This window comes from Delphinus delphis, chromosome 3 (assembly GCF_949987515.2).
Source record: "Delphinus delphis chromosome 3, mDelDel1.2, whole genome shotgun sequence".
NCBI classification, from domain to species: domain Eukaryota; kingdom Metazoa; phylum Chordata; class Mammalia; order Artiodactyla; family Delphinidae; genus Delphinus; species Delphinus delphis.
The window spans coordinates 40,431,964-40,553,859 of record NC_082685.1 but is presented as its reverse complement, the minus strand read 5'-3'; the positions used below and the strand labels follow the sequence as shown (position 1 = coordinate 40,553,859).

At 46.2% G+C, this 121,896-nt stretch overlaps 2 protein-coding genes across 3 annotated transcripts; one reads left to right on the top strand and one right to left on the bottom strand.

Moving 5' to 3' along the window:
* The first annotated feature begins 208 nt into the window (after nt 1–208).
* Nucleotides 209–14,654, top strand: NIPAL4 (NIPA like domain containing 4). 2 transcript variants are annotated; one of them, XR_009518925.1, is made up of 7 exons: nt 209–599; nt 3,738–3,977; nt 7,428–7,484; nt 8,644–8,734; nt 10,973–11,133; nt 12,307–13,572; nt 14,422–14,654. XR_009518925.1 is itself a non-coding variant. In XM_060008454.1 (6 exons), the coding sequence occupies exons 1-6, from the start codon at nt 347–349 to the stop codon at nt 12,930–12,932; spliced, it is 1,428 nt and encodes a 475-aa protein (XP_059864437.1). In that variant the 5' UTR covers nt 209–346; the 3' UTR covers nt 12,933–14,654. The 2 variants fall into 2 exon arrangements, 1 of the variants encoding a protein (XP_059864437.1); XM_060008454.1 differs by having other exon boundaries at nt 12,307–14,654.
* A 973-nt stretch (nt 14,655–15,627) lies between these two features.
* On the bottom strand, nt 15,628–104,152 carry ADAM19 (ADAM metallopeptidase domain 19). Its single transcript, XM_060008455.1, has 23 exons — nt 104,028–104,152; nt 101,301–101,386; nt 96,820–96,890; nt 70,394–70,472; nt 65,059–65,135; nt 55,825–56,017; nt 55,085–55,150; nt 50,401–50,472; nt 46,870–47,036; nt 44,628–44,712; nt 43,802–43,941; nt 41,520–41,697; nt 37,975–38,064; nt 35,355–35,550; nt 33,969–34,077; nt 32,551–32,755; nt 31,739–31,816; nt 31,517–31,625; nt 30,333–30,477; nt 29,403–29,487; nt 28,892–29,116; nt 20,034–20,186; nt 15,628–19,215 (listed from the first exon to the last, which is right to left on the bottom strand). The coding sequence occupies exons 1-23, from the start codon at nt 104,092–104,094 to the stop codon at nt 19,162–19,164; spliced, it is 2,730 nt and encodes a 909-aa protein (XP_059864438.1). The 5' UTR covers nt 104,095–104,152; the 3' UTR covers nt 15,628–19,161.
* Nucleotides 104,153–121,896: the final 17,744 nt, after the last annotated feature.

The following is a 121,896-nucleotide window of genomic DNA, read 5'->3' as shown; positions in this document are numbered from 1 at the left end:
CTACTATGTGCCTGTTGCATATTAGTGCCCCAGTGCAGATCAGACCTACGTTAAATGAATAAATAAGGCAGGGAGGTAGGAAGCCAGGAAGGTAGGCAGGAAGGGAAAAAACCGAATGTCCTGGATGCCCATGGCCCGAGAGAGCCCCAACTGTCAGCAGTTCCCCCTTTTAGTCCCCACGTTCCCACTTCTACCTCAGCCAGAAAATTGAACCCTCTCCAGCCACCCTGGAGCCCATCAGCTGTCTAGGTGCTGGTCCGGCGTCTCGAGGAGAGGCGGCGCCCGGGGACCCGCCCCCTCTGACGCCCGCTCCGGGATCCAGGCAGCCTCCGCGCCCCCGGAGGGCATGCGCCCCTCCGCGGGCAACTCGAGCACAGGGCCCCAGGCCCACGGAGTTGCCCAAGAGGCCGGGCGGCTCCTCCCCGGGGACCCTCCCCCTCTGGGGCGCGTCATTCTCCCCACCCCCGGGTCCGACCCCGGCTGCTCCTCGCACGCCGGCCACGCGGGGGACAAATCTCAGCCACCTGCTCCGGAGCCGGGGAGCCGGGGCACCGTCCGCCCCATGGAGCTGCCGGCCAGCAACACCAGCTGCGAGAACGGTGCGTGAGGCCAGCGGGGACCCCGTGCGCTCTGCGCTTCGCCTTCCCTCCCTGCTGCTCCTTTCCTCTGCGTCCTCTCCTGCCAGGGGGACCGAAACGGGGAGGGGGTCCGCATGCGTCGTCCCCCACCCAGTTCTCAGGCCCGTCTTGGGAGGGAGCAGGGTTCTGGCTGACTTTCCCCCTCTTTGGAGCTGGGTAGCTGAGGGGGGAATGGGAGAAAGGGGGACGTGCGTGGGAGGGAAGAGGCGGGATTTATCGATTGGAGCGGGTCTACCAAGAGGTGTGTGTGTGTGGGGGGGGGGTGTCTTTTATGTATAGTTGCTTCAGATTTTAGTACCTGCCCAGGTCAGTCCCCCTGGGGCTCATCAAAGACAGGGTAGAGGGCGCAGAGACTCACCACCCCCAAACCCACATCCACCTTTTAGGAAAAGGAGGGAAAGAACAACCCAGGAAAGGATAAGGAAAGATTCTGGGCTTTATGCTCAAGTTCTTATTATGAACCTGGGTAGTGGACTAGGCTCTTTACCTGCATTATCCCAGTTAATCCTTAACACAACTCTAGAAGGCAGGTAGATATTATTACCTTCCTGTCACCATTCTGGAAGTAGGGAAAATGAGGCTCTGAAAAGTCTGATGAACTTGCTCAAGGTAGTACAGTGGGGAAATGGAATATAGAACCAGGGCTCTTGGATTCTAAAACCTGTACTGTGCTCATCTCCTTTCTTGGTATTTCTCCATTTTCCTACCTGGTCTTGGTATGCAGCCTGTGGGATATCCCTGTTTTTCTAACTTCTCCTCTCCAGTGAAGCTTTCAAAGCGGGCCTGTTGGGTGTTAGCTGGCCTTGGTTTTCTGAACAGTGATGCGGTCCATTTTCAGCCTCGTCTTCCCCTGGGGAAAAACATGTTCCCCAGTCTTAGCATATTCAGGAAGAGAAGCAGGAATCATCTAGCCCAACACCCATTTGCCAAGATGAGCACGCTCCTCAGAACTGGATTTCCTTTGGCCATCAGCCCTCTCTCCTTTTCTTTTTACCCCTGTGGGAGGACTTGACTCGATGGAGGGCACTGTGCCCCTTGGATGCCTCAAGCCTCCCCCAAAGAGCCAGGCCCACCCTTTGGCTCCACCTGCTGGAGGTGAACTTTCAGGAGGGCGGGCGAAGGGGGTGGAAATGGGCTTGGCCTTCCTCTTGGGAGTCGCCCTCCTTGGCCCACATCCTCCCAGGTTCTGGCTCTTTTCCTGAACTCAGGGAACTCCCAGGATTTGACTCTTGCCCTAACTGAGGAACAGGAGTGAGCAGTCAGAACAAGTTTGATTAGGGACCCAGATGGTTTCTTGTCTCATCTTCTCTGGATTGTGACACAGGTGTTGGAAAGAGAGGTCTCCCACTGCAGAAGACACATGGGCGTCCCCTGGTGGGTTCCAGACCCAGCTCTGCCACCAGGCTTTTATGAGACTCAAGCAAATCCTTCCCCATCTCAGGGCCTCAGTTTCCCCAGCTGAAAAGAAAGAGGGTTAGACAGGATGCCTTCTAAGGGCTCTTCCAGCTCTGCTGTTCCATGCTCCTGTGCCATGGAAGAAAGGTCAACAGTGCCCTTCCTTCGTTACGCCAAAATGCCACTCTGTGCTCTAGATATGCCAAAGCTAAAGCTGCCTGGCCTTTTGGACTTTGGGCCCTTCTAGTGCAGGCCTAGAGATCTAGCTTGGTTCAAGGAGAAGTGCCTGGCCCGGGCCTACATCCTTGGCACACGAGCCTGGGTCTTTGTGACCCCCAGTTTGAAAAAGACCTTCTACTACCAAAGGTCACAAAGTCAGATGCTTATAGGGGCCGAGCACATAACAAAAATGACTGAAGGGAGCCGCGTGTGGACTCAGGGGAATCGCAAAGAGCACATCCTGTCTAGGGGTAAAACCACTGCTGAGCCACAGCTTACTGTTGCCTATGGGACCGTGTGCCCAGCAGAGTAAGCAAAGGCAGCCCTGAAGCTGGACTTTCATGGGAAATCTCCTGATTTTTAAATGTTATCAGGGAGCTCATGTTTTAAGGTAGCCTTCAAGAGGCTAAATGACACCCCATCCCCCTTGCCACCTGCTGTGTCTGTGTGTGTGTGTTGTGTGTGTGGGGGCGGGGGGCGCTGGTGACTGAGAGCATGAACTTCGGTATGATATGGGCTAGGGAAGCAATTCTGGCTTTACCACTTACCACCAGTGTAGCCTTAGGCAGGTTACCAAGCTTATCAGGGCCCCAGTTTCTTCAGCTAAAACCCTGGGCATGACCACTCTGCCGTTTCCATGATAAGGGATGCTCCTGAGAAGCCCCAGGGTGGTGGGCCCTGGGAGTACCAGAGGATTATTGCCGTGCTTTGTACTGTCTCCTTGAACTTGGGCAGCTTAGTTCTTCTGACTGAGGGTCTGCCCCGCATGCCCAAGTTTGTCCTGTTGTCCTTGGTATTTGTGCCAGAAGAGCCAGCAAGGGTGTGCTGGCTCAAGGGTGTGAGAACTGATTGACTCTCATGGACTCTAGGACTTGGAAGGAGAGCTAAAGACAGATCCTGCATGGGGTGGCAGGGACACTGATCTCTCTGAGGCCTGAAGGAGGCCTCAGCCCTGACCACAGCACCAGAGGTCTTTGAAGTAAGGCCTGGGGATGGTCGGTTCTGACAAGCAAGGATGCTCGTATTTCATCATCTTCAGGCCTAGGAGGGGCTGTGGACTCCAGCCTCATGCCCTCCTGTTACCTGTCAGGACTCTGCACTAGGGCTGCAGTTAGGGATACGTAAGTGAAGAGGCCTCTGGGAGGGGAGAATCCCTGTATGATCCTGAGCTGTTGGAGGCCCATGTGCCCAGAAGCTGGGAGGGGATTCCTGTGGAGGCCGGGAGGTTGGATTTGATGAGGCCTGAGAGCTGTGGGGCCCTATGTGGTGGTGGGGGGGCATCAGTCTGACTTAGTGGTGAGGTGCTGGAGTTCTGGAGTCAGACAGCCTGTGTTCTTAGGCAAGGCCTCCATTTCCACATCTATGAAGTGGGAATCAAAGACAGCACTTATCTGACACATGGTTGGAAGCACTTGATGAGTTCACGAAGGTCCCTAGCCTGCATGCAAATGTCCCCAGCGTGACTCTCACCGTGGTCTTCCCTAGGTTCCCTGATCAGCCTGTACTGCTCCTCCCAACAAGTCCTGTGCCAGATCGTCGGCGACCTCAGCCCCCAGGTGCCCAGCAGTGTCATCTCCAGCAGCTGGCAGGAGGGGTTCAGGCAGAACTACAGCTTCTACGTCGGCCTGGGGCTGGCCATCCTGTCCAGCTTCCTCATCGGCAGCAGCGTCATCCTCAAGAAGAAGGGTCTCCAGCGACTGGTGGCCTCTGGTGCCACGCGGGCTGGTAGGCTCCTGGGGGGCAGGGCTGGATGGGGCGCTGGGTGGCGAGCCCTCGGCCAGCCCCGTGAACCTCCCTTCACGGGGTCCACTGTAGCGGCTTGAGAACCTGTCCTAGATAGGCACAAAAGGCTCATTGTCAGTCCCGTTGGGAGGCCGATCCACCCACAACAGGAGACCTTCCTTTGTAATCCAGTAGTTCCTGAGAACTACATGATCAGTTAACTGGGGTGAAGACAGGGAAAAGTCTCAGGGCCAAGAATCAGAAACCCCGGGTCTAGTCCTGGTTTTATTTCTTACCAGTTGTGTCATCACAGGCAAGTCACAATCTCCCTACAAAATGGGAATATAATACCTTTGCCCAGAACAATGTCAGACACTGGTGCGTCCTCACGTACTATCAATCTGAGCTCCTTTATAGGCTACAAAAGAATTACTGAGTCTCTGTCCACAGGGATTTGCTTGTTTGAAAAATAAGACGTGTATCCATGAAACGATTGTTGAGAAAAGGACTCCTATGTTAAAAAATGTGTTCATTTAAACATCATTCATTGTGTACCAGCTGTGTGCCAGGTGCCGTGCTAGACCTGGGGACACAGTGCCCTTGTGGGGCATTGAGTTGAGTGGAAGAGACAGGCAAGTCGATAAACAGTTGTTCTGTAGCATGTTAAATGCTATCATGGGGAAAATGAAGAATGTTATGGCAATATTTTGGAAGGCCATGTAAAGCCAGGCTTGAGGGGTAGGGGAGGTTTTCTGTAAGAGTTGATTTAGAAGCTGAGACCTACATGATGTGGAGATAACAAGGTGAGGGGAAAAGAGAAAGAAGTAGTATTCCAGGCAGAAAGAAGAGCATGTGCAAAGGCCCAGGGGTGAGAGAGCATGAGTGATATTAGAAGCTGAAACTGTCTCAGGATGGCTAGAGCATGGAGGGGTAAGAGATGGGGTGAGGGCCAGCTCATGAAATGTCTTGTAAACCGGGCTCCAGAGTTTGAGTGTAATTGTAAGTGACAAAGGTTTTAGGCAGGGGAGTGACATAGTTCGATTTACGATTTGAAAATCGTAAATTTTGGTTGCTGGGTGCAGAGTGGATTAGGAGACAAGACTGGAGGGTGGGAGACCAATTTGGGGAGAAAAACAACAGAACTTGGGCCAGGAAATTGCAGTGGGAATGGAGACAAGTGGCGAAGTCCAGAGATAGATTTTGAAGGTAGGACTTACTGGGTTTGGGTTTGGTGTTGCCTGGCCCCAAGGGGAGGATGAAAAAATGAGTCAAGGTGACTCAGAGCGCTCTGCTTTGAGCAACTGGGGAGATGATGGTGCTATTTTCTGAGACAAAGAAAGCAGGAGGAGCAGGTTTATAGGAAGATGATGTGTTCAGGTTTGGACGTGTTCAGTTTAATGTTCTATGGGACACTGAGCTTTGGAAGCAGACTATTTGTGTTCCAATTCTAGTTCCTCAATTCCAGGTGATATGATCCTGGGCAAGAAAACTAGTTTTTCTGCCTCAGTTTCCTCATCTGAAAAAATGGGGATAGGAATAGTTCCAGCTATATCTTGTTGTGAAGATATGTAGTATGTTTAGAAAGATGCTTAGCATGGAGTAAGCACCAGTATTAGTTTTACTGTGATCTAAGTGGGAGAGCCTGACAGATAGTTGGATACCCAGGACTAGAGCCGGGTGTGCTCTAAAATGGAGAGATGTGAGGTGTGGGCATGAAGTCAGGATCAGTGGTCATTGCTGCTCTATCTCTTCTTCTGGACAAGGGTTTGAAAGGCCAGAGACCTCCCAGAGTGCCAGAAAAATAGCTGCTTCCACTCAGGAGAGAGCAGAGCAAGTATCACTGACCATTCAGAAAGGCAGCTTCCCCAGAATCCATTTTTTCTCCCATCTGCTCTTTCAATATCTTCTCTGAGATTTCAACTCAGAGTAAAATGCTCTCAGAGCACTTTTATGGGAGATTCTGACTGCTTGCGGAACCTGAGGAAAGTTAAAGACCATCTTAGAAAAAAGGGCATTCACAAAAAGCAACATACAACTTTGGGATTTTCACAAAACTGTCTAAAACCCACCCTAATCATCATCATCCTCATTGCTAATACCGAGTATTGACCATGTGCCAGGCTCTGAGTCCATCATGTGAACAAAGCAGACACAATTCTTGGCTACATGGAGCTTCCATTTTAGTGGGGGAAATTTCAGAAAATAAATAGATCAAATTATAAATGACAAGTGTCATTAAGGAGAACTGAGTGTGACGAGAGAGAATCCCGAGGAAACAATAAAGATAAGGGGACCGGGGAGGGCATTTTAGTGGAAGCAGCATTCAAGTAGAGACCTGTAGAGTAAGTGTAGTTATAGGCAAATATTGTTAAGAAGACTATTCCAAACAGGGAAAAGCACATGCAAAGCCCTTAAGGCCAAAAAGAGCTCATCATTTTTGAAGAACTCAAAGACAGCCTGAGCAGCTAGACTGTAGTAGGAAGTGTGGCAGGAGAAGCCTTTGGAGAAGTGAGCAGGGTCAACACTATGAACAGGCTTGTTAGGGATTCTGGTCTTTATCCTAAGAGCATTTCAAAGCCACTGGCCAGCTAGACGCTGAGGTGTGACATAATTCTTAAAAGACTCCTGGCTGGGCTTCCCTGGTGGCGCAGTGGTTGAGAGTCTGCCTGCCGATGCGGGAGACACGGGTTCGTGCCCCGGTCCGGGAAGATCCCACATGCCGCGGAGTGGCTGGGCCCGTGAGCCATGGCCGCTGAGCCTGTGCGTCTGGAGCCTGTGCTCCGCAACGGGAGATGCCACAACAGTGAGAGGCCCGCGTACCGCAAAAAAAAAAAAAAAAAAGACTCCTGGGTACTATGAAAGGAATGGATTATAAGGGACAAGAGAAGAACCAGAGGAGTCCTAGGAGGCAGTTGCCTCAACCCAGACCAGAGGTGATAGTGCCTGGGAGTTGGGTGGTGGGGTGGCAGTGGAGTGGACACACGTGAAATGCATTTTGGAGACAGAATCAGCAGGATGGAATGGATGCAGAAGGTGGAGTAGTGGGAGGGTCAGGTGTGATTCCCTGGCTTCTGGCTTAAGCAACTAGGTACACGGAGGTGCCGCTTACTGAGCTTCATTTGGTGGGTAGGGAGCATTTAAAAATCAAGAGTTCCATTCGGGACAGAGTTTGAGATGCCTGTGCGAGACCCAAGAGTTGTCAAGTAAGCAACTGGATATACATCAGGGCTAAGAAGAAAGGATCAGGGTGCATATATGACATAGGGTATCTAGATGGAATTTAAAACTTTGGAAGGGATGAACTCACCCAGGACAGGGCCCAGAAGCAGGCCTGGAGGACTCACCACAGCTGACATATACTGAACCCTTAGAGACTGGCGAGTGAAGGTAGAGAAGGAGAGGTCCTGAGAAAGTACGGCCAACCTCTAACTTCATGCCCATTCCTTTCTACAGTGGACGGAGGCTACGGCTACCTGAAGGATGCAATGTGGTGGGCTGGATTTCTCACCAGTAAGTGGGATCTTTGCTACTAAGGACAGTGCCCTATTGATGACAGAGGCAGAGATGAAAGGAGGGGTGGACGGGGCATTTCTGTCTCTCTTGTGCAAAATATGAATCCAAGGCCCAGATTTCTAGGGGGAGAATCTAAACAGTCTTTGCAGGTAGAACATTTTACCTGCATCTCAGGTCACTCTCTCCATCCAAATTCAGTCTTTCATCCATAAAGCATCTGTCCCCAGAGAGGCTTGTACAGAGCTGGTAGTGATAAAGGTGTAATTTCTCAACTTCCCCTGAAATTCAGGGAGCTATGACTGCCCGCTGGAGTCTTCTGGACTCCTGCAGGGCACAGCCTGGGACTCCTAAGTCAGCTGCCCCATTCCACAGGCAATTGTTGGCTCACTTAGAACATGGCTGGTCTGCCACCTAAGGTTTGCCCGCATTTTCACATTCACACATTCCTTTCCACCCACCCTTTCTGGCTTTCAAACCCTAATTCTTTGGGACAGAAAATTAGCCAGCTTTCGATTTGTAATCCCCTAAGTCAGGTTTTGATCCCTGTCTTAGCCAGAGTTATCACATTCATCATCTGCTTTCAAAGGGCAGACCCAGGTCATTCCCTACGAGCAGGGAGACAGAAGAGGCACTTGCAGGAGTCTGCAAACTGGAAACTCATATGGGGAGAGGTAGGCCCTTTGGGAATGTCTGACTTTCTAACCACCCGCCTGTCAGTCTAGACCATCCATAACTCCTCTGGGAAAGACGGCTCCGTGGACCATCAGTAACTGTAGCTGTGTCTTTATTTGATACTTAACACTTTCTAGAGCTTACCTTGAAGATACAGACCAATCATTCGCAGTCCCTGAGATACACTTAACCGTGCCTAGGCTAGAAGCCAAGGGACCTCAAGAACCAGAAAGCACCATGTGACCCTGGACTCCAGGCCACCTCCCTATCTTTAACATGGGAGGATTTGGTCAGGATCATCTGGGCCTGACCTTCAGATCAGATTCTGCAGGGAGACAGCATAAGGGTGGGGATTTTAAGGAATGCTGGTCTGGGATTCTGTGAGTGATTGAACACTGAATGAAGCCGTCTCCACCCAGATTCATTTGGGCTGGAGATGGCGCATCAGAGCCACTGTGACCTCTCTTCCCCCTTAATTTCCTAGTGGCTGCCGGAGAAGTTGCCAACTTTGGGGCCTATGCGTTTGCTCCTGCGACAGTCGTCACACCACTGGGAGCGCTGAGTATCCTCATAAGGTTGTTGTCACCTCTCTTGCTGTCTCTTCCTATTTTCAGTTTGTTGATGTCCGGAACTGCACATGGGGTCAATTGCTACTTGCAGTCAAGGACCTGGGTCAGTCTCAGCTTCCAGAAGGAGGCAGTGTGCTGTTCAGAGCTCCGCACCCTTGGATGGTTTGCTGCCTGGGCGGTGAAGGGGCAGGCCAAGCCCAAACCAGGTGGAAGTGCTTCCCCTGCCGCAAGGCTGAATGTCTCATGTCAGTGTTTTGGTGCCCCAATAGGAGAAGCACACAAGTTGAAAGTACAAGCCCTAGATGAACCCTCCCTGGGTTCTATCTAACCTTATCTCTGCCACTTCGTAGTTACATGGCAGGTCACTTAACTACTCTGAGCCTCAATTTCCCATCTGCTAAGTGGGGATGTTCATAATACCTGCCTGAAGGCACTGATTTAAGGACTAAATGAGATGACGCACAGAAAGTGCCTAGTACAGAACAGGCGCTGAAGAATAACCACAGCTAACATAGATTGAGGGTTTACTCTGCGCTAAATGTTCTAAATGTATTCCCTCATTTAATCCTCACAGCATCCCTACTAATTAGAAAGGAGGGGAGACCTGAGGCCAAGAGGGGTTAAGCATCTTGGCCGAGGTCACCCAGGTCCCAGGAGGCTGGGCCAGGATTCCCTCCCAGGCAGTCTAATTTCAGAGTCTGGGTGCTTCACCACTAGGCCCCATGGCCTGGAAGATGTTTGATGGTATTAAAGATAGCTGATATTAAATGTGTGTGCTTCCCATTGCCCCGTTCCTCCCAAGCTACAAACACAGTTCCCCTGTGGGGGTCCTGAGCCCCATTTGAAGCTGGCTCTGATTGTCACCCTAACCTTGGAGCCCCGGTAAGTCCCTAGCCCACCACACCCAGTACCTGTAATTTCCTGTTTTGTTTTACCAGCTTGATGACAATTTTGCAGCATTTATGCAGTCAAAAACCAGATAGAGCCGTGACTCACATGGCACGGTTGGCTGATGTAGCTGAGATACCAGTATTGCGTATGTGATTAGTTTACAGATTCCCATCCCAGGAAGTTGGGAGCGGCAGGGGATCCTCCACTGTGTGACCTCTGCCTTTGTTAATGCTACTGGGCGCTGATGAACAGGCATTGTGGGTAAAATGGTTTTGGGAGTTTTAGAGGAGAGATGGGAGACATTCAAAGGAGGTTAGACATCAATCCCCTCTTTCCTGATACCTTTAAGCAGGACTCATGAGGCTCATTGGGTTACCTTAGGTCAGCCAACAGGTCTTTGCCCTAAACTAATGCCACCTGTTTAAAGAAACAGAAGCATGCCCCAGCGATTGTACCTGTCTCGTCTCACCACCCTTCTTCCTTCACCTTTGCTGGCTCATTTGGAGGATGTGACGGGAATGAAAGTCACATCACCAAGGAACAGCAAGGAACTGGAGGTGTTTTGTCCAGAAAAGACTCAAGGAAGTCAGGAGAATTCTTCTCAGTGAGGTGTAGAGGAAAAACCATAGGCTTTATAATTAGACAGAACTTGAGTTCAAATCCTGGCTCGTGTCTTACCAGTTGTATGATCTTGCCATCATTTAAGCTTCTATGGGACTCAGTTTTCTCCTCTATAAAATGGACATATTTTACTTCTCAGAGTTGCAAGATGTTAGTGAGATAATAAATGGGAAGTTCTTAGCACAATATCTAGTATGTAAAGTGTGCCCAAGTGTCACTGTGGTGGTTTATATTGGCATATACAAATGGAAGAAGGAATGGATTTGTTTTGTATGGCTCAAGGAATAGATATGGGATGAGTAGAAACTACCATATTTTGGGTTAATAACAGAATGAACCTACAAGGGATTCATTTACCTTGTGAAGGGGGGAGCTGCTTGCCACCAGAGGTATACAAGCCAAGGCTGAAAGCCTTCTGTTTGCAATGTTAAGAGAAAATGTGCTCATTGGGTAGGAAGTTAGACAAGAGTGCTTTGAAGGGCTCTTCCAACTCTTCTCTTTGGGGATATTGTCCGTCTCTAAAATGAAAGAAATTCACATGTATGTCGTCGATTCCTCCAGCCCACACTGTAACCCTCCCCTAAATAAGTTTCTATTTCACACATTTCCTAGGGGGGGTCTAGAAAAGCTTCCACGTGTGAGAGTAGTGAGCCCTTGCTCAGCCCTCACTTTTCTCCAGGATGCTGGGACTGGGCTGGCTGCTGTAATCCCTTTCTCCACTTTCACATGCAGTACCATCCTTTCCTCATATTTCCTGGGAGAGAGTCTGAACCTGTTGGGGAAGCTGGGCTGTGTGATCTGTGTGGCCGGCAGCACAGTGATGGTGATACACGCCCCCGAGGAAGAGAAGATCACCACCATCGTGGAGATGGCTGCCAAGATGAAAGACACAGGTAGGCTCCAGGCTCCCAGTGAGCAGGAAGGCACTGGGCGTGAACCATGTTAGAGGTCTGACTGGGTTCTGGCCACCTCAGGTGCTGCCATGTGGAGGAGGAGGCAGCAAGCTCAGGGAGGAAAGCTGATGGGCTGGTACTGAGGCTAGCTTACAGGTTCCCAGTCTGATAGGTAGGGATGCTATTATTATGTATTTGTTATGTGCCAGGTACTGGTCTAAATGCCTTGTTTGCATTGTCTTAGTTCAGGTTGTTTGAACAGAGTATCATAGATCGGGTGGCTTATAACCAACAGACACTTACGTTTCACAGTTCCGGGGATCACGATCAAGTCCTAGATCAAGGCCCAATAGATTTTGTTCATAGATGGCCAGCTTCTCGCTGTGTCCTCATCTGGTGTAGAGGGCAAAGGAGCTCTGTGGAGCCCCTTTTATAAGGGCAGTATTCCCTTCCTGAGGGCTCTACCCTCATGCCTGAATCACCTCCCAAAGACGTCACCTCCGAATACCATCCCATTTGGGAATAGCACTCAACATGTAAATGGGGGGGGTGGCATTCCGTCAATTGCGTGTATTAATTTAATCCTACAAAAAAGCTCCTATGAGGAAGGTCCTAATATTAATCCTATTTTACAAAGAGGAAACTGAGGTCTTGGGGCTTTAATAACTTGTACAAGTTATTAAAAAGTTGTGTTGCTGGAACTGGGACCCATGTTTGACTCCAGAGCCCACGTTCTCTTTTTTTAAATTTTTTGGCCACACCAGGTGGTGGCATGTGGGATCTTAGTTCTCTGACCAGGGATCAAACCAGCACCCCCTGTCGGAAGCACAGAGTCCTAACCACTGGACCGCCAGGGAAGTCCCAAGCCTAGGTTCTTGCTTTATTTATTTTTGCGGTACACGGGCCTCTCACTGTTGTGGCCTCTCCCGTTGTGGAGCACAGGCTCAGCGGCCATGGCTCATGGGCCCAGCCGCTCCGCGGCATGTGGGATCTTCCCAGACCGGGGCACGAACCCGTGTCCCCTGCATCGGCAGGCAGATTTTTAACCACTGCGCCACCAGGGAAGCCCCAAGCCTAGGTTCTTAATGAGACATCCCATTGCCATGAGTGGAGGGCTCTAGAGGCTACTGGCATCCTCCCAGGTCAGGTTACCTGTCTCCATCCCCCACAAAGGGTACATCGTGTTTGCTGTGCTTCTGCTGGTGTCCTGCCTCATCCTCATCTTCGTCATCGCCCCACGTTATGGACAAAGGAATATCCTCATCTACATCGTCATCTGCTCTGTGATCGGGGCCTTCTCCGTGACCGCCGTCAAGGGTCTGGGCATCACCATTAAGAACTTCTTCCAGGGGCTGCCAGTTGTGCGGCACCCTCTCCCCTACATCCTGTCCCTCGTGCTGGCCCTTTCGCTCAGCACTCAGGTCAATTTCCTCAACAAGGCGCTGGACATCTTTAATACCTCCCTGGTGTTCCCCATCTACTACGTGTTCTTCACCTCGATGGTGGTGACCTCCTCCGTCGTCCTCTTCAAGGAGTGGCACAGCATGTCGGCCGTGGACATTGTGGGCACCCTCTCTGGCTTTGTCACCATCATCCTGGGTGTGTTCACGCTTCACGCTTTCAAAGACCTGGACGTCAGCCGGACCAGCCTGCCCCACATGCACAAAAACCCAACCCCGCCTCCCGCCCCAGAGCCCAGCATCGTTAGACTCGAAGACAAGAATGTTCTTGTGGACAACATAGAACTCTCCAGCGCCCCATCACCAAAGAAGCCCGAAGTATTTATAATCCATTCGTAAAGCTTGGAATACATGAGTGAGAGGGTGAGCCCTGTGGTACAGCCTGACTGCTCAATTTCAGAGCCACCTGGTTATTTTCAACACAGCTCTTACCAGTGGGCTCTCTTTTCTTGAGACGTTCATTTATACCTCACCGCTGTTTCCGGGAGAAAAGTCCCTACCCAGTGAGCAGTGGCGGCAGAACCTCCTGGAAACACAGCCTCAGTGACCAAATACCCTACAACACGTTGGTGCCAGCAGGTCCCCGGCCCTCCCGTCCTCCTCGTTTCCTCGGTGCCACCTCTGTGCTGTTGGGAAGAAGATAGGATTTGATCCACTGAATGTAGCACAAGCCAAGAACTTCCCTGAAACGTTGGTCATCAGGAAATCCTTCGCACTGGTTCTCCTCCTGAGACGGATTCACCGTTCCTGAGCCCAAGACTGAAGTGCAGCTGGCCCTCCGAGGCCCAGAGAGCAACTCGCCGTGCCTCCCACCCGGAACCAACAGACACACAATTACTGTAAAATGTCTTGTTGCATTTGCCACCTCATCTTCGGAGACAGAGGCAAGACCTCAGCTGACCTGCTTACTGTGAAAGCCACCTGACGTCTCAGGGAAACACTTCCACCAGCCCCGTTCCCGGGAGCAGCCAGCCTGGAGGTCAGCATCTGTTTCCATCCGCCCGACCCCTTCCCCACCCTTCCCTCTCTAGACACATCCTAAGGAGTCAGTCATGGAGACATTCAGGCAGTTATCTGAGAACTCAAAACAACACAACAACAACAAAAGGTGCTTGCTTCCCAGCCAAGCTCTGCTGGTCAAGCCCAGGGTTTCATTTTGCCTCACTCTCCAAAGAGAACAGCGATTGCACTGCTCTTAAAAGTGGCCTGGCTGTCGAGCAGAATGCACTTTCCTTTTCCTCAAGGAGTAAACCAATATGATTTGGGGAGATGGGGAGAAGAGTAAGGGGCAGTCAGGAAAGCAGACACAGGCTCTCTGGAAACCAGGGGCTAACTTTTGTGTTTACTCTGGTGGTGAACCAAGAACCCAGGTGGAAAAGGCTCTGGGTAACTTGTTTTTTTTTTTTGGACACACTGCGCGGCACGTGGGATCTTATTAGTTCCCTGACCAGGGACTGAACCCGCACCCCCTGAAGTGGAAGTGCAGACTCTGAACCACTGGACCGCCAGGGAAGTCCCCTCTGGGTAACTTCTGGGCTGAAGCCTTAGAGGCTTGGCCAGTGGGATCAGCTTTGAACTTCAGTGGCCAAGTCGGGGGGGTGTAAGCTCGGCACGGGGTGCAATCTGGCTGTTGACCAGATCACCACCAAGTCCCCAGCTCCACTGATGAGCTGCCCACACTGGGAAGCAGTGTGTCACGACTGCTCCACCACCACCTGCTTTGGGGACTGCCTTTGGTCCCCTCACATTTGACCAGAGGCAGTCAAAAAACAAGAGCAGCTGGAGAGAGACATAATTAATATCCCCTCCCTTCCTGTCTTCTCTCCAGCAGCAAGAATGTGAGAGTTGTTATGAGGACCATTGACAGGGAGGTAAGGGAGCCAGTATATCTGTAAAGAAGGAAGACCTGGCCCTCAGCCTCCAAGCTGGTGCAGAGCCTCCCCTGTGTAACTCCACACCCGTGCCTGTGTTTACGTCCTGTGCCCTAAGCATAGCCAAGCCCAGGCCAAACTGTTGCTGGCCTGGTAGCTCCAAGGAACAGACTGGTTTCCTGCACCGCCAGCCTCAAAGCCACAGTTTTTAATGAATGTGGATTTCTCTCTGTAACTAAAATCAATGCAACATGTTGGATCTTGAGAATGACTGTAATCTGAAGGCCCTGAGAGTGTGGTCTGCAGGGTCAGGAATAAAGACCTCTGAGTGTGTTTACTTGATACTTACATCTTGGCTTTCCTTGGACACGGAACAATTAAAGTGGTTCCTCTAGTGCCGGGGGGCCAGTCCCCAATCTCTGGAGAGTTCTGGCTGCCAAGGAAGTCCCTCCAGTGCCTTCTACAGCCACGCCTTCACTAGAGAGGGAAAGGCTGTTTGGGGAATAGCGTCAGTGGAAGACACCCATCCCATGCCTGAGCCCTTACGAGAAGCCAACCACAGTGCTAAGAGCTTCACGTGAATACTTTTTTTTTTTTGCTGTACGCGGGCCTCTCACTGTTGTGGCCTCGCCCGTTGCGGAGCACAGGCTCCGGACGCGCAGGCTCAGCAGCCATGGCTCACGGGCCCAGCCGCTCCGCGGCATGTGGGATCCTCCCAGACCGGGGCACGAACCTGTGTCCCCTGCATCGGCAGGCGGACTCTCAACCACTGCGCCACCAGGGAAGCCCCATGTGAATACTTTTAAGCTCTCACAAATCCTCAAGTCGATCTATATTATTCATGCCGTGAGTGACCCCCAGACCTATTAAAACTAGACTGGCCTGTGTCCAGGTGCAAAGACAAACAGCTCCCTCGACTGGTCATGGGAAAACCCAGGGCTTTTCTGTGGCTCAAGATCTTCCGTGGTGGCCTCACAGGCTGGACAGACGGTCTCTGTAGGAACTCTTCTGAGGAGTCCTCGGTGATGGATCCTATCCAGGCTGGCCAGTGCAACGTTAAAACAAAGAAACAAACAAGAGTTGCCAAACCGGACAACATTTCAAATGACAATTTAATTAAATACAAACAAGGAAAAAAGGCACCACAGCCCATTCAAGTATTTTGCATAGATATACAAATATTGTAAACAATTAATAGGTGGACGAGAGAAAAGAGGATCTGTTTTCTGTGAACAATCTCCCAAATAAAAAGAAAATTCACATTGCCCTGGATCCCAGACGCACACGTACATACACACAGTGGATGGTAAGAGAGGATGCATGGAAGGGTGACGTTGGGGGCACTTGGCTTGGGTTCTGCAGAACCTCTCCTTTGCACGGTTCCCTAAGGATGGGTGGAGCACCTTTCCAGTTGGCATACTCTTGACTTTCTTGCGTGTCCAGCAGAGCTGTTACATACACATTTAACGCCATCACCGACTTTAGAACTGGTCCCCAATTTAAAACGCGCAAGTTTTCCATACCCTTGGCCAAATAAGAACAAATTCTGACATAGGTAAGGGGAGGCTTTGTTCAAAAGGATTATTGCAAGAGATGGCGAGGGGCCATGGCCACAGGGGGATGGGGCTATGACAGTACTGTAAGGTCTACAGTGAGACCCTAAGATCTGCAAACCTCTCAGAGCTGGGGCAGAAAGGAGCTTTTCTTTCATAGGGAGAAGTCAATAAGGCTAAAAAGAACCCACGGCAAGCAGGCAGTTACCACTGGAGCCTGGTGCCTGGGCTAAAACTCCCACTGAGACAGGGAAAGAGGGTGCAATCCCCCTTGATGTCCCTTGAGGTTTACATTTCAGAGATGCCTCCTAGGCTCTTAAGGAAAACACACCTACCAAAAAAAAAAAAAAAAACCAAACGAACAAACGAAAAAACACACCTAGGGTTGAAAAACTGGCAGGAGGCTAAGTTAGCTTCTAAAAAGATTTACATAGTCTCCACCTGAACAGAAGGCTGGTTAAGTCACTCCACCAAGCCTCAGTTAGGCTCCCCTCCTACCCCCCAGACCCTGAGCATGGACTCACCCTTGGCCAGAGCCAGCATACAGCCCCTCCCCCAAAGGCTGACCACAGAGATGGTCCCTGAATGTGGTTTTTTCCAGCTATGCTCACTCCTTCCTATAAAAGGCCCCTTCCGTCTGAGCTGTGGGATGCTCACAGATCTTGTAGCCGCTCAGCTCACCTGAGCATTCCCCTAATGCAACTGCCCCCTGCCCCTATCGCAACACTCCCTTCCCCAGTCTTGCAGTAATCCTTGAGAATAAAGTGCCTCTTTCCCTAAGTCCATATTGGTTTCCATCACCTCAAAGCAGCACATGGACACAGGAGGGGAAGAACGGGCTATGACAGCCAGGCTTGCTCCTGGGCAGACTCCCCGCCGGCCTGCCGGAACACAGCCAGGAGTCAAACAGTAAATAGAACCGGCTGCTGAAAGTCTTACCAAATTTAGAAAATTCAACCATTTTCCAGTTCACAGTACAATGTTTATGGGATGGAGGTGGTATTAAAAAAATTGAAAACAAAAACGGAAACAAACAGGAGAGCAACAATCCAGGTCTCTTTCTGGTATGGTTCCAGGGAGGGTGGATTTCAGGTTCAAAAGGCTCATGCAGCCACAGTGGCTGGGGCATTTTCACTTCAGAGCCTTCAACCTCCTGACGTTGGGGAGAAAAGCTGGACAGGCCACAGGAATGTCAGTGAGGCAGGGGGTTGAGTTTAAGGGTGATTTCAGTGGAGAGGTGTTTTCACCGTTAATTTTCTGGGGCCCAGCCTCGAGGCCTGGGGCGTTTCGAGTAGCACACGTACATGGAAGGCCGTCCCCTGACCTCATGAGGCAGCAAGGATGGTGGACATCGGCTGTGGGGAGCAACCAGGGCCCTTGTCAGCAAGACAGGGGTGTGAACATCACCAATAACACAACCTGACTACCTGAGGAAAGAGAACTTCATTTTCCTGAGCTCTTTCTAAATCTATCCCAAGTGTCCCCCCGCAGGTGCACAGCCTGAATATCCCACCTGTCTACAAACCCAAGAATATCTAGTGAGCACCTATTGTATACAGAGAACGATAAGGGGGCCCCGGGGTAGTGGTTGGGAGTGAAAACTCAAGCCTCTTCCTTGCACTGAGGTTTTCAAGAGCAAACGTCTGTTCACTGCAGGAGGCGGGGAGGCCCCAAGCTGCCCGGCACCTTTCTGGGGTGGGAGACCATCCCAGACTACATCTCCTATGGTTCTCTGAAAATCCTCCCAGCTAGCAGAGCACCACACAGTCCCCATTCCCTGCTGCGGGGAGGACAGGACCAGAGGAAAGAACACAAGGAAGAGGATGAGAAAATGTCTGGCTGGTCCCGGCACAGACTCTGTTCCGTCAAGGCTGCTGGCTGCTGCTTCTCTAGGGATCTCTAGAGACAGGTCTGCTCTCTGCTCAGAAGACAACGGCCCTGCCTCAAGCCAGTGACCAGGTCTGGAGACAGGCTGGGGCTCCCAGGATGTCCACTCTCCTCCCTGCACCCACCACTGTCCCTGAGGACCTTCCTCAGATTCAGGTCAGGGAGTAAAAGGAAGACCCACACTCTGCTGAGGTCACCACACACCATGGAAAGTAAAGCTACGACCCCACAGCCATGGCCCGAGTCTACCCGGGTCAACACTCTTGAGAACCAACATAGGAGATCCCGTGGCCAACCTGCAGGCAGGACCCTGACTTGCAGGTCACAGCACCAAGTCCCAGGAAGTCGGGACTGCTGGGGATTCACTCTTCACAGCACCACACATTAGGCGGGTCCCAGCAGAGAAGGAGAACTCAGAAGCGTGAGGCACTTGGAAAATGCAGAAGAGAAAACAAGGAGCACTCAAGAACAGTGGCGAGCGGAGTCGAAACCTTTGGCTTGACGGCTCAGAGGGGGCCGGGGCTATGCTCCCCCTGCTGTCTACACTGCCTGCAAATAGTACCTGTCTGAGTCAGAGTGACCCTTGGGAGTAAGGGGATGCGGGGGCTTTGGTGGGGGGAGGGGGGCGGCGTGAGGAGGGAACTTGACGTGTTCACATATGGCCACAGAGCCAGGAGCTGTGACCTCAACCAAGCCCTGGCTGGAGTGACCCCTCCTGATCAGTAAAGCTAAAAGGGACAGTAAGTGCCCAGCCTCTGTCCAGCCTGGGACCTCTGAGGAAGATGGAAGCAAAGGAAAGCTCTCATGCGTACCCTCCTCCATAGGACGTGGATGGATGGCTTCTCCAAGCTGAGTCCTGGCCTCAAGGGCTAAACAGACTTTTCCCAGCTGGGCTCGCCAGCTCGGACAGCCTGCACCAGCTCGACTGTCACCTCTGGGGTGAGGGGCCAGCTGAAGGGCGGATAGGGGACGAGCAGCCATTCAACCTCTTCGGCTCTGCCCTCCCTACCTGGGGCTGAATATTGCACAAAACAACACTTGGATGCCGTTGATGGTAGGCACTCTGGGCCTCTGTGGAAGCCGAGGTGGCACTGAGTCAAGGAGGAGATTTTTCAGAGATGCAGTCGTTCCAGGAGGAGGGGAGGGGGGGAGGGGGGCTCAGAGGTGGCCAGGCATGCTTCCTCCAGATTCCATGGCCACGGCTCCTCTGTGGTGTTCAGAGTCCTCACAGGAAGGGAGAAGCGCCTTCAGACGGGTCTAGATTTTCGAGCTAGCCATCCCCACAGCCCTCTGTGACCTGTATTCAGGAAACTGCAGGGAAAAAAGAGAGGGAGAGAGACATCAGCTCCGTGCTATCAGCGGGGAGCTGTCCTCTGGCTTGTGACAGGTGGGCATGAGTGGCAGACTGTCACCTGAGAAGAAGGGTTTCCGCAGAAGTCTGTCCACATGTCTGCTCGTCCAGACCATCAACTCTGCAGTAAGAGGCATGGTGGCAGCCCCCAACCCCCAGCTGACAAGCCATTCCCCTCCTCCCTCCCAGCAAAGCTGCAGCTCAGTCTGCAGAGTTCCCAGGGCCTCGTAGGAACACAGGGAAGTGAGCCAGCTTCCTCACCTGCTCCCCTCTGCCCCAACTCCCAGGACTAAGACTAAGTCCCAGGACTAAGTCCCAGGGAAGATGTATTAAGAGGGGCCATTTGTGCACAGCCTACCGTAGGCCAGCGGTTAATGTAAATTAACTGCCTTGACCTTCACAGTAACCCGATGGGGTTGGCTATTTCTGCTTCGTAAAACCTCTTTCTAGATAAGGAAACGGAGACTCAAGAGAGTGATTTGCTCAGGGCCGCTCAGCTCAGCTCATCAGTTGCAGACCCAGGTTTGAAGCTACCATAGCTCAGCCTCCTAAACATCACCTTTCACATGAAACCAAAAAAGGGGGTGTGCAAGGGTCTCACCAATTTAAGGGACAGTTATGCAGGCACCAAGAAATGCTAAGCTTCTGTCCTTTGCTTTTGTTCTGGAAGTTCAGCACTACATCAAGAAGCATGAACTGGTCTGTTTTCTCAACTCTTATTTTTGTCCCCTGGATCCCTCTGCCCCAGCTTCCACCTCGAGTGTTTCTGAAGACTCACCTTTGGGGTAAGCACAGCCAGGGGCCGGGTCTGCTGAGGTCTAGAGGCAGGGGGCCACAGAATGGAGACACCACCTGGCCTGGGGAGACTCTTGCGGCCTGGCACCGGGTTAGCCGGGAGTGCCTTCTGGGGCGGCCGAGGCCTGGAGAAATCCTGGGGAGAAAGCCACAAGCCTCACTCAAAGGCCAGAGGGGCCTGTTCGAAAGAAAATGTTCTCAATATTTTACAGGTCAAAAGCAGATGAGAAAAGGGATATAATATTTAAAAAGAATGGTCCCTCCGGAGCCTGTGCTCCGCAATGGGAGAGGCCACAACCGTGAGAGGCTCGCGTACCGCAAATAAATAAATAAATAAATAAAAATAAAAAATAAAAAGAATGGTCCCATTTAAAAAGAAATTGTGTACATACATGTTTACATGCTCAGGAAAAGGCTTTTTGGAGAGCAATTTAGCAGTATCTATTAAGATTAGAAATGATCATTCTCTGACCTAATACATAATTTCATTCCCTCTGAGAACTATTTGCACAGGTGCACAAAAATGAAATTGCAAGGATGTTCCTTGCAGCACTGTATGTGACAGCTAAAATAAACTATAAATAACTAAAATTTCCATCAACAAATTACTAAAATTATACAGTGATATATAAAGCAGCATTTCAAAAGAAGGAAGTAGGTTGATAACGTGCTGAGGTGGAAAGATGGTCAAGAGTCATGGCAAGCTGCAGTACAAGCTATACAGGATAGTTTAGAGAAAATAAGTCACCCCACTACCCCCCACCAATGTAAATGCAGAGGTACAGAGGAAAGTCAGGAAGGATGAAGACCAAATTGATAACAGAGGTCAGAGGTTCAGAGTGGGCTGTGCATAAGGAGAGGGGTCGTCCAAGTGAACATTCAGTTTTTTTAACAAAGCATATATGTGTATTACTTGTGCAAATAAAAATAAAAATTGTAAAAAGAAGAAATCATATTTTCCGTATTGTTTGTCTATGGGTGGCACAGTCTTTCCTTTGTGCTTTTACATTACCTTCATGTTTTGCCCCCTTCTCAATAAGGTCTTCCCTGATGACCTTATTTAAAACTATAACACCCCCAAACACAACAATACACAATCAACAGGATGCAGCAAAAGCAGCCTAAGAGAGAAGTTCATAGCGATACAGGCCTTCCTCAAAAAACAAGGAAAATCTCAAATAAACAACCTAACCTACCACCTAAAAGAATTAGAAAAAGCAGAACAAACAAAACATAAAGTCAGCAGAAGGAAGATCAGAGAGGAAATAAATAAAATAGATTTAAAAAAATAGAAAAAAAAATCAATAAAACCAAGAGCTGGTTTTCTGAAAGGATAAATAAAATCGACAAACCTCTGGTCAGGCTCACCAAGAAGAAGGAAGAGGACCCAAATAAAATAAGAAATGAAAGAGAAGAAATAACTACTAACATTGCAGAAATATAAAAAATCATAAGAGAATACTATGAACCATTACATGCCAACGAATTGGACAACCTAGAAGAAATGGACAAGTTTCTAGAAACACACAGCCCACCGTAACTGAATCAAGAAGAAACAGATAATTTGAACAGAATGATCACTAGAAGTGAAGTGGAATCTGTTAAAAAAACAAAACAAAACAAAACTCCCAGCAAACCAAAGGGAGTGGCTTCCAGGATGGCTTCACTGAGGAATTCTACCAAACATACAAAGAAGAGCTTACACCAATCCTTCTCAAACACTTCCAAAAGATTGAAGTGGAGGGAACACTCCCTAAGTCATGCTATGAAGCCACCATCACCCTGATACTAAAACTAGACAAAGACACTAACAAAAAAGAAAACTACAGACCAATATCTTTGATGAATATAGATGCAAAAATCCTCAACAAAATATTAGCAGACTGAATCCAACAACGTATAAAAAAGACCATATACCATGACCAAGTTGGATTCATCCTAGGGTCACGAGAATGGTTCAACATATGCAACTCAGTCAATGGGAAACACCACATCAACAAAAGACAAAACTCACATGATCACCTCAACAGATGCAGAAAGAGCATTTGATAAAATTCAACATCAACTCATAATAAAAACTCTCACCAAAGTGGGTATAGACGGAACATATCTCAGCATAATAAAGGATATTTATGACAAACTCACAGCCAACATAATACTCAACAATGAAAAGCTGAAAGCCTTCCTGCTAAAATGTGGAACAAGAAAAGGATGCCCATTCTCATCACTTCTATTCAACATAGTATTGGAAGTCCTAGACAAAGCAATCAGACAAGAAAAAGAAATAAAAGGAAATTGGAAAGGAAGAGGTAAAATTGTCATTATATGCAGATGACATACTATATAAAGAAAACCCTAAAGACTCACACAAAAACTACTACAACTGGGACTTCCCTGGCAGTCCAGTGGTTAAGACTCCGTGCTTCCAATGCAGGCGGTGTGGGTTTGATCCCTGGTCAGGTAACTAAGATCCCACATTCTGTGCAGCACAGCCAAAAAAAAAAAAAACTACTAAAACTGATAAATGAATTCAGCAAGGTAGCAGGATACAAGATTAACATACAGAAATCTGTTGCATTTCTTTACACTAATAATAAAATTATCAGAGAAGTAAAAATACAATCCCTTTAAAAATTGTATCCAAAATAAAAATACTTAGGAATAAATCTGATGAAGGAAGTGAAAGACTGATATGCTGAGAATTATAAAAAACATTGGCAAAGGAAACTGAAGATAATTCAAAGAAATGGAAAGATGCTCTTGGATTGGAAGAATTAATATTGTTAAAATGGCCATACTAACCAGAGCAATCTACAGATGTAATGCAACCCCTATCAAATTACCCATGACATTTTTCACAGAACTAGGGCAAATAATCATAAAATTTATATGGAACCACAAAAGACCCAGAGTTGCCAAACGATCCTGAGGAAAAAGAACAAAGCTGGAGGCATAACCCTCCCAGACTTCAGACAATACTACAAAGCTACAGTTATCAAACAGTGTGTTATTGGCACAAAAGGAGACATATGGATCAATGGGACAGAATAGAGAGCCCAGAAATAAACCCACACACCTATGGTCAATTAATCTCAACAAAGGAGGCCAAAATATACAATGGAGAAAAGACAGTCTCTTCAGCAAGTGGTGTTGGAAAGCTGGACAGCCACATGTAAATCAATAGTTAGAACACTCTCTCACGCCATACACAAAAATAAACTCGAAATGTCTTAAAGTCTTAAATGTAAGACATGACACCATAACACTCCTAAAAGAGAACATAGGCAAAACATGCTTTGACATAAGTCGTAGCAATGTTTTCTTAGGTTAGTCTCCTAAGGCAAAAGAAATAAAAGTAAAAATAAACAAATGGGGCCTAATCAAACTTACAAGCTTTTGCCCAGCAAACGAAACCATAAACAAAATGAAAAGACACCTATGAAATGGGAGAAAATATCTGCAAATAATGTGACTGACAAGGGCTTAATTCCCCAAATATACAAACAAACAGCTCAATATCAAAAAACAAACAACCCAATCAAAAAAATGGGCAGAAGACCTAAATAGACATTTCTGCAAAGAAGACATACAGACAGCCAAAAAGCACATGAAAAGATGCTCAACATCACTAATTATTAGAGAAACGCAAATCAAAACTACAATGAAGTATCATCTCACACCGGTCAGTATGGCCATCTTCAAAAAGCCTGCAAACAATAAATGCTGGAGAGGGTGTGTAGAAGAGGGAACCCTCCTATACTGTGGGTGAGAATGTAAATTGGTGCAGCCACTATGGAAAACAGTATGGAGGTTCCTGAAAAAGCTAAAAATAGAGCTACCGTATGATCCAGCAATCCCACTCCTGAGCATATACCCAGAGTTTTATGGTGTCATGTCTTAATTCAAAAAGATACACGCACCCCAATGTTCATAGTCGCACTATTTACAATAGCCAAGACATGGAAGCAATCTAAGTGTCCATCGATAGATGAATGGATAAAGAAGATGTGGTACATATATACAAGCAAATGTGCCATTTGCAGCAACATGGATGGACCTAGAGATTATTACACTAAGTGAAGTAAGTCAGACAGAGAAAGACGACTATCACATGATCCCACTTATATGTGTGGAATCTAAAAAATGATACAAATGAACTTATTTACAAAACAGAAACAGACTCACAGACTTAGAAAACAAACTTATGGTTACCAAAGGGGAAGAGGCAGGAGGGATAAATTAGGAGCTTGGAATTAATAGATACACACTACTATATATAAAAGAGATAAACAACAAGGACCTACTCTATAGCACAGAGAACTACATTCAGTATCTTGTAATAACCTATAACAGAAAGAATGTGAAAGAGAATATATATATATATATATATATATATATATATATATATATATATATATATCTGAATCATTTTCCTACACATCAGAATCTAACACAACACTGTAAACCAGCTATACTTCAATTTTTAAAAATTGCAACACTCCCCCAGTCAGCATTCCCAGACCCGTTTATCCTAATCTACTTTTTCTTTTTTGGTATATATCACTTATCCCATTCCACCATACTATACAACTTACTTATTTTTTATTTTCTGCCTCTCCATCCCCCACTATATAAGAAACAGGGGCAGGGGTCCTTTTCTGTTTGATTCAGTGACACAGCTCAAGCTTTAGAACAGTGCCTACTATACAGTAAGCACTCAACACGTATTAGCTGAAAAAATAATAAAACTCTGCACCCGTCAAAAAAATTTAAATAACTATATTTATTCTGTGAGCCAAAAAAAAATTTTAAGGGTCAAAGAATGGATCTCATGCCACCACCCACAGATCCCCAAGCTGGTGGGGTGCAAGAGAGAAGCTGATTCCACGGGTGAGAGTTCCAGTGCCTACTGTCCTGGATCGCTCCCCTTCCTGAGAAGATCACTAGCAAGCATAAAAATGGCTCAAAGGCAAGCATGAGGAGAGAATGGGAGTAAATCAGAGATCTTCTGAAAGCAGCTTCTCAGCCAGCAGAAAAGTGAGAGCAGAAATGAAAAAGAGCAGCAGATTCTCATGACCAAAGCACCCCGTTGTCCAGCGCCATCCCTTCCCGGAAGGACAATGCGATCCCACACGCTTCCAGCCCAGAAAGCTGTCAAATCAGTGGCTGCTGGAGGCCAGGACAGAGACCTTCTGGGGGAAGCAACAGCTGGGGGCAGATGTCAGGATGCCGTGGGGAAATGCTGTGCTCCCTTGGCTGCTTTCTGTACCAAACGAACAATTTGTGTGTGTGCAAGTGCACACGCAGGGCGGGTCATCTGGGCAGAAGCCTCATCAGCATGGCAACACTGGGCCTCCCAGAGCAGGGTCATGCACTGGCCACGTCGGCTTTGACCCAGCTCGGCTCTACCAGGGGCCTCACCCAGCACTGTTTTCTAGAGGCAGAAACTGTCCTTGAACCGCTCTGGCCCACTGCTCCTGTCCTCAGCGGGTGGCACCTCCATCAGTCAAGCTGCACAAACCAGACACTGGGCAGTTGTGTGTGGGGGGGTTTTTGGGGGGGGCGGGTTGTCATCCCCTCCCAACCCTCATCAGCAACTGTTCCCCTGTCCTTTCTCTTCTACACATCCCTCATCAGCAACTGTTCCCCTGTCTTTTCTCTTCTACACATCCCTCATCAGCTTCACCCCATCACCACTGTCACCCCCGCTGCTCCAAGCTACCATCACCTCTCCTCTGGACGCTGTTTAAACTTGTAACCCCTGCACCCAGTCTCATCCCTCAGATCACAGTGCTGCTACAGTGAGCCTCTCACTCTTTAAAACTAATTTTTTAATTAAAGTATAATATACATAAAAAGAAATGAGTCATACAAGCAGATGAATCATCAGAGTGAACACACCTAAGTAATCCTCACCCAGGTCAAACAATGGAAGATTAATAGTCTCAGAAGCATCTCTGGGCACCCTCCCAGGCACTGTGCCTCCCTCTTGCCTAAATGTAGCCCAAAGTGAGATCCCTGTAGATGGCAAATCTGTAGGGAAATTTCCCTGTAGATGGAAATCCCTGTAGATGTCACCCATGCTCCACCACTGCCCTGTTCCCATCAAATGCAGACCAAATTCCTAGTCCATGCCTGTGGCACAGTCTGGCTTCCCCTGGCTCTCCAGCCTTTCATCATAGCTCCATGGGCCCCAGGCAAAGGGACCTTGAAGTTCCTTCCATCTGTGGGCTCTCTCCATCACAAAGCTTCCCTACCATCAGGTCCCTGGTCCAAGAACCTCTCCCACCCCTCACAGCCTGCTCACCCCGCAGGTCTCAGCTCAAATGTCACCTCCTCACGGAAGCCTTCCCAGATTTCCCAGGCTAAGTCAAGTCGCCCATAACTCTCTTTGTAAGAATGCTGAACCTCTCCTTCATAGCACTTACCACTACTGTCACTACATGTATACCAGTCTCGTCCCCAGCAAGCTGTGAGCTCTGTGAGGCGGAGATGGCATCTGCTTTGCTAACCACTGCCTAGTACAGAGTAGAAGTTCATACACATTTGTAGACAGAATAGAAGAGGTTACGAAGCTTCACCGTCCACCTCTCCAGAGTGGTCCATGTCACCAAGCTAGGAGGTGGTGGAGCTGAGATCTGGAGAGCGTGAATTCCCCCAGGGCAAGTGGTATCTCAGCTCTGGGCTCCAGGGCCTAAGCCAGGACCTGACCCACAGGGTGGTGAAGGGTTTGGAGTCAGCCCTGGGTGCAAGTCCTGGCTACTCCACTTACAAACCGCCACTTTGGGGTAGCCCCTTCAACTCCATGAGACACAGCTACCCAACACTGAAAATGAGGGCAGCAGAAACTCTCTTCTTGGAATGGTTCTGAGGAAGGGGGCGGCGCCCCGATTTAATCCCCGCCACCTGCTCAGAGAAGCTGCCTCCCACTCCCCGCCCTTGAGAAACCCCCATCTGGGCCCGGGCCCAGCAGAAGCTGTGCTTGGCATGTGTTTTGGGATAACTTCCACCGGCCAGGTGGCCCTCTGAGCTCTGGATTCCTGCCAGCAGCCACCAGGGAAAGTGGGAGTCAGGGCAGGACATGGAGCCTCCAGGCTTCCCGTCCCCCCAGCTGGAGTCCACTGCCCCTGGAGACCCCTCCCCCAACCTACTGCGCGGCACCTTGGGGTGAGGCTGACACCATCTCCACTGAACAGGCCTCCAGTGTGGGTTTTTTAGGACCAGTGGTTTCAATGGACTGCTCCCTCCTTCTATACCTCTGTTCTTCCCACACCCCTGTCTGCACGTGGCTGCTTTCTCCCCTCTTCCTCCCTTTCTCTCCTCTTTCCTTCTGTCATGGGCTGAACTGTGCCCCGCCAAAATTCATACGTTTCCGCTCTAACCCCCAGTACCTCAGAACGTGACTGTATTTGGAGACAGGGCCTTTAAAGAGGTGACTATGTTGAAATGAGGCCGTTAGAGTGGGCCCTAATCCGGTCTGACTGGCGTCCTTATAAGAGGAAATGTAGACACAGAGAGACATCTGGGTGCACGTACACAAAGGAAGGACCATATGAGGACACGGCAGATGCAGTCATCTGCAAGCCAAGGAGACAGGCCTCAGAAGCAACTAGCCTACTGGACTTCCAGCCTCCAGAACCATCAGAAGATAACTTCCTGTTGTTTACACCACCCGGTCTGTGCTGTTTTGGCCGCCCAAGGAGGCTAACGCACCCTCCGTCTCCTCGTCCCTCCTCTACTCCTCTTGCTCTTTTCCCTTTCTCCTTCCCTCTTCTCTCCCTGTCAGTCTTTCCTTTCCCTTTATGCATGGAATTTTCTATCCCCCCGCTGCCCCAGATGAGAAAAGTGGGATAGTAGCAGCTTCGCATCATCAGAGAACCAAAACTGATGCTCTCGGCTCTGCTAAACATGACACTGCCCAGGGACCCCCCCCCACAGGACCTGGAGCCAACCACAGTCCTTAGGGGCAGAGACAGCCTGGGCCCCATGGAGCCCTCTGGACCATGCCCAAGAACAGCAGTCCCGGGAGGAAAATGGGCAAGTCCCCTACCCCACCTGAGGGGCTCCACACCAAAAAACACAGGCCGCTCTGGAAGGCACCACGCCTGGCCACCTTCCTGGAAACATCTGTGTCTGTGCTACAGGAACTTCTGCCAGAAGGTAGAGCTGGAGCCATCAGACACACCGGGTGAACAGACTGCTGGGCAGGCTGCTCTGCTTCCAAAGAACACCAGTGGTGGGGGGATAGCCCAGCCCCTACTCAGCCCTCCCAGAGGCCCGGCCCCTTGACCAGCCTCCCAGACGAGCGAGGCATCACCACCGTATGTCCCTCAGTAAGACTTCCCGACTAGTGCAAGATACCAAGAGGCACAATTTGGTGGAATGAGTACTATGATGAGAGAAGTACAGAGGCACCAAACTCAGGCTTGGGGGTCAGAGAAGGCTTCTTAGAGGAAGTGGCATCTCAGAGGAGACCTAAGGATGAACAAGAGCTGGCCGTGCAAAAGGAAGTATATGTGGCAGAAGAAACAGCATTTGCAAAGGCCTAGAGGAGAGAAAAAAGACCATGGGGAACTGAAACATTAACTGAACATTAACATTTGGGGTGGAAGGTGGGTAGTGGTTTGTCACAGAAGAGGCCAACCAGGAAGGAAGTCCTCGATAGTGTATTTCCTCATGCTCATCACCCTCACGCTCTGTGTGCCCTGTATCTATCAGAATGCAGAAAAGGCAGCCAGCCCATGAGTCAGCAAGCTCCCTCTTCCCAGCCTCTGTCATTCCTCATGGCTGATGGCCTGAAAAGTGATGCTTCCGGCCCAGGGTTGCTGAGAAACCACTTACCTGGGAGAGGATGCACTTTGGTGCGGGGGGCACTGGCCGGCTTGGGGGAGGCCTCCTGGATGATTCTTTCCTCTCTACTGGGGGTCCGGCCCCAGGGGAGTTCCTAGCAGTCCTGCTGAGGTGCGCTGGCAACGGCGCAGGTGGGGACCCACCATGCGGATAGTCCGCAGGGGGCCTGGGAGGAGGCTGGGAGGGCTTCCGTAGGGTTTCAGGGGTGTTGGTCACCTGTATGCATAAGACAAGGAATGCCTGAGACACAGGAACCCTTAATGCACTTAAAAAGTCAGGGGTGGTCTTGTGTGTCTCACTGACATGCACAGAGGCCTAGGATCCCAGAGGTCAGATGCAACGTTTAAAGTCATTAGGGGATGGCAGAACCAGCTGACCATCTCTCAAGCCAAGAAAGTGTCTTATCACCAATCCCGTGGGCCCACAGAGGCGCTTAGGAAAATCTAGCAGAGTCCTGAGGGACAAAGTTAAAGTGGCAAAGTTCATGGTGCAAAGCCCTTACCTTTCGCTTGCCCTGGGGTGTCTGCAACTTGAACGTTGGGTTGGCGTGGCCAGTTCCACTGTTCTGAGACACCCTGAAGGGACAACTAGTAACAAGGAAGGAGAGAGGAAGAGTAAAGTGGGTGTTGTTCATTGAGGATCAGTGCCTGACATCCCTCTGACCGAGGCATGGCAGTGAGCAGCTCAGTCATCCCAAGTCTGCTCTGGTGGAAGTGGGATGGGTCCTCCTGAAGCCCAGCTCCCTAGGCATGGACACGGTGGCCAATGGAAAACTCCCAAGGAAAGACAATTGGCCTCATACAAAGCAGAGTGTTCCTCAGCACCTTTCCTTCACCCTTTTAAGACCTTTCTCCCCCAAGAAGACGAGGATGTCACCAGCCATCAACCAATCTCCCTCAGGCGTCGTGCCAGGAGGACCTGGGATTTAAAATCCCCTCCGGAAAAAGTGTCATCTAATAGAGGACTCAGAGACTATACACCTTCAATATTCAAAGGAATGAACTGCTTAGGAAAAAAAATTACTCTGTCTTGAGCTGATGTCCAGCCACCCCTGTGATTGACGAGCTAGTCAGTTTTTCTCTGTTGCCTGCCTCAGTTTCCTGCCCTTTAAAATGGGGAGCAAATCAATTAGATAGATACACGCTAGCAAAGAGGTTTCATTTCTATTCCGACTTGAATTGGTGGGGGCATTCTGCTGAGAAGGATTCTGAAGTGATGACCAGGCTCAGCCAAGCTTACTTATTAATAAAAATCAGCTAGTAATGTCTGCCACGGTCAAGGAGCATGGCAGCAGCGGAGAGAGCGGCATGTACCTGGCATTTGCCTTCCCCGAATTAGACCCACCACCACCAACTTCTTCACCAGGTACTGCTTATGGAAAGCTCTGTGATCTCCAAGTGGACCCCAAATCCTTCACGGTACCCCGTCATACCTGAACTGTTGCCTCAACTTGGAAGGGAGGGCTAGGGGCTTGAGGTAGCCCAGTTTGTTGTTCTGTTTACAGCAGCGGTACATCAGCATGAGGACCGCCAGCGCAAAGATGGCCGAAAACACACCGGCTACTACAGGACCAGCACCTTCCAGAAATAGAACCCAAGTGAAAGACTTAGAAGCGGTCTGAGCTTTAGCTGTGGATTTCAAATAACGTATTCCTGACACTCTTCAGATATTTGATCTTCATTTACATTGTATTACTTACTTTAACTTAAAAACTATAATAAAAAAAACACACATTATGTCCCACTGGGAAGCCACTATTATTAGCTTAAACAACCAGGTCAACTTGCTTGGCACAGATCTCATAATGAAGCTTCTCTGGCCACTTTGCCTAATTGAAGAGAGTGCCTTTTAAGGCAAGGAGTTTCAGCTCTATTATTATTTACCACTAGTTTTCAGCCTGAATCATGATGTTCCTGGACACAAAGCAACCAACACAAAACACTGAGAGTCACAGATTGATGTAAGATTAGAACTTTCACACATAATCCACAATTTCACATTGGGTTTCACCAAACTGCCTCAATGTTCTCACAAATTATAAATCTAATGCACAAAATATATATAGACCAGTGACCCACTACTTTTATGTTTTACATGTTGAGGTTTCTTCCTTAACAAAAAAAAAAAAGTTCTCTATTACTTTTTAAAAGCTTGGAAACCAAAGAGCTAGAATCCCTTAGATTTCCACTAAAAAAAACTGTAACATTTTCTGAGTTTCTGGTTCCTCATTTGAAGCTTTGTTCATCCAAGGAGATCTGAGCCACTATAACGTGCCCTAGGTTCGTGATTATTTTTAAGTGGCCGAGAAGGGGTAGTCGCCTCCACCGCCCCCCAGAGAGAATGTGATTATTCAGTAACCTGTGGTCTGTCTGAATCTCTCTCTAAGCAGAACCATGCCCCTCAACAGAAGGGACAGAGGAAGACCAACTGAGGCTGAGCCCCACACCAGGCTGCTAGCCTGGGCCACTCCTCCCACTCGGTCCCTCTTGTTCTCTCATCTACAAAATCAGGATAGTGATGCTGACTCGTCCTCTCTCTGCATCATGCCACCCGCCCCCATGGCACCCACCCCTCCTCACAAAGGTGGGCAGAGGCCCACACAGGCCAGGCACTCACTCTCGGGGGGCATGGGCCCGCTGTCGATGCTGCCCCCTTGGCCCGGTGTGTTGCAGAAGGGCGGGGCCCAGCCCCGGAAGCAATGGCAGTTCTGATTGTTGTTGCAAACCTGGAGCAAGGGCAGGGCAGAGGCGTCAGCACCCTGGAGAGCTCTGGCCTCCCATAGGGCCTGCCCCCTCAGTCATCATGGCAGAGGAGCCCCAAAACCCCAGGCACGCGTACCCCGTGGCCGTGACACTTCTTCCCACAGCCTTCTGTTTCGAAGAACGAGGTGTTCCTGCACTGCCCCTCGAAGCAAATCTGTAATGAGGAAGAAGCCACTCGGTACAACGGAAGGGACACTGGTTGGCAATTAGGAGACTGGGGTTTTGCACTCAGAACTTACGGGACTCAAAAAGGCAGCCTACTTCAGGTTATTACTGTGAAAAATTAAAAACAACCTAAAGAGCCAAGGACAGGATGGCAGTTAACTAAATTCTGCTATCACTTGTGTGATTAGGGAGAAAAAACAAAATATTATATTTTTAATAAATATGTGTTATTCCACTCTATATTACTATACGTTGGTGATATGTTAATTACTTAATTGTATATTAATATGCACTAATTGAAATATTATACTTAAAAATAATGACCATGGTGACAGCTGTCTGCTTTGTGCCAGGTAGTATACCAAGTGCTTCAAATGTTTTTTACAACATCATTCTCATAGTAAACTCTGACCATTATTTTCCCCAGGCTTCCCTGACTCCTAGTCTAGTCCACTTCTCAATTCATAAGATAATTAATGATAAGGACAAAAGAGATAATAGCCAGCCTTCTAAATGGTTTACAGGGATTATCTCGTTTAATCCTTATAACAATTCTATGAGGTGGGTCTTGCTCTTACTAACATGCTTATTTAACAAAGGAAGCAAGCCACAGGGCCAGAGAGGTTGGGGAAGCCGGGACTTGAGCCCAGGCACCCTCGCTCCAGATTCACACTTTAGTCACTGCAACCCAGCGACTGAGTGAGGCTGGAGAAAGGGACTCACGTGGTTATGGCCACATTTGGTCCCGGTCATCACCAGGCCTGGGTCCAGCATGTCACCCTCCTCCTCGGGACCTCGGTAGACGTGGGTGCCCCGACATCGGATCTGCCTCCCGTTCATGATGATGGTGGTGTCGATGGGCACTGCATTGGACTCCAGGGGCCGGGCCTCAGAACTCTGACACTGGATCTTCCCACACTTGGCATCTCTGGGCCCGAGAGAGAAGGAGGGAAGGAGATGGAATCAGAGGCAGGGGAAGAGCTGGGGCACCAAAGAGCTTCAATCTTCCTTGACCAGGACAGCAGGCTTGGATGGGGGAGAGGCAAAAGGGCAATGAGTGTGCTGTAGGGACTCAGCAGGAAAGACCCCATGTGGACTGAGACCAAGGATGGGATGCTAGATCTTTATCCCCAAGCAGATCGAGGCCAGAGAGCTGGCCTTGGAAAGTCCTCTTTACTGCAAGGACAACTGCCTGACCTGAGCAACCTGCCCCCTTATGCTCCTTGCACCCCCATGCACTCGAGTGCTGCAGCCAGAAGCCTGGTGTCATCCCCGACTTCCCATACTCCCTCCCTCCTATATACCTACTCTAATTCACACCACCATCCTTCCTCACCTGGACACCAGGAATCTGTCTCCCTGCCTCCCGTCTTGCCCTATAAGAGTCTAATTTCCAAACTGCTCTCAAGCCAAAGTCCAAACTCCCCTAGCCATGCATTCGAGGCTTCTCATGATCTGGTCCCTGCTTAACTAGCTAGGCTCATTTCTCAGAAGCCCCCTCCCCACTGCACCCCAACATTATACTTTAACTATATCAAATTGTTATCAGTTCTTCCTACCAAGGAGTTTTCTCTACTCATCTCTCTGCCTGGTACACTCTCCCAGGTACCAGCGCCATTCCCCATCCTGTTCAACTGGATAATTTCTCCAAATCTCAGCTTAGGCATAACTTCCTTTGGGAGACCACCTCAACCCACTAACACTTCCATTATTACACCGTATTGTTATGTTCCATGTACTCAGCACAGTATCTGGCACATGGTAGAGCCACAATAGATAGTGGATGGGTGGGTGGGTGGATGGATAGATGTTTGAAATGAATGAATGAATGGGTGAATAACAGGCTGTTCAGATGAGGGTATAATTTGTACCCTGTGGAAATGACCCAAGAGGGCTGATGCCCCACCCTACTGTAAGAAGGCCCCAGAAGGAGGTTGGACCAGCTTTCTAGGAAGCATTGCCATCTGTGCCCTCCCTCGGACTCCCTTGGGGCTGAATGGCACATTGCCAAAAGGGCCTGGAACAGATTTATGTAAAGGCCCAGTTTGGGGCCAGCCAAGCTGCTGAGAGGGCGGGAGTGAGGACGGAGCAGGAATTGCTTTGTCACCCTCATCTCGTGGGGTCTACCCTATGGTCATCACCTCATGTTGCACTTCTTGTGTTTCCCATTCATGTCCTTCCCACAGTTTCCAAAGGTGTCCCCTGCCACATTAACCTTCTCGAAGCAGAGATCTGGAGCGGGCCGGGCTCCTGGGTGGGCAAGAAACATTTATCAGTACACTAGCCAACGTTAGCAGAAGCCAGAAGCCCCCAAAGGGCAGAGCTAGCCCTCGGCAAAATCAGAAGGTTAAGAAAGTTTTAGGGGAGGGAACACTCAGCCTGTTCTTTCTTTACCCCTATCAGTTATTCGACCCCCACCTCCTCAAGACCTACTCATAGAAAAAGGTTTTACATCAGTTCTTTATACCTTATTGGGGTTTTATATCTGTGGGAGGTTTGTGTGCTAAGCCTTCTCTCTAATGAAGAAGGCCTGTCCCACTTCAGGTTTTTTACTAAAGGTAATACCTGCACAACATTTTAAAGAATAAAGCATGTCTTTCAGTTTTTTCTACCTAGTCATTCCAGTTCCTACTTTCCTACAACCTGGTGAAGCAATCTTAATTAACAGTGTATCTTCTAAAGATAATTTTATCTCTACCGTCTAGATACAATTCTTGTGTATCTTCTAGAGATAATCTATCTAATAAAGAGTGGCAGCATAGTCTATTCACTGGTCTGCGTCTTGCATTTTTCACTTAATTTATCACGAGAGATTTTTTTTTTAATTCAGTACATACAGAGCTGCCTCCTTTTATTCAGCTATATAGTGTGGAGGTACCAGAATTACTTTAATTGGTCCCTACTGAAGGATTTATAGGCTGTTATTGGTATCACTAACAATGTTGCAACGAATATCGTTGTAAATCTATCTTCACATAAATGTGCAAGTGCAAATGTAGGATACATCCCCAAGGAGCAGTGTGGATGAGCCCAATGACAGGTGCACTTAAAATTCTGGCATCTCCAAACAGCTTTCCATTGGGTTGGTACCTACCTGTTTTCCCACACCCTCCACAACTATATTATTATTGTTCTTATTGTTATAGTATTATTACCTTATTATATTAATTCTTCAGTCTTTGCCAATATGATACATGAAAAAAATCCCATCCCACAGTTGTTATAATTTGCTTATAGCTTAAGGCCATTTGCATTTCCTTTTCTGTCTCCATCCTCTGCCATTTCTGTTGGATTATTCTTATCCACTCACCCACTCTGAGAATTTAAAGCATCAAAGAACAAGGAAGAACACTGCCTACTGCCTCTCCCTGAAAGTCTACCCTGAGGCAAGGGGTTTGAAAAAAGGTAATATCTGGAGATGTTGTTTTAAAGCCAAGGATTCTAAGCGACCCAGAGTGCCTGAAGGGGGAGGCTGGCTAGGAAGCAGTGGGGTGGGAGGAGGGCCATTCCCCCCAGGAGAGACTTACCAGGACCCCACAGCTGCTGGCACTGCTCCTGGTAGGTAAGGCACATGCCATTGTAGCAGTAGGCCTGGCCACCCTCGCAGGGGGTGCCGTCCATCTGGTAGAAGTTGGTGGGGCAATGGGGGGACTTGCCCGTGCAGAACTCCGGGAGGTCACACTGCCGCGCCTGCTCACGGCACAGCGTGCCAGGGGCCAGCAGCTGAGCCGAGGAACGAGAGCAGAAAAAAAGGTCAATCTGCCACCTGCCCTCAACCCTCCCAGCAAGGGCTCATGAGCATCACTCTCGTGGAACAGGATTTCCCATTACCATTATTTCGGAGTGCTTTTTACATGACCTCATTAGCTCAAATCACCATCATTCATCTAATATGAATAGTGACTTAGGGTTTCGAGGTGTTTTCACAAATGCTAACTCTGCATAGCAGTCTTAAGAAGTAGGTAAAAAATAATATTTATGCGACAATTTACACTTTACTAAGTGCTTTAGTAATCACAGCTACTTTATGGAGCTCCCACTTAAGTGCAGTACAAATATTACTTCATTTAGTTTTCATGATAGTCCTATGTAATATAATTATCCCTATTTCACAGATTATGAAATCTGAGGCGAAAGAGGTTAAATAATGTCTCCAAAGTCTCATGGTTAGTAAGTGGCAGAAGAGCCAAGCCCAGTAATACATATGTAGAGATACACACACACACAGAGTAGCATTCATACGTCTTTTTTTTTTTCATTCATACATCTTTGAATTTACAAAGCACTCTGGCAATGATACATCCCCGTTACTGAGCCAAGCGCCAGGCTAAGTATGTTACACCTACTCAAGTCGTGAGATCCTCACAATATCCATGAGCTACATATACTGCTATTTGCCTCATTCTGCAGATGAAATAACCTGATCAATAGCACACCTTGGGCAACTGGTAAACACTGAGTTTCCACTTGAGTCTTCCAGCCTCCCAGGGTGGTCAGAGTTATTAGTACTCTTCCTGTCTTACAGATAAAGAACCTAGGCTTGGATGGGTAATCGGCTGCCCCAAATCACACAGAGGGCTTGAATTGAAGGCCTCAGACTCCAAGCCTCATCTTTTCCCACACACTTCTCTCCAGGAACTCCTTTTCAAGATCCAAGCTGATATCCTGGGACTGGGAGATGGGCGCTCTCCACACTCACTCTCAGGCCTCAGCCTGAGACTTGAGGACCTGACCCCAGCTAGCACAGCCTCCCTGGGGGACGCCGGGTGCATCCTAGAGTCAAACCAGATGGCGTGGGAGTTCCCCTGAGCCAGGCAAGGAGAGCTACGTCTGAGAACAGCGCCCCTCCACACTCCCGGGTGACTCCACGCCACCCACAAGGCCCTCCCAAGACAGAAGGCAAGAATGGACCAGCTGAGCAGCTTTCTGACAGTCTCAGTTCAAGGGTGGCCTCAGGATGCATCTCTCCACCTGAGAGCAAGATGGAGGGGAAGAGGACCCACCATGGAGCCAGCCTGCCTGGGTTCAAATCCCAGCTCCTTAACCAGCAGTAGGACCTTATGTTTATGCACCCGTGAGGGTAATAACCCTCTCGTGGTTATTGCTAGAAGGTCATGCTAGAAGGAATGTTCTAATAAAGTACTTGAACAGTACGCAGAACATCATGAGCCCTCAGCAAGTGGTAGGTGGAAGCACAGTCCACAATCCTATCCAAAACCCTGGGATCAGATGGGCTTCAGACTTTACAGATTTTAGAAAGCAGACACTACACTGATGTACATACATATGTGTGTATGTGTGTGTGTGTATATATATATATATATACACACACACGTACACATTACATATGTATGTTACATAACCCACCAGCAAGGCCTAGGATTATACTTTTTAATCACACACATTAATATTTCTGCAATGAAATATAATATTCACTTTAAGTATGATTTTTTTTAAGACTATAATTAGACTCATGTCAATTCAGGTCAAATTTTGCCACCAATAAGTTAAAAAAATTTTTTTGAGTTTTCAGAATTTCCTAGATTTCAGAATTATAGATAAGAGACTGTAGACCTATAGTAATATTAGTGGTAAAAATGATGTGATCTTTCACATCAATATTAAGAGGGTGGGCTCCAGAGTCAGGTCAGCCTGGTTCAGCCTCCTCCTGCTGTGTGACCCCAGAGAAGCCACTTATCCCTTCTGAGCCCCAGTTTTCTCATCTTAAATTGAGGATATTAATACACATCTCATGGGGCTTTTATAAGGATTGAATGAGATGACATATATAAAATTCTCTGTACCATGCCTGGCACCTAATAAGCAATTCATTAATGTTAATCAAAACTGTGATGAAGACCATTATGAGTTCCAAATAAAACCAAGCCTACTCTTTCTGGACACTTTTCTTTTTTGAATCTCCCATCTTCCAGGAGGCACACACAGCCCTCTGGGACGATCTGAACTCAGTGAGGCCCAATATAGAAAAAAGGTAAACTTTGTTCAAGGGCCCTTTCTAGCTCCATGTTTCTGAAACTTTGATGCCACCACTTCCCCAGGATAGAGGCTGAATCCTGGCCATTACCCCCCAGCAGACTCTTGGACTGTTAGGTCAGAACCCTGAGCAGGGAGGAAAGGGCCACTTACCTTACACCGGTGACAGCAGGAGCCATGGGCACACTCTGCCCCCTCTCTCAAGGTGCAATTAGAGGCATTGCAGCAGGGGTTATCACATTCCTGGGGAGGCAGTGGGAGGGGGCGTGAGCCTCTGGGGCAGCAGGGCAGGGATACAGGGGACTAGGCAGGGTGAGGGCCTTTACCCCCTACCCTGCCCCACAGGCCCCTGGGAAGTCTCCACCAAAAAATCACTTTATAGCTTTATCATTAAGGTAATACGTATACATCGTAAAAACACACATATGCATAATCATCAGTAACACACAACTTGACACCACTACATTTTGTATTTTTCTAAGCACTTTCCTATATACACACAGACATATACTCATTTTATAAAATCATAGTATCCATACTGCTTTTTTTATTTTTTATTTTTATTTATTTTTTTATTTTTTGGTAAGCAGGCCTCTCACTGTTGTGGCCTCTCCCGTTGCGGAGCACAGGCTCCAGACGCGCAGGCTCAGCGGCCATGGCTCACGGGCCCAGCCGCTCCGCGGCACCTGGGATCTTCCCGGACCGGGGCCCGAACCCGTGTCCCCCGCATCGGCAGGCGGACTCTCAACCACTGCGCCACCAGGGAAGCCCCATACTGCTTTTAACATAATATGCCCATTTCTCCTTGTAATCATGGATTCTTCTAAAACATGGTTTTTAGCATAGTATTACATTATATGGAAATTCTGTGATTTGGTTTTCTCATCCCCAACACAACATCCAGAGACCATGTCTTCTACTGCTGTGCCCCCCACACTCCTAAACCTTACTATCTGATAAAAAGAGGCCATCAGGAGTCAGGGCATGCTGGAACAACTCCTGAACAATTTATGTCAGCCCCCGGGCCTGCTTCCCCAGACTTCTCTTGCCATCTGCTGCTCCTCCTCAACCCTCACTGGCCTGGACCCTTCTCTAGGGGTTCCATGCTCTCCTCTCTTCCTTCCTGCCCTACGGGTCCTGATTTGCTGACATACAGAATGAGATTTAAAAAGAGGACGGGACTCCCCTGGTGGCACAGTGGTTAAGAATCCGTCTGCCAATGCAGGGGACGTGGGTTCAAGCCCTGGTCTGGGAAGACCCCACATGCCATGGAGCAACTAAGCCCACGCACCACAACTACTGAGCCTGCGCTCTAGAGCCCGTGAGCCACAACTACTGAGCCCACACACCACAACTACTGAAGCCCACGTGCCCTAGAGCCCATGCGCCGCAACAACAGAGCCCATGCCCTGCAACTACTGAAGCCCAAACATGCTAGGGCCTGCGTGCTGCAACTACTGAGCCCGCATGCTGCAACTACTGATACCTTTGGGCCTAGAGCCTGTGCTCTGCAACAAGAGAAGACACCGCAATGAGAAACCCACGCACCTCAACGACTGAGCCCACTTGCTGCAACTAGAGAAAGCCCGCACGCTGCAATGAAGACCCAACGCAGCCAAAAAATTAATTAATTAATTAATTTTTTTTAAAAGATGACTTTTATCTACAAAACAGAAATAGAGTTACAGATGTAGAAAACAAACTTATGGTTACCAGCAGGTAAGGGGTAGGATAAATAGGGAGATTGGGATTGACATATACACACTACTCTCTGTATAAAATAGATAACTAATAAGAACCTACTGTATAGCACAGGGAACTCTACTCAATACTCTGTAACAGCCTATATGGGAAAGGAATCTAAAAAAGACTGGATATATGTATACATATAACTGATTCACTTTGCTGTACACCTGAAACTAACACAACATCGTAAATCAACTGTACCCCAGTAAAATTGGAAAAAAAAAAAAACAAAGATGATGAGATGCCCAGTGACTCCAAATGTCCCTATCACACCCCTACTATAGACACAGGCCCATCCATGGGTCCCTCACAGCAGGATTATGAGGCATAATTATGCCCATTTCACAAAAGGGGAAACCGCAACTCAGACAAGTCCAGTGGCTGCTCGAGGCACATACCTGGCAAGTGTTGGAGCCGAATTCAAGCCATGTCTGCCTGGGGCCCACCCCGTGCTTATTAACCATATCATAACCGTCACTGTCCAGGTCTGGCTTGTTGGAGAGACACATGCCACCGCCTGACTACAGATACTCATCCACCTGTCTCCCCCTCAGAGAAGGAATAAGGGCACTTTGTTTCCATGAATCTCCTACCACCCTGGGCTGCAGGTAGACCTGTGTTCCTTCCCTTCTAGCACACCATGTTTCTTCTCACCCTAAGGCACGGTTCCTCCTCTAGCTGAAATGTGCCTTGGACTCCCTGCGCTCCTCGCTGACGCCTACCTCAGCCTTCGGCTATGGGGTCAGCGGTCACACTCCCACCCGAGTAGGGCAGTTCCCCTCACATTACATATACTCCTAGCATAATGCCATTGGCCCTCCTAGCACTTACCACAGTTGTATTTATACATTTTTGCAATTATTTGGTCAATGTGTGTTTCCCCCACTGGACTATACCCTCCATAAGGACAAGGACCACGTCTATTTTTTCTGCCTATCTATTTTCCTATCCTTGGCACATGACATAGCACCACATACTCAGTAAATATTTGTTGAATGAGACGCTTCCTCTGAATATAAGCCAACTGGCCAAGCCCACTCACAGTCTTCTCTTCAACCCCACCGGGCCCTCCGTGATAATACAACTCTCTCCTTTCTGAAGGGTCTGGGCTGATCTCTCTGAACTCGTGGTGTGGATGGTGAGCCTTTAACTAGTTCTTGTTTTATTACGAAAGTTACGTGCTGGCATTAAAAAAAAGTCAAACCATGGAGAGGATTAGAAAATCAAATAGTCTTATCCCACATATACAGACCCTCAATCTCACCTGCATAGTTTATTCTGAATACATAGAATACTCACGCATTCTCCCACAAATTATTTTGCATGTTAACGTACATATTTTCATCCTTCAAAAAACAGATATGAAACTATTCAGTTCTGCTTTCTGCAGAACAGCATCTGTTAAAAGTGAGAGAGCTATGCTGTACGCCCACCACTCTCATTCTGAAGATTATAAGGAAGGAAAGAGCTTGTACACCAAGAGTTCTGCTCCTTCTTCCTTCTAGAAGCCCCTTTCAGACTTGCCAGTACTTCCTACATCCCCTTCCTTTCAATCATCTCTTCTCCAGGCCAAACAGCATGAGCTTGTTATTTTAAGCATCCTCGTAAGGCCCAGGTTCAAGTTCATATATCTGGCTGCATGGCCTTCAGAATAAATTCAGTGCAGCTGGAGGGCCAAGGAGGCCACCTGTGGCTTCACTGGCAAAGACTGTGGTTTCTGGGTAGACCTGATACTCACAATCTGAACATAAACAATGTCAACTTCAAACCGGGAGAGTCCATAGACATGGTCCATATTTACCCCCCACATCTTATTTGTGACGGGGTCTTTGATAGCCACGTGTGTGCAGGAAATGCCTATGACTAATTTTTTGCTTGCATTCTCTTTAACCTTGAGATTTGAAGCCAATGCAAAGTCTTCCCCTCCCACTAGCACCAGCACAACAGCTTACCTCCTCCTCTCCACAGTCACACTCTTCCCCATCTTCCAGGTACCCATTTCCACATCTCTGGCCTCCATACAGCGTCCTGGTGTCTGGCATGTTGGAGAGACACATCCCTCCGCCTGACTGCAGATACCGGTCCAGCTCCTTCCTGTTGCATCTATTGAACACTCTGGGAAAGGGGTGCCTGGGAGAAGAACAAGATTGGAATTAGCTGGGAGTCTGAGCATCAAGCAGCCAGAACAGCATCAATCCTGCCGCCCATGAGGCTGATTCCAGCTGGACTCAGACCCCTAGAGTCCCATATGCACATATATTCTGCCCGCCTAGAACATCACCTGTACATTAACATTCTAAGAATTAAGAAATACTAACCACCCCATAATGCTTTTTTTTCTCACGCCCCATGGAGGATTTACTTGAGAATTTGAAGCAACAATTTCAGCCCTTTTCATGAAGGAGTTGCAATAAATAAAGGATAACTAGTGTGTCACAATAGGTCTCTTGAGCCTTAGAGCTGAATAAAATACCAGCCAACCCAAACTCTTCCTGAAGCTGATATTAGATGGAGATTTTCTTAGAACAGAAGACCAGGCCAAAAAAGGCCAAGTTCAAGGGTTTAATTTCTTTGTTGGGCCAGTGATCTGATCTCTGTTCTAAGGATGCAGGCAGCACTCCAAACTCAACCAGCTAACTCACAAACACATGGTCTTTAATCACAAGAATATAAAAGGTCCTGGATCCCGCTATTGGGAAAAAGAATCAAAAGCCGCACACCCTCTGGCGGCAGGTCAGTACCACAATTTGGGTCTGTAAGGGAAGACTTATCCTGATCCCAATTCTCTAAACCAACTAAAGGTTAAACACTGGAGGGTTTTCTTCAGTTGTCAGGAATGTCACAAAGAACTTGTTACTAATAATTGTTAAACTATTGTTTAACAATTGTTTAACAATAATTGTTAAACTACTAAATTTTGTGAACAGCTTAAAAACAAATATAACTCTCTCAACCATTTGTCTACAGATATGCTTTTTAGATTGAGAGAGAAAGAGGTGGACTTAATGGTGAGCTCACAGGGATTTGAGAGTGACCCATGGAGTTGTCCCCTGCATGTCAACATCATCCTTTGTGCGTCACTTTCTCTGAGAAGTGAGGAGAAAGCAATGGACACTGGAGCTCCAAGAAAGCTGCATCTCCTATCTATCTATCTATCTAATCTACTTATGTATTTAGGCTGCATTGGATCTTCACTGCTGTGTGCAGGCTTTCTCTAGTTGCGGCAAGCGGGGGCTACTCTTCGTAGCAGTACGCAGGCTTCTCACTGCGGTGGCTTCTCTTGTTGCAGAGCACAGGCTCTAGGCGCACGGGCTTCAGTAGTTGTGGCACACGGATTCAGTAGTTGTGGCTCTCGGGCTCTAGAGCGCAGGCTCAGTAGTTGTGGCGCACGGGCTTAGTTGCTCCGCGGCATGTGGGATCTTCCCGGACCAGGGCTCAAACCCGTGTCCCCCGCATTGGCAGACGGATTCTTAACCACTGCGCCACCAGGGAAGCCCCTGCATCTCCTCTTGGAGACACACCATTCCCTAAGAAGCATAAGCAGACCCTAATGGTTTGGGGTGGGAGGAACACAAGCTCCCACCATGGTGCCTTCTGAAGAGTGACTAGGGTCCTGGAAGAACCCAGTGTTCTCTGCTCTCTGAGTCCAGGCACTGACTTTTAAGCAACTCCAGAATTCTCTTCAAAGGCTCTGGTTTAAAGACCCCTCACAGCTACAGGGAGATGGCGCTGCCTTGTCCTTATTCCTTGTGGTAAACACAGCCTGTAAATTCCCTGAGGAGTCACTGGGGGGGTGTGGGTGCTCCCCTTCCCTTTCCTCGTTCTGGAGGCCACCTCAGCACGTTCAATCTGGCCCGAGGCATAACAGCACTGATCACACTTCATTCACATGGAGGGATTAAGGACTGTGGCTGTTATAAATGGGTTCTCAGCAAAAATTCATGAAGTGGAAAAGACACACGTGGTTATGCCAATTTTATAGCTAAAGAACCCCAAGACAGAAACTAAGTATATCTAAGGTTATACCACACCAGACTTCCTGCTAGAAACCTGTGCTCCTTCCACACGATTGTTTTCTTGGTCTTCTTCCAATGCTTTTGTTGTCAAAACCCCCTTTTTCTTCAATGCCCCCGTTAGTATAACAGAGGCTCCCTGGGCCGGGAGCAACACGGGGGCCACACTGGCCTCTCGTGCTCTGCCGTCCTCCCCGTCCTCACCTTCCTGCTTGACTCACCCGGTGGCGGCTGCCATGATGCACCCACCATCCGCCGCGCTGGCGGAGCAGCAATCCGCAGAATCATGGCTCATGCCGAAGTTGTGGCCCATCTCGTGGGCCATCGTGGCAGCCACGCCAATGGCATTCTCAGAGTGGTCCTGCTCAGGGAGACAGTTCAGGTCAAGGACATCTCCCCACTACAGCCCTGCCTCTCCTTTAGCCAAGCCTCACAGTCCTCCACTGATTGTACAATTGCTGTGCGTACAGGCTCGGTGACTAAAGCCCGTGCTCTTAACTACCCTGCTGCATCTGTCAATAAATACAGGTGGATGGAGGGGTGGACAGATAAATGGACAGCAGCCTCCTTGCTGTCTACTTCACAGGTCAGACATGAGTAGTCCAAACACTCCCACAAAGTCAGAGAGCACTTCAAAAGAGGGCAATAATTTCCTGTGACTCTGAGACAGGCTCTTGCTCCATAAAGGTATACAGAACAACATGAGACTTCAGATAAAAAAAAAAACATTTCATCTCTGTATCTTACAATTTCTCAACCCCTGGTCTGGAACATATAAGACATCTAGTGATGTATGATTAACGTAATTGCTTCAAGGTGTCTCCTGAGCTTGAAAATTGGGAATAAATTACAATAAATTAAAATTCATCCCTGAGTACCTCCACCTCTTAGAACGTAATGCCTTCATTTTAAACAACGGCCCTTCTTTATGTTCAATCTCTTTTTTCCTGCAACAATTAATACAAAATTATTCTTTATAAGATGACCTCCTGTCTTGTGGGGCAGTTCTCCACCTTCTGCAGCATCAATATATTGGCTGAGACTCACCATGTTGACCCCTCCAGACTGGTACACAGAGCACATGGCCATGAGGGGGGCCAGGCCGATGGTGGTGCCGTGGAAAGACATGCCCCTGCAGGAGGGAAGGAGAGAGGGTGACTGGAGTGGGGACCGAGAGGGCTGTTTCCATGTGCCCAGGAGTGGGTGGCCATCACGGCATTCCCTGGCCCTGCTGACATTCCCAGATCATTCCCAAGGGGACAGATCCCACTACTCTAGGCCAGCTGGACAACTTCCAGGTCACCACCCCTCTCACTTCCTCTCACCTACTCTCTCACTGCTCCAGAGAAACAGAAGAGAGAGCAAAAGTTCACTTCTTCCCACAATATGCCCGCAGCCCCATTCCCTGGAAGGAAATGGGCAGGGCTTGCAAAGCTGCATCCCATTCCTGCTGCAGAGGAAAAGGTCAGAGGGTGGGGATGAGGGAAGGGTGGCACAGGTTCTGAGGCTGAAGTGAATCATGCCCACTTCCGCCAGCTGCCAGGGTGCCCTGCCATATCCCTGCCTCTGTGGTATGTGTATGGGGAGGGGGGGGCCAGGGCAGCAGCTGTGGGGGCTGATGCTTCATTCCTGCATCACTCTGGGGCCAAGGAAACAGATGTGTCCCATCAGGAGCCTCACAAAGTGCAGCTGGGTGCAAGGATGAACTGTTTCTGCCTTTGTTTTGCAACTGTGCTCCTAACCTGCCAACAGCCAGCTACATTCCCCCAGTTTAATACACGCTTTTCTCAGCTGTACGCATCCAGGGCAGGGGCAAGGGAATGAATAAAATACCAGTGTTTTCGTGCATACCACAAACATGAAATTTATTTAAAGCATCTACATGGAAGTTCATTACATCATGCTTTTATATCTCTGTGTTTGTCTTCTTACTTAGACCATGATATCTTAGAGAGTCAAGGCTATCTCATGTATTTTGGGGTCATTAGAACTTAGCAAAGAATCAGACACGTAGTGGGTGCTTAATACATGCTTGTTGAATTCAAGGCACACTTATCTTCAGAGAAACACTCTGCAAAAAAAATACATGCAGGGCTTCCCTGGTGGCGCAGTGGTTGAGAGTCCGCCTGCCGATGCAGGGGACACGGGTTCGTGCCCTGGTCCGGGAGGATCCCACATTGCTGCGGAGCGGCTGGGCCCGTGAGCCACGGCCGCTGAGCCTGCGCGCGCCCGGGAGAGGCCACAACAGTGAAGGGCCCGTGTACCGCAAAAACAAAACAAACAAACAAACAAAAAAAACATGCGAAGCTCTATGACGCCCTACTGGTTATCTGATAAACTCACACAGGGCTCCGAGGAAGTCCTACTGGAAATTGGATTCAAGGTCTTGCCCAAAGGAGAACTCCAGGCTTTCAAAGATCAGGCCAAAGTTTTGGTAACCAAAGACTCTTCCTAGGTAAATGTGCTATCATGAAGTAAGCACTTGGGTTTGTGGTACGGCTATTTCCCCCGGTCTCTTTTAAAGAGTAAACAAAGGTTTAAATGATTGTTGTTTCAGAGATATTTAGGAAACAGGAAAAAAAATTGGTTTTATTATGTATGTGCCTTTTGTTGTAACTTCCTGAGAATACCTTTGGAAGTCAACACTAATAAATACTAAATAATCACCACGGGGGACTATCACGGGCCACCGCGACCCCCATCAGTTTCTGCTCTTTTCTCTCTGGGAATTGAACAAACTCCAACACATCCGCCCTCTCCCCCCACGTCTCCCTCCCCCCAAACACACTATTCCTGCACCACCTGCCACTTGACTGTCTCGCAGTCGACCCTGAGCCCCTGGGAATGACGTGAACGACAGGCAGAGGAGGCCCCTCTCCTGTGCCTGCTTTGGGCGATTAACACCTGTTCTAGAACAAAGCGCCACGAAGATCAAGGTGAGCCCCTTAGAAAGTCTATTTCAAAGCAGCCATGACCAACAGTCACTCACTTCCCAAATACACACCCAATTGTTTCAGAGACTCAACTAAATATGTCTAAGGCTAATTGTCTTATTTGGGCTGTAAACACTTCTTGGGATTGCTATGACTCAGGCTTTTTAATATTTTCCTGGATATACTGGGTACGGAGCACACGCCTGAGGAACACTTCGTTACCTGGACTGGAGAGTAAGGATGGCTTAGTCCAGCCAACCTTCAGCACTGGGGAGAAAAGGGCAAACAGCACACGCACTGCAGGCAGGGGCTTTGCAGCCAAGGCCAAGGCAACACATACGGAAAAGGCTATTTACGTGATTAACTGTGCATTGTCATGGTTCTTCCAGGCGAGCAGCTTGCGCCTCCAGCTAAGAAATGACCAGAGGGTAGAGTACGGGTTCTCCGAAACTTCACACATATTTCCATGAGTCCACACTTCCAAGCCCACGAGGGCAATCCGGATATTCAAGGATCGGTAAAACTGAAAACACACAGAGAAGAGAGTCACAGCATCATCTGTCAACACCACTTGAGGTTATGAGCCCCTTCCTAGCCCAAGCGCTCAGAGCACAGATTCCAGATTTCTCTTCTATACATGCCTCCAAGGGGAAGAGGGAACACGTGTTGCTCTTCACCTTCTCAGAAGGGGGACATCCTGAGACAGGCACGACATCCTAAGAGAGGCTCTGCCCCTGGTGGCAGAGATGGGGTGACTTAGCTTAGAGAAATGAAGACCGAGATAGGACACAGAGTTGCTTTCAGACATGCACGGGGTTCTCATGTGGAGAAAGGATCAGCATTTTTGCACATGAGCCTAAAGCAGGGCTCAGTCTATAGGTAAAAAAGACAGGAAGACATTTCATTTCAAACAGGAAAAAAGCTTTCAAAGTGAGCTAAGCCACGCTGTCATCTATAATAAGGACCTTTGGCCCAGGTGTCTGGTACAATTATCCCTCCCAATTCCTTTACGGCCCTTATCATTTTTATACATGTCTAAAAAGTTCTCTTGTATATGCATTTTCAAAACAACTTTATTGAGGTATAATTTACATATCACAGAATCCACCCATTTTAGGTGTACAGCTCAATATTTTTTAGTAAACTTACCAAGTTGTAAAGTGATCACCATAATCCAATGTTAGACTATTGTCATCACACCAAGATCCCTTATGTCCACTTACCATCATTGCCCATTTTCACCCCCAGACCTGGGCAATCACTAATCCACTTTCTGTCTCCACAGATTTGCCTTTTCCAGACATATTCTATAAATGAAATTATACAATATGTAGTCTTTTGTTATTTCTTTCATTTAGCATGTTTCTGAGATTCATCCATCTTGTAGCCTGTATCAGGCTGCCATTCCTTTTTATTGCTGACTAGTATTCCATTGTGCGGATATATTAATGGATTTATTGGAAGACGTCTCCGACTCATTTTGGAAGTAAATGGGTGTAAATGAAATACATGTAGATAGATGTGCTTACTTTGAAAATTTCCTTCCCCATCACTGGGGGTTTTTGGGTTTTGTGAAGGATGCCATAAGCAGGTTGCAAGCTTTAGGTTGCAAAGGTCCCAGATAATCTTCAGGATTTTGTCCAACCCAGAGATCCTGAAATTCTATACACGAGCCTTGATCCTTGGGCTCCTTAAGGCTAGAGCTACGCCTAACTTTCATGACACAGTATATTTCATCTCACACACACATAGCAGGAAGAGGGTTTTCCTTAAAGCAAAGTACTGGAAGGCGTAGGTACAAGGAATTCTTTGACTGGACTATCCCAGAGAATACTGAGACAGCAATTTAAAAAAAAAAAAAATTGCAGGTAAACCTAGGTCATGTGAGCAGGAGATGCCATCTTAATTCGAAAGTGGCAGGTACTGCCCCAAGGTAAATATAACAATCATAGCACCAATGCTTATCAAGTGCTTTCTATGTATTAAGCACTGAGGCCTAGAGAAGTTCAGTAACTTGCCAAAGTCTCAGCAGGAAGCTGGCAGAGCCAGGATTAAGGTCCGGATTATTAGACCTCAGAGTCTAATCATGACGACACTACACTGCTGAAGTGCTACCATATTTACACATCCAGAGAATCAACTTGCCCCCAAGAAACTGTGATGTAAATGGGCTCCAGATTCAGCAGAGTATCAGTTGATTTCAATGGAAATTTTGATTTTTCTGTTTTATGCTAGGTCAATCATTACAGAAAATAAAGGGTTTGGATTTCAAGTTGAACTTGCTTCACTAGGGAGCTTTTTGAGGACTTAAACTTGGCTTTTTTCACAGTTAAGGAAAAACATTTTTGATTGGGTTCATGATTCAGCTGATTAGTGCAGTGCATTCCAGTTTTAGTTCCATAACAGTTCAGTTCAAGTAGGTGGGTCAGCAAGCCTCAGAGAAGTGAGTTTGCCTTCCCTAACCCCAGCCGGGAGTGACTAACCTCAGCTGCAGATGAGATAACCGAGACTGCTTCACAGAGCAGACCAGCTGGCAAGGCTGGGGGCCTTCCAGCAAGGATGTGGTTTGCTAACGCCTCTCTTCTCCTTCCACTTTTCACCAGCACCACTGGTTCGATCACCCAGACCAGCTGCAGAATCTACATAGCGGAGACCCAGCCAAGTCTCCCACCTGCAGCATCTCCAGAACAATAGATGTCACATGGGGGATAACATGGTCTACCCCCAGGGAAACAAGCTTTTCTTGTTTTCCCAGATGCTGAGTGTTTGGGTTGTGGGATCATTTAGATGTTATTGCTGAGTGAACTGAAGGCTAGAGAGAGGACTGGACTGTGTCCCTGGAGTCCTTCCTTCCAGGAAATGCCAGTGTTTGACTTTCACCAGGCACCAAACACCGACCAGCGTTTCCAGAGTCATCTACGGCAAAAACACAGGGCATAGACCTGCCCATCCAATGACTTCAGTACGCTACCAAATTTGCTTGTAAATCCCTAAAAATATTTGTTCTCTTCCTTATCCTCTAATATTTTTTTAAAAAAAGAAAAAAAAAATATATATATATATATCCGCTTGAGACCTGGGATCCAGGAATCCCTAGCAGGCCCAGAGTTAAGGTTCAGAAGTTCTGTGAGTGCCCTGAAACTGTACAATAAATGTGATCAGATTCTCAGAGACCTGCGATCCCAAACATTAAAATCTACTTTTTAAAACTATTTACCACTCGCCTATCAAGAGGCCACTGTCATTCTAGGTTACCTCTTCTGCATTTTGCACTCTTTCATATAAACAAAGTATTTCCAAGTCCCAGACCAGCCTATTCTAGTAAAATTCAAGAATCTGGGTATTTCCTAAGAGCTTGTTTAAAAGAGCCTGACCTAGGAAAGTTAACCAACTGCATGGCTTTTCTAAGAGACAAACCCAAATGATTTTAGAACTGTTTTACAGATGGAGATTACACAGATTGACCCCAAACCACCCACTCCTCAACTTTTAAGGCAGGGATGAGGGGAAGGGGGTCAGAGGACAGCACTCTGGGTCCTCACCCCTGCTTCAGCTTAGAGGCGCCTGTTGTCATCGGACTTCTATATTAGACATTGGAAAAAGGATTCCATCAGAAAAACAAAAACAATCCAAAGCTCTTGATTTAAATCAACCCCTCATTTTGTAAATTAAAAAACAAAACAGCAACCCAAACAAGACAAGTTACTTGGCTAGGTCCATGCAGTTGACGGTCTGGTCGTGACCACTGAGCTTCGGCTGCATCGCTACTGCCTCCCAGAAACTGGTGGGGCGGCCAGTCGAGCAAGAGGCAAGTCAGGTGTGATCTCCTGTCCTGCAGCTCCTCTAAGGTGCTGGCACCTTTCCCACAAGGACACACCTGGTCTCACCTTATCAACGTAATTGGCGATCTCCATGAGCTTGTGTTTGGTGGCGTCCTGGTCTCGTCGATTCTTCTGAAACTAAATGGGGCAAGCAGAACTAGGTGAGACCCCAGAACCCTTCCCAGGACCCCTCGTGTGCCCCATTACTGGTCTTTGAATTCCTTTTCATTTTCTTCCGTCTTCTATGACGACTATCTCCCTGACACATAGTGTCAGCTTGGGAGGGCAGAACGTGGGTCACATCCATCTTGGTACCTCCAACTACTAGCTCAGTTCCAGGCACACGGTAGGCATGTTAACAGTTGTGCAGTGAACTGAACTGTCTTCCTCCAGCCTGTGAAGTCAACCTTGTTCTCCTGTCCTCCTAATTACAAGGCCTCCTGCAAACTTCCACTGGGGCTTAGAAGAGGGACCAATCCAATCCTTGCCTCGGTCATCACCCCAGCATGGAGCCGCCATCACAGGGATCTCACAAGGCCTCCGTGCACGTGATCAGTCAACATGGTCAAATTGTTGCTGAACAACTGCAGTGTGTAAGGCACTGCACTTGGTGCAGGGTAGGATACAAAGTGTGTGGTCCTGGTCCTAGCCTTGAAGGAGCTTCAGTTAAAACACAGAGCGGACCAGAAATAACAACAATGGCAGATGCTATATTTAAGGAGTATGAAATAGAAACGGGCTGAGAAAACCTGCACAGAAATAACTGCAACAGGAGGCTGCGTGAATGACACAAAATGAGTGCTGGCAATGAGGATCATAAAACCTTGGGAAATAGGCTTCATCTAGGCACGATACTCAGATCAACTAGCAATGCCTTCCACAGTGAGAAGAATTCTAAGACTGCAAGGGGCTCGGCAGCAAAAAGTGCTGTGCTCCATCAGAAATATCTGCCGTGGGCAGCAGGAGGGGCACATTTCTGTAGGTAGCCTCACTTAATCACGCCTGCTTCAAAAGGGTAGATCACGGGCTTCCCTGGTGGCGCAGTGGTTGAGAGTCCGCCTGCCGATGCAGGGGACACGGGGTCGTGCCCTGGTCCGGGAGGATCCCACGTGCCACGGAGCAGCTGGGCCCGTGAGCCATGGCCGCTGAGCCTGTGCGTCCGGAGCCTGTGCTCCGCAACGGAAGAGGCCACAACAGTGAGAGGCCCGCGTACCGCAAAAAAAAAAAAAAAAAAAAAAAAGGGTAGATCACTTTCAGCTGCAATGATGAAGGAAAGCTTCACAGCATAAAGATAAAACTTGCTACAACTGAAACCTAAATTTGAAAATGATGGGTACGTCCTATATGCTGCCATTGTTACACAGAACCTGGGTACCTATCTGATTTACCTTGTGTACACACGATATATGTTACTTCAGTCCAAACCTTCACGTCCTTCCTCCACTGCATCCCACAAGAATATACAAGAAAGAAATGAAAAGAACAGCCAAATAAAACACCCTGGGATATTTGTCCAGATGGGGGTGTGTCTCAGCCACGATAGGGGGAGAAACGCACCGTTTCCTATTCTCCCACTGCTTCTGGACCTTCCTGGGCCTCCTGGGAACCGTGACTCATCAGAACTGCAATCGTCTCACTTTCACCATTGCTTTCTATGGAGTTAAATTCAATGTAAGATCCTGGGACTTAGACCTTTCCAAGGTGTTAATCCTGAAGTTTCTCTTTACTCAGTCATCCCATTTCTAAACTCGTCTCACAGGCACAGAAAGTGCTGCAGCATTTAGGGAGTATTTATTAGAACATCAGAGTCAGACTTCATTGTCTTTCAGATATATTAATCCTATCTTCAAACAGCTGCCCGATAATACCACCATAGTTTTAAGGAATGTACCATGCTATCCTGAAGAGCCTCAGGCAAGAGTCAGCAAACTTTCTGCAAATGGCCAGACTGTAAATATTTTAGGCTTTGCAGCCATAAAGTCTCTACCACAACTACTCAACTCTGCCATTGTAGCTCAAAAGCAGCCATGGACAACACATGCAGCGGTAGGCATGGATACGTTCCAGTAAAACTTTATTTATAAAAACCCGGAGTGGGCTGGATTTGACCATGGGCTATAGTTTACAGACCTCTGATGTAAAGAAAAGAGTATCTCCCACTTACACTTTCTGGGCTGACACAGGCCTTAAAACACGGTGCATCACCTGGTCTTTCCCAGCTGCCCCACATTCTGTCTGTATCTTGAAAAGTCCTTGGCATACCTGTTCTCACAGCTGCCCTGTCTCCTCCTCCAAATCCCATCTTGCTCTTCCCCCACCTGGATCTCCCATTTCACCTAAGGAATGAATAAACTGAGAACCACCCCCCAGGTGCTCCCACCTAGGCCCAGGGAGCTGCATGGTCATTTTTACTGCTGAAAACCCTCTCTCCAGGCAGCAACCCCATCCATGTCTCTGCTCCCTGTGCTAAGCCCAGAGCCCAGAGGTGAAGCCTGGCCTGTCTCAACACCAGGTTATAAATCACAGATAAGGCGCCCTCCTCTTCCCTGTCTGCCGTCCTCTCAGATTAATTAATTGTCAGGAATACATTTCTGCCCGCGGAGGATGAGAGGCCACTTGGAGAGGGAGTGGGGGAGGAGGTGGTGAGGGGGGCAGGGGTTTGTGAGCCTGTGAGCCCAGCCTGGCCTATTACTTCCCCACCCACCCCTGCCCAGGACCTGAGTAGTGAGCACATTCCCTATCCACCATCCACTGAGCTGCATGAATCATGGCCTGTGGGCAGCACCTATGGGGCGCTGCTGGAGACCCTCCCTCTAGAACAGGAAGACGGCTCTATGCACAGCACAGTTCTGGAGGCACCTTGGGCGCACACTTTTCCTTTCGGGGGTTTGCAGTGACCCTGGAGGTCAGGAGACTGAAGATGTCCGATCCTCACCCCACCCCCGCTTCTCCAGCTTTCAGACTCACACCCAGTGGGTTTTAAATCCCCACACCAGGAGTCGTCTGGTGAGAGTGCAAGGCCGAGGGGGAGCATCACCCCACCTTTCCATTAGAGCAGCTGTGTTTCTATATGCTTAACTATCGGGGTCCCAGGAGCTTTCATCTGAACAAAGGATTCTGCAGCACACACAAAAAAAGGTTCGAAACCACTGTATTAGAGGATCTCAAGACGTCCCGGAGCCGGGGAAGCTCAGCTCTCTTCCGGCAACCCTCCCACTATGGCAGTTCTGTTAAGCAGGGGCCAGCGCCATTAGCATCCCCCATGACTGCACAGCTGCTGCTTTTAAATCACTTAGGATTTTGCTCCCCACACCACTCCCCCATCCTACACACACACCAGTCTTTGGAAAGGAAAACAAAAGGAAAAAAAAAAAAGAAAGAAAGAAAGGCTGCTGGAAAAACCAATACCGACACCAATTAAAAAGCAAAACTCCTCTCAAAGGAGAACAAGATGTTTCCTCGGGGCTTCCCTGGTGGCGCAGTGGTTAAGAATCCGCCTGCCAATGCAGGGCACACGGGTTCAAGCCCTGGTCCGGGAAGAACCCACATGCCACGGAGCAACTAAGCCCGTGCGCCACAACTACTGAAGCCTGCGCTCTAGAGCCCACGGGCCACAACTACTGAGCCCACGCCACAACTATTGAAGCCTGCACTCTAGAGCCCGTGCTCTGCAACAAGAGAAGCCACTGCAGTGAGAAGCCCGCGCACCACAACGAAGAGTAGCCACCACTCGCGGCAACTAGAGAAAGCCCGCGCGCAGCAACGAAGACCCAACGCAGCCAAAAATAAATAAATAAAATTGAAATATATATATATATATATATATATATATATAAAACAAAAGATGTTTCCTTGGCCTGGGAAAGCCCTTCACCTCCGCGTCTCTGCGCAGTTAACGACTCCGTGTCCTTGCAGACACTCAAGGGCCACCTCCTCCTGCCACTAACACTGGAAGGCAGCTCTTCCAGCGCGAAGTCTAGTATTCTTCCCCCTTCCCTGCACTGCCTCCAGGATCTGTGCTGTGGAATTGCTCCTCTGGGGGAGCCGCTCACTAACCCATTTGGATGGTATGTGACAGATGGGAACTGTGATGAGTTCTGTCAGAAAGGGAGCCCCAGGCGAGGTGCAGTGTGAGAACGTGGGGAGTGCTCAGCTCATCTGACCTTCCATGCCCAGAAGATATGTCAGTTCTGTGGTTGAGCCACTACATAAAGTGAGAATGAGCTAAAATACGGCTAATTTAGGCAAATATGGGCCGTAGGGCCTGAATCCATTCTTTAGGAGTCAGCTTCAACACCACTGCCTTGGGAAGCTTTTCCCAATTCATTATCTGCACTCTAATCCTCTACAATGAACCATCCTGTAGCAGTCATCACACTTGGAACTGGAGAGTTTTTGTGCTGCTACTGTAAACCCTGTGATGTGAGGGGCAGGTCTATCTCTATTCTCCCAAAGAATAAGCACCAAAACCTAAGGGTCTTCAGACCCAGTCTAAGAAATGTTAACCCAAATAACATCCTTTATCCTGATGTTCTGATTAATGCACTGAGCTGGAAGAGACTTCTCCTTGTTTTTTTCCCAACTATGTTTAAAATAGCAAAAAGAGCCCTTGGTCAGATTTAAGGTCAAAATCACATGACAAACCGGAAAAAGAGGAATGCTTTAGTATTTCCCCAAAGCAGTTTGAAGGCTGGAATGGAAGCTATCAAGAGAGCAATTTTTCTGCTAAAACCCATTGCCTCCCCCTTACCTCTTCATAATCAGCCACAAGGTAAAGCTCCACATACTTCATGGAGTGTAAATCTTCCCTTTTCATCTAAGAAAGAGACATAAGCAGATCAGAGCTATAGAAATGGTGGACTTGACCTCATTTCAAAAAACTGCTCAGAAATGGTGCAGTTAATAAGCAGCGGCCCTCCTTACTAAATTTGTACCTGGGATCTAGAGACAACCCCAGCTATGGTCGCTTCATCATCACCCTCACTACACCTTCCGCCCGCCATCTTGGTTATCGCGGGAGGCTGCTCTGGGACAGCGGGTCCAGTCCTTTAGTCTCCAGAAATAACGAGCTGGCTGCCTAGTGCAGACAGAACAGAGGCTGACATACCGTGAGGGAACATGCTGACAGTCAAGTTCCCAAAAGACATTTAAACCACATACCTCTATTTTCGGTATAAATAAATACAAGCATTTTGCACACATGGTTAAGTGGCTATTCCAAAAAGGGAGGCGTATATTTTTTTCTCACATTTTAAAGTTTCTGAAATCAGCACCTTATTTTAAAGGTAGTAATGTTTTCCCCCAAAGCTGTTATTCTGTCGAAAACAAGGGTTTCTCACACTCAACAATGACTTAGACTAAGAGGAAAAAGCTATTTCCTCCTTCTTAGCCATCTCCCTTCAATTTAGAAATACTCCTGGATCCAAGGTAAGGGTCCTCAGAAGGGACAAGCCTATCCCCAGGCTAACTCCCATGCTAAGAAAAACTCACCCTGCGAGGTCGCTTCTTGGTCTGGTTTGTAAACTGAGGGACCCAGTCCCTGGCGGTGGGCTTGGAGTGCTCGAACCCACAGTTCCTGGGGGGAAGCTTGAGATGTTCGGATCTGTAAATAAGGTGGTAGCCCTCGCTGTCAGGGAGGGGCTCGATGATGTAGCTGAGGTTACTGCTCACCATAATCAGTCCTCTGTTGACGGGAGAAATAGAATCTCTGGTCAAAGATTATGGTCCTGGAAAAGTCCCTTGCTCAGGCCTCAGTTTCCCCCTATAAAAAATTTCACAGTTGGTTTTGATCATTGCTTCTTAATCTTATTATGGGGTCGTGCACTCCTTGGTGAGAATCTGACGCAAACTCAGACTTCCTCTCCAGAGAAATGCACATGTACGTGAGATGTGGTGCACGGTTTCAGGGTACAAAAGCATATCACAGAGAAGCTTGAAGGTTCTAAAAGGGCTGGACCAGGGACAGTTCATACTCATAAAGGATGGCAGGACTAGGATTCCAAAAAGCCTCCCAAACCCAAAAATAGCATACAACAGATCTCAGGTCAAAACTTGATAGACGGAGAAAAAGACAGTCTGGTGACTGGAGGAAGAATGCTGGCCTGAGGATGAGGAGACCCAAGTTCTAATCTTAGCTCCAACATTAAATTGCCAAATGCTCTTCAACAAACCTCTTCAATCACTCCAAGCCTCAGTTTCCCCAAGTGTAAATGCAAATGATAATTTTCTAACTTCACAGGACTCTTGGGATGATTAAATGGAAAGACAAGTGTCCTTGCTCTTGGAAACCAAAGCTAGAGACATCACTGATGGCATGCCTACCAGCCCCAATTTCCCTGTGTCAGCAAGGCAGCTCTGCGGTGAGGTGACACCCACAACCAAGCATGTATGACTACTCTTTTCTCTGGGTTACAGATACTAGCCTTGAGCTCAGAATAAATATGTGTGTTCATTCATTATATTTTTTCATTCACTGAACCCTTACTCTGTATTAGATGTAATCTAGACATAATCCCTGCCCTTGTATAATTCACATTCCATTGGAGGACAGACATTCATTCCACAAATACTTCCTGAGCTGCTGCTATGTGCCAGGCATCGTGCTAGTTGCTGAGGATGGACTAGTGAACAGGACAGACAAGATGCCTGCCCTCACGGAGCTTAGAGTCTGAACATGGGAATAAATCACTACAGTATGTTAACAGAAAAGGCAAAAAGCTTTCATCGCCCTTAACACTGATGTTGGATGCTGCTGCCTGGGGTGCTGCATCAATGAGGCTTCTGGGCGCTTTATCTGGACTCAGTGAGAAAGAGTGCACAGCTTATCACCAATCGCTATCACCAATAATCAATGGAAGGGACAGCAGAGGCCCCCGTAGCAGGTATTTGCCATCCTTGACACCGTGAGATGAAAACTAGAGCAAGGGAATGTTATCAGGGCCCTGGGGAAGGAAGGTCCCAGCAATGTACCCCAGGGACCCCACATCATTTCGTGTGCTCCAAAACCTCAGGCTCTATCCATTCAGAAATTTCAAAAGGTAAAGTGTAGCCAAGTCAGTCTTTGCCACTCCAAACTGGCAGGACCTCTCTTCGGCTGTCTCGGCTTCCATCCCTGCCCCTAGCACCTCCGGATCCCCGCCCAGGTTTTGCCCTTTGGAAAGAGCCTGTGATGCTCTCAGGAGAGACAGCGCCAGGCCCTGATCAGCAGCAGTCCTTCCTGGAATCCATCCCTGGTTGACCTCATTCCGGTGCCAGGGAGCCTGACGACTTCCCGGCTACCTCATCCAGGCTGACGCAGCAATCCCAGACCAGCCCCCCGGCGGGACGCCCAATGGGCTGCCTGTGCAGCTGGGGGTGAGAGTGGAACAAACAGCAAGGGTCACATCCGCTCCTGAGTCCGGACGGGAAAGGGCAGAGGGCAGAGCTGCTGTGGGCATCCTGTTCTCAAGCTATCTTCTCATCTTGGCTGACCAAGGCCCCTCCCCGTCACCTCAGTTTCCCCCAATGGCTACAAACACTACAAACCAGCCGATGGCTTTGTGTGCACTGGGTTGTGGCTGTGGAGATAACACCCAGTGGGTGGAAAGTTCCAGTGCAACTGACCAGGCATCACTTGAATAAGCCTCTAGGCCGAATAGGACAGAGACAACACAGAAGTTTGGTGCACAGTGAACAACAATCATGGTGGTTATAAACGATTGAGTCTTTACTATGGACCAGGCACTGTGCTGAGTATTTTATTATTCACACCAACTTCTATGATCCTTACAAATATTATCCTCATTTTACAAACGAGAAAACTAAGGCTCAGCGAGGTTAATCAACTGACCAAAGTCACACAGGCAGTAAAAACCTAAGTAGTCTGGTTCTAGGTCCCAAGACCTTAACCATGACCTCACACTGCCTCTGTCACCAGAGCCCTGTAGAGTAGCTATAAGTGACAAGAATCAGCAACTCTCCTCTGAGGCCTGATCAGCCATTACCCAACTGGCCTGTCTGAAGTAAGACCCCAGCTGGGAGAGGCAGTCAGTCCACTTCTCATTTTTGGACACCATTTTTTGAGAGTTAACTATATGCCAGGCCCTGTGCTTATAATTGTCATTCTTATTTCATTCTTACATCAATGCTGTAAAGCACCATTATGGGTCCCATCTGATAGATAAGGAAACTGAGCTCCAGAGAGATTAAATAACAAGCTCTCATGGGTATTCTGGGGCCAAAGATTTAAGGTCCGGCAGACTCTGGACCCCATGCCCTTAACTTCTATGCTATCTGCCTCTATCAGTGAGTTCCAAACCTAGGGGTCAGAGATCTTAGGATCGAATCGCCCAGATCTATCCGTTAGAATATTCTACAGTATCCATTAGAATACTCTCCATTAAAAATGGAGATGTCCAGGCCCCACCTAGGAGATGCAGATTCTGTAGGCCTGAGCAAGTGAACAAGTCCCATAGGAAACTCCTGCACAGCCACACTCAGGAACCTTGACCTGGAGCCCAGCCTCTGGCAGGGCCCTGTCTTTTCACAGAGCTCTAAGCAATTCTGTTCCAGGGAGTGGGCAGATTATAACTGGAGAAACACAAGCTCAGAAGGACATTGAAGGTCCTTCCAGCAATAGGACTCTGCGGCCGCTCCCCTCCCCTGCCCCTGCTGCGGCTGCTGGTAACGCGCCTGTGTCACAGTTGCCACCTTCCCGACTGCCAGGGGATGGAGAACAGGCTGGCGCAAGCCCTAGCATGTCAGAGCGAAGCCCAGCTTTGAAAGTGGGGGGATTTGTGAGAATCTACTGCCCAGGGCCCTTCACTGTCACCAATCCCAAGCCCTGCTAGCTGCCCTCCCCTGAACACTCACCAGTCCTTTCTCCTTCTAAGTGTCTCAGTTGATCTAATTTGCTAAATGTAAGCACTGGCAGAGCTTAGCGGGGGGTGGGGGTGGGGTGGGGTGCGTGGGAGGGGGACCCATGAGGTTGGGTGGCCAGGACCTCACACGCTATTCATTGTTGAGAGCGACCTCACACGCTATTCATTGTTGAGAGCTTGATACAAATGAAATTGTACAGAGGAACCCTGGCAGGGCAGGCCAGGCAGGCAGCAGGTTTAACCCCTGAATGACTACAAGACTCGCTCAAATGCATCCTTCCAGGAACTAGGCAAGAACTGCTTCTTAGGAATTTGTCCATTCAGAGCTGAACCCAAGGGGACACACCCTACATGCCTACATCCAGAGCTGCCCTAAGAGGTAATCACTCTGTCACACTTCTTTCCTTCCCCCAAAATCTGCATGCAAGCGAGAAGGAGTTACAGGGAGCTTCAAAGGCAGCACAGAGGTGACGTGGTCACACGGGTGATGTGGTCCCTCTGGGATGGGGTGGCAAGCCACAAGTGGAGAGCATGGGCTCAGGAGTGGGACACACCTGGATTTAAATTCCGGCTCTGCTGTCTGCTAGCTTTGGGCTAAGTTACTCAACAAAGCTTCCCCTCTCACAGGGCTGCTATGACAGTTGACTGAAGTAAGAGGCAATGTTTACTAATAATTAGGGTAATATTTAAAAAGGATAGCTAATAGTCATTGAGCATGTATGATACACAAGGCAGGGTACAAGGCACCTTATTCAGTAGCCATTCAGCACATATGTATTGAGCACGTACTGTGTGACAGGAACAGTTCTAGGCACCGGGGATGCAGCGTGATAGGAAAACAAAAAAAAAGTCCCTGATCTCAAGGAAGTTGCACTGATCACCTCATGTAAATCCACCAATGATGTCACTATTGTTGCTCCCATTTTACAGGTGAGAAAACTGATGCTAGGGAACTGAAGCAACCTGTCAGGTTTTATACCAGGAACTGCCTGGCCCCAGAATCTACACCTGACAAAACCTGATGCTGCCCTGTGAGCGCTTACTCTATGCTTGACACAGAGGTAGCATTTCTTATCTGTTCTGCAGAAGGAAGGCCAGGTATTCAAATGGGAAAGGGTCACGCCTCTCCTTGGCAAAAGGGCAGATAGGCATGGACTGGCTCCTTCTGTCCCAGGCGCCCCACCTCCTGGAAACTCTGCCCACTCTCTCTGCAGCACAGACATTTCTACACTGAAGAGTCCTTTCCATGGTCTTGTCTACCCTGCTTTCTCAGATAAGAGGAACCAAAGCCCAGAGAAGTAGGAACTTGCCCAAGGTCACCTAGTGAGCTACTGTTAGAGCTGGGGGCAGATCCCAGGTCTCCTGACATCCAGGCTCCTTACTCATGGGCGGAGCCATGACACCACCCTCAGCCTCCCACCCAGGACTCAGCAGCCCCCTGCACCGTGGGCATCATCTAGAGAGCTGAGCTGGCCAAGGCAAAGACAAGGAGGAAATGAAATGAAACAGGGGGAGGAAAGCTCAGAGATCATGGAGCTTTCCATGGGGGGAGGAAACAGGGGGAGGTATGGAGCTAGATCTGAAACTCAGGTCGCTTGACTCTAAATGTGAGCTCCTTCTAAGCCATCACATAACGTTCACACACATCCTCCTGTGCACACTCTTAATTTCATATCCTCTCTCTCCCACAAAGTCTGAGTCCAGGGACCTGGGGTAAGGTATAACCACAGTGAGTATGGGCCCCAGGGTTTTGAGGACAGATCTGCTATAAGAGTGATGCATCAGGGCTTCCCTGGTGGCGCAGTGGTTGAGAGTCCGCCTGCCGATGCAGGGGACACGGGTTCGTGCCCCGGTCCGGGAAGATCCCACATGCTGCAGAGCGGCTGGGCCCATGAGCCATGGCCGCTGAGCCTGCACGTCCGGAGCCCGTGCTCCGCAACGGGAGAGGCCACAACAGTGAGAGGCCCGCGTACCACAAAAAAAAAAAAAGAGTGATACATCAAATAGATGACTACAGGTGATCTACTGTATGTCTTTGAAAGACTTTCTATGTAATTAAACTTGCCAGACATTAGTACTTAAGATACTATACAGCCATTAAAAGAATGAGCTAGATCTATGCGTGCTTACGACATAATGTTAAACTGGAAAAAGAAAAAAAACAAATTACAGAATGGTATGTATAACCCTATAACCAATCTCCCTTGGATTAAAAAATCATATATACACATAATTATGTATTTCAATTATGTATACTCCCCAACAGATTACAGATGGGGAATGAGATTGATTGAAAGGGCAGGACAGGATAAAGAACTTTCACTTCTTTTAGTTTTATGCTCCAGTATTATTTGGATGTTTAGCACCCTCATTAGTTACGTAATGATAATCTTCAAGCGCTTTCTTTACAAACAAAGTGACCAATCAGGTTTAAAAAATGTTTTTACTGCAATCAATACCTCTCCTGCTGATAGACAGTGAGTTGGACACACATGTGCGCACACACACACACACGTACACGCACGCCCAGTGTCTGTCAAATCCCACAGGTTCAGTCAAGGACACCTCAACCCAGTCATGTCTAGATTTCTTCACAAATAATCGTTGCTCCTAAAATTTATACTTTATGTTAATTTGCAAAGCATTTGTGCACACAAGACATCGTATAGGACATTTAGATGAGTCCTTCATAGGAGACAGGCTTGGGGAGTATGGACACTAAACACCCCTAGGAAATGGTGTGCCACATCGTTTCATTGGTGTAGTTTATAAATATCCAGAGCTGCCACTCTATTCAGGGTCAGGGGCCTAAACAAGATTACAGAGCATTATATTACATACCCATGTTCCTTTCTGGAAGGAAGATTTCTAAAAGGATACACAAGAAACTGGTAACAATGGCTGCCTCTGGGGAGGGGGGATTCGGGAAACAGGAAGCGTACTCTTTCATTGTACGCTCTTGTATTATTTGAATGTATTTTTACTATGATCCCGTATTACCTCTTCAATTAAATGAGCCTAAAGAACTGCTTTGGAGAGAAGAGGACGCCCAGCAACAATCTAGAAACTCAGCTGGATTCCTCTGTATTTGTATCATCAGCCTGAAGAGCCCACTTGGTATAAATCCTACCTATTTTCTCCAATCACAAAGAGCATGTTTCCAGGAGAGAAGCACAATCGCTATGGAGATTTTCCATTGCAGCATCGCTTTATGAGCCTTAGTGGGGGGCGACTGGAGTGTTCCGCGTTCCGCGGGTTTGAAGCCTGCTGCTGCTACAGCTGCTCCTACTCCAGAGTCTGAATCGAGCCATCTGCCAGGCGTCTCCAGCTCTTAAATCAGTCGGGCCCACAGACACCCTTGGTTTCTTAAGGTGTGTAGTGAGAAGGCTGGGAAAATAAGGCGGGTGGACCCCATAAAAGGGAAGCGTGCAAAATAGAAACACATGGACGGCTCACCCAGTTCCCCCCTATCAGCACAGCTGTGGGAATGATGTACAAGAGGCCAAGCCAAATTCCCACTGCGCCAGACCAAGAGGACAGAGGAATAGGCAGAGAGAAGCAAGTCACACCCGCATGTTCCCTTTCCTCCTTCTTGGGACAGATGCTGTTCCCTTGCAGACTGCAGACGACTGGGCCTGTAAACACCACTGGAAGGCCAGTTGGCTAGGCTCAATCAGGTCACTTGAGCAGGGGATTTGGGGTCTCTGTTATGGCCTCCCAGCCAAAGCTTGTTTCCTGCCTAATCCCCTCCGGCCAGCTCACCATGAAGCCTTACAGATGAGACATGGCTCGATTTATAAACAAACACGTGGGATCGGCAGCATGATGGGCCTCACATTGGCATGCGAGCCTGGGTGAATCTTAGCATGGTTTCACTGTTATAGGATGATAATAATCCCGTCTGCATGCTGTAGCGTTAATACAGCACTTAACATTCTCTACCATGCCTATCATCCATGCCCACTTTACAGATGAGAAACTGAGGGCTCAGGAAATTACTTTTATATGCCTGTCTTCCCTCCACCCGTGTAGGACATGGGCATAGAGCAGACACCCACTGTTAATTTGCTGAATGAAAGAAACAATCATTGGCTCAATCGATCAAGAGAGAGGAAGGGTACACAGTGGCAACACCTCCTACTGGCTCATGAGGGCCAACGTGTGCGTATCTGCCCAATGCTGCCTTCAGTAACATCATGTTGATAGCTTTGAATTGGTCATGGTGGGAATATTTTTACCAGCATACTGGCAGATGCTACATATCAGTGCTTTTTTTTTTTCTTTTTGTTTTCATAGAGCTAGGTTATCAACACACTGGGTATAGGTACCACATAGTATAGGCAATTAAAACCCAGGCAATTAGTATAGGCAATTAGAACACAGGTTTTTCAGATCATCATCTCTTTTCCAAAAGGAGGGGAGGGTGGGAAGAGTCTAAATAAATGATTTTTATTACTCCAACATACATGTATAGATCCTACTATATGCAAAGCACCAGGGTAGGCTGGAGGAGAGCAACAGATATTGAGATAGAATTCATATTCTCAAGGAACACATATTCTCAGGTATAAACTATAACGTGCACACGTATCACCTGGGGATCTTGGTAAAAATACAGGTTACAATCCAGTAGGTCTGGGTGGGACCTAAGATACTACATTTTGAACAAGCTCCCAGGTGATACTGATGGTGCCCCGCTGCGGGCCCCGCCCAGGAAGCACGGGTCTGGGAGGTGACTGAGTGTTTGTATATACTGGCCAGTTCTAAACGTTAGATATCTATTAGCACGTGCAATCCTCACAACACGACAGATATATATTTCCCTTATCCACATTTTACAAAAGAGACCATCAAGGTCCAAGGTCACCCCTCTGGTCAACTGCTACTTGCTCAAAGCCAGGTCGTCTGGCTCAGAGAATGAAGTCACTCTCTTTCCAACACGCCCCCTCATTGGAACTTTTCAGTTCATTTTCTGTCTTGAAGATTATCCCTGCTTCTCCCTTCTCTTCCTGCTCTTTTCACTAGCTGCCCATTTCCTTTTTTGCCTCCTATAAGCACATCTACCAGAGAAGAGCAAAGGAGACGTGGGAATAAATGCTCAAATTCATCAATTTCAAGTGTATGAACCATGTCTTCTATTTCCTATATCCTGGTGCTTTGACACTGGGACCTTGCTCCTGCCCCCAGGGTTAGCCAATTCCTACAGATGGTAACTCACCAGTGAGCACAGCATGCCTTTCCAATGGGCTTCTCACTCTCTGGGCTGCCCACCTCCCCGGGCCTGTTCACCCCAGGGCCAGGTACCAGACAACTAGGGACAGCCCCATGCCCCAGATCCCACCAAAATTATTCAAACTAGCCAATCCTAAGCCTGCTTACCCTGCCTTTCCTGTTCCTTTCCACAGAAACCACAATAAAGACTCTTGCCCACGTTCCCTCTCCCCCGTCTGCCTCCTGACTGACCCCTGTGCTGCCCTGTGCCCCAGCCCCAGCATGGCGTGCCCCTCCTCCTGGGATCTTGAGTACAATAAAGTGTCTTTTCAACGGCAGTTGTCTCCTGCTCTGTGGGCTTCACCACACCTAAATAATAATAAAACCTCAAGCTCCTCAGGAAAGAGTCTGCTCAATCCCCAGTGAATCTGTGGGTTATCTATTATTAACGTTATTATTTTTACCGTCACCATCATCAAAGGATTACTTCCCTTGTCCCTCCCAAGCTCAGCCCTTCTCAGAGCTGGCTTGCATACATTCTCGACAGACAGCTTCTCAAAGTCCCTGCCCAAGGCCAGCCCCGCTTAGCTTAAAAAATTCCATTGCTGGGGAGAGTCTCAGGTGCGCCCCACCCAGCACTGTCAGGGCCTCTTACCTCATTCCCCGGCAGGTGCTGAGCGTGACACTGGACTGTTCTGCCTTCCTCACCGTCCCATGGTAAAAGCAGTGATCCTAGCGTGGAGAAAGTGGGTGGTCAGACCACAGGATACTGATAAGCACGGCAATGTTAGCGTCTCGTGAAAGTCAGGGATGATTATATGCCTACCCTAAGCTTACAGTCTGCAAAGAGCTTTCTAAGCCACCGTTTTGTTTGACCCTCGCAATGTTCCTGGGCGGTGGGACAGGGCAGATGCCATCATCCTCACTGAAAAGATGAAGAAGCTAAGGCTCAGAGGAGCAAAGAGATTTGCCGCAGGTCTCACTGCTAGTTGCGGAACCCAGGATTTCAGATCTCTTTTTTTTTTTTTCAGAGAAACAGTTTATTTATTTATTTTTGGCTGCGTTGGGTCTTCGTTGCTGCGCGCGGGCTTTCTCTAGTTGTAGCGAGCGAGGGCTACTCTTCGTTGCATTGCACGGGCTTCTCATTGCGCTGGTTTCTCTTGTTGTGGAGCACAGGCTCTAGGCACGTGGGCTTCAGTAGTTGTGGCACGTGGGCTCAGTAGTTGTGGCTCGCAGGCTCTAGATCACGGGCTCAGTAGTTGTGGTGCATGGGCTTAGTTGCTCTGCGGCATGTGGGATCTTCCCGGAGCAGGGCTCGAACCTGTCCCCTGCATTGGCAGGCAGATTCTTAACCACTGCACCACCAGGGAAGTCCCTCAGATGTCTTTCTATGACACGATGCTGGCCACAGGAAACACTGGCTTCTCAAAAGCCTGCCTCCCCACTAGACTCACATCTTTGACCCCCCCGTAAGGACTGAACACTGTCCCCCGCAAAATTCATGTCTACCCAGAACCTCAGAATGTGATCTTATTTGGAATAGGGTCTTTGCAGATGTAATTAAATTAAGATGAGGCAATACTGAACTAGTATTCTTATAAAAAGAAGAGAGGACACAGAGAGACACACACACACAAAGAGAAAGGCCATGTGCAGACGGAGGCAGAGATTAGACAAAACTAGAAGCCAAGAAGCACCAGGCGTGGCCAGGAGCCACTAGAAGCTGGAAGAGGCGAGGAAGGATCCTTCCCTAGAGACGACAGAGGGAGCATAACCTTGATTTTGGGCTTCTAGCCTTCAGAACTACGAGAGAACACATTTCTGTTGTTTTAAACCTCCAAGTTGATGGCACTGGTCTATCCCCCATCCTCCCTGCTCCCCTTGAATCCCTACCCGCCTGGAGCAGACTTGATTTGGCACCTGTGTCCATGGACGCTTGCAGGTCTGCTGCTGCTTTCTAGCCAGGGCATCTCACGGCCATCTGGTCTTCCGAACCCGGCTGGATTCCTCATGGCTACAAACCACTCTGTGCTAGGCCCAGGACTAGGCCCCGAGACACAACAGCGAGCAACAGACACAGCTCCAGCCTTCGTAGGACTTAGGGTCTTGTGAGAGCCAATATTAGTTTAAAAGCCATACAAAGATAAATTACAAATCATGAAGAAGGGCTTGAAATAAAGTTCGAGGTGCCAGCAGAGTGTTTGATAAGTAGGGTAGCCAGAGCATTTATGAGGCAAACCAGGACCCCGTTGAGAGTGATAAAGTGCTAAACCAGACAGACGGACACAAACCAGGACTGTTCCCAGCACACCAACGGGTGATAACAAGGGACACATTCCTACAAGCTTCTTCCCAAAAGGTCAAAAGAGATAAGCTGGTCCGAAGAGAAAGAAGGTAAAGTCTCCAGGGCAGAGCCAGGTTCTTAAAAAGGGCTTAAGAAGGATGTAAACTGCGTAGTTGCAGACACAGAAGCTTTATCTTTCCCCACCAACGTCCTGGGCCTGAGCAGGGCCAGTTGGGAATCTCTGGCATTCACCTACATAACAACAGTCCGAGTGACCCATCACCAGGACCACACTTGATTGTGGTTGTTCCTTGGTCCCCAGCAGGCAAGCATGTGACCCAGGAGACAGCTAACCCATTCGGCTACGTTCTCTGGTTCCACCCTCTGCTCAGCTCTAGGCATGAGTATAGCGCAGCACACTTTACAAAGGGCTGTCACACACATCACCGCACGTGATGATAATGGCTGCCATTTACTGTTATTAACAGTAAGAGCTAACATCCACGCAGCTCTTGCTCCTGGATAAACAATTTACATGATGTTTTTCCCTTTAATTCTGACCACAGCCTTATGAGGTAGATACTCTTATTCTCATTTTTTAAAAGGGGGAACTAAAAGTTGGAGAGGTTTTAGGTCATTCACAGGGCCACACGGCAAAGTGGAGATTCAAACCCCAGCAGCCTGACTTCAGACTCCATGCTCTGTCTCTCTTAGCAAAAGCAGACCCAGCAAAGTGCATGGAACTTAGTTTGTCAAAGCTCTATTATCTTCCAGCACCAACTGGAGGTACTAGTCTAAGCCTTGCCTCTCACTGGTTATCTTGACTTCGGCATGTTCCTTTTTCTCTTCTCCCCTCAATTTCCTCATACGTAAGATGTGGCGTTGGAAGAGATGTTTATAAATTCCCATAAAAATCAGTGATTCATCTTACCCTTCCACAGCCCTGAGAGTCAGATCTTAGTATATCCAATTTTCAGATGAGGAAACTCAACACTAGTGTGGTCAAAAGGGTTTTTCAGGTCACACAGCTAGTTAAAGCCAAGACTAAAACCCTGGCTTCAGACCCCAAACTCTGCAACTCGTTCTATTGGAACACACTCACAGACCATTCCCCCAGTGATCTGACCTAGATCAGGGCTGGAGCCCACAGGCCCAGCAATGGGTTGGATAAGGTTCCCACAAATCCCACTACCCCTGGCCAAGTTTGGTAGGAGAGTGTGATCCGCAACATTTGGGTCAAGCGAGGCTAAGTGGTTTATTCCATTCCCATTTCTCTTGGAGTCTTCAGCTCCCAAGTAAGAAAGCTGACTGGAAGCCCCCTGGGGCTGGGTGGGGGGCTTTGCAAGAGCCCAGGAGCAGGGGATGTAAGAAAACAAAGAGGCATCCCATGCTTCAGGCGAGATGTGCTTCTGTGCTTCAGTCAACGAGACCTTCAGGAAGGAGGGGCTCTCTGGGAGGGAGGGGAAGTTCTCTCACTGTCCTCTGTTTCTCAAAGGCCCTCACAACATCTCTGCCTAACCCTGAGAGCACAAAGAACAAGTACACAACAGCCATGAAGTCATCGCATTCCTTCCCAGATTCTCAGCCTGAGGGGGCCACCCTGAGGGGGCTTTCGTAGCAGGAAGCATGAGCTCATGGCAAACTCAGAGAACTGAGACCCATTCTTCAGCACAGAAGTGCAGAAGCCAAGCCCAGAGGAGGGTGCTTTGTGAGGTCATAATGGCGAGGGGCTTTTGAGGCATGTCTGTCCCTTCCTCACCGAGCTGGAGACAGAGAACAGAAGTCTCAAGGGAGGAAGAAGTTTCAACCAAGGGGCCTTGAAGAAGGTGTGGAGCCACAGCTGGCCAGCCTTCCCAGAGATGAGAAGACAGAGCCTACTTGCCTCCCGTGGGCACCAGCCAATCCCCCCACCCCAGGAAGGTCTTGGTGAAGAAGGCAGCCCTGATCTTCACACCCAACGGTCCAACATAACCCCTCAGCTACCGAGTTACTACAGACCTCTTAGACCCATCGAAACCTAACTGTCCTGTGTCCCTCTCCTCATTCAGGGGTGATCTGATAAACTCATCTGTGCTGCTAACAACTGTTAGTGGCTGTCATTGTCTTCTAGGCTTTTGCATTCCGGCAGGGCTACTGTAGAGACTGGATCACGTGGGAACCTCAGGGTCATGGGAAGCTGTGGGAGGAGCCCATCGTGCTGCCTACACACCACACCCCCCAGATACGCACACCACAAAAGCCCATGACATCCAGCCCCAAAGGCAAAAGACTGCTCCTTCTGCTGGAGTCTGTCTTCCCTTCTCCTTCACCCCTGCTCTTTGGCACAGAGTCTCAGAAGGGTCACTCAAGTCCAGAATGTCTCAGCTTGGGCACTATTGACATTTGAGGCCAGATAATTCTCTGCTGTGGAGGACTGGCCTGTGCATTGTAGGGTAATTGGCAGCATCCCTACCCACCAGATGCCAGTAGCATCCACCTCCCAGTCATGATAACCCAAACTGTGCCTACAAATTGCCAAGGGTCCCCTCCTTTGTTGGCTAAAACAGTCAAAGAGACAAATAGAATATTTTAGGGTAATTGCACCTGATTAAAATTGGTATAAATCATCACGAAGCATATTTCCTTTGCTTTATGTTCATTACCAACATATTTAACAAAAATTTAAGGAAAAGAAATGATTTAAACCAAAATCACTCCTAGTGGAGAACCACCACTCTAATCCTACAAATTCTAAAAGGTGCCCTGTAGGAAAAGCTAGCAAACCATGAAATGCGTATGATTCATGACCTTAAATGTCCACCAGTGACCAAATGGTGTGGTGGAGCAAACTAAAAGACTAAAACTGAAACACCATTTTTTAAATGACAAATCTCTGTGCAAACAGCCAAACTCAACTTGGAGGGGAAAAATACCCAATATGAAGATAGCAGCAAAATAAGAAAATCTTCACATCCTAAAACCACATTAAAAAGGCAGAGTACAGGGCTTCCCTGGTGGCGCAGTGGTTGAGAATCTGCCTGCTAATGCAGGGGACACGGGTTCGAGCCCTGGTCTGGGAGGATCACACATGCCGCGGAGCAACTAAGCCTGTGAGCCACAACTACTGAGCCTGCGTGCCTGGAGCCTGTGCCCCGCAACGGGGGAGGCCGCGATAGTGAGAGGCCCGCGCACTGCGATGAAGAGTGGCCCCCGCTTGCCACAACCAGAGAAAGCCCTCGCACAGAAACGAAGACCCAACACAGCAAAAATAAATAATAAAAAATAATTAATAAACTCCTACCCCCAACATCTTAAAAAAAAAAAAAAGGCAGAGTACAAAACCTTACATGTCCATATGAAAAAAAAACAAACACCCGACTGGGTGAGATGACAGGATTACCAGTAAATCATTTCTCTTACTTAAACTTTTGTTAGTATGTGGGTAATTAACATAAAGCAAAGAAAATGTATGCTTCACAACGATTTATATCAACTTTAATCAGATGCAACTTGCTTAAAATATTGTTTGTTTCACCATTTTAGCCGGCAAACGGGAGGGTACGCTTACGAAACAAATTCATATTTCGTGTCTCCTGCTCACTCCCTGGGTCTCAGTCAGGGAAACAATTTCTTCAGGGGAGGGACTGTCTCCACTGAGCATCTCCTCACTTCCTAGGGGTGGGTCTGGGATAGGGCATCTGCTTGACAGATATTGACCTGAACTTACCTCGGATTTCAGGGTGGTAGTTCGAGGGTTGCCACTTGGAGTATATTGGGTTTCTGTGTAGGCTGGAGCAAAAAGGTGCCTGAAAAGAATAAAAACAGGCATTTGTCTCCTTAGATGATGGACTTCACGGTCCTGGGAACAGCAGCCAGTGATTCTAACTAAACTTGGTAGAGCCACCCCAAGCGTCTCCACACAGAAGGAACTAGGCAGTCCTATGGAACGGCTCAAGGAATACAAAGAAAAACAGAGTGAAGTTTGTTATGAACTTTGTGTTCATTGGGATCATCGCTTAAGTCAGCCACAACCAGATAGAGTTGACCACAAAAGCAGTTATCTCAGATCTTAACTCGTTCTGGGTCCTGGGAAAATACATGTGCAAACACATTCACAAAATTTCCCAGGGTCTATGGACCCTATTGTGTACCTTGACTGATTATTTCTCCAGCGTATCCACCAACTGTTGGTATCAGCACCCCAATTTTTCTTTAAGGGAACCCCTATTCCCTGTTGCATGTTTTGGTAAGACTGTCAATCAAGGAATCCTACCTGGCCTTGGCCAAGGGTGGCCCTCGGCGCGAGCCAAGCCAATGGAGCAATGCTGCAAGAACTTAACAAATGGAAGCTATTCATCTGCTCCTGTTCCTGCTGCATGGGTTCCAGGAGTTTCCTTTGCCCATCTTTTCTGAGACCTAGTGGTACAGATCCCCTGAGACCTGGTAGTTTTACGTGTTACCCTTCCAATATTGTTTTTTCTTTCCTAAAATTGGACATTGGTTTCTCTCTTGCCACAGACCTCTTCCAGCTGGGGTTAAGAATCCCTCACCAGGGCTTCCCTGGTGGCGCAGTGGTTGAGAGTCCACCTGCCGATACAGGGGACACTGGTTCTTGCCCCGGTCCGGGAAGATCCCACGTGCTATGGAGCGGCTGGGCCCGTGAGCCATGGCCGCTGAGCCTGCGCGTCCGGAGCCTGTGCTCCGCAACAGGAGAGGCCACAGCAGTGAGAGGCCCCCGTACCGCAAAAAAGAAAAAAAAAAAAAGAATCCCTCACCAAAGGCAAGGTGACCTCAAATAAGGCTTTTAGAATTTCCCTGAAAGTTAAAAGACAAAAGAGCCAAATGGACGCTTCAACTAGCTCAGCCACGTTAAAAGCAGAACGAATCTAAAGAAAATCGTGGTCAGGGGGCAAAGTTTGTAATGGAAGGCACCACTAAAAATTGAAATCTAACAAAAAAGAATTAAGTGGATCTATATCTACTAATGTGGAAAGATGTCTAAAATGGAGTTAGATAAAGACAATAAATTTCAGGAAAGTATGTACTTTTTAAATCCCTTTTAATGAAAAAGTAACAGCAGTACACACTAGTGCATGCATCAACAACAGCTGGAGGAGGGCACGCCCGTCGTTAATGGTGGTTATCTCAGGGAATTACGGAAGATGTTCACAATGTAAGCTGTATAATATTTCTGAAAAACTGGTTGATCTTAAAGAATAATTATCATGTTTTTATTCTGAAAACAGAAAATCTAATTTGAAACTGCTTTTTAAATAAGAAGATACAAGCTGAGGCCAGCATAGAAAGCCAAAGGGACCTGCAGGGACCACCCTGGTTTTGTAAGAGGTGACATTTCCCACAAGAGAGGGTCATTGAAGAGGATCTCCAGAGTCTCTCGGAGTCACTTCCGGCTCTAAGTTCCGGACCCCAGACTCTCAGATTCCCCTCCACCCAAAGAGTGCAGTCGGAAGGCAAATGCCACAAGGGTTGTCTCTTGCACTATGTCAAGCCCTTCAACGTGCTGGCTTGGACGAGAAGAAAAGAAACCCAACAGGGAGATGTAAAAACAAAGCAAAACAGAAAACCCAGCTTGTGTAGAGAAACTCCAATTCACATGGAAAGCTTGGGTCAGTAGCTAACTTGCCAGATTCTGTCTCCCTTTCTCTTCCTCCGTAGCATCTAACCAGTCAGGGATCGAAGGGAAGAGTCACCCATTTGTCTGAGCGAGATAAACTGTAAGCCCCAGGAGGACAGAGGCCAAGCTGTTTTGCTCACCAGTATATACTGGTGTTTAACATGTACTCAGTGAAAGAATGTGTTAACTAATTACTGAATGAATGAATGAGTGAGTCGTTGAGCATACTAGGAGCTTAGAACATGGTCTGGAGTCTGAGAGGCTAAGTTTCAGTGCCAGTTCTGACATGTACTGTCTCTATGGCCATGAGCGAGTTGTTTTACCTCTCCAAACCTTTGTTTCCTCTTCTGCAAAATCCCTTCTACTTGACAGGGTTGTCCTCTGAGTAAAATAACATAATGCATGAAAAGAGCTTAAAACCAGTCCTGGCTCAGAGTGGAGCTCAGTAAAGGTTAGTGATTATCATTATTGCTTTCAACAGGGATTATGATGAGAAGAACCCAGAAAAACTGGTGGAATTTACCTATTTCCTTTCAATTCCCCCCAGCCATTAACTCCCCAGTATATCACTTGAGAGAGGTGAAAAAACAATGAGCTCATTCCTGCAGCCCATTTCCTTGGTCTGCTTTCACAGACTGCATAATGGACGGCGAGTCAGGAGTTCAGAATTTAACAGTCCATCCTGGATGACAGTAGGGAGACGTGAGTTTTCCCACAGGAATGCACTCCTGGAAAATACACTCCCAGCCTCTTCTGAGCCTTAGTGGGGGGGGGGAATATTCATCCAGTGACACCAAGATGCTCCAAAGAGAGCAATCCAGACTGAACCTCAGAGGAGTCCACATTCTTGTCGTTTCTTGGCCACACATCCTCAGAAGGGTAAGCACCTTTCTGCACCTTCTTATTCAGGAGTTCTGCCACTGTCATCATAGGACTCTCAGAGCCTCAGTGCTGAGAGGGACCTCAGGAATCAGTAAGCCAAACTCACTAGACTGTGGACTCCCTAAGAGCAGGGAGCACGGCTGCCTTGTTCAATGCTTCTCCCCAGCTCCTAGTACCAGGCAGGTTTATTCTGTGGAAAAAGTGGATGAATGAATAAATGAATGAATGAATGAATCTTCTACCTTGTGTAGGAATCTGCCAGATGGCCATTCGGCACTGGACATCTCCAGTGACAGGGAGCTCCTGAGACCACCCACATAAAATAGTTAGAGAAAGTTCTTAAACTGAACCAAAAACTACCTCTCTCTGTAACCTGCACCCACTGGCCTCATTCTTGTCTGCTGAATCTACAAGAAACAGTCTGCTCGCTCTTCCACCTAACTGCCCTTTTCAGGACCAGCAGCATTAGCACCACCTAGGAACTAGTTAAAAATGCAGATTGTAAAAAAAAAAAAAATATATATATATATATATATATATATGCAGATTGCCAGGCCCCACTGCAAACGTCCTTGCACACAGAAACTCTGTGGTTGGAGCCCAACCATCTGTTGTTGTAATAACTCTCTGAGTGAGTCTCGGGCAGAACCACTACCCTAGACCACGAGTTCTCAACATACTTTTAAAGCAGGCAAACTTCAGAAATATCCACTTGTCTCACTACCCAAGCCTCCATCACCCTTCTACCTCCACCACACCCTGGATCATTCTGAGCTTAAGAAACCCTGAAAAGTTGCCATCAAAACAGTTCACATGCCTTTAAGTGAGAAAGCATTTCACCTTCACAACATGCCTAGGAGGACACTGCAACCTCGGAACTGTAACTTGTCCAAGCTGTCACGGCACAGTGTCAGAGCCGGGTTTCAAAGCCAAGTCTGTTGGGCCAGACCATACTTTTTAAGCAGTTCTCTGCTCCGTCTCTATTAGAAGGTAGAAGCATAAAACTCAAGCACTGCCAGCAGTAGTCCAAAGCACAATTTAACGGTGATGACAGCAGCCTTGAGAACATGTGATGCCACAAAAAGGAGGCTCCTGGGTCTTAGATGTGAATACATGCAGAGAAGAGCCGTAGGGGTAAGCAAAGCACAGGGCAAGATAAAGAGGATAGACATGTAAGGACGTCAGGAGTCGTTTTTTTTTGGGGGGGGGGTTGTTTGTTTTTTTTAATAACAACCCTTTCCCCAAATGCGGTTGCGGATGTTGACCAGGAGGGTCATCCTTCCTTCTAAAAGCAAAAGGAAGGGTCATGTTCCATCACCACTATCTGTGCAATTGTACCGATTCACAAGACACTGCTTTCACACGCTCCCCATCGCCCCAAGCCAGGCCCATCTATGCCTCCAGTCCCTGGTGGTGCCTTGGCGCTGCTCTCGGCACCAAAGACACTATCCCCTCAGAGACAGGGCTGCAGGGCCACTGAGCAGCCCAGCTCAGCCCAGCCACCCCTTCTCCAACCACATCTTGTTCTCATCTCCTCTCTGACAAGGGGCTGGCTCAGCAGATCTGCAGGAAGCTGTCTCTCACCACTGGAGTGTGCTAGGATTTTCAGGAAACGAGTTGTGAGTGATGTGCATCCAGGAAGAGAGAAGGACTGTCCAAGATTTCCCACCCTGCCCCCTCCTTTTTCTGGCTTTGATGGAAAAGCAATTTCTGAAGAAGTGCCTCCCACCCGTGCCCTCAAGGCTCACAAGCCCACAGGCAAGCAGAGATCACACATCATCCCAATGCTAATAGCAGCCGGCACTGCAGTGCTCCCTTTGGGTGAAACTCAGGTTGCCCAGACCCCAAAGTCCTCGAGCAATCTTCTGAATCTTTGTATCTTCTGCATCCCAGCTGGGAAAATAAGCTGTCCCCCAAATATTGGGCATAAAACATAAGGTCACTCTCCAGGGAGGGACAACAGAATTGCCCTTGGTGGCCTGGTAACTGTACACGCAGCCACACCCCCCAAAACACACTGCAGCTCCAACAGCCCTGACCCACCTTTCCTAAGGCTCACAGCCTTCGAATCCAGAACCGTCCCTTTAAGGACTACGCACTGTCAGACTAATTTCAAATGCTTCTCTAAGCTTCTCTAAAACCCCCTCTAGGGAGAGAGAAGCAGCAGGACTAAAATTTGCAAAACATCTTCTGGAGTCCAATCGCCCCATCCAGCATGCTGCTTCAGATAAGCAAATGGGTGAAGACAAAGTCAAAATTTCCAAACTACCTTGAAAAACAACCCTACCCAGATATGCTCAGCATAAACAAACAGCACTCTGCTCATCCCAGCGGCTATGTTTACTGACTCCTCCTTCTCCCAGGTCTTGCTCCATATCTAGCTCTTTCAGGAGTATTGGGGGCACTTATACACTGGTGATGCTTGGGAGGTACAGCCTTGCTGGTCCCTCTTATCTTCTCTGGAGGAGCCTCACCCTCACCCTGTCCATCCATGCGGGTGATAACATAAGGCTCTTTCATTTCTCACTTATACTTACAATGCTGTCATAACGGGACTCAGCCCAGTAACACCACACCCGGAAATGCTGTTAAAAAATATAAAATCCCAGGCCCCATCCCAGCCCCACTGAGAATTACATTCTCTAGAGAAGGACTCAGAAATCTATATTTTTAATAGTTTTTCCAGGTGATACTTTTTCAGTCTCTGGGAATTCTCCGCTGTACCAATTTTAACATTTTTAATTCTTTTTCTTAGTTCTAGCCTCCTAAGCACCCAGTCAAAATCTAAAGATGATATCAGCACAGCCTAGAGGGAAAGTCCCGGGCTCAGAAAGGTTTGGTTCGAGCACCAGCTGCATTACTCTCTACATGACTGTCATTTCAAACCCTGCAAATGAGGCAAAAGATCACCGTAATGCCTTTCAATGTCATACAAGAGCACCGTCAAATCACAGGCTCTGGGAGCTCTAAGGTTCTTTGGACTCCATGGGGGGAAATGTAGCTTTGAAAGACTATTTACAACTAATTAGGGCAGCTCTTGTAAAACTCTGTAAAATCAGATGTTAACTTGTAAAACCCTAATAAGATACAATAGAGATACAAATGATTTCCATCTAGCAGAAAAGATTAACTCTCAAGGTTATGATTTTATTGCCCATAGAATATTAACCAGTTTTGTATGTAATTTAGCAATGTTATCTCAGCATTCCTTCCTCACTATTGAAAAAATATATGTTTCCTTTATCTATCCAATTTTTAAACCAGTTTTATCATTTTGTTGGTTCCCCATTAATTAAACAAAACTTTGACAAACGCTCACTATCTGTATTTGTATGAGAACTGTTTTCACTTGAGCCACATAAATTCTGTTTTTTTTTCCTAGACTGAAAATGAACAGGGTGATAATTATGATCTCACAGCCCCACTGAGAGGATCAAATGAGAAAATACATTCAAATACTAGCTAGGACGTTTATGAGTTCTGTGAACTTGGGCAAATCGGCTAGCCTCTCTGTGCCTCAGTTTTCTCATCTATAAAATGGGGGAAATAATAGAATCTACTTCATAGGGTTGCTAGACAATGTTAGGAGAGTGTCTGACTATGAATATTTGCTAAATAAAATGAATAAATGTGAAAGAAATCTTTGCAAAGTATAAAGTATTTCTTTCTACAAATATCAGTTAACATTTTCTCCGGGACTATCTATGTGCACATGTGGTAAAACTCGGTAATTGTTAACCAAGATAATGGGCTTCTGAGAGTTCATAATACTAGTCTCTCTCCTTTTGGGTATATTCAGAAATTTTAATATTCATATTTCTTAACTAGCAAGGTGATACTATACACATCACAAGCTATTCAACCTCAGTTTCCCTTTCTATCAGTTGGAAATGGTGATGCCCAGGACAGGCAGACATTGGGAAGAGCTTTTGAAAAGCAGAGAATGATATTCTCATGTAATGGCTAGTGCCTGCCCATATTTGGGACAAAATAACAAATTCAGTAAGTAGTGTTTTGTTGTCTTTTGTTTTCAAAGAGCAAGAAAGAAAAGGGGAGAAGAGACAGCTCAAGCTGTCTCAGAACCAAGATTTCCAAAGCAGTGCTCACTCCACCTCTGACTCCAAAGGAATGGAAACAAACCAACATGCCAAAGGCATGGCCCTAAAGCCAAATAAGGGGCCCACAGGCAGAGGCATTCCTTTTTGAGGGAACAGAAAGTTTAAGGAAGGGGGAACTTTAAAGGTTGCTCCTGATGTAAAGAGTAGGAGATCTCCTCCTACTCCAAGGACTCACTTGAGCAAGCATCATTGCTGCTAGAGGCCCAGGTCCAGAAGCAATGCCGCAAAGCAAGATGGTGCCACCCACAAGCCTGGCATAAAGCCGAAGCATGTTGTCTTTAATCTTCTATTAAGGAAGTGTCCAAACAATGCATTAAATCAACACTCCTTGTCACCAAACGCATCCCATTACATCTTCTCCCAGTCCCCACGAGACCTGGCACCCTTCCGACCAGGCCCTGGTCCTGTGTTTTGCTTTTGTGTTGTCGACCAAAGGATGTTTGGATGAGCACTGGTTACTCCTTTGACCAGCAGGGTCTTTATTTAATCCTCTTCAGGCCTCGCTCTTGGCTGCCTCCACGAAGATGGAGTAACCTCTCTGTGCAAATAGGGCTGACCTCTTGGGATCAAGATGCTTAACTGTCAGGGACCCGAGAGGCCCTCCAAATGGCTCACCCAAGAAGAGTTTACGGGTTTGTTTTGCAGTGTCCTGTAAAGTACCCATTACAGGCACTTATTGGAATCGGATAAGAACAGTTCAGGGAAATGGGGTACTATGTTTACTACTTCTGAGAAAAATAAAGAAGTCGAAACCAGTTATCACGAGCAACCAAACCCATTTCCGATAGCAACAAGTTTCTGGTAAATCACCACAGTTATCAGATTAATGTGAAGGGAAGGGCCAATGCAAGAGGCAATGGTTCAGTTGTACAGATAAACTTGGGGGATAAGACACAGGAAAAGTGAAGAAAAGAAATCTCTAAGATCACAGGACTTATGAAAATATGCTTAGAAAAAGGGGAGTAGGTGGGCTATCCCACGAATAAAAGCAAACAAAGAAAAAGCAAAGACCACAAACCAACCTACCCTAAATGTGGGTTCTTGGTCCCTTTTAGGCTCTGATTAAATATCCCAGTAGCTCTGATAAACCTTGACCAATGTTTCTTAGCATCCTAAAGCACAAATCACAGTGAATGCACAAGTCAGGAAGGTTAGAACTTGGAAAGTCCTCGTAGAACGTAGTGGACATACGTTGTCCTGCACTGCCCAGCAGCCCTGCTACTTTCTTGGGAAAACAGTGCCAAATTTACATTTAGAGAAATGTTCCCCTCTTGCTGCATGCTGACTGGGCCCATCTGGAGTCAGTCATAACAAGTCAGGACAATCAGGTCTCATTTCACTGAATTTCTAGATGAGTGACACCGGTAAAAATGGCTGGAGCTGAGACACACCATTGGTGGTGCCTGAAGATGATGTTGAAATCTCAGCCTCTGCTTACTGATGCTGAATCGAACCTCAGAGACAGAGTTTCGGGTGAAGTAGAAAGAATAGTGTTACTGCTGTGCCAGGCAAAGGGGACCACAGCAGGCTCCTACACTTGAAAACCATGTATCCCAATCCGGATGGATTTTTTTTTTTTTTTTTTTTTTTTTTTTTGGCTGCTTTGGGTCTTCGTTGCTGCGCACAGGCTTTCTCTAGTTGCAGCTAGTGGGGGGCTACTCTTCCTTGTGGTGCGCAGGCTTCTCATTGCGGTGGCTTCTCTTGTTGCGGAGCACGGGCTCTAGGCACGTGGGCTCAGTAGTTGTGGCTCGCAGGCGCTAGAGCGCAGGCTCAGTAGTTGTGGCACACGGGCTCAGTTGCTCCACAGCATGTGGGATCTTCCCGGACCAGGGCTCGAACCCATGTCCTCTGCATCAGGCAGGCAGATTGTTGACCACTGCGCCACCAGAGAAGTCCCCAACCTGGATCTGATGAGGGGTTTTATAACAGTGGTTCAAGGGTGGGGTCGCTGACAAGATCAGGGTGTACACACAGGCCTGCACTCCCTTAATCCCAGGTCTCAGGTCTCCTAATCTTGATGAGCTTCTCGGGTCCCTTTAATCTCGCCTCAGGCAGTTTCTGGGCTGCTCCTCCCTTGATTAGCAGCTGTTCGAATCTGCCTTTTGGAACTCAGGGAAGGTCACGGAGGCTGGAGTCTTGCCTACAAGAAATGGGGAACAAAAAGGCCTCCGTGCCCGGGAGTCCCACAGGGTCCTGCTCAGTTTCAAAGAGACTCTCTATGAATTCCTAGACCCTGTCCTTTTCAAGCCCTAGTTCTTCAGCTTTTCCCTCACTCTATGTGTTGCCTCATATGCTTCCCATAAAGTTTTTTTGGAGGGGAGGGGGACTGCTGAATAAATGGCAGAGTCTACTGCAACAAAAAATCTTTACATGTCACCCTCTCTGTTCAGTGCTTACCCCCATTCCATTCTCATGGATGAAAAATTTGAAAAAGAGGAAAAGCAACTTCCCAACATCACAGAATTATATTTGGCTTCTAAACTCGTCAGCCTAAATGAACGAAAGCTACCTAAACATCAGCGTCAGCAGTAGATAAGCCAAGAGTTAGGCCATCCAGACACTCCCAAAAGGCAGAGAGGAAGGATGTTCATGCAAACTCATCAATGAACGCTTTTTAAGCAGCATAATATGGTACAAACTGCGGGGCACATGGCCTTGGGAAGACCAAGTTCCTCCTGGCTTGAATTCATCATGTATTTGCTCTGGATTCTTGGCCAAGCTGCAGTGCCTCTTCGGAACACCCATTCCACAAATATTTAATGGAGGCCAATCATGTGCCAGGCACTGTGCTGGGGGACGTGAAGGAGGCAAGCACAGCTTTCCTGCCCTGCGCATGGCACCTCGCTCATGAAGATGAGAGGAGGCTGAAGGGCGGCAGCTTATGCCACCCCAGACATGCCACTTTAGCATAAGGATCATTCTGAGCTGAAGGCAACTGAGAAGAAGCAGATACAAGAAAAGCTCCTTGCCCTCCTATTTGCCTAAAAGCAGGTCATCAGTTCTCAAAGGTGTCCCTCCTCCTCTCTCTACCAGGAAGGACAAAAGTTAATCACCAGAGACAACTTTAAACCCCGTCAGCCTGGAGACGGCACCAGAGGAATCCACACAACAAACTTTAAAAACTAGCCTTTATCTATCATTTCCCAAATATTTACCTTCCCACAGTGTACGGCCTTTAGAAGCCTAAAACCTCTTTCCTTTTTCCTAACCTTTCTCTACAAACTTATTGTTCTTTGTTAAAGATGCTACAGAAGCCTCAATTCTGTGTCACTCATTTTTCTCTGGGTATCTCCCATGTATACATGTTAATAAACTTCTGTTTGTTTCTCTTTTGTTACAGGGTACCCAGCAGAGAACTTAAAAAGGAAGACAGAAAATTATTGCCTCCTTTCCAAAGTCATCTGTGAAAGTACTTTGCAAACACTAACAGGCCACACAGAAGGTAGGTATTACTCTTTGGTCCCTAGAAACCAAGTCTCTATATTACAACCTATCTTCCTTCCTTCCTAGAACTGCTGCAAACCACAGCTGCAATCAACTTCCAATTTCCCCTAACAAGCTGCCTACACAGCTTCGGAGGAGGGGTGCCTGTGCGTGCGTGCGTGCGTGTGTGCTCACGCGCATGCGCGTATGTTGAGCACAGAGAGAAAGGGCCGCCTAGGGATCAGGAACTCAGTATCCTCAACACTGCTGATCTCCTCTTCCACAGCCATATTCCTATCACCACATAACTGAAAGGCCAGTTTAACCTTCACATTCTTACCCAAGCCCCAAAGCCAGCATCGATAAGAGATCAAGAGTTTCTAGAACACAAGGGGTCTGACATCTTTCCCAACACTTAGATCTCCTCCTTCTCTAGCACTCCAGTCTTCCTCCAAAGGAATCCCTTTCCATGACTTGTCCTTCCTTTCCTGGGAAGGGGGGCAGGGGGGCGGCCTTGGAAAAAGAAACCAAGCCTGATATAATGCAGTCATTATAGCCTCTTTGGCCCATCTAGACCTCTCTCCAGGGAGACTGATGCAAGAGGAGAAAACGTGGGGGCCGCCAGTTTCCTGCAAACCCGTAACCCCGGGGGTAAAAGAAGGAGGAAAAGGGGGCAGTGGGGCACATGGGAGCCATGGAGAGGACTGGAAGGGAGCCATAAGTACAGAAGTCATAAAGACCCATTTCTCCTTAAACTGGCTCAGGAAAGCCTGGCCCAGCTCCACCCACTCAATGATATCATTGTTTTCAACAAAAGCTGGTTTGAGAACCCGAAGGGAGACCCCCAGCGAGGCCTCTCCAGTTCCTGGGAGATCAATCAAGTGCTCAGAATTGTAGATAAGGGGGGAAGTCTATGTAAGGGTGCAAATTACAGAGATAACCAGGGTAAGGACAGACTTCGCTTCTGCCAGGACTTTTAGGGTCACGGAAAGAGTATAGGATGCTACTTGTCACATAGATTTTATCAGTGGATTCCCCACCACCAGAGTTGATGACTGGAGATTATTACCTTCAACTAATGAGAAAACTAAAGATCTAAGAAGTTGGCTTATCCGAGGTCCCACCACAAACTAAGGACAAACACGGGGACTTGTACCACTGTCCTGCTACTTACTCAAGCCCGGAACCTCAGATTGGCCTTTGAATCCATCCCCTTCCTCAGCTCATATCCAACCCATCTCCCAGTCTCCATGATTCCACCCTATAAGTATCTCTGGAATCTGTCCCCTTCTCTCCATATCTGCAACCACTTCCTTATATTAGATCACCATAATTACCCCCTCAGATTAAAATAAAGCTTTAGAATGGGTCTTATTACTATCGCCAGTCTTGCCCTTTCCAATCCATCCTCCACACTGTAGTCTAAGTAATTTTTCTCACATGCACTTTGGATGCTGTCACTATCTGGCTTTTAAAATTTCTTCATCGGCTCCCCATTGTCCTCAAGATACACACCCAATCCTTTTAAGGAGCCTACAAGGCCCTTCGAGGACTCGCCCCTGCCTACCTGGACAACCTCTTCTCTCACCGTTTCCTTCGTCCCTCTTGCTCTCTGCTCTAACCACAAAGAACATCTTTTCATCATCAACAAAGGCCTTAGAGCCTTTGTTCCTGCTACTTGCCCTGCGTGGAACCCATCCCCCTCGTATAAGCCACAACTCTACCACCACCCTACTTCTCCTTTTACTTCGCTTCCTCCTAGAAGCCTTCGCAGGCCCTCAATCCAGGGTAGGTTCCCCTTCCCCATGCTCCCATGGTACCTTCTACTTCCCCCAACATAGCCTGTCCCAGACTGCTCAGTAATGGTTGGATTATCTCTCTCCTCCACTAAGCCCTAAGCCTCATGATGGCAAGCTGTGTTTGCTTGCCGTTACTCTTCCAGGAATACCCAGGACCTAGCCCAATGCCAGCCACCAAACTGGCACGCACAATATTTGCTAAATGAAGGAAGAGAAGGTAAGAGAGAAAGGAAGTTAAGAATTCCCAATGAGTAACCCAGAGCTCAAGCCCTGGAGACTCAATACACTGGAGACTCTTGTCAGAAAAACCACGGGTTCTCTGACCCAATACCTACTCCCAGTTGAGTTTGAGCAAGACCTGCAACTTGCTCCGGGGTGCCCAAAAGCCTATTCATTTAGCATCCAAGGTATCAGCCAGAGGTCTGTGTATGTCACTGAGTTCTAAATAGAGAAAGAGTAAAGGTTACATTCTTAAAATCAGAGTATCTCCTGGGCAAAATGTAAACGTGGCTTCATTCTCGGGACAGAACCAGTCCAGAGGCCTCAGAACTGGCCTCCTCCTGTAGACATTTCCCCGGGGATGATCACGCTCCATGTCCTAAGCACACAGGTTGGAGAGTAGAAATCCAGCTTCCAGGGAGTCTGCATGAAGAGCCTAGGCACATCCTTGAAGATGAAAACAGAGGTCTGGAAGGGGGGACCTTCAGCACATCTCCCAAGTCCTAATGTAGATCCATCCTGCCCACTAGACCCTGCTTCTCAGGAGACTCCCCCAACTCCCCGAGTTATGAAGAAGCCATCTTGGCCTTGGGCTCAGCCCCTTGCAGTCCACGGCTCCATCCGCCAGGTACACCTCCACCCACTGGGCTCAGCCCAAGTTTCCCTTCGACGGCGAGGGGTTGGGGAAGAACTTCTTCTCATCCGAGGTGCAGAAACCACAGCTCAGCTTTAAATTGCACCTCAAGCCTCTTTCCTAAAAATACCCCATCTACCTCTCTGACAATATGGTTTTACCAGAGGCAAGAGAAAGCCCAACTCAAAGTAAAAAATAAGAGAACAAAAAAATTTGAACTCTAAGCCACTCAAATCCTCAGGTAGCCCAGCTGTGGAAGGGAGAGAAACCCCTTTCCCACTGCCACATACCACTCTTCTGAATTATAATGATTTGGCTAGCTGGAATCCTGAATTCCTAAGAGCTTATTAGCACTCCAGTTTTGGTTCCCCTAGATCCAGACCAAATATTTATATATTAATTTCTCAGTCTGAATTCCTTTCTCATTCTTCCACTCATCTCTCTTCCCTCCCTCATCCGAAGCCTCCCCTCCTTGCTCCCACAAGACAGAGCTGCAAGGTACCCTCCTGAGGGAAGTTTTCTCTAACCCCCAGGGAGAAATTCCCCCTTCCTTATCGCCCCCTCAGCACTTTACTTTTAACGGTATTAAGTAAATTTGTAACCAACCTCGGATTATGCTGTTTGAGCATTTTCTCTCCCTTAGAGAGTAAAGGGCCAGAGGGCAAGGATATGGTCTTTGCATCTGCTCCCTATAGCACCAAGCATAGGACTTTACACACAGGTGCTCAATCAATATTTGCTGAAATCAATACTACAAAGCTACAGTAATCAAAATAGCATGGTGTTGGCACAAAACAGACATATGGATCAATGGAACAGAATAGAGAGCCCAGAAATAAACCCACACACCTACGGTTAATTAATCTTCGACAAAGGAGGCAAGAATATACAATGGGAAAAAGACGGTCTCTTCAGCAAGTGGTGTTGGGAAACTTGGACAGCCACATGTAAACCAATGAAGTTATAACACACCCTCTCACCATACACAATAATAAACTCAAAATGGCTTAAAGACTTAAACATAAGACCTGACACTATAAACTCCTACAAGAGAACATAGGCAAAACATTCTCTAACATAAATTGTACCAATGTTTCCTTAGGTCAGTCTCCCAAGGCAATAGAAATTAAAAGCAAAAATAAACAAATGGGACCTAATCAAACTTACAAGCTTTTGCACAGCAAAGGAAACCATAAACAAAATGAAAAGACAACCTTCAAAATGGGAGAAAATATTTGCAAATGATGCAACTGACAAGGGCTTAATTTCCAAAATATACAAACAGTTCATACAACGCAACAACAAAAAAAACAAACAACCCTATCCAAAAATGCACAGAAGACCTAAACAGACATTTCTCCTAAGAAGACATACAGATGGCCAACAGGCACATGAAAAGATGCTCAACATCACTAATTATTAGAGAAATGCAAATCAAAACTACAAGGAGGTATCACCTCACACCAGTCAGAATGGCCATCATTAAAAAGTCTACAAATAACAAATGCTGGAGAGAATGTGGAAAAAAGGGAACCCTCCTACACTGTTGGTAGGAATATAAGTTGGTGCAGCCACTGTGGAAAACAGTATGGAGGTTCTTCAGAAAACTAAAAATAGAATTATCCTATGATCCAGCAATTCCACTCCTGGGCATATATCCAGACAAAACTATAATTCAGAAAGATACATGCATCCCTATGTTCATAGTAGCGCTATTCACAATAGCCAAGACATGGAAACAACCTAAATGTCCACTGATAGATGAATGGATAAAGAAGATGTGGTACACACTGCTATTTTTAAAATAGATAGCCAACAAGGGCCTACTGTAAAAAAAAATTTAAAAAAAATTTAAAAAGAACTATATGTCAGTAAATGTTAATAACATTAAAAAAAAGATGTGGCATACACACACACACACACACACACACACACACACACACACACACACACAATGGAATACTACTCAGCCATAAAAAAGAACAAAATAATGCCATTTGCAGCAACATGGGTGCACCTAGAGATTATCATACTAAGTGAAGCAAGTCAGACAGAGAAAGACAACTGCCATATGATATCACTTATATGTGAAATCTAAAATATAACACAAATGAACCTATCTATGAAACAGAAACAGAATCACAGACATAGAGAACAGACTGGTGGCTGCCGGGGGGGGGGGGTCGGGGGAGGGATGGAGTGGGAGGTTGGGGTTAGCAGATGTAAGCTTTTATAGAATGGATAAACAACAAGGTCCTACTGTATAGCACAGAGAACTATATTCAATATCCTATAATAAGTCACAATGGGAAGGAATATTAAAAAAAAGAATGCATATATGTATAACTGAATCACTTTGCTGTACAGCAGTAATTAATACAACACTGTAAATCAACTATATTTCAATTTTTTAAAAAATCTGCTGAAATCAAACTTGTAGAGTGGAGTCAAGTTAGCTCTGGTTTATAAGGCAGGAGATCCATCAACTGATGAACAGATAAACACAATGTAGTACATCTATACAGTGGAATATTATAAAGCAATAAAAAGTAATGAGGTACAGATGCATGCTATACAACTTGGATAAATCTCAAAAACATTACACAGTGAAAGAAACCAGTCACAAAAAACCAATATTGTATAATCCCATTTATATGAAATACCCAGAATAAGCAAATCTATAGTGACAGATAGCAGATTAATGGTTGCCTAGAGCTGATGGCGTTGGGGGAACGTTGTGGGTAACCAGTCATATTAGTTTGCTAAGGCTGCCTTAACAAAGTGCCACAACTGAGAGGTTTAAAAAACAGGAATTTATTGTCTCACAGTTCTAAAAGTTAAGCCTAAGATTAAGGTGTTGGCAGGGCCATGCTCCCTTTGAAGGTACTAGGGAAGGATCTGTTCCAGGCCTCTCTCCTAGCTTCTGGCATTTCCTTGGCTTGTGGCCACATAACTCTAATCTTCATATGGCATTCTCCCTCTGTGCGTGTCTGTGTCCAAATTTCCCCTATTTATAAGGACACCAGTCATATTGGATTAGGTGCAATCCTACTCCAGGATGACCTCATCCCAACTAACTACATCCACAATGACTATCTCCAAATAAGGACACTCTGAGGTATCAATACAAGGGGTTAGGACTTTGACATATGAATTTTGGGGGGGGGGACATATTCAATCCATAACACTGCTAATGGCTTCTTTTTGGGGTGATGAAAATGTTCAAAAATTAGAATATGATGATGGTTGCACAACTCTGTAAATATACTAAAAAACATTGAATGGCATATTTATATAAATGGATCAGCTGTATGGTATGTAAGTTACATCTCAATAAAGCTGTTAAAAAAAAAAAAGCAGGAGAGTTGGGTTTAAAGATTCTGCCCAAGCTCAATAACCAACCCATTGGTGAGAGTGTGTGAAACAAATTCTCTCAACACAGGTGGTGGATTTAACTTACAGAGAAGCCAAAGGCAAAGTGCCTTTATCTACCTGTTCTGTGTAAATTCCCTGTGACCCAGTGATTCACATCTAGGAGGTGATTCTCTAGAAGTACCTCTCAAAGAACATGAAGGTGTCCACTCCAGCACTATTTGTAAAAATGAAAAAAAAAAAAGAAAAGAAAAAAAATAGTTTGAATGCCCATCAATATGGGGTGATTAAATTGATCATGACATCTTGATTATTACTGAATCTGAGTGATGGGTATAAGGGATTCATTATATCATTCTCTCTACTTCTATGTGCATTTGATAATTTTCCATTATACGAAGTTCTAAAAGTTAATTATGGCATATGCATACAATGTACCATCATATAGCCGTATGATCTCAAAAATTTACATGGAAATGTATCCAAAATATACTCCCATACTGTGCTGTATGAACGTAAAATGGTACAGCCTTTGGGAAGGAATCTGTGGAATGGGAGGTACAATTTGTCAAAATTTAAAACATTTTAGACATATATGCTATATGACCTTGCAACTCTATTGCTAGGTATTAATCCTACAGAAATACTTGCAAATGTACTCAAAGATTATGTATAAACCTATTACTGCAGCATTATTTGTAATAGCAAGAAATTAGAAAACTGTCTATTAATAGGCAAATTTTTAAATTCCGGTTCATCCATTCAGTGGAATCCTATGTCATCATTAAGAAGAATGAAATAGGTCTATAATTATGCTAATGTGGAAAGATATTGAAGAGATAAAATAAAAAAGCAAATTATAGAATGGTACATAAAGTATGATCTCATTTATTTTAAAACTCTATTACTTATGTAATTTTTTGCTAGAATTTTATTATCAAAGTTTCAAACACTCCAAAAGTTCTTCTGTAAATTTTTAAAAATAATTGATGATTGCCCATGTTATATTTCCAAATGAAAAAAAAAATAGGTAATAAAACTTAGGATATAGTATAACCCCATTTGGATAAACTTACATGGAAATTTATACAGGGTTAAAATAAAAATCCATATGAAACAGTATGTTCAGGGTAAATGTTCACTCACTGGATGCCAGCTATCGTTGTTATCTTAAGGTAAACAGCCTGATGGTCAAGGGTTCCTCAAACTCAAGAATCAACTCTCGACTTCCTCCAAGTACACAGCTTCCCTTCGCTCTGACAAGGGTCCATCTAAGGCCAACAGGGCAGCTGACAGCTTCCTCCCATTCATTTTACCCTGTGCTCCTGCTGAAGGGCCGCCAGGAGAAATAAGCTTGAGACAAAAGAAAACCATGGACATCCTTCCTGGCTACACAGGCAGCCCTGGCTGCGGGTCCCTGAAAGGAGATAGAGCCGGAACTGGTGAACAAATCCCAACCTCCTTATCAGACAGCTCAGAACCTTGCCAAGGGAGTGCCCAGGCACTGATTCTGCAGGCAGAGACAAGAGGTACAGTTTGGCCGCCTGGAGAACACTGCACAGCTGTATTCTCGAGATACAGTTAGGTCAAACTGAGCACGGCAGGGCAGCAGAATTGAGTTTCCTCCCAGGGGCAATGGGTTTTAAGGTCATCTTCCTAATTACATTTGGAAACCAGCTCAGGGGAATTCCCTCTTACTTCATTCTTAAATGTTTTTCCCATCCTGCAAAATACAAATAATAGCAACTATTTATTGGGCTCTCACAGTGCACCAGGCACAGTGTCCTTTAAGAGAACTGTGTTACTGAATATCACATGACACCTGATGAGGTGGCCACTATTACGAGCCCCATGATGTGGATGAGGAAACTGAGACTTGCATAGGTAAGCAACTTGCCAAAGCTTACACCTCCAGGAGGTGCAAGGAGCCAGCCTGACTCCTGTGTGCCTGGATTGCAGCACTACAGTCCACTGAAATCCAAATTCTAACCTAGGCCTAGGGAAGGCAGGAGGAAAGGGAAGAAGTAGGGCAGAGTAACAGAGAAGTAACACCAGTGTTCATCGAAGAAGAGCATACCAAGTAAGGACAGGGCATCCGAGAGGCAGTATGAGGCCACAGCTAAGACCCCGGGCTTGGAGTGCCCTTCCCACCCAGATGTCCTTGAACAAGTCACACGGCTCCATGCCTCAGGGTCCCCATCTGCCAAACAGGACTAACACAGGTACCTACACCTCACAGGGTTGCTGGGATGATTCAATTAGAGATTGCACAACAGAGCCTGCTACATAGGCATCTCCTATGTTGTAGCTATTACTACGGTTGACGATATCATTCTTCCTATCTGACCATCATTCCTCAGCCAGAAGCCGCCTGAAGGCAGACTGTGCATCAGACAACACGAGCTGGAACTTAGGAAATGCTGATGAACGGTAACCACACATGCTATGTCTCAATATGTTTTTCTCTTGCTACTCTTACTTGAAGACAGTCACAGGGGCCACATGCAATGCTTTGCGTCACCAAGACACTTTAGAAAACATCCGTTCTTGACTCTGCATTAATGAAACTTAGCATGTACTGAAAACCAGCTTATTTACGTGCCACGAGTGATACTACGCACAGCGTAATACATTATCGCTGGGACTTCCCTGGTGGTGCAGTGGTTAAGACTCCGCGCTCCCAATGCAGGGAGCCTAGGTTCGATCCCTGGTCAGGGAACTAGATCCCACATGCATGCCACAAGTAAGAGTTCACATGCCACATCTAAGAAGCCCCTGTGCCTCAACTAACGAGCTGGTGAGCCAAAACTAAGGGGCCCACCTGCTGCAACTAAGACCCGGCCCAACCAAAGAAGTAAATAAATAAATATATATTTTTAAATACATTATTGCTAAGGCTCACAAACCTGGTGTATTTGTTTCCTGTGCCTGATGTGTAACAAATTACCACAAACTAGGTGGCTCAAAACAACAGAAAGCTATTCTTTCACGGTTCTGGAGGTCAAGAGAGTGAAGGTGTTAGCAAGGCTGCACTCAGTCTAAGAGATTCCATTCCTGGCCTCTCCCAGCTTCCAGCGGCTGCCTGTATTCCTCGGCTTGTGGCTACATTACTCCCATCTCTGTGGTCACACTGCCTTCTCCTCTTCTGTCTGTCAGCAAATCTCCCTCTGCCTTCCTCTTACAGATATACTTGTGATTGAATTTACAGCCCACCCAGAAAATCCAGAATTATCTCCCCTTCTCAAAATCCTTAATATAGTCACACTTACAAAGATTCTTTTCTGCCACGTAAGACAGCATAGTCTCAGGTTCCAGGAATTAGAATGTGGGTCTCTGGGAGGGTGGGGAACATTTTTCAACTTACCTCATCCCACAATGAAGTTATTTTCTATTTTCTATGCAGGACATAGAGTATAGTAAGAAACAGACAGACCTGAGTGTGACTCCTGGATCTGCCTGACATTGAGTGAATTACTCAAATTCCTCACACTTGAGTCTCCCCATTTATAAAATATGAATACTAATATCTTCTAAAAAGAGTTGCCATGCGGATTAAATAAGATGGCATGTGAAGTGCCTCTGCACAGTGCCTGGCTCTCAGTAAATGCTAAGGAGTGAGCGTTATCGTGAACACAAATGAATAAACAACATTCAGAAGGCAAGTGACTTGCCGAAGGCCACCTAACCAGAAAGTGTCAGTGCCTGGAACTGAATCTGGGTCTCTCTGGCACCAAAGCCCAAGCATGTTCTACCCTATGGATTAGGCATTTCGGGCTTATGTGCTCACAGCCTTAAGAGGCAACACATCTAGGTTATTTCAATTGTGGATGCTACTTCATACTCTCTTCCGGCTACTGTACAGCTGCATCCCTTCAGATCACCACTTCTAGTTACTGAGACTGACTTTACACAGTCTACCCTAAGAAAGCAATATCATGTTTCCAATGATTTAGAAATACTGGAGACTCTGCTTATGCAGGGGTGCGGTTAAGAGTTTGGCTTGTACAAAATCACATCAGATTGGCTGGCAATCCATTTGGTCTGCAACTCCAGGGGTTCTGGACAATATGGGAATTATAACCGAAATCAATCTCCACCTACAAAGCTACAATTGGAAACTGCATTTCAAACAGGACCATGAGGTCTCTCTGGGGCAAGGTGCCTAGCCCAGCACTTAGAATTTAAATCCACCTAGGCATTCGCTGCCTCAGAGTCAACGCAGCAGGGTTAATTCCAGTTCCTGATACTTCAAAAAAATGTTTGAAGAAAATTTCAGACACTCACAGGGAGCTCTCTTCAAATTCTCATGTCCCCACCCATCCATCCAACCGTTTCCTCGGCACCGGTCTCCTCGGGTTATACAACATCGGCTGCGGGGAATGGGGAGTCCAGCTGTGTGCAGAGTTTGGAGAAAACATTCTGAATACTTTAGCTCTGCCAAATACTTGGTTAAAGAACGATATCCTCTAATTTCTTAAGCCATGTGTATTTTAAGTGAAATGTAATCCATATGTCTGTGACTCATTTAAATGCACTTCAGTGAAGCATGGTTCACCAAGAGCGCTGGGATATGTCTAAGCCTTTCTTAAGCTTCTCTTTGATCCAGGAAATTGAATTCTGCCAACGACAAATGAAGCTCCTGACAAGAGAGGGGCTAAGAGAGCTGTCCTTTATCCTAGATAAGATGTTAAAATCTATTCCTCACCCAGGAGGAAGCCGGGGAGAACGCCACAGCCTGGGTGATATGCAGAGTTTTGCTCCAGATCAGCTACGCATTTCCACCAGGCCTCCTTGGAAGAGAGGTGCGGCAGCAAGCGGTGGTAACCTACCCCATCTACTGCTGAAAACACTCCTCTTCTGCCTATTTCTCCCCTTCTTGGGTCCTCCAGTATTATACAACTCAAATAGGGATGAAGGGGAAAAAGCCCAGGAGCTAGATCACTCCATTAGCAGTGAATGTTAATTTTCCAGGACAATTAATTTTGTTGCTTGATTTCCAAGACAACAAAAGCAGTCTCCACCCCTAAGATATCTCTGAGGGACTGGTAAGAAGTTAGAGATACGAAGTGAGATGAAGGTCGGAAGTAGTGGTAGGTACAATCATCAGTAAACCTCCAAATGCCTAAATTCTGCCTTGACCATTACTATTCCCCATGAGGTCTGGAGGTAGATATGCACACAAAAGAAAACAAATATCCATTCTTATTAGCTAGCCTTATACAAACAGGATTTCTCTTTCGCTGAGCTGGAGCACAATGAATGGGGTGAGACCAAAGGACATCTCTCCTTTTCCCAAGCCAAAACCTAAATCTGGCATCATTTGGACTCAAGGAAGGAAGTCTACTGAAGAGATGAGAGTTGCAGAATGTGCTTCAGAGACTAGCAGAGAGAAGTATATAGATGGCCAGAGATCCTCTGGGCACAGCGCCCACTGGCTGAGCTGCTCATTTGCTTTTGAAGGTGATCTTGTAATGTAGTAATTGAGCCAGTGAGCATCCTGCAAGCAGGTTCAACAGTTCAGTGTGCCCTCCTCTTGGGAGAAAGTGGAGAAGGGAGAGAGCCAGGGCCTACATCTCCCTGGAGGCGACCAACTCCCCAGATGCCTACAGCTAAGGAAGATTCCATTTGATTTCAGCAAACAAACTGTTGTCCAATAGGGTTTCTGGATTGATGAGGCAGTCCTCAGAGCCTGGGGGAAATTACGTGGAGAAAAAAATATTATGGATTTATACCTCAAAATTGTGGGTTGTGGAAATAGCAGCCTATAATTTCTTCCCTGTAATTTCCCTTCTCGTGCTTATGTTGCCTAAACGGTGGGTCCTGAGCTATCAGTTCATCCCCAACTTCAAGGTCTGTGGTTTTGGGGGTATTTGCCTTTATTCCACTGTCCCCTATTTCCAGGAATGTCTACAGAACTGGAGAATAAATGCCCTGAGGCAGGGACCTCTTTTCCATTTTCCACTTATGTGGTATCCTTTCAATAGGTAGCACAGGAAAGGCTTTTAGAACCCAACTGGGACAAAACCCTCATTCGACAGATGAGAAAGTTGAGGCCCAGGAGGGCCAACTGGCTTGTTGACCAATTCCACATTGTCTGTCTCTGAGCTCAGTACTCTCTCCACTGTACCACACAGCCCTAATCACAAGTCAGGTTCTCCTAACGACAGCTATGTACCAACAGTGGCAAATGATGGATAGGTGTGAGTAAATGTAAGACTAGGGAACATATCAGAGCAGAGTACTACCTTCATCACATACAGGTGAGTCTACAAAAACACGTGTGGAGCAACATGTAGAGTATAATCTCATTTCTGCTCCTCCCTCAGCACAAAAACAGCAGCCTGGTGTGCTTCTGTGTGATTGTGCCGATGAGTATCTACGTGCGTGCTCTCACACGCAGAGAAAAGGTCCGTGGCAGGCTCACCAACTGTTCACAGGGGACTCTCCTTGTGGGTGGGAGACTTTCATTCTTTCACTCATTATATTCTGGTATTGCTACATGTTTTACAATGAGCACGTACTGCTTTTGCAATTTAAAAAAGCACAAGCTAGAAAAAACTAGTGGCTGCCATTTACTGGGTATGGAGTACAAACCAGGCACTGTGCTGACCCCCTGACGGGCACCATCTCATTTCATCCTCCCAGCGGCTCTACGGTGTGGGACTCTTATTATACCCCAGATAGGGAAACTGAGGCTGGAAGAGGACGTACAGTTAGTAAGTGGCGAGTCAGGATCTGAACCAGGACCCTCCAACATGAAAGCCGCATTGAGGTTAGCCCTACGATGTCACTCTATTCCACCTGCACTCAACAGAGAAAAGAGTGTGTGTCCCCCACGGGAATGTCATCCGTTTATCCGGAGTTGCTTCACAGCAGAAGAAGGCTGCCAGCTGCTGTGCTATGGAACTAAGGCACCTTGGGGTGTCTGCTGCCTGAGCTGAAGGCCCATTTGCTGTGCCCCTCTCTCCTGGCCTAACCCCCATGCTCCTCCATCCTCACTATGCTTGGCTGTCTCTCCATGTGTGAATTCCATTAGAGGCCTGCTCACTGCTATTTTGGGCCATGCATTAGCACATGGGCTTTGATTAGACGAGAGAAGGCCAGACACTTCAGGATGATGAAAAAGAAATTAGAAATGTCCTCTCCCTCCCCTCAGAGTCCCAGAAGCCCTTGTCCACAGCTCCTAGGAGGCCTGAGAATCCAATATATGAGGAGACGTACGTGGGGGGCAAGGGGAGGGAATGGAAACCCTCATAACCTATTAGGACCTTTGAACCCGGCTGTTCTTGCTCCTTGGAACTGTCGTCTCCCCGCTGTCCACGTGGCTCACTTCCTCGCCTCCTTCAGGTCTGGACTCAAATATCAATTCAACACCAAGGCCTGCTCTGGCCACCGTTCCCAGCACCTCCCTCCTGAACCCCTGCTCTCCAGAGCCCTTATGTTCCTTTTGTTTCTGCCACAGCGGTTGTCACTGGACATACTACACATTCACTTGTGTATTTATTGTTCCCCTCACTGAAATATAAGATCCAGGAAGGCAGAACTGTTTTATTCACAACTATATCTGCAGTACCTGCACTGGTGCCTGGAATGCTACAGATGCATCCAAGAGGGAAAAGATAAATGAACCAACTGAGGAAGCTGAGAACCAGAGCCTGAGGATCACTTAGCACAGGGCCTAGTTTCCCCCTCAAATATCACGGGATTATAAAAACTTTATAATTTTGATAAAATGTGAAAAATCAGAAAAGCAGCACCACCACCCCCAAGCTGTTTTGAATCCAGACTTGCACGCACCATGAATGAGAGGGCTTTTGGGAAGTAAACACACTAGGAAGTCATGTGCAGTTGGAGTTCCGCTTGCTAACACATGTTCAAAAACAAAAAGCCCAATTTAGACGAAAATAGCAGGAAGCCATCCCCAGGGATACCTGGTGAGGTCATATTGCTTGGCTCTGCTGCTTCCACTTTTGTCAAGTCTCCTGCCTGCTGCCAATTCAAGGACGCCAGGAATCACATCCAGGCCACTGCGGATCACTGGGAAACAAAAGAGCTCCAGGCAACAGACAACAGAACCCCATCTCCGGGCTCTCCTCTGGAACCTCAGTGTGGGACCGTAAAACATCACAATAGTAGTCAACTATTTACTGTGTTCTCTGTAAGCACTTTGCGTACATCACTGTACTCAGCCCTCACAACCACCCATATGAGGCTGGTGTTACTAGTCTCATTTTATAAGTGGGGACACTGAGATTCTAAAAGACGCAGCAATATGTCCCAGGTTACTCGGCTAGTAAGTTGAAACTGGGTTTCTGTGACTCCAAATCCAAGAACACAAATGATCCTCATTTCACCTCTCTCATTTACTTGCTGTGTGGCCTTAGACAGGTGCCTATCCTTCCCTGAGTTGAAGTTTCTGCTTCCATGCATAAGACTGCTGCACTCAGTGTTTTCTATGGCATCTTCACGCTCTAACTTCCTATGACCTCTTGCAAAGAGTCCAAAATACGAAGGAAAGATGAGTCCTGGGATCCCTGCTTGGCCAGTCCAACTCCAAAGAATTTGCCCATGACACTAACCCCATCACGTAGGCAGCCCAGAGGAAGCTGAGGGGTCAAATGCCCCAGCTGGTGGCAGAATAGGACAGATTAGACGGAGGTGGCAATAGGGAACAACAGACTAGAGCTAGAGGGTTAGGGCCATGAGAAACTGAAGAAGGCCCCTGAGAGAGACTAAAAACAGACCCTCTGGGGGCCTTTCCTGCAAGACCAAAGGAAGACAATGCAAGGAGAAATCCCAGGCAGATTTCTGGGCCTGCACCCTCTGCAGACACAGCCAGCTGGGTCTATTCCAGGGAAATGGGACAAAAGGAACACATTCTTGGGCTGGTTTTACTCCAGGAGTAACGTAGGAGGAAAGTAGCAAAAATGATTGAGATGCCCATCTTTCTGGCTTCCCGAAGGCCACCACATTCTGGAGGCAGAGGAAAGACTCGGATGAAGCCCGTTACTGCACAGGCTGCTTAAGTCATACTTTTACTGCACTTCCGACACCACTCATCCTCCTCTGAGAGTGTCCAAAAAGCCCAAATTTGGAATAATTTATATTCTTGCTTTCCACCCAAGCTTAGCAGTCATTCCCATCCTCCTGGATATGGGAAGGTCCCTATCCATCGCCTTCTTGGCAGGGATGCGTGTGATTACTCATCTGCTTCCAAGGGACTCCGGAGGCTGCCAAGAGGAGACAGGCAGTTCTGAGAGCCATGCAGCCTTATCTGCAAGGTCTGTGCGGCAGAATGTAAGTGGGACTGTTGGTGGGGAAATATCAGAAGCCCTCAGAGGACCCCGGCCAAGTAAGGAGAGCTCTCCAGTGGCCAAAGCAGATTGGGAATGGCCAAAGAATGGGCAAAAGACACAGCCGTGCCTTATGTCTATTCACCTGCTCGATAACGTGAATCCAGATACAGCTGCACTTGATGGCAAATCCATGTGGAAGTATTTCTGAGCCAGGCAGCCACCCAAGAGGAGTGAGGTTAGGAAGATGGAGGAACCAGCCCAATGAAGCCAGGAGACTGCTGACCATATGCCCTTATTGGCAGGAGCTCAGATGCAGCTGACCCAGAATGGACAGAGCAGCCAGGGTGTGAGCATCAAATCCCAGAACACTCCACCTTGCCTCTCTCCTTTCTGCTGTTTTCCTCTAATCTCCTTCACTTCCTGCTGTGCGCTGTGCTGGAGCTAGTAAGACAGCTGCCAACGTCCTCCAGCCCATCCCTCCCTTCATGTCTCCCACATACACACACTCACACACACTCACGTGCAGTGAATTCTAAGAGGCCCCAGAAATACAGCCTGAGGAAATTCAAGGAAGACGTTAAACAGTCCACTAATTTCACAGCAAGTCAAGAGACTGTGGAAATGCTGGCTCTGTAAGATGCTCCCCACAAAGGAACCCTAGCTTGAGAGCTTGGGTCACTTCGCTAACTGTTTCCTTACAAAACAGCGGCACCTGCGTCCGGCACTGACATGCAAGTGGGTTGTTTCATTTCAGACAAAGGAGAAGTCCACTTACTCATTCTTCTCCAGGTCCAGGATCAGTTCTCGCCCCTCAGCCATCACCCTGAGCTCAGCTTTGAGTGGATGCTAAAAGCAACAACAAAAGAATGTCAGTTCCTAAAAGCAGGGGACGAGGCTACCAGGAAGGGGCGCACGATCTAGCACAGGGCTCTGACCTGGATCCACAGGAACTGCATCGACAAAAAAGGCTCAATCTCATTTCCAGCCCAAACGTGAAATATCTTCACTCCCAGAAGGACCCAATTCCCCTCCCCCATCTGCATTCTCCTCAAAGACAAAGGAGAGAAACTCCAAGCCGAAATGTGGTTGTAAGCGCCTGCATGCAGGCCTGGTAAAGGCAAACCCTGAAAAACACGATCTTGGAAGACAAATTCTGAGTGGAGTTAGATCTGGCTTCAAGTGCTGGCTCCGACACTATAGTTGTGAATTGGGCACATTACCGAACCTCCCTACAACTCAGTTTCCTCATTTATAAAACAGAGGAGTAAGAGTCAACTTTATGGGGATCTTGTAAAGACTAAGTGACATGGTAAATGTAAAGAATTTATTACAGTGCTTGGCATACAGGAAGCCCGTTACATGTTGGCTGTTATCTAAAGTACCAGGGAAAGCCTCTTCATCATGGTCTCGTATTTTATTTTATATTGGCTCTCAGTTTGGATACCCCTCAATCATCTCAGAGGAGACAACTAGAAGAACCTCCTACTAAGGTTTTAAAGGTCTGAAAGATACATTTTACACACAGGAGAAAATTTGCTGAGGGCCGAAGCAGCTACACACCCAGAATAGACCATTTAAAGTCTCATACAAATGGCCAATAAGCATAAAAAACATGTTCAGCATCACTGGTAACTTTCCCTCACCCAAAAAGATTTTTTTAAGATATCTTTTAAAAAACCAAAGCAACAAAGATTTTTTTTAAACCATAAATCACAATGCAGTGGAGTATACTATAGAATGGGCACTCTCACACCCTACCAGTGAGAATTTCAGTCAATACTGGCTCACCGGAAAATAATCTGTCGGTATGGACCAAGAGTTTAAAAATGTTTAGGCCCTCTAACTCAGAAATAGAAGATTCTATCTGAAGGGAACAAATGGAACCACAGGCAATGCTTTATACACAAGGATGCTCATTACTTACAATAATGACTAATGAAATAGAACCTAAATGTCCAAAAATAGGAGAATGGTTAAATAACTGATAATCCATTCACATGACAAAACATTACACAGTCACTAAAAATGATGACTTTCAATGATTTTTAAATTATCAAGAAAGTACATATGATAATGATTAAGCACAAAGGTTTAAAACATAACATTGTATGTTTTATTCATTCACACTTTTGTAAAGGGACTAAAGTAGAGAGAAATAAACCAAAAGGTTACCATAGTTACTTCTCAGCAGTGAGAACATGAGTTAATTCTATTTTGTGCATTTTTCCATGTCTTTATAATGGCTTTATATATATATATATATATATATTTTTTTTTTTTTTGGACTGCGTTGGGTCTTCACTGCTGCACACGGGCTTTCTCTAGTTGCAGTGAGTGGGGGCTACTCTTCGTTGCAGTGCACGAGCTTCTCACTGCAATGGCTTCTCTTGTTGTGGAGCTCTAGGCACGCGGGCTTCAGTAGCTGTGGCGTGAGGGCTCAGAAGTTGTGGCTCGCGGGCTCTGGAGCGTAGGCTTGGTAGTTGTGGCGCACAGGCTTAGTTGCTCCACAGCATGTGGAACCTTCCTGGACCAGGGCTCGAACCTGTGTCCGCCGCACTGGAAGGCGGATTCTTAACTACTGCCCAGCAGGGAAGCCCAAGCTTCTACCCCTTTTAAGGTTGACCTCAAAGCTTAGTTCTGGCATGTATGAGAAAGTGGGTCACCTGCTTTGCCACCTCTGGTTGGCGCCTGCCTCTTCCAAGCACGTTTCTCTCCTTATCAACTTCAAACTCCACTTCCCATTAGGGTCCTGGGCATCCCTGAAACTTTTGTGCCACTGAGGGCTCTGATGAGATCCGAACATTGTGATCTAGAATGCTTATGCAACTCTGTCCTTTGCTGTTTTTTGCTAATTTATCCTACTCACTTCTCTTAACAAGGGACATTTCAAAAACATGGGGAGAGGAAGCTAGGGGGATGTTTACCCAATAACTTTCACTAAGAAATTCACTTCTCTGTTTCTGATGCCTATTTCTGATTCAGCTCCACCAATACCTATTTCTGGTCGCTGGTCCTTTGCCACTTCACTCTGGGGGGTCTGGAGCAAGGGCCCTGCCCAATCACATTAAGCATCAGAGACACAGTCCCAAGTGGGCATTTGAGGAAAAGCGCACAGCAACAGAGCTGTATCAATCCCTTATCCAAGAGGTAGGTGGCCAAGAGTCCACACAAAAAAATGAAAGTTGACACAGATCAAAGCACTTTCACTTCTCCCCCAAAGAGACACAAGCTGCAACATGAGTATGAACATTTATTTTTAAGTGGGTAATCCAAAAATATTTCTCTAGTCTGGAAGATGCTCAGACACTGATATTTAAGATATGATGTTTCCAGGGGACATTTCAAGCAAAACAATGAAATAGCACTGTAAGGATTTATGTAGTTTCCCTGTCCAGATTCACTCAGTTTTTGTCTTGCAACTCTACTCTGTGCTAGGAAGGGGCAACATCACCTCTCCTAGGAAGTGTAGGAGCTGACCCACTGCTTATACTTCCCCAGGGCAGGGTTAAATGCCTTTCTCTTTTGAGCTAGATTAAACAGATCTTCAGCTCCACAGGGTATTGGAAATCTGTCCTATATATCTGTACCCCTCTTAAGACATAGTACAATATTTAGCATATAGTGTTCAACTAACGTTTGATGAATGAAGTAATTACAAAATGAGAATAAGATGCCTGAGTGAGACCTACCTCTCCCTCTCTTGACATTCATTCATTTGTTCTTCAACAAATATTTATGGTGCCAGGCACGGTGCTAACTATTCCTACAAAATACAATGACCCAGATTCTGGGCAGACAATGGCTGGGAACAAAGACAGGATCTGAGCTCCACTTTGTTTCTCAGGCCCTTCCTGAGGATGCCCAGCATCCCACATCTGGAGGGAACAGAGAGGCGTCTATAAAAGTATCAGATCCATTCCTCGAACAATAATGGATAGGTTGGAATATCCAAGATCTTAATTTTTAAAAATAACCTTCTCTAGGACGGCCATCCATTAATTTGTCTAGACTTTTCCTGAAGCTATTTTCAGTCTCTCCTACTTTTTGATGAAATGAACGCCATACATTTATTGTCTTTAGGATAAAATATTATTTGCTTTCATTTGTCCTAGTATTTTTGCTGTAAATTCCCTTATTAAATCCAAACTGGAGCATTTTTGGACATGTCTGTATTACTCTAGGCATAACTTCATGTATTCTGGGCATTTCTACTCTCCATTTACCTTTCCAGACTCAAGGACCACAAGTCTGAAATCTTTCCTGACACAGCTCTCTCCTCTCTCTGCTACCGTAATCTGGCTCTTATATGTTGCCCAATAAATCACTGACCATTTGAACCCAAAGGGCTCTTGTTAACTACCCCTCCTCTCCAGCCCTCTTCCTTCTTATCCCATCTAAGCCCTATTTTATAAATGAGGAAACTGAGTTCAGAAAGTGAAAGGTCCAGTAGCTGGTTACTGACATGCAGCAATCACATCTTCCTTTCCAGTTCTTTCTTATCTCACTTGAGCTATAAGAACCAGAACCAAAGACTATCCTAGATGCACAGATCCTTCCTGCAAGAACAGGATAATGTTTTCTGTCTTATTCCCAATCCCCTTTATAAAGCCTGTGCATTCTGCTGGTGTCATGGCCCAAGGAGCCTACTGAATTTTAAGATTATTGGATTTGAAGACAGATTCCTCAGTACAAGGTCTCTACCCTGCGTCTTATTTTAAAAATAGTTTGGGTTATCATTTTTCTCTCCAAGTATATTATCTCATCAATAAAGTGAAGCAGGGACTTCCCTGGCGGTCCAGTGGTGAAGACTCCGCACTCCCAATGCAGGGGGCACGGGTTCGATCCCTGGTCAGGGAACTAAGATCACGCATGCCTCACAGTGTGGCCAATAAATAAATAAATAAATGAAGTGAAACACATATTATGCAGAGCAAAAACTAATGACAAAATTTAATCAATCCCAGCTGAGAGTCGGTGATTTTTGTGACACATATTTGCACTTAGCTTATGTCAGCATTAACGTGGATTTTCATTTCCTCAACTACTTGCATTTAGAAGTGTTTCTAGTAGGTTGTCACATAACGAAGGAAAGCCCCATCTGGGATTTCCAAAACTGGAACACAGAGCAGAAAGAGTGGGCCAGAAACGGAACTAGTGGTGATAACTGGGCTTCCAGGAAAGTTGAGTAGGTGACCTCAAGCCTCACAAAATGGAGTTGTCAGCTTCTGCCTGTGAAAATGAGATTCTTTGTCTTACCTTTTCCCTCAAGGGGCTTTCTGCAGTCTTCCACTGAGGTATTATTAGTTCATGCTGTGGCTGGGGGCTGCCTTCCCCACTTCCTCCTGCCAACACAGGAAGCACACCATTGGAATCCCAGACCTCTGCACCCTAGCTAAGCCAGGCATGCACTGCCAACCGGAAAGACCCATATTGGGTTGTCAGGAGACCTGATGGATTCCAGGCTCTTGGCACTCACTATGGGTCAGGCACTCTGCTAGGTGCTGATAATATAGTGGTTGGTCTGTGTATACTTCACAAAGTTTATCTTCTAGAGATGGGAAGCAGACAACACAAATATTCTCCAATGGTACCAGAGGGTCATGAAATAAAGAGACCCTGAAGAGGAGGTACCTATTTTAGAGAGGATGATCAGCAAGGATGGCATTTAATTGAGACCTGAGGGACCAGAAAGTTGCAAAGATCTAGGGGACGGGTGTCCCAGGGAGACAGGTCAGCAAGAGCAGAAATGGCCTTGGCCTGTTTAAGGAACAAGCAGAAGTTAGAGGTAGCTAGAACGTAGCAAACGAGAGGGGAAATTGGTAGATATGGTCAGCAAGACAGCCATGGGTCTGATATCACAGAGGGCATGGAAAGTGTCTGGATTTTATTATAAATAGACTTGGAAGGCACTGGAGGGTTTAGACACAGAGCAATATGATCTGTATTTGGTTTTTAAAAGATCTTTCTGCCGCTGGGTGGAGATGGAGAGGGTGGAGGTGGGGGAGGGAGGCAGGAGTGCAAGTAGAAGCAGGAAGGCAAGGCTGGAGACTTGCAGGAGCCCTAGTGAGAGTTGCTGGTGGCTCAGACTAGAATGACATCAGTAAAGAGGAATGAAGTGTTTGGATTCTGGGTATATCTGAAGGGCAAGCCCCTGGGTATTATTTCCATTGAGTTTCAGTTTTCTCATCTGTAAAATGAAGACAATGATACCCACCTGCCCATCTCACAGCATTACTGGGGAGAGTTACTGTGAAAGTGCTTCCCAATCCGCAAAGCATCATCACGTTAACCTGAGCTTCCTAAGGGCAAGTTTGCTTTTTCATATCACTTTCTACTTTCCAAATGATTCTCACCACCCAGTTCTCTGTACTCAAGACAACCCTGGGAGCTAGGTAGGAGGATTCCTATTTTTCAAGAAAGGTGAATTGAAATCTGTTTGAGGAGACTTGTTCCAGGCAGGGCAGACCTCAAACATTGGTCGCAGGCAATCTTAATAAAGTGGTAATTGCTCAAGACCTAGGCAAATTAGTCTCCGTAAGAATAGGCCAAATCCACAGGACTCCTGGGGTTGAAGTGAGGACTCCAAAATTTATTCTTTCTAAACCAACCACATCAATCACATAGCATACAATGAGTGACACAGAAGATGGCCATAGTTGTTCTGTTAGACTGGCCCAATTATGAGTGATTAACTTTCCTTTGAGATTACTGATATGATGTGTTCTCAATCAAAATAGAACCTAAAAAATAACCTCATTAGAGTAGAATTAGTTTCATCATATTAGTAAAAATGAGAAGCAATTCATTCATTTACTCATTACATATTTTCTGAGCGCTTAACTGTATGCCGAATACTATGCTAGGTGCTTGATATTCACTGGGGAATCAGGCATAGTTTCTGATCTAGTGGCTCTGATCAATCTACATTCTCTGCAACAAAAAGGAATTATGCTATTCAATGGAACATTCAAAGGAATGAAATGATCTTTATGATTGCAAAAATTATTGAAAGCTAGGCTCAATAACAGGAACACAGTACATCTTAAGAAAAACTATTCAAACCTTGGAAATAAGGCAAAAAGAGCAAGCAGGATGTCCTTTCAATGTCACATTTGGAGCATTGTTTAATGGGCCTTCCCACATATTAGTGAATTATCTAGAGGAATGTACCTTTGTTTGACTTTTTTGTTTCCTATTAATTAAAGGCTATACTCTGTGAAATTATCTGTTAACTGTAGCTTTCAGTCTGGTAGAGATGCAAATGACTTCAGTATAGTAGAAAGATAACTAAGAATTATGGTTGTTTGGCCCCATGGAGCACTGACCACTTGTGTATCTGTCCCAGCACAGGATTTCAACATTCTTTCTCCAATGCTTGTATCACTCCTGTTCCTCTAATGCTTTGAACTAGCTTTACCATTCTATTCACTGCCTCATTAATGAATCAAATCAATCTTTGCCAACCTTTCATCCTATATTTGTATAAGAGTCATGTTTTTAACTTTTTGAAAATTATACTTCTGCGATTTCTTGAAGGAATTTATAGTCATTGAAACCATGTTTTTGGAGAATGTAACGATGTGGCAAATGCTCATAATGTGAAGTGGCTTATGCAAGACACAAAACAGTACCTATGGTATGGCTCCAATTTTACCAAAATATATTTATAGGCACACACACAAAGACTGGAGAAAAGAGGAGAGACTAGGAAAGCAGCGGAAAGAAAAGCCAAAAGCAGAAAAACCGAGGAAAAGGAGAGAGAGGGAGGCAAGCCAGGGAGGGACCGACTGTTTTCTGCCTGCTCCGGGTCTCCCGCATCTCCACCACCTCCCCTGGCGCACAACGTGGGAACAAAGCCGGGGCTCCCGGCCTGGGGGCCGGCGGGGGCGCTGCCCCGAGGAGTTGCGGGGGGCGACTCCCAGCTGCCCAGCTCCCCCAACCCACCCACCTCCAAAGCCCCCCGTCCCCCGCCCCGCTACTTACTTCTGGTCCACCCCGGCAGGGCGAGCGCCAGCAGGCAGAGCTGGGCAGCGCCCACGCCCCGGGGCATGGTGGCAGCTGGCCCCTCGCGCACTCTGCGTTCACCAGCACGCGGCCATGCCAGCACCCTAACCAGGCCGCGACGCTTCTGGAACCCACAGTCGCCCCGCAGCTCCCAGCCCTGCTCCCAGCCATTGGCCGGGACGCTCCGCCCCCGGCTCCGCGGAGGAGGGGCGGGAGGAGCCAGGGGCGGAACCAGCGCGACCCCTGGGAGCCAGGCGAGGTGGGGGCGGGGGGCGGTGTTCGGCGGTGCTCAGGTGCTGGCGATCAGGGGAGGGCGAGTCCGAGCCGGAGGAAGGGTAGGGATTCACTGTGGGCGTGGCCTGAGGAGGGTCGGGGGCTTGGGTTTGTAGGAATTAAGCTGGACCCCTCTGGGGACAGCGGCCCATTTCCTCTGTCCCGCACTGGGCTAGACGCCTTGGGTGACACTCAGAGGCTACTCACCCAGCACCGTCCTCTAGAGGCCGCCACGCTTGGACGCAGGTTCTGAAAGAGTTAACCTGGCACAGAGAACTAAGTGCTATATGGAATTGTTTTCTTAGCAGGACACAAATCAGGGATCCTTTCCTTCTGACTGGGAGGAACGGGGTGGTGAAGAGAGGATTCCCAGAGGAGAAGACGTCTGAGTTCAGGAGGAGGCGAAATGGAGCACCAGGCAGAAAACGCGAGACAAACAGGCTAGGGCGGGAAAGTCCATGGGCTGTACTGGGGAAAAACTGGAATTTGGGATGGTTAGGATTTAGGGCTTTGGAGGGAACGGAGGGAGATGAGACTTGAAAATAATAATAATGACTGTCACTTACTGAGGGTTTACTGTTTGCTAGAAAAAGAAAATAATAACTAAGACTGATAGAGCGCTTCCTAAGTGCCAGACACTGTCTTCAGCACTTTACATGTCAACTTATTTAATTAATCAATCTAGGAAAAGAACTACCTTTTATTGTCCTTTAATATGTGCTGGGGACTCTCTATACATCATCTCTTTTCATTAGCCCAATGATCCCCTGGGGTAAGTACTAAGAGTTTCCTGGTTTAGAGATAGAAAACCAAACCTGAGAGGCTAAGTAATTTGCCCAAGGTCACACAGCTAAAGTCAGAGTCTGGATTCAAGTCCACATCTGAATAACTCCAGAGCCTCTTACAGCACACCTTATTTTACAGGTGGGTAAACTGATAATCAGAAAAAACTGCCTTGCCTAAGATCCCTTAGCAAGTTTTGGCAAAGCCTGTTTCTAAAGCCTCAGACCTCTTGTCATCTATTCCTTTCACTGAGTCTCCTTCTTCAAACCCAGGTTGGTACAGTTAAACAAGATGCTGTGTTTGGGGGGAGGAAAAGGCACTCCTGAAGATTAGTAGGTATGTCTGTTGAAACCACTGGACATACATAAAAGACACTGCTCTTGCCATTGATGTATTTAGAGGCTGTATTATTCTGTTCAAGCTGTCATAACAAAAAACACAGACTGGATGGCTCAAACAACAGAAAGTTATTTTTTCACAGTTCTGAGATTAAGGTGTTGGCTTGGTTGGTTTCATACAAGGCCTCTCTTCCTGGCTTGTAGAAGGCATTCTTGCTGTGGCCTCACATGGCCTCTTCTCTGCTTGTGTGAAGAAAGCAAGCTCTGCTGTCTTCCTCTTCTTAAGGACACTAATTCCATCAGACAGAGCCCCACTCTTATGATCTCATTTAATTTTTATTACCTCTTTATAGGCTCGATCTCCAAATACAGTCACTGGGGGTTAGGGGTTCAACATATGAATGTGGGGACACAGTTCGGTCCATAACATTCTATCCTGTGGTCCCCAAAGTTCATGTCCTTCTCACATGTGTCAACTGAAAAAAATGCACAATGCGAGAGTTGTGAGTTAAGTTTATTTCGGGCAAGATGAGGACTATAGACTGGGAGACAGCATCTCAGGTAGTTCTGAGGAACTGCTCCAAAGAAGTAAGGGGGAAGGTCAGAATTATATATGACTTTAGTGAAGGGGTTACATACATCAAGCACACATTTTGGCAGAGGCTTGCTAGTCAGGAGGAGCAGATGTCACTGTTAACGACTTTAGTGCTTTTCTAGATGTGAGAAGATGCAAGAATTTGGGCTCATAAAATCTTCTCCTGAAGATATCTAACTATCTAAAGGCCTGTTCTGCCAGTTTTTCCCAGAGCACGGAGTGCCTCATTCCTGATCTCCACCCTGAACTCCATTCAGGAGGTGTTGAAAGTCAGCGACTGCAGCGGCTAGTGACTTACTTCCTTCTTGTAGAGGCAGATGGCAAGTGCCAAGTTTTAGCTGATGCGTGCAATTACCCCATCCCAACAGCCCCTGAAGACTTAACCCATGCCAGCATCAATTCCAAGCCCAAGGTCTCATCTAAATCAGATATGGGTGAGATTCAAGGTATGATTCATTCTAAGACAAAATTCCTCTCCATCTGTGAACCTGTGAAACCAGACAAGTTATATGCTTCCAAAATATAGGTTTAGGGGGACATTCTCATTCCAAAAGAGAGAAATCCGGAAGAAGAAAGGGGTGACTTCCCATGCAAGTCCAAAACCTAGTCCAAATTCCATTAGATCTTCAAGCTCTAGAATAATCCTCTGGCTGGATGTTCTGCCTTCCCAGCCCACTGGGGCAGTAGTGTCATCCCCACATCCCTAGGCAGTGGCACTGCCCCCTCTGCTTTGGGCAGCAGCCCCACCCTGTGGCTTCTTGCTTCAGTCCTGCTCCTGAGGCACTGGGCAGGGGAAGCCTGGCTCCCTGAAACCAAGAGGGGGTCCTACCCTCTGAAACCAAGAAAGAAATAGCCTTGCCCTCTGGGCCTGTATGCTCTACGCATACAGTGGGAATGGCAGCCCTGCTGATCTCTGAATCACCTTCAGGGTCGTTCTTCCCTTTTCTTAAAGGATAAAGCACATTCACAGCCAAATAGCTCTATTGTCCTGTCCTATAGAATCCCAGTTCAAAAGCCTTCCTTTATTTTGTCTTATCTCTGTTCTCCTTCGTCGGAACTGGCAGTGTCTCTGCTAGCATAATCCCATCTCTATCTCTGGCAGCTGCAGAGATGGCTGATTAACGGTTTGAGTCATCTCATTATCAGGTGATTGTCCAGCCACACCCTCAGCATCTTCTCTAGAACATGTGCTTTCATTTTTTGCAATGTAGATGGGCTGAGAAGTTTCCAAATCTTCAAGCTCTTGTTCCTTTTCGCTTAGAATTCCTTCAATTTATCTCTCTCCTTTTGTATTTTACTATAAGCAACAAGGAGAAACCAGGTCACACCTTTAACATTTTGCTCAGGAATCTCCCCATCCAAATATCCAAGTTCGAAACTTGGAATTTCTACTTTCCACAAAACACTAGGACACAATTCAACCAGATTCTTTGTCAATTTATAACAAGGATCACCTTTCTTCTAGTTTCCAGTAACATGTTCTACCTTTTCATCTGAGACCTCACCAAAATCACCTTTAATATTCACAGCTCTACCAACATTGCCTTCACAATATGTGTCTTCTCAAAAATGATAGCCGCTTTCTTTAGAGTGCTTCTCTTTTTTCCTGAACCCTCACCAGAATTGCCTTCAACATCATATTTCTACCAATAGTCTCTTCAAGGCAATCTAGGTTGTTTGTAGCATGGACCTCAAAGCTTATCCAGCTTCACTATTTACAATAGCCAGGACATGGAAGCAACCTAAGTGTCCATCTACAGATGAATGGATAAAGAAGATGTGGCACATATATACAATGGAATATTACTCAGCCATAAAAAGAAAAGAAATTGAGTTATTTGTAGTGAGGTGGATGGACCTAGAGTCTGTCATACAGAGTGAAGTAAGTCAGAAAGAGAAAAACAAATACCGTATGCTAACACATATATATGGAATCTAAAAATAAAAATGGTTCTGAAGAACCTACGGGCAGGACAGGAATAAAGATGCAGACATAGAGAATGGACTTGAGGACACGGGGAAGGGGAAGGGTAAGCTGGGATGAAGTGAGAGAGTGGCATGGACATATATACACTATCAAATGTAAAACAGATAGCTAATGGGAAGCAGCCACATAGCACAAGGAGATCAGCTCCATGCTTTGTGTCCACCTAGAGGGGTGGGACAGGGAGGGTGGGAGGGAGACACAAGAGGGTGGGGATATGGGGATATATGTGTATGTATAGCTGATTCACTTTGTTATAAAGCAGAAACTAACACACCATTGTAAAGCAATTATATTCCAATAAAGATGTTAAAAAAAAAAAAAAAAGCTTATCCAGCTTCTACCTATTACCCAGTCCCCAAGCCACTTCTACATTTTTAGGCATTTGTTATAGCAGGACCCCACCTCTTGGTACCAAAATCTGTATTAGTCTTCTAGGGCTTTGCATAACTGAACACCATAGACTGGGTGGTTTACACAACAGAAATGTATTTCCTCAGCTCTGGAGGATGGAAGTCCAAGATCAAGGTGTTGACAGGGTTGTTTTCTGGTAAGGCTTCTTTTCCTGGCTCCTAAACAGCTGCCTTTTTGCTGTGTCCTCACATGGCCTCTTCTCTGTGTGAGCATGCAGAGAGAGAAAACCCTGGTCTTCCTCTTCTTTTAAGGACCCTAATCCTATCAGATCAGGGCTCCACCCTTATAACCTCATTTAACCTTTATTACCTCTTTATAGGCCCTATCTTCAAATACAGTCACATTGGGGATTAGGGCTTCAGCAGATGAATTGGGGTGGGAGGGAAGACATAATTTAGTACAGAACAGGGGCTCTAGCCCTAGAGCCATGAGACTAGAATTCTAGTCCCAGCTCTCTCCAACCAGCTCTGTGACTTTGGGTAAGTCACTTCTCTTTTCTAGGCCTGAGTTTCTGACCCAATGGCCTGGGAATGGTAATGGCTACCCCAATCCATCTCACTCAGGAGCTGTGAGAAGCTGTTGAGATAATGGTGGTGAAAGTGCTGTGCCAGTTAAAAAATATTGAAGTATCAAGTCTAACTCATTCTATGGACAATCTACTTGCAAAAGGCATCCAAGCTCCGTATCTGAAATTTGCTCCCAATTGCTGGCACTCAGCTGAACAATATTTAATCAGCATGTGCCCCTGAAAATTGGGAAGTAGCTCACAAGAGAAAAAGTCCAGTGGTTTCCGCACTGACCAAAAAAATGATTCCCAATTCTGTCTCTCATCTATGCCCTTCCACACTTATACACAGAAACATATACACAACTTTTGACCCCCAAAAGACTTCCCATTTATTTGTAAAGAATGTATTTGTTATTTATAAAGAATACTACATCTCTACATAATCTTTAAAATATTCATGACATTTAATCTACTAATTACATTTCTGGAAAACTAGCCTAAAAAAATAATCTGCAGGGCTTCCCTGGTGGCGCAGTGGTTGGGAATCTGCCTGCCAGTGTAGGGGACGTGGGTTCAGGCCCTGGTCCAGGGGGATCCCACATGCAGTGGAGCACCTAAGCCCGTGCGCCACAACTACTACGCCTGCACTCTGGAGCCCGTGACCCGCAACTATTGAAGCCCATGCACCTAGAGCCTGTGATCCGCTGCAGGAGAGACCATGGCAATGAGAGGCCCAGGCACCGCGACGAGGACCCAACGCAGCCATAAATAAATAAATAAATAAATAATTTTAAAAAAATAATAATAATCTGCAATGCACACAAAGATTTATGGACTACAATGTTCATAGTGGTGTTATTTATAATAGTGAAAAATTGGAAACAACATAAATGTCCAACTGTGAAGGAACAGTTAATAAATTATAGAATATTCATATGATGGATTATTATGTGGCCATTTATTTAAAATAATGTTTGCAAAGAGTTTATGCTCTGAGGTTAAGGGAAAAATCAGTGTCCAAAATTACAAATGTAAGTATGATCTCAGCTATGTAAATAAAAGACTAAAAAAAACACTAGAAGGAAATGTGCCAAAATGTTAATGGCAGTTACCTCTGGATGGTGAGACTATGGATGGATGAAGGTTTTTTGTTTGGTTTGTTTTTTTTGGTTTTTCTTCATCATTTTTTGTTTGTTTGTCTTGCCCCTTCCATTTTCTACAATACTTCTCTACTTACGTGTTACTTTAGTAATGGGGGTGGGTGGACAAATGGTAAACACAGGAAAGAAACACAAAAGGAATAATGGTTTATCCTGGTGTCTTATGCAGAGAGTTTTGCATACTTGACCTCTCTACACAAGCTTGATTCTCTCCTCTGATGTTAGGGAAACTGAGGCAGAGTTAGAGCAACCAGTTCCAAATTTCAGGAGTCCAGGTGACCGAGGTCACTGTTCCTTCTAGCTACAGTATAATATCATGGTTAGGAGGTGGCCACCCTGCCAGGTTTAAATCCCTTTTCTGTCCTTTACCAGCTGTGTGACAACAGGCAAATAAACTTTTCTGTGACTTTGTTGCCTCATCTATAAAAGATGCTAATAATGATAGTTCCTAGATCATAGAGTTTTTGTGAGGCTTAAACGGATGCTTAGAATAATACCTCTCACTTAGTAAGCAGTTAACACATGCTAAATGTAATAATTCTCATTCTACTGCTAATAAGTATGGGGGTGGGGACCATATTCATAATGCTTAACTTGTGCTTTTAGTTGTGTAATGTGTGAAGAGTCTAATTATATACTGATTCCTTAATTATTATCAAAGATAATGATCACATTATATTGTAACTGTCTTTTTCTTACCCCACATTCACGACATTGTGAGCCCCTCATGAACAGGAGCTAGACCTTTTTCTTCTCTCATCCACCTCCTGCATCTGGAAGGCACAATAAATGTTTAATTAAATTAATTATAAATTAAATAACTAATAATAATTCTTTCATTCTGGCTCAGCACAGACTTCCAAGTTGCTCATGGGAGAATTTTCTTCATGGGCCCTTACTGTGAAAATAGTGTTGGCCCTGTGATAGCTTTCCTTTGTAAATCATTTTCCCAGCAACTAGCTCTTTCTTTTTAAAGTTTGGTTTATTCGAGTATAATTTACATACATTAACATTCTCCATTTTTTTTAGTACACATTGCTATTAGTTTTGACAAATGCATATAATCTAATAACCACTTCCACAATCAAGATCACCCTCCTGTCTCCTGTCACTCCTAACCCCTGGCAATCACTTATCTGTTTTATGTCCCTATAGTGCTGCCTTTTCTAGAATGTCATATAAATGAAACCATACAGAATGTAGCCTTTGGAGTCTGGCTTCTTTCATTCAGCATAATGCATTTAAGACTCAGCCAGGATGCTGCATGTATCAATACTTCTTTCCCTTTTTATTTTGGCCGCGTGCGGCTTGTGAGATCTTAGTTCCCTGACCAGGGATTGAACCCGTATCCACTGTCCCCGGCAGTGAAAGTGCTGAGTCCTAACCACTGGACCTCCAGGGAACTCCCGATACTTCTTCCTTTTTATTGTTCTGTAGTATTCCATTGTGTGATTATACCCTAGTTGTTTACCCATTCACCAGCTGAAGGGCATTTAGATGGTTCCAGTTTTTGACGATTATGAATGAAGTCACTATAAATATTCAAGTTTCATGTGAATGTAAATTTTCATTTCTCTAGGGTAAATAATTCAGAATGGACTTCCTAGGTCTTGTGGTTAAATATATGTTTAACTTCATAAGAAACTACAAAAAATATTTTCCAAAGTGGCTGTATGATTTTGCTTTCCCACCAGCAATGTATCAGAGTTCCAGCTGCTCTGCATCCCGGCCACAATCCCGTCAGTCTTTTAATTTTAGCCATTCTAATAGATGTGCAGCTCCCCAACAATGTTCTTGCTCTTCAAATACTCCTTGAGGTAGCAGGTTAGTATTACTGGATCCATTTTGATAGAAGGAATTAAAGTCTAAAGAGGATCTTTTACCCAAGTCTCTTGGTTATATTCAAGATTTTAGTCTTTAATTTTGAGTTTTTACCCACAGAAAAAGCAAATCTCCCTAACCCATGGGAAACCCATAAAGCTCTTGGAATCACTCATTCAACCAACAGCATTTATTATAGGCCTGGCCTTTGCTAGAATCTATCAATACAAAGATTTCTAAGATAAGATCTCCACTATAACAATTAGGGCAGGAGGAGGTGGGGGAAAGAGTGAAGGAGGTAGAACTGACAAGTAAATTAAAGGGCTAGTTACAGACAGTGATCAAGTTTCTTGATGTGTGACTTGGGTCTCTTGATTTCCCAACACCAGGTAATGTCTCCAGGATTGTGGACCATCATCATCATTATCATCATCATCATCACCATTAAGCACCTCAAATGGTGCTTAATTAAGCACCACGCCTATATTATCTCATGTAGTTCTCGTAACAGTCCCATAAGAGATACTAGGTCAAATCATATGAAATTATTGATTTTATAGGTCATAAAGAGTCAAACTTTGTCAGTGTAATATGGTTCAACCTAATAAATAATAGTTGTAATTGACTGCGCAAGGCTTACAATGTGCCCAGTGCATTATTCATTTTATCCTCAGGATAACCCTCTATGGTGGGTACTACTGATATTCCCACTTTATAGATGATGCAGCTGAGTCTGGAAGCGGTGGTGGAAGGGTAACTTAAGCACAATCATGCAGCTGCTAAGTTGGAGACAAAGCCTGAATTCAAACTGAAATGTGGGGAACTTCAGAGCCACTGAAGCCATAGTGGTCCGTATCCATACGTATCCACGTATACTCTGGGATTATTACAGAAGAGCAAACTGAGTGAAGAGGTGAAGTTGCCTGAGGTGACTGTGGGATCTACCATGCCCAAATTTGTAGGGCAGCCTAGCTTCAGATTCCTGGCCAAACTGCCTTTTTTTCCTCATCACCTGCTTGTCACTCTGGAAATTGGGCTGAATCCAGGCCATCCTCAGGTGCACTTCCATCAGGGTAGTGACCCCATAGCCAGGAAAGAGGCATTGATACTTGTTTGCTCTCACTAGACTCTAAAAGAAATATATTTTTTATTTAACAAACTTTATTTATTTTAGAGCAGATTTAGGTTTGCCACAAAATTTAACAGAAGGTAGAGAGAATTCCTTATACTTCCCCACACATGCACAACCTCCCCGCTTCTTCATCCGTGAAATTTCCTTGCTTTGACGTCTTCTCCATCTAAAATTAATATAGCTCCTCCTGATTTCTTTTTTTTTTTTGCGGTACGCGGGCCTCTCACTGCTGTGGCCTCTCACGTTGCGGAGCACAGGCTCCGGACGCGCAGGCTCAGCAGCCATGGCTCACGGGCCCAGCCGCTCCACGGCATGTGGGATCCTCCCAGACCGGGGCACGAACCCGTGTCCCCTGCATCGGCAGGCGGACTCTCAACCACTGCACCACCAGGGAAGCCCCTCCTGATTTCTTTTGGATAGTGTTAGAATGGTATATTTTTCTCCATCCGTTTAATTTATATACATATATATACACATATATATGTATATACACACACATATATACATACATATATATGTATATACGTATAGGGTTTCTTGTACACATGTAATTGGTCTTGTTTTTTGATCCACTCTGATGATCTCTTTTTTTTTAATTGGTACATTTAGACCATTGACATTCAAAGTAGTTATTGATATACTTGGATTAATACCTATCATATTTGCTACTGTTTTCTATTTGTTGCCTTTGTTCATTGCTTTTGGGGGTTTTTTTTGTTTTGTTTTTGTGATTTTTGTTTTTGTCTTCCACTCTTTTCTGCCTTTTGTGGTTTTACTTGAACACCATATATGATTCCATTTTCTCTCTTTTCTTAGCATATCAGTTATACTTTTTTTTTACTTTTCTTAGTGGTCCCCCTAGAGTTCACAACACACATTTACAGCTAATCCAAGTCTACTTTCAAATAACACTCCACCACTTCACAGGTAGTATGAGTACATTATAATAACAGAATAATCCTAATTCCTCCCTTGTATCATTGCTTTCATTCATTTCACACACACACACACACACACACACACACACACACACACACACACATATATATATGCTCTGATGTTTTGTTCTCAGGTGATGCTGATGCTGTTGACAGGAGCACATTTTGAGAGCCACTGCTTTTGAATGTCATTGAAAGAAACTGTAGTAATCCTCTTCCCTCATTTCCAATTTTTGGATAATTTTTATCAACATTTAAAAAATCAGAACATTAAAAATAGGCAGAACACTCTGACATAAATCATAGCAATATGTTTTTGGATCTGTCTCCTAAGGCAAAAAAAATAAAAGCAAAGCTAAACAAATGGGACCTAATTAAACTTAAAAACTTTTGCACAGGAAAGGAAACCATCAACAAATGAAAGGACAACCTAATGAATGGGAGAAAATATTTGCAAATGACGTGACCGATAAGGGGCTTATATCCAAAATATATAAACAGCTCATATAACACAACATCAAGAATACAACCTGATTTAAAAATGGGCAGAAGACCTGAATAGACATTTTCCCAAAGAGGACATACAGATGGCCAAAAGGCACATGAAAAGATGCTCAACATCATTAATCATCAGAGAAATGCAAGTCAAAACCATAATAAGCTGTCGCCTCTCACTGGTCAGAATAGCTATCATGAAAAAGAACACAAATAACAAGTGTTGGTGAGGATGTGAAGGAAAGGGAACCATTGTATACTGTTGATGGGAATGTAAATTGGTGAAGCCACTGTGGAAAACAGTACGGAGGTTCCTCAAAAAACTAAAAATAGAACTACCATATGATCCAGCAATTCCACTCTTGGGTATATACCCAAGGAAAACAAAAACATTTATTCTAAAAGATATATGCACCCCAATGTTCATAGCAGCACTATTTACAATAGCCAAGATACGGAAACAACCTAAGTGTCCATCAACAGATGAATGGGTAAAGAAGATGTGGTATATATATGTACAATGGAATACTACTCGTCCAGAAAAAGACTGAAATTTTGCCATTTGTAACAGCATAGATGGACTTAGAGGGTATTATGCTCAGTAAAATATGTCAGACAGAGAAAGACAAATACTGTATAATAAAATTTATATGTGGAATCTATAAAACAAAACAAACTAGTGAATATAAGAAAACAGAAACAGACTCACAGACATAGAGAACAAACTAGTGGTTACCAGTGGGGAGAGGAAAGCAGGGGAGGGACAAGATAGGAGTAGGGGATTAAGAGGTACAAACTACTATGTATAAAATAAGTAAGCTACAAGGCTATATTATACAGCACAGGAAATATAGCCAATATTTTATAATAACTATAAATGGAGTATAACCTTTAAAATTGTGACACTATGTTGTACCCCTGAAACTTTATTCTATTTCAGAGCAAATTTCTTTATATTAAAAAAGTTGTCGATACATAAAGAAGTGTGCCATAAAAAAGATATTTTAAAATGTGGAGGAAATGATTAAGACTGTCCACTGGATGCGGGAAGGGGACTGTTCTATAAAGTCCTTTCATGATGCTATGTAATGACTAAGATAAATCTTGAAGAATCAGTAGATATTTTCCAGGTAGACAAAATAGTTGTGAATGAAGAATGTTTCAGGAAGAGAAAGCAGTATTTATAAAAGCATAGTGGTGTGAATCCCTCTTCATTAAAACAAAATTTACGCAACCAACCTTTACTGAGTTCCCACTAACTGCCAGCCTCTGGACCAATCAGGGAACTGCAGGAGTTCAGATTGGCTGGCATGCAGGCAGCCGAAATGGGGTAGAAGTTCAGAGCGTAGGCTCTGGTGTCAGACTTGAGTTCAAATCTCAGCTCCAAGTTGTGCAAACTTAGGTAAGTTATTGAATCTCTTTGTGCCTTGGTTTCCTCATCCATCGATACGTGCAGTGAGTATACACGAGAAAATGTATATAAAGCACTTTGCCCAGTGCCTGTGTGTGATCACATGTCACCCACCAATACTTTCATGTTGTTAATTGGGTATAAATGAGTACATATTACTTGTATGGGTGTACAAGATAATAAACTTTTTGTAACCACAAAAAAAAAAATCAGGAGTTAGCTTTTTTTTTTAAAGTCTTGATCCTGACTTCTCTTGAAAAGTTAGAAGGTTGAGCAATAGTCAACCTACATTCTCCCATGGTCACCACTAGCCCACATCACTCATTTATGTTATAGACATTCGATTTTGCTATTCCTATAAAACATGGTAGAGATATAAGGCCCACTTCTGAGGAGGGCCATGAGCATAGCTGGTTAATCCTCTCTGATTAATTCAGACACCCAGGGCTGGCTTCGCAGAAGTATGACTCAGGCAGTCTGCACAGGACCCCTGTCTCAAAAGGTCCCCATACTTGGCTTAATACCTTGCTGTTGCTATCTTGAAATTCTTAATAATTCTTGGACCAAGGAAACTGCAATTTCATTTTGCAGAAGGACCTGCAAATCATGTGGCTGATCCTGCAGCCACCCCACACTTAACGTTAACCCTCTCAGAGATGGTCAAGGAACCGAGACCTGGGTATGTACAACTCCATCCCCAGACCCACTGTGTTTGGCTCATTGATGGGTATGTGGTTCTAAGCTGGACCAATGAGTATCCTCCCCAAGACTCTTGACAACTCTACCAAAAAGTTGCTTTCTTTTCTTCTGAGATGGTGAGCAAAGTAAATTTGGAGCTGTGGGTGGTCCTTTTACTACCCCGTCAGGAAAGAATCTGTCTGAAAATTAAGCCAAATAGTGGCAAAAGATAGAAAAAGAGAGGGGGGGTGGGTGTGTTAATAATATTATTTGAACCTGTGGATGCAACCATGTCTGAAGTGAACCTACCCCCGGAACTTCTCAATTACTGAGCCAAAATTTTCTATTTTGCTTAAGCTTGTCTGAGTTAGGAGTCTGTCCCTTGTGGCTGAAAATGTCTCACTAACATAAAGGCCTTCTCCATCCTAGGCACTGTGCAAGGTGCTGGGATTACAATAGTGGACAAGACACATGTCATTCCTATCTTCGTGGTACTTAGAGTCCAGTGGGAGAATGGCAATAAGCAAGCAACTACACAAATAAATAAAATATAATAATTACACACTGGGATTTGTAAATAAAAGGAGCTAAGAAAGAGAATAAGAAAGGAGGACTACTTAGCATGGTTGGGAAAGGCTCTCGGTTGAGTGTATTTTAAGCTGAGAGTCAGCAATAAGAAGAACAGAGGGAAAAGACTTCTGGGCAGAGCAAACAGGAACTGCTTTTAGGCTTCAAAGGGCTTGATTCATTCAAGGACTGAAGGAAGGTCTTCATTTGTTCATCTGTTCATCTATTCAACAAACATCTAGTAGGCAGTGACATGGTGCTAGGCACTGGGAGACAAAGGGAAATAAAAGCAGTCCCTGACAAGTTGGCAAGATACATTGAAAGATGTAAAAATGTTCAAACCATTCAATTCTAGGAATTTAGTCAAAAGAAAAAAAAACAGGAATGTCTGAAAAGATATAGCTACAAGGATGTTCAATACAGAATTACTTATTTTTTCAACTTTTTGTTGAAGTACAACATACATACATGTGTTAAGTGCACATATCATAAATATACAATTCAACTATTTTCACAACCTAGATACACCTATATAATTCGTATGCAAATCAAGAAAAAGAATATGAGACCAGAACTCCAGAAGCCCCCTTTTGCCCCCTTCTAGTTACAAGTCCCCTTCCCACCAAGGGTAAATGTTAGCCTGACTTCTAACAGTATAGATTAATTTTGCCTCTGTTTATACTTTATATAAATGGAATAACACAGTATGTGATTTGCAGTTGGGTGGCGGGGTTGGGGTAGTTGGGATGCCCTGTCTTCTTTTGCTTAACATTGTGTTTGTCAGATTCACTGTATTGTTCATGTAGTTATAGATTGCTCATTCTGTATAATATTCCATTACTGGAATGTCCCACAAATTATTTATCTATTCTGCAATTTATAGACATATGGATAGTTCCTAGACTGAGACTATTATAAATAATACTGTTGTGAACATTCTTTTAGTTAATGTATGTCTGCATTTATTTGGGGTATATGCTTAGGAGAGACATTGCTGGGCCATAGAATGTTGGGTCAGAGTATATGATACACTTTAGCAGATATTGCTAAACAGTTTAGCAAAATGATTCCACCAATGTACACTCCCACCAGTTTTGTAAGAGAGTTCGGGTTTCTTCAGATCCTTGATAACACTTGATAGTTCCCCTTTTAAAAAACTGTAGCCATCTGGTAGTGGTATCGAATTGCGGTTCCAATTTTCATTTCCCTAATGATTAACAAGGTTGAAACTTCTTCATATGATTATTGGCCACTGGACATCCTCTTTTCTGAAAAGTCTATTCAAGTCTATTCCCCATTTTTCTACTGAGTAGTCTTTCTTTTTCTTATTGGTTTGCAGGAGTTCTTTAAACATCTCGTCTATAAGCCCTTGGTCGGATATATGTATGCAGATATCTGCTTCCACTTTATGAAGTGCCTTTTCACTCACTTTTGGTGAAAAGAAATTCTTAATATAATACTAATATATCCAAATTTATCAATCTTTTTTATGGTTAGTACTTTTTGAGTCCTATTCAAGAAACTGTGTCCTACCCCAGGATCAGAAAAATGTTCTCCTCTAAAACTTTACTGTTTTTATTTTATATTTAGATCTACAATTTATCTGAAATTCATTTTGTTTATAGTGTGAAGTAGAGGTCAAGGAAATTTTTTCCATATGGCCATGGCTCTCAAACTGTGTACCAAGTACACAGTGGTACCTTGGGTGCCACAGTGAATTCACAGGGGTGTCATGGGATATTTTACATTTTTGAAGGCAGCACAGTGACATCTGTTGGGTACCATATAAACTATTAACCTGAAGTAGTTCACAGTTTCATCATTAAATTGTACTATGTTCCCTTCAATGACATCATATTTTTGCAAAGCTGCGTTTTTCAAAGTTGCCGTGACATAAAATAAATATCACGTGAAATCAGGAGATGAGAGTAATGGTGTTCAATCTGATTCTAACACATGATAAGCTCTGCAGTGCCCAATAGGAGCACAAGTCCATTAGCAAATATTGTGGTTGCTTAAAAGTAAAATAAAATGTTATTTTTTCTTTTAATTTATGTGTATTATATAAATACTAAGTTGTTTGGATCTAGCTACTTAATAAACAGAATTATTAGGTATTTGTATTTGGGCCTAGAGGTGCCATGAAAAAAATGACTGAGCCATTAAATGTTCCATGCATCAAGAAAGTTCGGGACCCTCACTGAGGCAGAGCCTAGAGCAGTCCCAGGATTCCCACCCTGGTGTTTATGTTCTGTGTGATCCCCTCCTCATGAGTGTACGTGGTACTGGTGACTTGCTTCTAACCAATAAAATATGGCAAAAGTGATAAGATATATGTGATTATGTGTACGTGATTATGTTACTTAAAATTGTAACACTCAACTTCAAAGGTCTCTCTCTCTCTCTCTCTCTCTCTCTCTCTCTCTCTCTCCCTCCTTGGCTTTGAAGAAGCAACCTGTCATTTTGTGAGCTACTCCATAGAGAGAACCATGCAGCAAGGAGGTGAGGGCGGGCTCAGGTTCTCAGCAGCAAAAAACAGGTCCTGAGTTTGGCAGCCTGCAAGAAATCGAATTCTGCCTATAACCACATGAGTTTGCTTGTAGATCCTTCCCTAGTTGAACCTCTGATGAGACTGCAGCCCTAGCCAACATCCTGATTGCAACTTTGTGAGACCCTGAAGCAGAGGGATTAGTTAAGCCATGCCCAAACTACTGTCTACAGAAACTTTAAGATAATAAGTATGGGGGGGCTTCCCTGGTGGTGCAGTGGATAAGAATCTGCCTGCCAGTGCAGGGGACATGGTTTTGATTCCTGATCCGGGAAGATCCCACATGCTGCAGAGCAACTAAGCCCCATGGGACACAACTACTGAGCCTGCGCTCTAGAGCCTGCATGCCACAACTACCAAAGCCCGCGTGCCTAGAGCCCGTGCTCCGCAACAAGAGAAGCCACTGCAATGAGAAGCCCGCACACCGCAACGAAGAGTAGCCCCCGCTCTCCGCAACTACAGAAAGCCCACGCGCGGCATCAAAGACCCAACAGAGCCAATTAAAAAAAAAAAAAAAAAAAAAGTGTGGGGACTTCCCTGGTGGCGCAATGGTTAAGAATCTGCCTGCCAATGCAGGGGACACAGGTTCAATCCCCAGTGCAGGAAGATCCGACACAGCGAGGAGCAACTAAGCCCGTGAGCCACAACTACTAAAGCCCGCGTGCCTAGAGCCCATGCTTCGCAACAAGAGAAGCCACCGCAATGAGAAGCCTTTGCACCACAACAAAGAGTAGCCCCCGCTCTCTGTAACTAGAGAAACCCCGCACGCAGCAACAAAGACCCAATGCAGCCAAAATAAATTAATTAATTAATTTTTTTAAAAAGATAATAAATGTGTGTTGGGAATTCCCTGGCGGTCCAGTGGTTAAGACTCTGAGCTTCCACTGCATGGGGCACGGGTTCGATCCCTGGTCAGGGAACTAAGATCCCATGTGCCACGTGGCACAGCCAGAAACAAAAGCAAAAAATAAGATAATAAGTGTGTGTTGTGTTAAAGTGCAAGTTTGTGGTAATATTGTTACATGGCAATAGGTAACTAATACACTCGCCATGTGGATATCACATTGACCAGCCTCATTTAATGAAAATACCATTCTTTGCAGTGTCACCTCTGGCATAAATCAGACACAGCATTTTTTATAATAATAAGTAGAAGCCACCTAAATTTCTAATAGATTTTTGATGAATAGATCATGATACATTTTATCCACTTGACAGAATAATAGATGGCCAATAAAAATCACGTGGAAAAATAGCTAATTACATGGGAAAGTTTCCACAATATATAATTAAGTGAAAAAAATGAGTTATAAAATCGTATGTTCAATTATATCCTAATTGTGTAAAAGGTGAGTTTTGTGTGTATCTGCATTATAAAAATGGTGTTAAAGTGTGAGTTTTGTGTGTATCTGCATTATAAAAATGGTGTTAAAGTGTGAGTCTTGTGTGTATCTGAATTGTAAAACTGGTGTTAAAGTGTGTTTGGGAGAGGAAGGATTACAAGTGTTTAACAATCTTTTTGTGTGTTTTTAAAATTTTCTATAGAGAAATTGCCTACAAATTTCCTACAAAGAGAACATACTACTTTTATACACACAAATTCATACACGCATATTATTTAAATCAAAGAAAAGTCCCTGCCTTGAGGAATTTACAGGGTGGTAGAAGGAGACAGACTACAGACAAACAAGGGCATATAAAGTTAGAGATTGTATGTTCAGGACCATTTAGAGATGCAGCATCTTAACACAAAAGGCTCATGGGCTGTGATTGGCCCTGCTTGGGTTAAATAACATAGTTGGACCAACTGCAATTGCTAGAATATGGGGTTCTAGGCCAGGATCATGAGGTCACTCTATGAGCCTTGCCTGTCATCAGCACCACATGGAGAGTTGGGGGGGAATCTTCCCAAAGGAAAGAGAGTACCATGAACAGAAGCGGGATGAGAAAGGTGACAGTGAATGACAAGACAAGAAGCAGTCAATTTTGCCTGCAGGAGCACGGCAAAGGCACAGAGGAAGTGATGCTTAGGCTGAATGTTCCAAGGTGAAGAGGTACTTCCAGGTATCTGGGGTCAGGAGGGCATCTGAGGAGGAGGGAGGGAGTGATATGAACAGAGGTGAAGGGAGCCAGAGAGATAGATAGAGACCAGATCATCCGAAAGTGGTTTCTGTATCAGGCTAAGGTATCTGAGCCTTCATCC

Bases quoted from the DNA above. Each gene is read 5' to 3' on its own strand.
- NIPAL4 (XM_060008454.1), top strand. From the start codon at position 347: ATGCGCCCCTCCGCGGGCAACTCGAGCACAGGGCCCCAGGCCCACGGA. The intron at 3,978-7,427 runs GTAGGCTCCTGG...TCCTTTCTACAG, and splicing joins CTCTGGTGCCACGCGGGCTG to TGGACGGAGGCTACGGCTAC. The intron at 8,735-10,972 runs GTTGTTGTCACC...TTTCACATGCAG, and splicing joins GCGCTGAGTATCCTCATAAG to TACCATCCTTTCCTCATATT.
- ADAM19 (XM_060008455.1), bottom strand. From the start codon at position 104,094: ATGCCCCGGGGCGTGGGCGCTGCCCAGCTCTGCCTGCTGGCGCTCGCC. The intron at 31,626-31,738 runs GTACGCGTGCCT...CCCTTGCTCCAG, and splicing joins AGAAGTGTCACGGCCACGGG to GTTTGCAACAACAATCAGAA. The intron at 29,117-29,402 runs GTAAGGGCTTTG...TTATGCATACAG, and splicing joins CACCCCAGGGCAAGCGAAAG to GTGACCAACACCCCTGAAAC.